The sequence below is a fragment of the Tachyglossus aculeatus genome, chromosome 22, assembly GCF_015852505.1.
Source record: "Tachyglossus aculeatus isolate mTacAcu1 chromosome 22, mTacAcu1.pri, whole genome shotgun sequence".
NCBI classification, from domain to species: domain Eukaryota; kingdom Metazoa; phylum Chordata; class Mammalia; order Monotremata; family Tachyglossidae; genus Tachyglossus; species Tachyglossus aculeatus.
In genome coordinates this window covers 34881164-35025342 of record NC_052087.1, presented here as the reverse complement: position 1 = coordinate 35025342, position 144179 = coordinate 34881164, and the positions used below count along the sequence as shown (strand labels likewise).

Sequence of the window (144179 nt, the reverse complement as noted above, 5' to 3'; positions counted from 1 at the left end):
GGCCTTACCCACCTGCTCAGACTGTCTCTCCTTGGATTTGCAGGGCAAATATAGCACCACAATGACTGCCAGGATGGCCTACAGAATGGAGAAAAAGAGCAGAGCCAATTCAACCCTTCTTGCTAGTATCTGGAAAAAAGAAAATCAATTGTTCATATTTATCAAGCACTTTGTTCAATCATATTTATTGAGTGCTTACTGTGTGTCAAGCACTATACTAAGTGCTTGCTGCCTGCAGAGTGCTGTACTAAGCACTTGGAAGAGTACAATATAATAGAGTCGGTATTCACATTCCCTGCCCACGAGCTTACAGTCCAGAGAGGGAGACAGACATTAATGTAAATGAATGACTTACGGACAAAATCACCAACAGGGCTGTATAATGTAGCTTTACATCAATGCTGAGAAAAGACCCTAAACTCAGTAGGCAGTCCTGACAGAAATTGCTTCAGGAGACTCAGCTATGGGGAGGACAGGGACATTTCCAAAGCACTCCCAGGATGTTGTTTCTGGATGAAGTCCCCTCTGTGTCTTCAGACTGAGATTCTGGTGGCCGTGGGAAGCGCAGGACAAGAAGAGGTGCAGTTTGACTTCTCCTGCTGCTAATTCCCCTCTTAATAATAATAATAATAGTAATGTGCCAAGTAACGTGCCCAGTGCTATGTGCCAAGCACTGTTCTAAGCACTGGGGTAGATACAGAGTAGTCAGGTTGTCCTACATGGGGCTCACACTTTTAATCCCCATTTTCCAGCTGAGGTAACTGAGGCCCAGAGAAGTGAAGTGACTTGCCCAAAGTCACACAGCTGACAACTGGTGGAGACGGTATTTGAACCCATGACCTCTGACTAAATTTGTTAATAAGGAGGCTGACTGCAGACTCGAGCCCCTAGCCTGGGACCATCAGGCCATGGGGAACTCCAGGTTCTGACGTTGCTTGTGGACTGAAAGGCCATCCTATTTGGAGGTCAGGGGCCACTCCTTGCTGCCCAGAGAAATTTGGAAGCATCTGAAAGTCATAAACTCTGCCTGGGAGTTTGGAAATATTAAGCAAGAATCAGAATAGCCACAGTAGTTTTCTTGGGAAATCGCTTCCCCCGGGAATTACCCAATATTGGCTTTCCCCTCCAACAGCTCCTCATGAGAGGGGGCTGAGAATTAAGTTGCTATTATCCTGGATGATCCTGTCCATTTCCCAATATAGTAGCATTGGAAGGGGCCTCGGTGCCATGGATTCCATTTGGCATACATTGACATTCATTCATTCACTCATTCATTAAATCATATTTATTGAGTACTTACTGTATGCAGCCCACTATACCAAGCACTTGGGAGAGTACGATATAACAGTAAGCAGATTCATTCCCTGCCCACAGTGAGCTTACAGTTTAGAGAGGGAGACTGACATTAATATAAATGAATATTACAGATATTTATTTATTTATTTATTTTATTATTCATTTGTTTGTTTTATTATTTATTTATTTATTTTAATTTATACATATTTATTCTATTTATTTTATTTTGTTAATATGTTTTGTTTTGTTCTCTGTCTCCCACTTCTAGACTGTGAGCCCACTGTTGGGTAGGGACTGTCTCTATATGTTGCCAACTTGTACATCCCAAGCACTTAGTACAGTGCTCTGCACACAGTAAGTGCTCAATAAATACGATTGAATGAATGAATGAATATGAACACAAGTGCCTTGGGGTTGGGAGGCGAGGAGATGAATGAAGGGAACAAGTCAGGATGACACAGAAAGAAGAGCGTGGCTCAGTGGAAAGAGCCCAGACTTTGGAGTCGGAGGTCATGGGTTCAAATCCCCGCTCTGCCAATTGTCAATTGTGTGACTTTGGGCAAGTCACTTCACTTCTCTGGGCCTCAGTTACTTCATCTGTAAAATGGGGATTAAGACCGTGAGCCCCCCTTGGGACAACCTAATCACCTTGTAACCTCCCCAGCACTTAGAACAGTGCTTTGCACGTAGTAAGCGCATAATAAATGCCATTATTATTATTATTAAGAGGGAGAAGAGGAAAGGAGGGTGCAGTCAGGAAAGGTCTCTTGGAGGAGATGTGCCTTCAATAAGGCTTTGAAGGAGGAGAGAGTAATTGTCTGTCAGGTTTGAGGAGGGAAGGCATTCCAGGCCAGAGGTAGGATGTGGGATACAGGCCAGCGGCGAGATAGATGGGATCGAGGTGCAGTGAGAACATTAGCATCAGAGGAGCCAAGTGGACAGGCTGACACTCCACTGTGACTCAGAAACTTCCCAGGGGTGAGGTCCAGAACTCCAGGGCATCTCCGTGTTTGATTTTATCAGTCTTGGTCACCCGACCAAGTTTGTTCATACATGGCCTGTGATAACCTCAGCTCCAATACAGTCTGAGTCATCGAGAAGCCAGAAGGAGCAATTTTCTGGCTATCTTCTTTACCCCTACCTCTCCAGCCCTTTGCCTTCCTTGCACTTTAAAAGGCCCAAGGGAGAGGATGTAAAATTAGAACGATAAAGCCCTGAAGAGCTCTCCCTTCCATTGGTGTTTCTCAGAACAGACCAAGAAGCAGATTAGGAAACCCTAATTCAATTCCGCTCAACAGACTCAAGCGGAATATTGCCTAAATGTTCCTAAATGTTATCATTTGCATTGTAAACTATTTACTTATATCACTGTCCTTATTATTATTATTATTATTATTATTATTATTCCTGGATGGTTTGACTGTTGACCTACCCAAATAGCCCCTTGGACTAAGCTGGCTTTCTAATTTTGTGGTTCTCCTCCTCTAGACTGTATACTCCTTGTGTGCAGGGAACTATCAGCATTTAGAACAGTGCTTTGCACATAGTAAGTGCTTAATAAATGCCATTATTATTATTATTATTGTACTGTACTCTCCCAAGTGCTTAGTGTAGTGCTCTGCACAAAATAAACAGAGAAACAGTATGGCCTAGTATAAAGAGGACAGGAATGGGAGTCAAAGGACCTGGATTTTATTCATGGCTCTGCCACATACCTGCTGTGTGACCTTGGGCAAGTCACTTAACATCTGTGTGCCTCAGTTCCCTCATCTGCAAAATGGGGATTCAATACCTGTTCTCCTTCTCAGACTGTGGGCCCCCTATGGGACCTGAAGATCTTGTATCTATCCCAGTGCTTAGTTCAGAGCTTGGCATGTGATGATGATGATATTTGTTAATAATAATAATAATAGTGGTATTTCTTAAGCACCTACTATGTGCCAAGTGCTGTTCTAAGCTCTGGGGGAGATACAAAGTAATCAGGTTGTCCCACATGGGGCTCACAGTCTTAATTCCCGTTTTACAGATGAGGGAACTGAGGCACAGAGAAGTTAAATGACTTGCCCAAAGTCACACAGCAGACAAGTAGCGGAGTCAGAATTAGAACCCACAACCTCTGACTTCCAAGCCCCTGCTCTTTCCACTGAGCCACACTGCCTCTTAAGCTGCTTCTTAAGCGATTACTGTGTGCCCAGCACTGTTCTAAGTGTTGGGGTAGTTACAAGCTAATCAGGTTGGACACAGTCTGTGTCCCACATGGGGCTCACAGCATTAATCTCCATATTACATAGCAAGTACCTAATAGATATCGCAATTATTAAAATACGTTCAATAAAAACCATTAGCACATAGTAAGCACCTAACAAATAATAATAATGATGATAGCATTTATTAAGCGCTTACTATGTGCAAAGCACTGTTCTAAGTGCTGGGGAGGTTACAAGGTGATCAGGTTGTCCCACAGGGGGCTCACAGTCTTAATCCCCACTTTACAGATGAGGTAACTGAGGCCCAGAGAAGTGAAGTAACTTGCCCAAAGTCACACAGCTAAGTGGCGGAGTTGGGATTTGAACCCATGACCTCTGACTCCAAAGCCCGGGCTCTTTCCACTGAGCCACGCTACTTCTCTATTGTTACGCACTTACTATGTGCCAAGCACTGTTTTTTTGTGACATTTATTAAGTGCTTACTATGTGCAAAGCACTCTTCTAAGCACTAGGGAGGTTACAAGGTGATCAGGTTTTCCCACGGGGGGCTCACAGTCTTAATCCCCACTTTACAGATGAGGGAACTGAGGCCCAGAGAAGTGAAGTGACTTGCCCAAAGTCACACAGCTGACAAGTGGCAGAGTTGGGATTTGAACCCATGACCTCTGACTCCAAAGCCCGGGCTCTTTCCACTGGGCCACGCTGCTTCTCTATTGTTACTCACTATGTGCCAAGCACTTTTTTTTTGTGACATTTATTAAGTGCTTACCACGTGCAAAGCACTCTTCTAAGCACTAGGGAGGTTACAAGCTGATCAGGTTGTCCCACGTTAGGCTCACAGTCTTAATCCCCATTTTACAGATGAGGTAACAGGCCCAGAGAAGTGAAGTGACTTGCCCAAAGTCACCCAGCTGACAGTTGGCAGAGCAGGGATTTGGACCCATGACCTTTGATTTCAAAGCCCCTGCTCTTTCCACTGAGCCACGCTGCTTCAAATGCCATCATCAGTACTTCAAATACTTCAATACTTCAAATACTTTGAATTCCATCATCACCATCATTATTATTATTATTCCCTGCGCCTCGGTTTCCTCATCTATAAAATGAGGATTCATTGCCTGTTCTCCTTCCCCTACTTACGCTGGGAACTCCATGAGGGCAGGAACTGTGTTGGATCTGATTAGCTTTCATCTACCCCAGTGCTTAAAACAGTGTTTGTGTCTCTCCCCACTTCAGTCTATACTTCACTCTGCTGTCTCTGGTCCACGTCCTACCTCCGGCCTGGAATGCCCTCCCTCCCCACATCCACCAAACTAGCACACTTCCCCCTTTCAAAGCCCTCCTGAAAGCTCACCTCCTCCAGGAGGCCTTCCCAGACTGATCCCCCCTTTTCCTCTGCTCCTCCTCCTCTCCCCATCACCCCCGCTCCCTCCCTCTGCTCTACCCACCCTCCCCGCCCACAGCACTTGTGTACGTATGTACATATTTATTATTCTATTTATCTTATTATTGATGTGTATCTATCTACAGAAGCAGCATGGCTCAGTGGAAAGAGCCCGGGCTTTGGAGTCAGAGGTCATGGGTTCAAATCCTGGCTCCGCCAATTGTCAGCTGTGTGACTTTAGGCAAGTCACTTAACTTCTCTGGGCCTCAGTTATCTCATCTGTAAAATGGGGATTAAGACTGTGAGCTCCCCGTGGGACAGCCTGATCACTTTGTAACCTCCCCAGTGCTTAGAACAGTGCTTTGCACATAGTAAACACTTAATAAATGCCATTATTATTATTGTTATCTACACATTGGGGCTTAGAGGAAAGAAAATGGGCTTGGGAGTCAGAGGTCTGGGGTTCTAATCCCGGCTCCGCCACTTGTCAGCTGTGTGACTTTGGGCAAGTCACTTATCTTCTCTGTGCCTCAGTTTCCTCATCTGGAAAACGGGGATTAAGACTGTGAGCCCCATGTGGGACAACCTGATTACCTTGTATCCCCCCACTTAGAATAGTGCTTGGCACATAGTAAACGTTTAACAAATGCCATCATCATCATTATTATTATTATTATCTATAATTCTATTTATTCATATGGATGTTATTGATTCCTGTTTATTTGTTTTGATGTCCATCTCCCCCCTTCTAGACTGTGAACCCGTTGCTGGGCAGGGGTTGTCTTTATTTGTTGCTGAATTGTACTTTCCGAGTGCTTAGTAATAATAATAATAACATTTATTAAGCACTTACTATGTGCAAAGCACTGTTCTAAGCGCTGGGGAGGTTGTAAGGTGATCAGGTTGTCCCATGGGGCTCACAGTCTTAATCCCCATTTTATAGATGAGAGAACTGAGGCACAGAGAAGTGAAGTGACTTGCCCAAAGTCACACAGCCGACAATTGGCGGAGCTGGGATTTGAACCCATGACCTCTGACTCCAAAGTCCGGGCTCTTTCCACTGAGTCACACTGCTTCTCCAGTGTTAGTACACTGTACTTCGTACAGTGCTCTGCACACTGTAAGCGCTCAATAAATACGATTGAATGAAAGAATGAATACAGTAAGTACTTAAAAAATACCGTAAAAAAAAATGACATCCCTTGGATCAGGATGTGGCAACCTGATTAAGGCATAAAGCAGCATCAATTAATTTTGCTCCCAGACTGCATAAGTTCTCTCTTCCTTCCCCACCAAGCTCCACCTCAGTCCTCAGTTACCTCATCCGTAAATGGGGATTAAGACTGTAAACCCCACATGGGATGAATTGATGTATCTACACCAGGGCTTAGAACAGTGCTTAGCACCTAGTAAGCGCTTAACCAATATTATTATTATTATTATTATTATTATTATTATTATTATTATTATTATTATTGAAGTAGATTGGTCCCACAGGAGACCATCTTCAAAAATTTGGAAAACACTACTCACTCTTCTTCTGAGCTTCTCTGGACCAGTTTTGTTTTCCCGTGCATTACCTGGAATTCTGTATTCCCTCCCAGAATACAGAATGGCCTGAGATTGGAATCCTTGTTTATAATGTCAGACTTTGAATCCTTTCAGTTTCTCTCTCTAGTGGTTACATCCCTTCTCCGCTATGGATTTCAAAGTCCAGCTCCTCTAGAAGAAAAGCTTAGAGAATCTTTCTCTTCTTCTTTTAGGTTTTTGTGATTGTGACCCACTATTTAGATCCTGCAGATATTTCAGTAAAATTAGATAGAACAATGGAGCTCTGGGTAATACAAGCGCTTAGTATAGTGCTCTGCACACAGTAAGCGCTCAGTAAATATGATTGAATGAATATGTGTCCAGCCTGATTTCTTTGGCTCTTCTCCTGCTCTTAGAATAATGCCTGGCACATAATAAGGACTTAAGAAAAAACACAATTATTATTATTATTATTAGTGTTATATATCACTGTCCTTCAGGATCAATCAAAGATGACATGACTGGTGAGGCGTTATCTAATAAGCCGGTTTGTGATGGACAATCCTATCCACGTTGTGTTCTGCACCTGTCCATTGCTGCTGTGTTGCAAATAATAATAATGATAATAATAATGGCATTTATTAAGTGCTTACTATGTGCAAAGCACTGTTCTAAGCGCTGGGGAGGTTACAAGGTGATCAGGTTGTCCCACTGGGGGCTCGCAGTCTTAATCCCCATTTCACAGATAAGGTAACTGAGGCACAGAGAAGTTAAGTGACTTGTCCAAAGTCACACAGCTGACAATTGTCAGATCTGGGATTTGAATCCAGGACCTTTGACTCCAAAGCCCATGCTCTTTCCACTGAGCCACGCTGCTTCTCCATGGTATCTGGCCCTCTTTCTCCATCTGTCACCTCAAAACCTCTTTTCCAAGAATCACCTCATTTCTAATTAATATTTTCCAGCCTCATCCTCCTAATCTCCCACAGCTAAACCACATCATTTGATATTTTTCTTCAGCATGTCTTGAAAAAGCCTCTTCTGCCTATACTGTGACCTGCCTATTCTACTGTGACTTCATCTAAGTGACTTGACGTTGGGCAAGTTACTTGACGTCTCTGTGCGTCAGTTCCTTCTTCAAAATGGGGATTCAATACTTGTTATTAATAATAATAATAACAATGATGGCATTTATTAAGTGCTTACTATGTGCAAAGCACTGTTCTAAGCGCTGGGGAAGTTACAAGGTGATCAGGTTGTCCCACAGGGGGCTCACAATCTTAATCCCCATTTTACAGATGAGGGAACTGAGGCCCAGAGAAGTGAAGTGACTTGCCCAAAGTCACACAGCTGACAATTGGCAGAGCCGAGATTTGAACCCAGGACCTCTGACTCCAAAGCCCATGCTCTTTCCACTGAGCCACGCTTCTTCTCCATGGTGTCTGGCCCTCTTTCTCCATCTTTGGGTCACCTCAAATCCTCTTTTCCAAGAATCACCTCATTTCTAATTAATATTTTCCAGCCTCATCCTCATAATCTCCCATAGCGATATACTGTGACCTGCCTGTTCTACTGTGACTTCGCCTAAGTGACTTGACGTTGGGCAAGTTACTTAACGTCTCTGCACCTCAGTTCCTTCTTCTTCAAAATGGGGAGTCAATACTTGTTCCTCTCCTCCTCAGACTGTGAGCCCCATGTACTTCCCAAGTGCTTAGTATAGTGCTCTGCACACAGTAAGCGCTCAATAAATACAATTGAATGAATGAATGAATGGAGTCCTGGTTATCTTGTATCTCCCCCAGATACCACAATTATTATTATTCCAAGTTTGTTTTTCCTAGTTCAGCTCTTCATCAAGCAGTTGCTTAGATTTGCTGCTGTTGTCTGCTCTCCTCTTTCAAGGAAGCTGAGCTATGGCAAGCATTGCTTCAGTGCCGATGGCCCGGTCATACTGTCTTCTAGACTGGAAATTCATTGTGGTCAAGGAATGTGTCTACCAACTCTGTTATATTACACTGCACTCTCCCAAGCTCTTAGTTCCTAAAATCCGACAATGACTCTCCCTAACTTAAAAGCTTTATTGAAGGCCCATCTCCTCCAAGAGGCCTTCCCTGACTAAGCCTTCCTTTCCTCTTCTACCACTCCCTTCTATGTCACCCTCTCCCTTTATTCATCCCCCCTCCCAGCCCCACAACACTTATGTACATATCTGCATGCCTCAGTGGGAAAATGCATGGGCTTTGGAGTCAGAGGTCACGGGTTCAAAACCTGCTCCGCCGCTTGTCAGCTGCATGACTTTGGGCAAGTCACTTAACTTCTCTGTGCCTCAGTTACCTCATCTGTAAAATGGAGATTAAGACTGGGAGCCCCCCGTGGGACAACCTGATCACCTTGTAACCTCCCCAGTGCTTAGAACAGTGCTTTGCACATAATAAGCACTTAATAAATGTTATTATTATTATTATTTGTTTGTATTAATGTATGTCTCCACCCCTCTAGGCTGTAAGCTCGTTGTGGGCAGGGAATGCATCTGTTCATTGTTGTATTGTACTCTCCTAAGCACTTAGTACAGTGCTCTGCATTCAGTGTGTACTCAGTAAATACAACTGAAGTTATCCTCTGGAATTTTTGTCATCTGACCTCATTCATTCATTCATTCATTCAATCGTATTTATTGAGGGCTTATTGTGTGCAGAGCACTGTACTAAGCGTTTGGGAAGCACAAGTTGGCAACATATACAGACGGTCCCTACCCAACAAAGGGCTCACAGTCTAGAAGGGGGAGACAGACAACAAAACAAAGCATGTGAACAGGTGTCAAGTCATCAGAATAGAGATAAAGTTAGATGCCCATCATTAACGAAATAAATAGAATAGTAAATATGTACAAGTAAAGTAAATAGAGTAATAAATCTGTACAAACATATATTATGAAATGAAAGTCCTTAACAGAATTGATGGAGCATTTCTTATGCATTCGATGCACTCTTTTAAAATGCAAAAAAAAAAAATATAATAAAAACTCACCCACACCTCCAAAGAACTTACTCATTGGCTCTGGGTAGACTTCACTCTCCCTTCCTTAGTGTACCCCTCCAATCCTACCCAGAAGCTCCCAGATAGTTGTGTCCAGAGTTTATTTCTGGACCACTGTTGGGTAGGAACCGTCTCTAGATGTTGCCAACTTGTACTAACCAAGCGCTTAGTACAGTTCTCTGCACACAGTAAGTGCTCAATAAATACGATTGAATGAATGAATGAATGAATGACCAGACTTTGAATCCTCTCCAGCTGTGATCCTTTCTTACCTCATCCCTCTCCTGCTGCAGGTGAGAATTCGAAGTCCTTTTCAGTACAGACTTTTGCATGAGATAGACTGGAAACTCATGACCTCCCAGTTATCTGCCATTGTACAAAGAGTGTCTTGCCCTTTGTACCCAAGGCCAGGGAGCTATAGGGAAAGTGAAATGAAGAATTAAAAATACATTTGTATTTCTGGACAAATACAGAAAACTTGTTTTCTCCTAGCCTGCTTTAATCTTCTCGCTAATACCCTAGTAATTATAGTATTTATGTATAAATACTTCAGTCTATACTTCACTCTGCTGCCCGGATTACCTCTGTACAGAAACACTCTGGGCATGTCACTCCGCACCTCAAAAATCTCTAGTGGTTGCCTGTCAACCTACAAATCAAGCAAAAACTTCTCGCTCTCGGCTTCAAGGCTGTCCATCCCCTCGCCCCCTCCTACATCACCTCCCTTCTCTCCTTCTCCAGCCCAGCCCGAACCCTCCACTCCTCTGCCGCTAACCTCCTCACAATGTTTCGTTCTCGCCCGTCCTGAGATCGACCCCCGGCCCACGTCCTCCCCCTGGCCTGGAATGCCCTCCCTCCACACATCCGCCAAACTAGCTCTCTTCCTCCCTTCAAAACCCTACTGAGAGCTCACCTCCTCCGGGAGGCCTTCCCAGACTGAGCCCCCTTTTTCCTCTCCTCCTCCCCATCCCCCCACTGCCCTACCTCCTTCCCCTCCCCATAGCACTTGTATATATTTGTACAGATTTATTACTCTATTTATTTTACTTGTACATATTTACTATTCTATTTATTTTGTTAATGATGTGTATATAACTATAGTTCTATTTATTCTGACGATTTTAACACTTGTCTCCATGTTTTGTTTTGTTGTCTGTCTCCCCCTTCTAGACTGTGAGCCCGTTGTTGGGTGGGGACCATCTCTATATGCTGCTGACTTGTAATAACAATAATAATAATAATAATGATGGCATTTACTAAGCGCTTACTATGTGCAAAGCACTGTTCTAAGCGTTGGGCAGGTTACAAGGTGATCAGGTTGTCCCACAGTCTTAATCCCCATTTTACAGATGAGGGAACTGAGACACAGAGAAGTTAAGTGACTTGCCCAAAGTCACCCAGCTGACAATTGGCAGAGCTGGGATTTGAACCCACGACCTCTGACTCCAAAGCCCGGGCTCTTTCCACTGAACCCAACAGCGGTAGTATTAATGGTATTTATTGAGCACTCACTGAGCTCTCTGGCCTCAAGTAAGAGAACTGTCTCGGGGTGTAGACACACACCTGGGGAAATTCAGCTGTTCACGCCCTTTCCCATTGGCCCTGGGATAGGGCCATTTGGATAGTTTAGGGTCACTCAGATTGGCAAGAAGTGTCCATTTTGCCTCCCCACTTGCTATAAATGAAATTTGTCAAGGCTCTTGAGGGTGGGAGCAGTAACAACAATCATTACAACAATGATAATAATAACAATTTTATAGCATTTATTAAGCACTTACTATGTGCCAGACACTGTACTAAGTGCTAGGGTAGATACAAGCTAATCAGGTTGGATACAGTCCCTGTCCCGTATCGGGCTTATAGTCTAAATTCCCATTTTACAGATGAGGCAAATGAGGCATGGAGAAGTGAAATGGCTTGCCTAAGGTCACACAGCAGACAAGTGGCAGAGCCTGGTTTAGACTCCCACGCAGGGCTGACCTCTAGTCATTAGGCTGTGCTGCTTCTCATAATAGTAATAATGATGATAATAATAATAACAATGCTATTTGCTAAGCACTATATTAAGCTGTGAGGTAGATTGACTTCTCTGTGCCTCAGTTACTTCATCTGTAAAATGGGGATTAAGACTCTGAGCCCCATGTGGGGCAACCTGATCACCTTGTATCCTCCTTTGTACATATTTATCCTATTTATTTTATTTTGTTAATATGTTTTGTTGTCTGTCTCCCCCTTCTAGACTGTGAGCCCGCTGTTGGGTAGGGACCGTCTCTATGTGTTGCCGACTTGTACTTCCCAAGCGCTTAGTACAGTGCTCTGTACACTGTAAGTGCTCAATAAATATGATTGAATGAATGAATGAATAATCAGGGAGTGGACCTGGGCTCTCCATGGTGATGTTTTATTCATCCACACAACAGCTTTCTCAGCTCAGTGAATAGACAGACTCACAGTAGGGCGTTATTGGAAAAAAGGTCAGTTTAGGAACCTTTAGAGAGAGGTGCTTGTGTCTCTTCTATTTTTAAATTAGCGTACTTAATTATGATGAATTTCAAGTTTAAGAATGAAAATGTTCATTCATTCAATCGCTTACTGTGTGCCGGGTATTGTTACTCAGCGCTTGGGGTAGTACAATGCAGCAGTAAGCAGACATATTCCCCACCCACAATGAGCTTACGTGTCAATTTTGATTCTCCACAGACTTCAGCGTTTGAATCTCCCTTGACTAACGTTTGTACCTCCCTGCCCCCAGGGCCGTGATATGGAAGGGAAGAAATCCAGACAGAAGAAAAATCCTAGTTTGAATTTTAAATTAGATTCGCTTCAGGTCCACATTTCTGGACCTGGAGATTGTAAGAGTCTTGTAAGAGTCTTGAAGGAATAATCAATCCATCAGTGGTATTTCTGGAGCACTAACTGTGCGCAGAGCACTGCAGAGAAGCAGCGTGGCCCAGTGGAAAGAGCCCGGGCTTTGGAGTCAGAGGTCATGGGTTCAAATCCCGGCTCTGCCAATTGTCAGCTGTGTGACTTTGGGCAAGTCACTTGACTTCTCTGTGCCTCATCTGTAAAATGGGGATTAAGACTGTGAGCTCTCGTGGGACAACCTGATCACCTTGTATCCCGCCAGAGCTTAGAACAGTGCTTTGCACATAGTAAGCACTTAACAAATACCATTATTATTATTACTAAGCACTGGGGAAAGCACCATGCCATTGGTAGACCTTATCCTTGACCTTCCTATTTCGTTTTGAACTCCGTATGAGAATTCAGCAAATCACTCAGAGGCGACATCCCAGCAACAATGGCTTGTCCCCCTAGGATGGGTGGGATTCTTGAGGTGGAGTCTCAGAGTCTGACTCCTTGAATACCCTCATGCACACGAGTTTCTGGCAAGGGAGGGCTGTCGGGGGTACAGGCTCCATCGTTGATGTCCCTCCCTTCCTGCCCGAACACTTCTTCATAAGACGGCGGAGGGTCTACACGTCTTGTGGTGTCCTCAGCGGGTGTCTCCCCAGCGTTTACAAAGGAAGTTTCCAACTGGAAGAAGAAAAAGAAGATGTGAGTTGTCGTAACGATGACCTACTCAACTTCATCCTCCTCCTAAACGTCATCTCACCCTCCATCACTACTTCCTTTTTTTTTTTTCTGATGGCATTTGTTAAGTGCTTACTATGTGCAAAGCACTGTTCTAAGCGCTGGGGGGGATACAAAGTGATCAAGTTGTCCCACGTGGGGCTCGCAGTGTTAATCCCCATTTTTACAGATGAGGTAAGTGAGGCTCAGAGAAGTTAAGTGACTTACCCAAGGTCACACAGCAGACATGTGGTGGAGCCGGGATTCGAACCCACAACCTCTGACTCCAAAGCCTGGGCTCTTTCCACTGAGCCTCTATTTATTTATTTATTTCATCATCATCAATCGTATTTATTGAGCGCTTACTATGTGCAGAGCACATAAATAAATAAATATTTATTTATTTATTTTACTTGTACATATCTATTCTATTTATTTTATTTTGTTAGTATGTTTGGTTTTGTTCTCTGTCTCCCTCTTTTAGACTGTGAGCCCACTGTTGGGTAGGGACTGTCTCTATATGTTGCCAACTTGTACTTCCCAAGCGCTTAGTACAGTGCTCTGCACACAGTAAGCGCTCAATAAATACGATTGATGATGATGATGATGATGATTCTTCCCCCATCACACACAACCACGATCTTTTCTATTGCCAGAGAAGCGGCGTACATAACATACGCCTGAGAGTCAGAGGACCTGGGTTCTCATCCTGACTCTGCCACTGTGTGACCTTGAACAAATAATTTAGCTTCTCTGAGTCTCAGTTTCCTCACCTGTAAAATGGAGATGTAATATCTGTTCTCTTTCTCTTTTAGTTCTGTGAGCCCCATGTGGGACAGGGGCTGTGTCCGATCTGATTATATATAGCAGCGTGGCTCAGTGGGAAGAGCATGGGCCTAGGGGTCAGAGGTCTTGGATTCTAATCCCGGCTCCGCCACTTGTCTGCTGTGTGATTTTGGGCAAGTCGCTTAACTTCTCTGTGGCTCAGTTACCTCAACTGTAAAATGGGGAGTAAGACTGTGAGCCACCCGTGGGACAACCTGATCACCTTGTAACCTCCCCAGTGCTTAGAACAGTGCTTTGCACATAGTAAGTGCTTAATAAATGCCATTATTATTATTATTATCACCTGTAAAAAGGGGATTAAGACTGGGAGAGCCACATGGGACAACCTGATCACCTTGCATGCCCCCCAGTGCTTAGAACAGTGCTTGGCACATAGTAAGCGCTTAACAAATACCATCATTATTATTACTGTCCTTGGCTCATAGTAAGGATTGAACAAATACCATTATCATCTTCATCATCATCATTTACTCTCTGCACCTTCAGAGCCTTATTGAAGGCTCCTCTCCTCCAAGAGGCTTTCCCTGATTAAACCCTTATTTCTTTTTCTCCCACTCTCTTCTGCATCACCCTCGCACTTGGATTTGCTCCCTCAGCCCCACAACACTTATGTGCATATCTGTAATTTATTTATTTATATTAATGTCCGCCTCTCCTCGAGATTGTAGGCTTCTTATGGGCAGAAAAGGTATCCACCAACTCTGTTATATTGTATTCTCCCAAGAGCCTCCTGTTTCTCCCCAGTCTGATCACTTCACTCTTCTGCCTGGATCATTTTTCTACGAAAACATTCAGGACATAATAATAATAATTATAAAAATAATAATAATAGCATTTGGTAAGAGCTTACTATGTGCCGAGCACCGTTCTAAGCGCTGGGTTAGATACAAAATAATCAGGTTGTCCCACGTGGGGCTCACAGTCTTAATCCCCATTTTACAGATAAGGATACTGAAGCACAGAGAAGTTAAGTGGCTTGCCCAAGGTCACACAGCAGACAAGCGGCGAAGCAGGGATTAGAGAAGCAGTGTGGCTCAGTGGAAAGAGCCCGGGCTTTGGAGTCAGAGGTCATGGGTTCAAATACTGCTCTGCCAATTGTCGGCTGTGTGACTTTGGGCAAGTCACTTCACTTCTCTGGGCCTCAGTTCCCTCATCTGTAAAAATGGGGATGAAGACTGTCCGTGGGACAACCTGATCACCTTGTAACCTCCCCAGTGCTTAGAATAGTGCTTTGCACATAGTAAGTGCTTAATAAATGCCATTATTATTATTATTAGAACCCAAGTCCTCTGAATTCCAAGCCCGTGCTCTTTCCACCAAGCCACGCTGCTTCCAACCTGTCACCCCACTCCTCAGAAAGCTCCAGTGATTGCCCATCTACCTCCACATCAAACCAAAACTCCTCACCGTTGGCTTTAAAATACTCCACCACCTTGCCCCCTCCGGTGACTGGCACATTGTAAGCACTTAAGAAATATCACAATTATTACCTCACCTCGCTACTCTCTTCCTATAATGCAGCCCACACACTTTGCTCTGCTAATGCTAACCATCTCACTATGTCTCCATCTCGCCTATCTCGTCGCCGACCCCTCGCCCACATCAATCAATCAATCAATCAATCAATCAATCGTATTTATTGAGCACTTACTGTGTGCAGAGCACTGTACTAAGCTCTTGGGAAGTACAAGTTGGCAACATATAGAGACAGTCCCTAACCAACAGTGGGCTGGAAAGCCCTCCCTCCTCAAATCCGACAACTAATGACTCTCCCTCCCTTCAAAGCCTTCCTGAAGGCCCATCTCCTCCAAGACGCCTTCCCAGACTAAGCCCCTCCATTCCTCTTCTCCCACTCCCTTCTGCTTCTCCCCGATTTGCTCCCTTTGTTCTTCCCCCATCCCAGCCTCACAGCACTTGTGTGCATACCTGTAACTTTTTATTTATATTGCTGTCTGTCTCCCCGCCTTCTAGACTGTAAGCTCGCTGTGGGCAGGGAATGTGTCTGTTTGTTCTTGTAGTGTACTCTCCCAAGCCCTTAGTACAGTGCTCTGCACACGGTAAGTGCTCAATAAATGCAATTGAATGAATAAATGAAGAGCTTAGTAGAGTGCTCTGAACCCAGAAAGTGCTTATTATTGATTTATTGAGTAATCCATAATAATAATAATAATGGCATTTATTAAGCACTTACTATGTGCAAAGCACTGTTCTAAGCACTGGGGAGGCTACAAGGTAATCAGGTTGTCCCACGGGAGGCTCACAGTCTTAATCCCCATTTTACAGATGAGGTAACTGAGGCACAGAGAAGTGAAGTGACTCCTGCTACTATAATAATAATGATGACATTTATTAAGCACTTACTATGTGCAAAGCACTGTTCTAAGCAGTAGGGAGGTTACAAGGTGATCAGGTTGTCCCACGGGGGGCTCATAGTCTTAATCCCCATTTTACAGATGAGGTAACTGAGGCACAGAGAAGTAAAGTGACTCTTCTGCTACTATAATAATAACAATAATGATGACATTTATTAAGCACTTACTATGTGCAAAGCACTGTTCTAAGTGCTGGGGAGGTTACAAGGTGATCAGGTTTTCCCACGGGGGGCTCACAGTTTTAATCCCCATTTTACAGATGAGGGAACTGAGGCACAGAGGAGTGAAGTGACTAGCCCAAAGTCACACAGCTGACAACTGGCAGGATTTGGAGGGGGCTCAGTCTGTGTGACTTGCCCAAAGTCACACAGCTGACACTTGGCGGAGCCAGGATTTGAACCCCTGACCTTCGACTCCAAAGCCCGGGCTCTTTCCACTGAGCCACACTGTTTCCCGGCATGCTTTGCCAAAAACCCACTGAGCACCTCCTCTGACAACTTTCCTGAGCACCGCTTACCCTCCCGGTTCACAATCTATGATGTGAACTGGGTTTTCATTCCATGGGAAGGGGACACTTACATCATCAGATGAGTGGTTCTTGATTGTGCATGAGAAAATGACCATTGAGATTGCTGGCATGATTTCCAGAGCTGAGAAGATCATCAGGATTATCTCAAGCTGCTGAACATGTAACTGTGGAAGATAAAAAAAGATTTGCCTCAAACCACGAAAAAAGCAGACATCTAAGTCAAGGGAGGGAATAATCCAGGGTCCCATCTATGAGAAAATAATAATAATAATGGCATTTATTAAGTGCTTACTATGTGCAAAGCACTGTTCTAAGCGCTGGGGAGGTTACAAGGTGATCAGGTTGTCCCAAGGGGGGCTCACAAACTTAATCTCCATTTTACGGATGAGGGAACTGAGGCCCAGAGAAGTGAAGTGACTTACCCCAAGTCACACAGCTAATTGGCAGGATTTGAACCCATGACCTCTGACTCCAAAGCCCGTGCTCTTTCCACTGAGCCACACTGCTTCCCTATAGGTGGTTCTAGAATAGAATAGGTAGTTTCCTCTTCGGAGTGAAATTGGCTCTCCCCGGTGACTAGGATGCTTACCATTCATTCATTCATTCATTCAATCGTATTTATTGAACGCTTACTGTGTGCAGAGCACTGTACTAAGCGCTTGGGAAGTCCAAGTTGGCAACATATAGGGACGGTCCCTACCCAACAGTGGACTCACAGTCTAGAAGGTTACCAAGCTTTGACTCTTTCGCCCAGTGGTAATTTAGGGTGCTGAGGCAGTGTGGCCTAGTGGAAAGAGCAAAGGCCTGAGGGTCAGAGGGCCTGGGTTCTAATCCCAGTTCCATCACTGGTCTGCTGTGTGACCCTGGACAAGTCACTTAACTCCTCTGTGCCTCAGTTTCCTCACCTGTCAAATGGGGATTCAATACCTGCTGTCCCTCCTGCTTAGACTGTGTGCCCCGGGTGGGACGGGGATTGTGTCCAATCTGATTATTTTGTATCTACCCCAGTGCTTAGAACAGTGCTTGACACGCAGTTAGTGCTAAACAAATACCATGCTTATTTATTATTATTTATTCTTGAGGGTATTGATTTCTAATCTAAAAAAGGGAGCCAGATTTGGAAAACTATGGATATACACACCAGAACGACTCAGAAGATAGGTTTTTCTGGAGAGAATGTGCCCACAGGGTCGCTATGAATTGGAATTGACTCGATGGCACATGAAAAAGATATATTCTATATATTCTATTTATGTTATTAATGATGGGTATATACCTATAATTCTATTTATTTATATTGATGCTATTGATGTCTTTTTACTAGTTTACTTGTTTTGATGTCTGTCTCCCCCCTTCTAGACTGTGAGCCCACTGAGGGTAGGGATTGTCTCTACTTGTTGCTGATTTTTACTTTCCAAGCGCTTAGTACAGTGCTCTGCACGCAGTAAGTGCTCAATAAATACGATTGAATGAATGAATGAACATGTGGAGGGAGTATTGCCTAGTGGGAAGAACATGAACCTGAGAGTTGGAGGACCTGGGTTCGAATCCCAGTTCTGTCATTTGCTTTCTGTGTGACCTTGGGCAAGTCACTAAAGTTCTCTGTGCCTCAGTTTCCTCTTGTGTAAAATGGGGATTCAATGGAGATTCTCGCTCCCTCTTAAGAGAGTGAGAACGCTGTGGGACACGGGCTCTTCCTGACCTGATTATCTTGTATCTACCCTAGTGCTTATTACAGTGCTTGACTCCTAGTAAGCACTTAACCAATGCCACTATTTATTAGTATTACATTTATTTATAATATACATTTATTATTAATACTAACATCATTAAGCATGGAACTGGGAGTCATTCTCCATCTGTAAAATGGGGACTAAGATACCCATATTTTACACGTTTTTTAAATTGTGTTTTTTAAACACTTACTAGGTTTTGAGGATTTGAGGTAGATACGAGATCATCAGTTCAGCCCCAGTTCCTGTCCCACATATGGGACTCACAGTCTGAGGAAGAGTGAACAGGCATTGGACTGAATCTTCATTTTACAGTCAGGTATTGAAACTGAGGCGTGGAGAAATGAAGTGACTTACCCAAGGTCACACAGGAACCAAGTGACTGAGCCAGGAGTAGTATGCAGGTCCTCTGGTTATTCATTCATTCAATCATATTTATTGAGCGCTTACTGTGTGCAGAGCACTGTACTAAGTGCTTGGGAAAGTGCAAAATAACAATAAACAGACACATACCCTGCCCACAATCAGCTTACAGCCTAGAGACGAGCTTACAGTCTAGATGATGGTGATGTTAAGTGCTTACTATGTGCCAAGCACTGTTCAAGCATTGATAGATACAAGGTAATCAGGTTGTCCCACATGGAGCTCACAGTCTCAATCCCCATTTTACAGATGAGGTAACTGAGGCCCAGAGAAGTGAAGTGACCTGACCAAAGTCACACAGCTGACACTTGGGGGAGCCGGGATTAGAAACCATGACCGAGTAATCTAGAGACTGTGTACTAGGCCTGTGCTTTTTCCACTAAGCTTTGCTGCTTTCATTAAATTGTGAGTCCAATCAATCAATCAATCAATCAATCGTATTTATTGAGCGCTTACTGTGTGCAGAGCACTGTACTAAGCGCTTGCGAAGTACAAGTTGGCAACATATAGAGACAGTCCCTACCCAACAGTGGGCTCCCAGTCTAGAAGGGGGAGACAGAGAACAAAACCAAACATATTAACAAAATAAAATAAATGGAATAGAATAGATATGTACAAGTAAAATAATGAGGGACAGGGTCTATCTCCAGTCTGATTGTAAACTCCCTGTGAGCAGGGATTACGTCTACTTTATCACACTGTGCTTTCTCAAGTGCTTAATACCATACTCTATAAATGGGAAGTGCTCAGTGAATACTATTGATTGATTAATTGATTGTTTTGTGTCTACTTGAGTGCTTAGCACAGTGCTTGACACAAGAAATGGCTTAGTAAATACCGTTAATTGTTTTGTGTCTCAGGACAGTTCATCATTATCTCACCACGTTGGTAGTGGGGAGTAAATTGAGGAAGTATAAGATATTATCCTCTATTTATTTATTTTACTTGTACATATCTATTCTATTTATTTTATTTTGTTAATATGTCTTGTTTTGTTCTCTGTCTCCCCCTTCTAGACTGTGAGCCCACTGTTGGGTAGGGACTGACTCTATATGTTGCCAACTTGGACTTCCCAAGCGCTTAGTACAGTGCTCTGCATACAGTAAGCACTCAATAAATACGATTGATTGATGATTGATTGATTGATTATCCCTGCCCCGCAACAGCTGATCATCTAACGGACAAGGAAAGTCAAAAGAAAACTTGACAACATAAGCCATTTTTAAAAGAGTGGGAGGAAAAAAACCCAAAATAACTATGTACATAAATAAATAAAGTAGTAGAGTCAAACTTTTGAGGACGTGGGCCTTGAAGCATATGGTTATAGCTAGAACAATGAGAGGGAAAATAAACAACTATGTACATAAATAAATTAAGTAATAGAGTCAAACTTTAGAGGACATGAGCCTTGAAGCATATGGGTATGGTCAGAACAGTGCTTGGCACATAGTAACCACCATCCCTATTAACTATGCATTCAGCGTGGCTCGGTGGAAAGAGCCCGGGCTTTGGAGTCAGAGGTCATGTGTTCGAATCCCAGCTCCGCCACATGTCTGCTGTGTGACCTTGGGCAAGTCCCTTAGCTTCTCAGAGCCTCAGTTCCCTCATCTGTAAAATGGGGATTAAGACTGTGAGCCCCACGTGGGACAATCTGATCACCTTGTATGCCCCAAGCGCTTAGAACAGTGCTTTGCACATAGTAAGCACTTAACAAATGCCATTATTATTATTCACTTTGTGCTTGGCATCGTCCTAAGTGCTGGTTAGTAACTGAATAATTAGGTCAGACAATTTCTGTGCCCCCAGGACTCATAATCTAAATATATCCATACATCTATTTATTTAATATTAATGTCTGTCTCCCCACTCTAGATTGAATCCAAGCACTTAGTACACTGCTTTGCACACAGTAAGCACTCAATAAGTACGATTGAATGAATGAATGAAAGATTGTAAGCTTGTAGGCAGGGAATGTGTGTACCAACCCTGTTAAATTGTACTCTCCCAAGTGCTTAGTAGGGTGCTTTGCATATAGTGATGGCATTTATTAAGCGCTTACTATGTGCAAAGCACTGTTCTAAGTGCTGGGGAGGTTACAAGGTGATCAGGTTGTCCCACGTGGGGCTCACAGTCTTAATCCCCATTTTACAGATGAGGTAGCTGAGGCACAGAGAAGTTAAGTGACTTGCCCAAAGTCACACATATAGTAAGTGTTCAATAAATATGATTGATTGACAGCACCTCCCCTCATAATAATAATAATAATAATAATAATAATAATAATAATAATGATGGCATTTATTAAGTGCTTACTATGTGCAAAGCAGTGTTCTAAGCGCTGGGGAGGCTACAAGGTGATCAGGTTGTCCCACTGGGGGCTCACAGTCTTAATCCCCATTTTACAGATGAAGGAACTGAGGCACAGGGAAGTTAAGTGACTTACTCAAAGTCACACAGCTGACAGTTGGCAGAGCCGGGATTTGAACCCATGACCTCTGACTCCAAAGCCCGTACACATTCCACTGAGCTACTGATTTTCCAAAATCAGTAGCCTGTGAGAAAAAGCTTTTTCTGGAAACCCTGGGGTGAAGGAGCCTCATTTTTTAGGCAGAGATTGTGTCTACCTAAGCGTGGCTTAGTGGAAAGAGCCCGGGCTTGGGAGCCAGAGGACGTGGGTTCTAATCCTGACTCTTCCACTTGTCTGCTGTGTGACTTTGGGCATGCCACTTAATGTTTCTGTGCCTCAGTTACCTCATCTGTCAAATGGGGAATAAGACTGTGAGCCCCACGTGGGACAACCTGATGACCTTGTTTCTACCCCAGCGCTTAGATCAGTGATTGGCATATAATAAGTGCTGAACAAATACCATTATTATTATTATTATTCTGTCATACTCTCCCAAATTCTCATACAGTGCTCTGCCCTCAGTACGTGCTCAGTAAATACCGGGGTTTGAAAGGCCCCTAGGGTGGGCAATGATTAGTTCTGAAGGAGCCTTGATACTCACTATGTAAAAGGGATACAGAGTCCATAGAGGAAATGTGTTCTCCAGAAATAGGTCCTTAATTAATACAAAGACTCCAGACAGGGCACAGAAGATGCTAAAAATGTTCATCACCAAGCAAAAAAGTTTCTGAAAGAAAAATAATAATTTTATCGAACAGCCATTTATTTAGTGAACGCCTAGAAAAGTACAAGACTCTTGGGTAAATACCATCTGATTTGGGAAAAACAAATTCTAGGTTAATCAAATTGTGGATAAAGTATGGGTCTGGGGGTTAGAGGACTTGGGTTCTCATCCCGGCTCAGCCTCTGGTTTGCTGTGTGACCTTGGGTAAGTCATTTCCTTTCCTTGTGCTGCAGTTACCTCATTTGTAAAATGGGGATTAAGACTATGTGCCCCCTCTGAGCTCTAGACTGTATGCTTGTTGTGGGAAGGGAAATTATAATAATATTTATGGTATTTGTTAAGCACTTACTATGTTCCAGGCACTGTACTAAGCGCTGGACTTGCTAACTCTGTTATACTGTATTTTCCCAAGTGCTTAGTATAGTGCTCTGCACATAGTAAGCACTTAATAAATATCATTGATTGACTGATTAATGTGGGACATGGCCTGTGTCCAACCTGATTAGCTTGTATTTACCCCAGTGCTTAGTACAGTGCCTGGTGCATTCTAAACACTTAACAAATACCATAAAAAAAGTCTTCTGTGAATGGCCCTGGTAAATGGAGAGAAATCAATAGATCATATCTCCAACTATGACTTCTCTCAACTCATTAATTCTAGACTGTGAGCCCGTTGTTGGGTAGGGACCACCTCTATATGTTGCCAACTTGTACTTCCCAAGCGCTTAGTACAGTGCTCTGCACACACTTAGTGCTCAATAAATATGATTGAATGAATGAATGAATGAATGAAAGAATTACAGCTTCTTCAGAGCACACTAAAAGCAAACCGTGTGACATATATGCAGCTAAAACCCTAATAGTACAAACTAAAGAAAGAACCTCATTTTAATAGAAAACAAGGGCTCTGTTGTATTAATGTGACCACAAATTTATCTTGGGTAAGAATATACCCTACTTCTAACTGATATTTTTCTTCTTTTATTAAATCCTCATTATCTCAAAGTTTTACCTGTAGTGACATTTTGAGTCATCTTGAATCAAATCTTGGAAGGTTTCTTAAGGTCCCACTGAAGACCAATACCATAAATACATTCAGTTTTGGATCCCTTATGTGACTTTCATTATATTACCTTACTTTATGTTCAATGCTGCTGTAAATATCTGTAACTTGTTTATATATTTGTTTATTTATATCTATTAATGTCTGTCTCCCCCTCTAGACTGCGAGCTCATTGTGGGCAGACGATGTGTCTGTTTGTTGTTATTCGTTCAATCATTCAATCACATTTATTGAGTGCTTACAGTGTGCAGAGCACTGTAATAATAATGATGGGATTTATTAAGCACTTACTATGTGCAAAGCACTGTTCTAAGTGCTGGGGAGGTTACAAGGTAATCAGGTTGTCCCACAGGGGGCTCACAGTCTTAATCCCCATTTTACAGATGAGGGAACTGAGGCTCAGAGAAGTTAAGTGATTTGCCCAAGGTCACACAGCAGACATGTGGTGGAGCCGGGATTCGAACCCATGACCTCTGACTCCTAAGTGCTTGGGAAGTACAAATTTGCGACATATAGAAATGGTCCCTACCCAACAAGGGGCTCACAGTCTAGAAGGGGGAAGACAGACATAAAAACAAAACAAGTAGATAGGTGTCAATACCATCAGAATAAATAGAAGTATAGCTATATACACATCATTAATAAAATAAATATACTAAATATGTACAAATAAAATAGAGTAATAAATCTGTACAAATATATACAAGTGCTGTGGGGAGGGGAAAGGGGTAGGGCAGGGAGGTGATGTGGAGGAGGAGAGGAAAAAGGGGGCTCAGTGTGGGAAGGCCTCCTGGAGGAGGTGAGCTCTCAGTAGGGCTTTGAAGGGAGGAAGAGAGCTAGTTTGGTGGATATGTGGAGGGAGGGCATTCCAGGCCAGAGGAAGGACATGGGCCAGGGGTCGATGGTGGGATAGGTGAGAACGAGGCCCAGTGAGGAGGTTAGCGGCGGCAGAGGAGCGGAGGGTGCGGGCTGGGCTGGAGAAGGTGAGAAGGGAGGAGAGGTAGGAGGGGGCGAGGGGATGGGCAGCCTTGAAGCCAAGAGTGAGGAGTTTTGCTTGATTTGAAGGTTGACAGGCAACCACTGGAGATTTTTGAGGAGGGGAGTCACATGCCCAGAGCGTTTCTGTACAGAGATAATCCGGGCAGCAACGTGAAGTGTAGACTGAAGCGGGGAGAGACGGGAGGATGGAAGATCAGAGAGGAGGCTGATGCAGTAATCCAGTTGGGACAGAATGAACCAGCAAGGTAGCGGTTTGGATGGAGACGAAAGGGTGGATCTTGGTGATGTTGCGGAGGGGCAGGTTTTGGTGATGGATTGGATGTGTGGGGTGAACGAGAGAGCGGAGTCAAGGATTCATTCAGTCATTCAATCGTATTTATTGAGCGCTTACTGTGTGCAGAGCACACCAAGGATGACACCAAGGTTGTGGGCTTGTGAGACGGGAAGGATGGTAGTGCTGTCTACAGTGATGGGAAAGTCAGGGAGAGGACAGGGTCTGGGAGGGAAGATAAGGAGCTCAGTCTCGGACATGTTGAGTTTCAGGTGGTGGACAGATGTTCAGATGGAGATGTCCTGAAGGCAGGAGGAACTACAAGCCTGGAGAGAGGGAGAGGGAGCAGGGGAGGAGATGTAGATTTGGGTGTCATCAGCGTAGAGATGATAGTTGAAGCCGTGGGAGAGAATGAGGTCACCAAGGGAGTGTCGATAGAGAACAGAAGGGGGCCAAGAACTGACCCTTGAGGAATCCCTATGGTAAGGGAATGGGAAGGGGATGAGGAGCCCACAAAGGAGACTGAGAATGAATACTGTACATAATACGGTGCTCTGCACACAGAAAGCATTCAATAAATATGACCAAGTGAATGAACAAAAGATGAACATTTTGTCCAGAGGCAGCTTACTAGAGAATTTGAAATTTTCCTTTCTGGCCATTGGGCTCTTGGGAGGTTCCACTTAGGAAACAATCTACTCCCTTGTGGAAGTGGGAGAGGATTTCCTCACTATTAACAATAATAATAATTATGGCATTTGTTAAGCACTTATTCTGCAGTCCTGTGGGCTTGTTCTCAGGCTGCTTCAGCTTGGCTTAGTGGCAAGAGCCCGGGCTTGAGAGTCAGAGGTCATGGGTTCTAATCCCCGCTCCACCACTTGTCAGCTGTGTGATTTTGGGCAAGTCACTTAACTTCTCTGTGCCTCAGTTACCTCATATGGAAAATGGGGATTAAGACTGAGAGCCCTACATGGGACAACCTGGTAACCTTGTATCTATCCTAGTGCTTAGAACAGTGCTTGGCACATAGTAAGCGCTTAACAAATACCATTCTTTTTTTTTCCAGCCCAACATTCCCTTCCCTTTAATCGACCCATTTTGCATTGTCAATAGCACTCAAGTCTTAGAGAGGATGAAAGCGAGCCAACTTACCAGAACCAGGTTGGGAATTTTCTCTACCATCACTGAAAAGCCTCCAGAAAGGAAATACTGCACAGAAAATTAGAACATAGAGAGGAAGTTGTAATCTCCTGAAACTGGATGCCCTTTAGAGGAAACTGCCTAAGCCCAGGAATGGGAGGCAGAGGACCTGGGTTCGAATCTTCCCCCTGCCATTTGCCTGCTCTGTGACCTTGGGTAAGACATTGCAGTTCTGACAGTTTCCTTATTGGTGAAATGGGGATTTTTTCCCCCTTCCTTAGATTGTGAGCTCCATGGAGAACAGGGATTGTGCCCAATCTGATTATCTTCTATATCCCCCAACGTTTAGTTCTATGTTTGGCATATGGTAGGCACTTATCAAATATTAATAAAATAATAATAATAATAATGATGTGATGGTATTTGTTATGCACTTACTATGTGCCGAGCACTGTTTTAAGCACTGGGGTTGATACGACGTCATCAGGTTGTCCCATATGGGGCTCACGGTCTTAATCCCCATTTTACAGATGAGATAACTGAGGCACAGAGAAGTTAACTGACTTGTCCAAAGTCACGAAGCTGAAAAGTGGCATAACCGGGATTAGAACCCACGTCCTCTGATTCTCAAGCCCGTGCTCTTGCTACTAAGCCATGCTGCTTCTCGAATTATTATTATTATTATTAATGATGAGGGGCAGAGTGGTTCCCTTCCCTCACCAGCCCAGGCTAGCAGAGGAATACATACAGGGAAAAGGAATGAACTGAGGAAGAGTCACTGGTTTGGTCTCTCGTAAGCTTCCGCTGGTCCCAGTTTCCTCTGCAGTCTACTTTACCAGCCCCCCCAGCTTGGTCAGAGGGTAGAGGGGCCATTTCGGTGCAATTATCTCTTAGACTCTCCTGTTGGATGCCGGGCGCCTGGGGATTGTAGGCTGCTCAAGCTACGGGGTAGGGGAACTTGCACTGGAACCGGAAGAGTCATCGATTTTTCTGGCCATCACTTCTCGACCGTGAGCCCACTGTTGGGTAGGGACCGTCTCTATATGTTGCCAACTTGGACTTCCCAAGCGCTTAGTCCAGTGCTCTGCATACAGTAAGCGCTCAATAAATACGATTGAATGAATGAATGAATGAGTGCTACTGAATGCCACCCCTCTCAGGGTCGCTCCTGGAGAGTTTCCAGTCCTCTACCGGTCTCGACTACGGGAGGGAGAGTCAAGCTGAGGCCTACCCATTCTATTCCTAGCTCGGGCAGTGGTTAGCAAGTGGAAGGCAATCTGCTACAAGTCAAAACTCACTTGTGCTGGGCAGCTGTGGGATGGGAGAGAGTCGAGGGCAGAGACTCGAGTTTACTGAGCAGAAGGAGGCAATGGTCAACCACTTCCGTATTTTTGCCAAGAAAACTCTATGGATACGCTACCAGAACGATTGCAGATGGAGGTGGGGCGTTCTGAGAATGATGTGTCCATCGCGTCCCTATGGGTCGGACGTGACTTGATGGCATAATAATAATAATAGCACTTATTAAGCGCTTAATCTGTGCAAAACACTGTTCTAAGCGCTGAGGAGGTTACAATGCGATCAGGTTGTCCCATGGGCGGCTCACAGTCTTAATCCCCATTTTACAGATGAGGTAACTGAGGCATAGAGAAGTGAAGTGACCTGCCCAAAGTCACACAGCCGACAACTTGCGGAGCTGGGATTTGAACCCATGACCTCCGACTCCAAAGCCCGTGCTCTTTTCCACTGAGCCACGCTGCTTCTCAGCCACGCTGCTTCTCTGACAAGACAAGACAAGACTGAGTGCAAAGCACTGTACTAAACCCTTCAAAATGCATACTGCTTGCCCTCAAGGAGCTTGAAGTCTACAGTTGGATTATTGCAGGCTTCCAACCAGATTTCTCTCCCGGGATGATGACTCTGATGGCACACATTCAAGTAAAGTCCCTAGTTGAGACAGTCCTCAGTGAAGTAGTGTAGCCGAGTGGTAACAGCATGGGAGTCAGAGATCATGGGTTCTAATCCTGATTCTATCACTTGTCTGTTGTGTGACCTTGGGCAAGTCACTTAACTTCTCTGTGCCTCAGTTACCTCACCTGTAAAATGGGGATTAAGACTGCGAGCCCCATGTGGGACAACCTGATTATACTATATCTATTTCAGTGCTTAGAACAGTGCTTGGCACATAGTAAGCGCTTAACAAATACCATCATTACTATTACTATTAGAGCTCCACCACCTTCTCTCAGGCTGCCTTGGGGGATTGCTCTAGTGAGGAGCCTGGCCAACCCCAGTTCTTTCGTGATCACCCGAATCCCAGTGGAATTTATTTAAAACTAATTGCTTTTACTCACCGAGAGGCCTCCCCAGATTGGATACCAAGATTTCAGAGCTACCAGGTGGAAATTCTGGGAGATAGCCAACAGCCAGATTCCAACAGAAAAATGAATTATTGCACTCAGGATGTGGAAGATCTGTGGAGAAAACATGGAGCAGTGAGCAAAGGGAGACAATTTCAGATTTGCAGACAGATATCTAGGGGACCTGTGTAACACATTCTGGCATCTTCTGCAGTGTAAAAGAAGCCAGAATTTCAAGCATGTTACATAAAGATGAGATGTTACCTATAATACCATCTTTCCTCACAGTCAAATTAAAGATCAGGTCCAAGAACCATTATTACTATCCCAAATAAGGGGGTGTTGAATTTTCCATTCTCTGTCTGGCTTGCTAACATTGATTACCATACTGAGATAAGGGATTGCCTCACAGATTTGTATTTGTCCTCTTCTGCCCCACATTCAACAATTCCACTCCCTTCCCTTAGTCATTCCCAAGTTCCCTCTACTGCTCCTCTTAAAAATGCAGAAAGCAATTTGCACTTGGACTTGCACAAAGTATCAGAGTTGCTGTGTGACCGCGGGCAAGTCACTTCACTTTTCTGTGCCTCAGTTACCTCATCTGTAAAATGGGGATTAAGACTGCAAACCCTATATGGGGCAGGGACTGGGTCCAACCTGATAATCTTGTATCTACCTCAGTTTAGAACAGAGCTTAACACATAGTAAGCACTTAACAAATACCATCATTATTATTATTTTTATAATTTCATAGAATCGTGGAATACGGAAAGACTCTGGAAAGTTCACAAAATCTAAACCTGAAGCAAAATGCTTCTGCCTTCAGGTGGGATCAGACATCTGAGAAAAATAATAATAATAATAATAATAATAATGGCATTTGTTAAGCGCTTACTATGTGCAAAGCACTGTTCTAAGCACTGGGGGGGTGGGGATACAAGGTGATCAGGTTGTCCCATGTGGAGCGCACAGACTTAATCTCCACTTTACAGATGAGATAACTGAGGCACAGAGAAGTTAAGTGACTTTCCCAAAGTCACACAGCTGACAATTGGCAGAGCAGGGATTTGAACCTATGACCTCTGACTCCAAAGCCTGTGCTCTTTCCACTGAGCCACACTGCTTCTCCAAACTCTCTAAAAAGAGAATCTAAACTCTGTTTGAGGATATCCACAGCCTTGTCAGTAATCGATCAATCAATCAATCAATGGTATTTATTGAGTGCTTACTTAGTGAAGAGCACTGTACTAGCTGCTTGGGAAAGTACAACATAGTTGACAGACACTTCCCCTGAACAAAAAGAATTTGCAGTCTGCACGGGGAGATAGAATCAATCAATCGTATTTATTGAGCGCTTACTATGTGCAGAGCACTGTAGTAAGAAGTTATTATGATAAATAAACTCTAGATATATACATAAATTATGGCTCTATTCCAATATTAAATGACCCTACTGACAGAAATCTTTTTCCTGCTAACTAACTTAAATCCACCCTACTGCAGTTTAAATCCATTTCCCCCTTCTGTTCTCCAGTGAGGATTATATTTAAGCTTTATCAACTTCCCTTACCTAGTGCATTTTTAGGTGTCATTCCCATCATTTTGTCTAAAATATAACTAAACCTTAATTAGTGAAAATACAAATAAAACAATGAAACAACTGGGAGATTTGTTTACGCTTCTTCCCCTCCTACGTCACCTTTATAAGTTTCCCACGCGAGCCCCTTTCCCCTCAACCTGGCCTCCCTCAGAGCATAAATGTGCATTATTATGGAGTCAAGGGTCAGGGGGAACTCACACTCATCCCCATCTGTTTGGAAAATCTTCTCTTCGGATTTCCAGATGGCACGTTGTCTCCAGGCTGGATTCCCAGGGCTGTGACCTGCTCGCTTCCGAAAGGCGCTGTCCACACGGGTTGGGAGGGAGGGGTGTACTCCACTTGATCTCTACAGGCGTCATCGACTGTCGGGGCAGGATTGTCCGGATCTGTGCGATTGTCCTCATTTGTCATGGCTGTTGGGATGAAGATCCTGAAGTGGAAGACCAGAGAAGAGCGACTGACAATGGGAGATGTGAGTGTTTATCGAAACCGTCTTTGTCTTAGGCTGTCCGGTCGTCTCTGACTCGTAGTGACTCTATGGATGCGTCTCTCCCGGGACGCTCCACCTCCATCTGCAAATGTTCTGGTAGTGGATCCACAGAGTTTTCTTGGTAAAAATACGGAAGTAGTTTACCATTGCTTCCTTCCGCGCAGGAAACTTGACTTTCCGCCCTCGACTCTCTCCCACGTCGCCGCTGCCCAGTGCACGTGAGTTTTGATTTGTAGCAGATTGCCTTCCACTTGCTAGCCACTGCCCAAGCTAGGAATGGAATGGGTAGGCCTCTGCTTGACTCTCCCTCTTGTAGCCAAGTCTGGTAGAGTACTGGAAACGCTCCAGGTGCCATGCTGAGAGGAATGTCGGAATTTACGCGCCGCTAAATAACATGCCCTGGTTGGCCCAAAGCATCCCAACTCAGAGCGTCCTGGTCCAGGGTGGCCCAGTCCATTGTGGACTGGGAACTTTTCATGGAGGGAGAGGCGAGGACTGTGAAGCAATGCTCGTCTCCTCGGCTCTGTGATGTGGTGAGCTTACTATTCTAGGAGTAGTGTAGGGAAGGGCAGGGAAATAAAAGAATGGAATTGCTTTGCCAAAAGGAAAAGGTGACAGACTGTGAAAAATAGTGATGGCTGGCTTCAAGTGTTTTCCGTTGCATTTGACGCTTAGTACAGTGCTCTGCACACAGTAAGCGCTCAATAAATACGATTGATGATTTGACATGGCTGAGTGGGGGCTCCGATCTTATTGTGATCTTACTGTGGGGAGTTTAAGCATTTCGGGTAAATTAAATTAAATTAAGAAGCAGCGTGGCTTAGTGGGTACAGCATGGCACCGGGAGTCAGAAGAACCTGGGTTCTAATCCCGACTCCGCCACATGTCTGCTGTGTGACCTTGGGCAAGTCATTTCACTTCTCTAGGCCTCAGTTACCTCATCTGTAAAATGGGGATTAAGACTGTGAGCCCCATGGGGGACAGGGACGGTGTCTAACCTGCTTAACTTGTATGTACCCAGTGCTTAGAACAGTGCTTGGCATATCATCATCATCATCATCATCAATCGTATTTATTGAGCGCTTACTAAGTGCAGAGCACTGTACTAAGCACTTGGGAAGTACAAATTGGCAACATATAGAGACAGTCCCTACCCAACAGTGGGCTCACAGTCTAAAAGGGGGAGACAGAGAACAAAACCAAACATACTAACAAAATAAAATAAATAGAATAGATATGTACAAAAAAAATAAATAAATAGAGTAAAAAATATGTACAAACATATATACAGTAAGCACTTAACAAGTACCATAATTAATTAATTAATGTATCCATGAGGGAGAGATGAGAGTAAGGATGTTGAGTGAGAAAGTAAGTTCTACTCAAGGACAGGGACAGGGATGGTAAGAAATCACTTTTAGGGAGAGCACAGAGAGGTCCCATTAGAGAAGCAGGGGAAGCAGCGTGGCTCAGTGGAAAGAGCCCGGGATTGGGAGTCAGAGGTCATGGGTTCTAATCCCGGCTCTGCCGCTTGTAAACTGTGTGGCTTTGGGCATGTCACTTCACTTCTCTGGGCCTCAGTTCCCTCATCTGTAAAATGGGGATTAAGACTGTGAGCCCCACATGGGACAACCTGATCATTTTGTATCCTCCCCAGTGCTTAGAACAGTGCTTTGCACATAGTAAGCACTTAAAAATGCCATTATTATTATTATGATTATTATTAGAGAACAGCATTCTTTTTTATGGTATTTGTTAAGCAGTTACTATATGCCAAACGCTGTACTAAGCACCAGGGTAGATACAAGTTAATCAGGTTGGACACTGTCCCTGTCCCACACAGGACTCACAATCCTAATCCCCATTCTATGGATGAAGTAACTGAGGCATAGAGAAGCTAAGTGACATGCCAAAGGTCACATAGCAGACAATTAGCGGAGTCGAGATTAGAATCCAAGTCTTTTTGACGCCTGTGCTCTATCCATTAAGCCACACTGCATTCCACAGGAGTATTCTTCTCCTGGGGACCCAGTGAACTTTGTAATTATAAATTGGAATCAGAATCCACCATTCCTGGGGGAGAAGTATTCCTAGATTCCAAGGAAGAGGAACCCAGTTTTCTCCTGAAGCTGCTCTCAGAGTGAATGTCATCACCACGTCTTTAATTCACAGTAATTTCAATGCTCTCTCTGCTCCCTAGAAGTACCTGTGGTAATAATAATAATAATAATGATAACGGCATTTGTTAAGTGCTTACTATGTGTAAAGCACTGTTCTAAGCGCTGGAGTTGATACAAGGTAATCAGGTTGTCCCAAGTGGGGCTCACAGTCTTAATCCCCATTTTTCAGAAGAGGGAACTGAGGCCCAGAGAAGTGAAATGACTTGCCCAAAGTTACACAGCTGACAAGTGGCAGAGCAGGGATTAGAACCCATGACCTCTGTCTTTCAAGCCCGTGCTCTTTCCACTGAGCCACGCTGTGACAATTAACCTCGGAAGTCATACTTTTCTGTCCGTCATAACTCAATTATACTGATGAGAATTTGCCCTTTGCTCCTTTACTTCTATGTTTAGCCTTTGCAAAGTTCCATTCGTAGGCTGAAGTCAATTTCTAGCAATTACTAAACTAAGATGAAGAGATAAAAGACTAGAGAAACTGTCACTGGACTTGAAAAATAACAAGAAGATATATATTGCAGTAAGAGGGACTGAGGTTAGCATTTCTTATAGGTAAGCCCTAGATTGGTTTTCTAATTTGAAAGAGCCTGGGCTTTGGAGTCAGAGGTTATGGGTTCAAATCCCTGCTCCGTCACTTGTCAGCTGTGTGACTTTGGGCAAGTCACTTCACTTCTCTGGGCCTCAGTTAATTCACCTGTAAAATGGGTATTAAGACTGTGAGCCCCCCGTGGGACATCCTGATCACCTTGTAACCTCCCCAGTGCTTAGAACAGTGCTTTGCACATAGTAAGTGCTTAATAAATGCTATTATTATTATTATGTGGCTCAATAATCTGACTGGTGAAAGGGGGATAAAATGAGACATTCCAACCCCTCCCAAACTTCCCCCGAAAATATGTCTAAAAGCAGTCTTTTGTTTTCAAAGATGCTGCTGCTGATCATGAGATTTTATTCAGGAATGCGAATGTGATCGATAATCCATGCCACAGTGTTTACCTGTGGAGATAGTTCTTTGTTGATCAAACAGTCAATCGTATTTTTTGAGCGCTTACTGTGTATAGAGCACCTTACTAAGCACATGGGAGAGTACAGTACAACCGGTAGACATGTTCCCTGCCCACAAGTTCATAAACTTAGTTTGCAATCTGCAGGACCAATTGTCGTTTTTAAAACTGCCTCTTGGCCTCTTGATCTTCCCTAAATCCCTGCTTGAGGAAAGCAACACCTTTCCTGATGGCAGCAATTCAGGCTAGACCGTCTGCTGCTCTTGTTTTCCAGCTATCTACAGCTGCCGTTCCTCAGATGTCCGATGCGACTACTGCTTTCCAATTGTCCAGTATTTTTGCCTCCCAGCTCTCCAGTTGTTGTCCGTCGACACCTCAAACTTACCATGTTCAAAACGGAATGCATCTACTCACCCAAACCTCATTCTACCACTGCCTTTCCTATCACTGTAGACAGCACCACTGTCCTCCCTATATCACAAGCCCCGAACCCTGGCATTATCCTCAACTCATCTCTCTCATTCAATCTACATATGTATTCAATCTGTCACCAAATCCTGTTGGTTCCTTCTGTCCCTTCACACCCCAGTCCGTACTTCATTCTGCTACCTGCATCATTTTTCTGAAATAATATTCAGTCCGTATCTTCCCATTCCTTAATAGTAATAGTAATGATGGCATTTATTAAGCACTTACTATGTGCCAAGCACTGTTCTAAGTGCGGGGGAGGTTACAAGGTGATCAGGCTGACGGGGGGCTCATAGTCTTAATCCCCATTTTTACAGATGAGGTATCTGAGGCACAGAGAAGTTAAGTGACTTGCCCAAAGTCACACAGCTGAAAATTGGCAGAGCTGGAATTTGAACCCATGACCTCTGACTCCAAAGCCTGGGCTCTTTCCACTGAGCCATGCTGCTTCTCCTTAAGAATCTCCAGTGGTTGCCCAACCACCTCTGCATTCCCAGACTGAGCCCCCCTTTTCCTCTCCTTCTCCCCAGTTAAGCCTTCTTTTCCCTCTTTCATCTGCATCACCTGTGCATTTTTATCTATCCCCCTTTACCACTTGATAGATATTCACCCTACCCTCAGCCCCACAGTGCTTATATATATATATATTTATATATATATTTATATATTTATATATATATAAAATTATATATATATACTATTTACTTCTATTACTGTCTTCCTCCCCATCTGGACTGTAAGCTTTTTGTGGTCAGGGAACATGTCTTTCAACTCTGTTATACTGTACCCCCCCCACTGCTTAATACAGTGCTCTGCACATGGGAAGTGCTCAGTAAATACCACTGATTGATTGATTGACTGATAATCTATTCAGTATGAAGGCTGGAGAGAAGGGAAATCATACAGCCAGTCAGCTGCATTGTTAGTCACTATCCTTAATTACTATATTAGTCAGTGCTCAGTAAATATCACCGACAGACGGATTGACTGATAGTCTATTCAGCATGAAGACTGGAGAGAAGGAAAATCACTCAGCAAACTGGCTGCATCGTTAGTCACTATGATGTAGAAGAAACCAGATGAGAAAGAATATGGAATTTACCCGTTCCTTTTGTTACCTTCTGCTTAAAAGCTGAACTCTTGAAAGGCTGTTGAGTAAGGGAGAGTGAAAGAGGTTCTGGCCCTGGCCTATTTCTATGGCATAGGTTCCAGACTCCTCCCCATTCTTCCTGCTTGGAAGAGGGAAGAAGCAGACTTTGGATTAATCGTCAATCATGAACTCCCTGGACAGGAGTTGCCCTGGAATTATCCCCGCCGGAAATCAACAAGACCCAAGGCAGGAATTTCCTACGGGGATTTAGTCGGGGAACCAACTGGGCGTCAACCATTTCCTCTCCGCATGTTATTCCGATAGCCCGGCCCTAGTCAATCAAACTCCGAAATCCCGGTAAATTGTACTCACTCTCTGCCCCGCTGCTCTGGGCTGTCTTAGCTCTCTCCCTTGGGTGGTGAAGGACTTTAAGACCTTATCCAGGAGTCTCCAGATCTTTGTATCCAAACGTTTTTATTGCCTTCAGACTTTGAGTCCTCTTTGATTGTCAAACTCCGTGCTCCTCTCGCAAACCTGGCTGCAGATGAGACCTCAAAGTCCTTCACGTCCTGGTTGCCCTCGGAATAAAGATTGTGTCACGTCTGCTGTCTCTCTGTTTTTGTCTCCAGGTTCTCTAGTAGGAAACCACAGCATCCCTGATGGCGTGTCCGCTGTCGGGAAGGGGAAGTGCAGGGAGACTCTCTGGCCCTGCTTCTCCATCCCCTCTCTTGGTCCTAGAGTCTCCTGGGCCTCCCCTACTCTATCTCTTCCATCTCTGCTGAGGGAAATAATAATAATAATGGTATTTGCTAAGTGCTTACTATGTGTCAATTCACTGTTCTAAGCACTGTCGCAAGATACACGCTAATCACGTTGGACACGGAGCCTGTCCCATATTGGGTTCACAGTCTTAATCCCCATTTTCCAGATGAGATAACTGAGGTCCAGAGAAGTGAAGCGACTCGCCCAAGGTCACACAGCAGACAAGTTGTGGAGCCGAGATTAGAACCCAGGTCCTTCCGACTTCCAAGCCCTTGCTCTATCTACTAAGCCACACAGCTTCCCTTGTGCCCCCTGACTACTCTTGACCCTCCCACCATGGGTGAGGAATCCTCTGTCTGTTCCTGCCTTGCTCCGTGCACACCAGGCCAGGTGTAAAACCTGCCACTGTGTCTTCTTGGCTTCTCTTCATCTCTACCATAGAACCAAACATCTGACATTTGCAGTCTCACCTCCCAGAGTGTTTTCAGCCCTACTTGCTGTGGCCAAGCGAATTATACTCCCTCCCTGTCACCAGTAGCTCCCCTCCACCCCACTGAGGGGTTTTGCATTGCCCGGGAGGGACTGAAAACAGCCCCTGCAGCGTTCATTCATTCATTCAATCGTATTTATTGAGCTCTTACTGTGTGCAGAGCACCGTACTAAGCGCTTGGGAAGTACAAGTTGGCAACATATAGAGACGGTCCCTACCCGACAGTGGGCTCACAGTCTAGAAGGGGGAGACAGACAACAAAACAAAACATTAACAAAATAAAATAAATTGAATAGTAAATAGGTACAAGTAAAATAAATAGAGTAATAAATCTGTACAAACATATATACAGGTGCTGTGGGGAGGGGAAGGAGGTAGGGTTGGGGGGATGGGGAGGAGGAGAGAAAAAAGGGGGCTCAGTCTGGGAAGGCCTCCTGGAGGAGGTGAACTCTCAGTAGGGCTTTGAAGGGAGGAAGAGAGCTAGCTTGGCGGATGTGCGGAGGGAGGGCATTCCAGGCCAGGGGGAGGATGTAGGCTGGGGGTCGATGGTGGGATGGGCGAGAACGAGGCCCAGTGAGGAGGTTAGTGGCAGCAGAGGAGTGGAGGGTGCGGGCTGGCCTGGAGGAGTGAAGGGAGGTGAGGTAGGAGGGGGCGAGGTGGTGGACAGCCTTGAAGCCGACAGTGAGGAGTTTTTGCCTGATGCATAGGTTGAATGGTAGCCACTGGAGATTTTTGAGGAGGGGAGTAACATGCCCAGAGCGTTTCTGCACAGAGATAATCCGGGCAGCAGCGTGAAGTATAGATTGAAGTGGGGAGAGACAGGAGGATGAGAGATCAGAGAGGAGGCTGATGCAGTAATCCAGTCGGGATAGTATGAGAGATTGAACCAGCAGGGTAGCGGTTTGGATGGAGAGGAAAGGGCGGATCTTGGCGATGTTGTGGAGGTGAGACTGGCAGGTTTTGGTGATGGATTGGATATGAGGGGTGAATGAGAGAGCGGAGTCGAGGATGACACCAAGGTTGCGGGCTTGTGAGACGGGAAGGATGGTAGTACCATCAACAGTGATGGGAAAATCAGGGAGAGGGCAGGGTTTGGGAGGGAAGATAAGGAGTTCAGTCCTGGACATATTGAGTTTTAGATGGGGGGCAGTCTTGAAGGCAGGAGGAGACACGACCCTGAAGGGAGGGAGAGAGAACAGGGGCAGAGATGTAGGTACCATAGAGCCTTGGAGAAAGCGAGCTGCTTAGCTGTCGCTGTAGACTCTGAATTGCGAGGAGAAATTCTGCTCCTCTAGCCACAGCACCCTATTGACTTTTGTTTTTATTTTGTGCATTGCATGTTTGTCCTCGTCCTTTCTCCTGCTTTACTATTTTAGTGTTTCATTGCCCACATGTGTTTTTCTCTAGTCTTCCCCGCAAAACCCACCTATAGTCATAGATTGGGCTCAGTACAGTGCTCTACACATAGGAAGTGCTCGATAAATACCATTGATTGATTGATTGGGATTCCCTTGAGGGGCAGGGTTCGTGCCTAATTCCCACCCACTCTTTCCCAGTGCTTAGTGCAGTGCTCTGCACATAGCAAGTGCTTAATAAATATCATGAGAAGCAGCGTGGCTTAGTGGAAAGAGCACGGGCTCTGGAGTCAGTGGTCATGGGTTCAAATCCCAGCTCCACCCATTGTCAGCTGGGTGACTTTGGGCAAGTCACTTCACTTCTCTGGGCCTCAGTTCCCTCATCTGTAAAATGGGGATGAAGACTGTGAGCCCCTCGTGGGACAAACTGATCACCTTGTAACCTCCCCAGCACTTAAAACAGTGCTTTGCACATGGTAAGCACTTAATAAATGTCATTATTATTGTTATTATCATTATTAATGCTTTTACTACTCAGCACTTAATACAGTGCCTGGCACATAGTGATTGCTTAACTGCAACCCAACCCGCATATTTTGCTCCTCTAATGCTAACTTTCTCATTGTACCTTGATCTCCTCTATCTCGCCACCGGCCTCTTGCCCATATCTGGCCTCTTGCATGGAACTCCTTTCCTCCTCATGTCCGACAATTATTCTCCCTGCCTTCAAAGCCTTATTGAAGGCCCATCTCTCCTAAGCTCTCCTTTCCTCTTCTCCCACTCCCTTCTGTGTCACCCTGACTTGCTCCCTTTATTCATCCCCCCTCCCAGCCCCATAGCATCTATATACCTACCTATAATTTATTGCTTTTATCAATCAATCATCTGAATCCCTTTCTAGACTCTATGCTCATCTGTGGGCAGGGAATGCGTCTACCAACACTGTTGAACCTTATTCTCCCAAGTGTTTAGTACTAAAGAAGCAGCGTGGCTCAGTGGGAAAGAGCCTGGGCTTCGGAGTCAGAGGTCATGGGTTTAAATCCCGGCTCCGCCAATTGTCAGCTGTGTGACTTTGGGCAAGTCACTTAACTTCTCTGGGCCTCAGTTACCTCATCTGTAAAATGGGGATGAAGACTGTGAGCCTCACGTGGGATGACCTGATCACCTTGTAACCTCTCCAACACTTAGAACAGTGCTTTGCACATAGTAAGTGCTTAACAAATGCCACCATTAATGAATTACTGTGATCTACACACAGTACGCATTCAAAAAATACTGTTGATTTATTGATTTCTAGCCCCACACCGCCCTTGCCCCCACCATATTTTGATCCTTTAGAGTTGTTTCCACCACGTTGATATTCTGTAAGCTTCTTGAGGGCCGGGGTTGTGTTTGCCAACTCTATTGCAGAGTGGCTCAGTGGAAAGAGTTCGGGCTTGGAGTCAGAGGTCATGGGTTCTAATCCCAGCTCTGCCACTTGTCTGCTGTGTGACCTTGGACACTTAACTCCTCTATGCCTCAGTTTCCTCATCTGTAAAATGGGGATTAAGACTGTGAGCCCCAAGTGGGACAACCTAATTACCTTGCATCTACCTTAGTGATTAGAATAGTGCTCGGCACATAATAAACGTTTAACAAATACCATCCTTATTATTCTCATCCATTTGCCACTGCTGCCATCCTTTGCCCTGCTTTCTTCTGCCCCCAGAACAAGCTGCCTTTACCTCAGCCACCATTCTGTGCCATCCCTTGTGGCCACCACCTCCACCCAGTTCAGTATTTTCATCCAGGATCAGGAGCAGGAGCAGCAAGGAACAAGAGGGAGTAGTGGATGTGAGGGTGGAATGGGGAATCCAGGAACCAGTGGTATTCCCAGCCACCCAGAAATCCAATGAAACTGCAGTCCCAGAGGATAACTAAGCCATGTTCACAATGGTGATGGAAGCAGAAGCAATACAGGAGAAATATTTTTTTTTAAATGGTATTTGTTAAGCGCCAGGCCCTGTACTAAGCGCTGGGGTGGATACAAATTAATCAGGTTGGACACAGTCCCTGTCCCACATGGGGCTCGTAGTCTTAATCACCATTTTACAGATGATGTAACGGAGGCCCAGAGAAATTAAGTGACTTGCCCGAGGTCACACAACAGGTAAGTGGCAGAGCTGGGATTAGAACCCAGGCCCTTCTGACTCCTAGATCTGTGCTCTATCTGCTAGGCAATGCTGCTTCCAAGTTGTACCTAGAGAGTCTTTCTGTTTAAACATCCTTCTTGTGAGAGAACAAATTCATCTGCATTAAATGCTTAAATTGTCTTTGGCAGATAATTAACCAAGTCACCAGGACGAGGCTCTAGACAATAAGGTGCCTGGTTCTGAACTTCCTCTCTTGATCAGCTGGATGTCACTCTAAAGGAACAGTTACTTTCCAAGAAGAGAAAAATATATTTCCCCTTCCATTGTACTTCCCAAGCGCTTAGTACAGTGCTCTGCACACAGTAAGCGCTCAATAAATATGATTGATGATTGATTGATCCTAAGCAGCTGAAGGGCAGCATCATTTTTTGAGCAACCCATTTTGTGCAAAGCCTGCAGCAGAGGCTCTGAAACACAGACACACACTCCTTTTTAGGGTATTTATTAAGCACTTACTATATGTTAAACACTGTATTAAGCAGTGGGGAAGATAATAATAATAATAATAATAATGATGATGGTATTTGTTAAGCACTTACTATGTGTCAAGCACTGTTCTAAGCACTGGGGGGATACAAGGTAATCAGGTTGTCCCTCGTGGGGCTCACAGTCTTAATTCCCATTTTACAAATGAGGTAACTGAGGCACAGAGAAGTTAACAGTCGCAGTCCCTGTCCCATAAGAGGTTCGCAGTCAAAATAGGAAGGAGTAGGATTTAATCATATTTATTACTCTATCTATTTATTTATCTTACTGGTACATATCTATTCTATTTATTTTATTTTGTTAATATGTTTGGTTTTGTTCTCTGTCTCTCCCTTCTAGACTGTGAGCCCACTGTTGGGTAGGGACCATCTCTTTATGTTGCAAACTTGTACTTCCCAAGCGCTTAGTACAGTGCTCTGCACACAGTAAGCGCTCAATAAATACAACTGATTGAATGATGGCTCTCCAATTTACAGATGAGGAAACTGAGGCGCAGAGCAGTTAAGTGACTTGCTCAAGATCACACAGCAGTCAAGTTGGTGGAGCGGGGATTAGAACCCAGGCCCTCTGGTTCCCAGGCCTGGGCGTCTTGATTTGCTTTGTGATATTTTTATTCTACTTGGGAAACTCAAGCCATTTTATAAACTTTCCCACTCCTCTTTTTTAAAAATGGTGTTTGTTAAGCACTTATTATGTGCTAGACACTATACTAAATGCTAGGGTAGATACAAGCTCATCGGCTGAGACATAGTCCCTGTCCCACATGGGGCTCACAGTCTCAATCCCCATTTTACAGATGAGGTAGTTGAGGCACAGAGAAGTGAAGTGACTTCCCCAAGGCCACAGAGCAGACAAGCGGCAGAGTGGGGATTAGAACCCAGGTCCTTCAGACTCTCAGACACATGCTCTGTCTTCTAGGCCATGCCACTACTCTTCCGTCCTGCCTTCCATCCAGCAGTTTGTTTGGTATCAAACCCCCTTTGGTATTGGACGAGGCACAGGACATATCTGCTCAAGTGGACTGCCCTCTAGGAATCAATCAATCAGTGATATTTATTGAGCGCTTACTGTGTGCGGGGCATTGGACTAGGCGCTTGGGAGAGTACCGTACACAGAGTTGGTAGTCATGTTTCAGCTCACAAGGAGTTTCTGGTCTAGAGGGGGAGACAGGCATTAAAATCGATGTGTACATGAGTGCTCTTGGGATGAGGGTGGAATGAATATCAAGTACTTAAAGTGTACTTAAAGTGTCCAAGTACAAGAGTGACCCAGAAGGGAGAGGGGTCAGGGGAAATTAGGGCTTAGTCAGGGAAGGCCTCTTGGAGGAGCTGGGATTTTAATAACACTTTGAAGGTGGGGTGAGTGGTGGTCTCTCAGATATGAAGGGGGAAGGAATTCCGGCTCAGAGGCAGGATGTGGACGAGCTCACTCTCGGCTTCCAGGCTGTCCATCCCCTCGCCCCCTCTTACCTCACCTCCCTTCTCTCCTTCTCCAGCCCAGCCCGCACCCTCCACTCCTCTGCCGCCACCAACCTCCTCCTCCTCCTCCACTGTACCTTGTTCTCGCCTGTCCCGCCATCGACCCTCCGGCCCACGTCCTTCCCCTGGCCTGGAATGCCCTCCCTCCACAAATCCACCGAACTAGCTCTCTTCCTCCCTTCAAAGCCCTACTGAGAGCTCACCTCCTCCAAGAGGCCTTCCCAGACCGAGCCCCCTTTTTCCTCTCCTCCTCCCCGTCCCCACCACCCTACCTCCTTCCCCTCCCCACAGCACCTGTATATATTTGTACAGATTTATTATTCTATTTATTTTACTTGTACATATTGACTATTCTATTTATTTTGTTAAGGATGTGCATTTGCTTTAATTCTATTTGTTCTGACGACTTGACACCTGTCCACATGTTTTGTTTTGTTGTCAGTCTCCCCCTTCTAGACTGTGAACCCGTTGCTGGGTAGGGACCGTCTCTATATGTTGCCGACTTGTACTTCCCAAGTGCTTAGTACAGTGTTCTGCACACAGTAAGTGCTCAATAAATATGATTGAATGAATGGCCTACATGGAGTGGGAAGGGAGTTCCAGGCCAGAGGGAGGATGTGCAAAAAGGATCAGTGGGGGGATGGAGAAACAGGGTGGATGAAGATGGAGAAGCAGTGTGATCTAGTGCAGCACAGATATAATAATAATAATAATGATGATGGCATTTATTAAGTGCTTACTATGTGCAAAGCACTGTTCTGAGCGCTGGGGAGGTTACAAGGTGATCAGGTTGTCCCACGGGGGGCTCACAGTCTTCATCATCATTTTACAGATGAGGGAACTGAGGCCCAGAGAAGTTGTGAAATGCCCAAAGTCACACACCTGACAATTGATGGAGCGGGATTTGAACACATGACCTCTGACTCCAAAGCCCGTGCTCTTTCCATTGAGCCACACTGCTTCTCTAGACATGGGAGTTAGAAGGACCTGGGTTCTAATCCCTGCTCTACCACTTATCTGCAGGGAGATAAGTGTCAAAATCCTCAGAACAAATAGAACTACAGCCATATGCACATTATCAACAGAATAAATAGAATAGTAAATATGTACAAGTAAAATAAATAGAGTAATAAATCTGTACAAATATATACAAGTGTTGCGGGGAGGGGAAGGAGGTAGGGCAGGGGGGATGGGGAGGAGCAGAGGAAAGGGGGGCTCAGTCTGGGGCTAGATTCCACTGTGCCTCAGTTATCTCTGTAAAATGGGGATTAAGTCTTTCATTCATTCATTCAATCGTATTTATTGAGCGCTTACTGTGTGCAGAGCACTGTACTAAGCGCTTGGGAAGTACAAGTTGACAACATATAGAGACAGTCCCAACCCAACAGTGGGCTCACAGTCTAGAAGGGGGAGACAGAGAACAAAACAAAACAGATTAACAAAATAAAATAAATAGAATATGTACAAGTAAAATAAATAGAGTAATAAATCCATACAAACATATATACATCATCATCATCATCAATCATATTTATTGAGCACTTACTGTATGCAGAGCACTGTACTAAGCGCTTGGGAAGTACAAGTTGGTAACATATAGAGACAGTCCCTACCCAACAGTGGGCTCATATATACAGGTGCTGTGGGGAAGGGAAGGAGGTAAGGCGGGGGGAATGGAGAGGGGGAGGAGGGGAAAGGAATTGTGTCCAACCTGATTAGACTGGATCTACCCCAGCGTTTAGAATAATGTTTACCACATGGTAAGCGCTTAACAAATACCATCATCATCAGATGGATGGGATCTGATGAGATCTGATGAGATCTGATGAGATCAGATGGTGAGATGAGATCTCCTTCAGGAGGCCTTCCCAGACTGAGCCCCCTCCTTCCTCTCCCCCTCATCCCCCTCTCCATCCCCCATCTTACCTCCTTCCCTTCCCCACAGCAACTGTATATATATACATATTTATAACTCTATTTATTTATTTATTTTACTTGTACATATCTATTCTATTTATTTTATTTTGTTAATATGTTTTGTTCTCTGTCTCCCCCTTCTAGACTGTGAGCCCTCTGTTGGGTAGGGACCGTCTCTATATGTTGCCAACTTGTACTTCCCAAGCGCTTAGTACAGTGCTCTGCACACAGTAAGCGCTCAATAAATATGATTGATTGATTGACTGATTGATTGAGATGGAGGTAACAGGTTACTTCTCTCCTTCTCCATCCCAGACCGCACACTTGGCTCCTCTGGTGCTATCCTTCTCTCCGTGACTCCATCTCACCCGTCTCGCCTCCTACCCCTTGAAATGACCTCCCTCCTCAAATCTGCCAGAAAATGACTCTCCCCCGCTTCAAAGCCTTACTGAAATCACGTCTCCTCCAAGAGGCCTTCCCAGACTACTTTTCCTCATCTCCCACTCCCTTCTGCACTTCTGCATCACCCTGACTTTGCTCCCCCCGCCCTCCCTGCCCCACACCACTTAGGTTCATTTTATTTATTTATATTGATGTCTGTTTATTTGTATTGATGTCTGTCTCCCCCGTCCGTGAGAGTGTGAGCGCACTGCGGGCAGTGATTGTCACTCTTTATTGCTGTAGTACACTTTCCCAAGTGCTTAGTAATCATCATCATCATCATCATCATCATGACATTTATTAAGTGCTTACTATGTGTAAAGTACTGTTCTAAGCGCTGGGGAGATTATAAGGTAATCAGGTTGTCCCATGGGGGGGGCTCACAATCTTCATCCCCATTTTACAGATGAGGTAACTGAGGCCCAGAGAAGTGAAGTGACTTGCCCAAAGTCACACAGCTGACAATTGGTGGAGCCGGGATTTGAACCCATGACCTCTGACTCCAAAGCCTGGACTCTTTCCACTGAGCCATGCTGCTACTCTGTGCAGTACTCTGTACTCTGCACATAGTAAGCGCTCAATAAATGCAATTGAATGAATGAATGAGGTAGAGAAGTAGTGTGGCTCAGTGGAAAAAGTCAGAGGAGTCAGAATCTTTGAAGTCAGAGGTCGTGGGTTCAAATCCCGACTCCACCACTTGTCAGCTGTGTGACATTGGGCCAGTCATTTCACTTCTCTGGGACTCAGTTACCTCAACTGTGAGCCCGCTGTTGGGTATGGACCGTTTCTATATGTTGCCAACTTGTACTTCCCAAATGCTTAGTACAGTGCTCTGCACACAGTAAGCGCTCAATAAATATGATTGAATGAATGAATGAATGAATGGAAAATGGGGATTAAGACTGTGAGCCCCACGTGGGACAACCTGATCACCTTGTATCTCCCCCAAGCACTTAGAACAGTGCTTTGCACATAGTAAGCACTTAATAAATACTATTATTATTATTATTATTATTATTATTACAGTAAGTAGGTTGGCACTGGAGAAGTGAAGTGAGCAGGAACCTCCCAGGGCTGAAAGTAAAATTAATTTCTACTTAGAATATTTGTGCCTGTGCCTTTTCTCCCACCCTGGGAGGCCAGTGGACTTTCTGAGAGAGGCAGCAGCAGGAGGGGAGTTGAGGGAGAGGGCAGTTGGCCCCCATATGATAGTAATTATGGTATTTGTGAAGCGCTTATTATGTGCAGAGCACTGTTCTAAGTGCTGGGGTAGATACAAGGTAAACAGGTTGAACACAGTCCCTATCCCATGTGGGACTCACAGTCTTCACCCCCATTTTACAGAGGAGGAAACTGAGGCCCAGAGAAGTGAAGTGACTTGCCCAAGGTCACACAACAGACAAGTGGCAGAGCCGGGATTAGAACCCACGTCCTCTGACTCCCTCTGACGTTGTCATGCGTGGCTCAGTGGAAAGAGCACGGGCTTTGGAGTCAGAGGTCATGGGTTCAAATTCCGGCCCCACCACTTGTCTGCTGTACGACTTTGGGCAAGTCACTTCACTTCTCTGGGCTTCAGTTACCTCTTCTGTAAAATGGGGATTAAGGCTGTGAGCCTCCTGTGGGACAACCTGATCACCTTGGAACCTCCCCAGCGCTTAGAACAGTGCTTTGTACATAGTGAGCACTTAATAAATGCTATTATTATTATTATTATTATTATTGTTATTATTATTATACACACACAAACACTCACACACACACATAGCCCAGGGTCTTGGGTTGGTAAAATGGGATTGATGGGATTGTGGCTCAGGGGTTAGAGGGGTGGGTGGTATCTTCCAACCCTTTCCCACCTGGTTGGGAAATGGGGGTCCCACTCCCCTGCCACACCACTGCTGTCCCAGAATATCCTTTCCGGAATTTATGTCGGAGCAGAGTACTGGTCCTTTCTGCTTCCCTCTAACAAGGGAAATTACTCCTTCTACAACAGGAAAAACTCAAAGAAAGATGTGCCCTCCAGAAGTGGAGAAGTTCAAGATAAAGCAGTAAAGTGAATTAGTCACCTAATGATAATAAAATGTAAAAGATTAACGCAAGGCAAAGACTAATGAACCGCGGAGGAAGAGGCCCAAAATCACACTTTTTCCGGTTCACTGTGGGATGGAATGGCTGAAATATTTGCTTAAGCGCTATGACTTTCTTACAAGAGAACATTAAGCCAGTTCATGTCAAGGGAGTGCTTTTATTTAAGTGGGCGTATCGCTCTAACCATTCCTTTAGCAGTAGACGCCCTGTTTTTTGGTGTTCAATACTTAATTTCCGGGTCCATTTCTGTTGGTTTTAGGAGGTGAGGGTGGTGAAACTAGTACTAGAGGAAGGGGTAAAGGTGGTAAAAGAGGCTGAGGTGGAGGGAGAGAGTGACCTGAAAGAGCCCGGGCTTTGGAGTCAGAGGTTGTGGGTTCAAATCCACCACTTGTCAGCTGTGTGACTTTGGGCAAGTCACTTCACTTCTCTGTGCCTCAGTTACCTCATCTGTAAAATGGGGATGAAGACTGTGAGCCCTACGTGGGACAACCTGATCACCTTGTATCCCCGCCCTCCCAGTGCTTAGAACAGTGCTTTGCACATAGTAAGCGCCTAATGAATGCCATTATAAAATTAGCTTCCCATTGGCTAAATTCCCCGAAGTGGTCTGTTACCCAAATAAAACTGGAACCTCTCCAGATATCTCACTCTCACCTACTTCAATAAATCAATCAGTGATGCTTGAGAGCCGTATTAATAACAATAATATTTGTGGTATTTATTAAGCACCGACCATTTGTTCTGATGACTTGACAACTGTCCACATGTTTTGTTTTGTTGTCTGTCTCCCCCTTCTAGACTGTGAGCCCATTGTTGGGTAAGGACTGGCTCTAGATGTTGCCAACTTGTACTTCCCAAACGCTTAGTACAGTGCTCTGCACATAGTAAGCACTCAATAAATATGATTGATTGAATGAATGAATGAATAGATGCAAGATAATCAGATTAGACATGGTTTCTGCACCACGTGGGACTCACACTCTTGTGGGTAGAGCACGGACATGGGAGTGAGAAGGATCTGGTTTCTAATCCTAGGTCCTCCACTTGTCTGCTGTGTGACTTTGGACAAGTCACTTAACTTCTCTGTGCCTCAGTTACCTCATCTGTAAAATGGGTATCAAGACTGTGAACCCTATGCGGGACAGGAACTGTGTCCAACCTGATTAACTTACATTTAATCCAGTGCTTAGTACAATGTCTGGCACATAGAAAAAGCTTAACCTATGTCAAGTCATTTAACTTCTCTGTGCCTCAGTTACCTCATCTGTAAAATGGGGATCAAGACTGTGAGCCCTATGTGGGACAGGAACTCTGTCTAACCTGATTAATTTACATTTAATCCAGTGCTTAGTACAATGTCTGGCACATAGAAAAAGCTTAACCTAGGTCAAGTCACTTAACTTCTCTGTGCCTCAGTTACCTCATCTGTAAAATGGGGATCAAGACTGTGAGCCCTATGTGGGACAGGAACTGTGTCCAACCCCCTTCTAGACTGTGAGCCCACTGTTGGGTAGGGACCGTCTCTTGATGTTGCCAACTTGTACTTCCCAAGCGCTTAGTACAGTGCTCTGCACACAGTAAGTGTTCAATAAATACGATTGATTGAATGAATTAATTAATTAATTTACATTTAATCCAGTGCTTAGTACAATGTCTGGCACATAGAAAAAGCTTAACAAATACCATAACCGCCCCCCACCCCCCATAAAACCAAACCAAACAACTTGAGCACTGAAAAACAGGTATTTAATCCAATTTTCCCATTTTTCAGAGGAGGAAACTGTGACAAAGAACGGTTAACTGGCTTAGATAAGGTCATAAATAGGAAAGTAGCAGAACCAGGATTAGAATTTGGGTCTACTGACTCCCAGGATTACGTTCATTCCACTGGGCTATGCTGCTGTACTAAGCACTTGGGAGAATGAAGCAGACGCCTTGTGTTCCCTGCCCTTAAAGAGCTTACAGTCTAATGGTGGAGAGAGGCAAACTTCTCTCCCCCTCGTCCCCCTCTCCATCCCCCCATCTTACCTCCTTCCCTTCCCCACAGCACCTGTATATATGTATATATGCTTGTACATATTTATTACTCTATTTATTTATTTATTTTACTTGTACATATCTATTCTATTTATTGTATTTTGTTAGTATGTTTGGTTTTGTTCTCTGTCTCCCCCTTTTAGGCTGTGAGCCCACTGTTGGGTAGGGACTGTCTCTATATGTTGCCAATTTGTAATTCCCAAGCGCATAGTACCGTGCTCTGCACACAGTAAGCGCTCAATAAATACGATTGTTGATGATGATGAAGTACAAGACTGTAGCAGAAGAGGCAGCCTGGCCTAGTGGAAAAAGTAGGTCTTTGAGGGGTGCAATTTCCCAAAGAGGCATTTGGTTGGCTGGACATCCTGTCAGTTCTCCCAATGCTGAATAATAATAATAATAATGGCATTTATTAAGCACTTACTATGGGTAAAGCACTGTTCTAAGCGCTGGGGAGGTTACAAGGTGATCAGATTGTCCCACATGGGGCTCACAGTCTTAATCCCCATTTTACAGATGAGGCCCAGAAAAGTGAAGTGACTTGCCCAAAGTCACACAGCTGACAATTGACAGAGCTGGGATTCGAACTCATGACCTCTGACTCTAAAGCCTGGGCTCTTTCCACTGAGCTACGCTGCTTCTCTAATTCTCTGATTGCTTCTGAATTACAAAGCAACATGGTGCCGCATGCCCTATGATTGACATCTGCTAGTCATATGATGTATTCTGATGCTGGCCTGTTGGTCATCCTCTGGTCCACGTCTGGCCCCTGGATCCAGTCATGTGATTCATTCATTCAGCCATATTTATTGAGCGCTTACTGTGTGTTGAGCACTGTACTAAGTGCTTGGGAGAGTACACTACAACAATAAACAGATTCCCTGCCCACAACGACCTTACAGTCTAGAGGACTGCAATGCAATCCACACGTGCCCCATATCCCCGGCAGGGAAAACTCTGATGACTCTGTATTTATGATAGTATTTATTAAGCGCTTACTATGTACCAAGCACTGTTCTGAGCGCTGGGGAGGTTGCAAGGTGATCAGGTTGTCCCATGGGGGGCTCACAGTCTTTATCCCCATTTTCCAGATGAGGTAACTGAGGCCCAGAGAAGTTAAGTGACTTGTCCAAAGTCACACAGCTGGCAATTGGCGGAGTCGGGATTTGAACCCATGACCTCTGGCTCCAAAGCCTGTGCTCTTTCCACTGACCCACGCTGCTTCGCGATTTCTCATCACTCCTGGTGCCACCTCTCTGTCCCACTCTTGGGTCAAGGTGGAGCTGGGGCGTTTGTGAGCCGTGCCAGGATTGTGGGCGCCTTCTGCCCTCGTGCCTCAACCAGGAGTTCAGCAACAGGGGAAGACCCAAGTCGACTGTGTCAAGAAAGTGGACCTGTGGATGTGGCCCCTGGGTGGGGAATTGGAAGGTGGGGTGTGTGGATGAAGGAAGGGCCATCAGGCAGGTAAAGAGAATTTAGGAACACAAATTATGCTCTTCTCCCATTTTCAATTATTTAGGAATTCATTCATTCAATCATATTTATTGAGGCTTTCCGTGTACAGAGCACCATACTAAGCACCTAGGGGAGTACAATAAAAGCAGCATGGCATAGTGGATAGAGCACAGGCCTGGGAATCAGAAGGTTGTGGGTTCTAATCCCAGCTCCTTCACATGCCTGTCCCGCCATCGACCCTCAGCCCACGTCCTCCCCCTGACCTGGAATGCCCTCCCTCGGCACATCCGCCAAACTAGCTCTCTTCCTCCCTTCAAAGCCCTGCTGAGAGCTCACCACCTCCAGGAGGCCTTCCCACACTGAGCCCCCTTTTTCCTCTCCTCCTCCCCATCCCCTCCGCCCTCCCTCCTTCCCCTCCCCACAGCACCTGTATATATATTTGTACAGATTTATTACTCTATTCATTTTACTTGTCCATATTTACTATTCTATTTATTTTGTTAATGATGTGCCTATAACTTTAATTCTATTTGTTCTGACGATTTTGACACCCGTCTCCATGTTTTGTTTTGTTGTCTGTTTCCCCCTTCTAGACTGTGAGCCCATTGTTGGGTAGGGACCGTCTCTATATCTTGCTGATTTGTACTTCCCAAGCGCTTAGTACAGTGCTCTGCACAGAGTAAGCACTCTAGAAGGGGGAGACAGACAACGAAACAAAGCAAAACATGTGGACAAGTGTCAGGTCATCAGAATAAATAGAAGTAAAGGTAGACGCACATCATTAACAAAATAAATAGAATAGTAAATATGTACAAGTCAAATAAATAGAGTGATAAATCTGTACAAACATATATACAGGTGCAGTGGGGAGGGGAAAGAGGTAGGGTGGAGGGGATGGGGAGGAGGAGAGGAAAAGGGGGGTTCAGTCTGGAAGCCCCCTGTATCTATCCCAGTGCTTAGAACAGTACTCAATACATAGTAAGCACTTAGCAAATACCATCATTACTAGTGCAAATATTAATAAATGAATACAAAATTAATCATCAATCGTATTTATTGAGTGCTTACTATGTGCAGAGCACTGTACTAAGCGCTTGGGAAGTACAAATTGGCAACATATGGAGACAATCCCTACCCAACAGTGGGCTCACAGTCTAAAAGGGGGAGACAGAGAACAAACCAAACATACTAACAAAATAAAATAAATAGAATAATAAAATAAATAGAATATATATGAATATATATATATATATATAATATATGAATATATATTGAAATATATTCAAATACACCTGTATAACTACCTAAGTGCTGAGGATAGGAATAAAATATCTACACTAGCTCTTTTCCCCCCTTCAAAGCCCTACTGAGAGCTCACCTCCTCCAGGAGGTTTTCCCAAACTGAGCCTCCCCACTTTTCATCTGCTCCTCCTCCCCTCCTCATCGCCCCTACTCCCTCCCTCTGCTCTACCCCCTTCTCCCACCCCACAACACATGTGTATAATTGTACACATTTATTATTCTATTTATTTTATTAATGAGGTGTATATATCTATAACTATCTATATCTATCTATCTATGTCTATCTATCTATCTATCTATCTATCTATCTCTACCTATCTATCTATCTATCTATATTTATCTATTTCGATGTTATTGAAGTTATTGTTTTGTTTTGTTTGTCTATCCCTTCTAGACTGTGAGCCCGCTGTTGGGCAGGTATTGTCTCTATCTGTTGCCGAACTGTACTTTCCGAGCACTTAGTACAGTGCCCTGAACATAGTAAGCGCTCAATAAATACGATTGAATGAATGAATGATTAAAGTTGGGTTTTGGGTTGGCACAACTGGGGTATGGTGAATGAAACTGCTCCTTGTAGGGTGGCACCTGGAGAGTTTCCAGTCCTCTACCAGTCTCGACTACAGGAGGGAGAGTCAAGGAGAGGCCTAGCCATTCCATTCCTAGCTCGGGTAGCGGCTAGCAAGTGGAAGGCAAACGGCTACAAGTCAAAACTCACCTGTGCTGGGCAGCAGCAGCATGGGAGAGAATCAAGGGTGGAGACTCAAATTTACTGAGCGGAAAAGGGGATGGTAAACGGCTTCCAGAATTTTAACAAGAAAACCCTAGGGATACACTAGCACAACGACTGCAGATGGAGAGTGGGGCGTTCTGGGAGAGACGTATCCATGGAGTCGCTATGGGTTGGAGACAAAGCAACAGCACAAAACAAGTCACTTACCTTCTCTATGCCTCAGTTCCCTCACCTGTAAAATGGGGATTAAGACTGTGAGCCCCCTGTGGAACAACCTGATTGCCTCGTAACCTCCCCAGCGCTTAGAACAGTGCTTCGCACATAGTAAGCGCTTAATAAATGCCATCATTAAGACGAGAATGAAATTGAAAAAGGTCTGTTCTTCTTGACTCTCTGTTAGAAGAGGGGAGGTTGAGTTGGGCAGAACCAAGGAACTGGAGGAGTGTGAGAATGGGGGGTTTGGACAGTGTTTTGATGAAGGCCCCTGTGGGGTGACTGGGCAAGCAGGCAGATGGAGGGAAATCAGATTAGAATGACCCCCAAAAACCTGCCGTGAGGATAGATAGTATTAAATATTATTCATCCCAGAAGGCTGGTTGGAGTCACAATGTTTATTGGCAATAGTAGAACATCAGAAAGTAACCAGATGGAAACAGCAGCATCCAAACATTTCTCCAGAACTGTGTGCACCCTGGACCTCCCCCTCTAGACTGTCAGCTCACTGTGGGCAGGGAATGTGTCTGTTATATAATAATAATAATGGCATTTATTAAGCGCTCACTATGTGCAATGCACTGTTCTAAGCTCTGGGGAGGTTACAAGGTGATCAGGTTGTCCCACGGGGCGCTCACAGTCTTCAACCCCATTTTCCAGATGAGGGAACTGAGGGCCAGAGAAGTGAAGTGACTTGCCCAAAGTCACACAGCTGACAATTGGAGGAGCTGGGATTTGAACCCATGACCACAGACTCCAAAGCCCGTGTGCTTTCCACTGAGCCACGCTGCTTCTCTAATGGTTATATTGTATTCTCCCAAGCACTGAGTACAGTGTTATGCATCCAGCAAGTGCTCAATAAATAGGATTGACTGACCGACTGATCTTCTCCTGTCTCGAGCGGATTTTGGAGAAAGAAAGTAGAGGGTGTAAGGCCTTACTATTTTATTTTGTTAGCATGTTTGGTTTTGTTCTCTGTCTCCCCCTTTTAGACTGTGAGCCCACTGTTGGGTAGGGACTGTCTCTATATGTTGCCAATTTGTACTTCCCAAGCGCTTAGTACAGTGCTCTGCACATAGTAAGCGCTCAATAAATACGATTGATGATGATGATGATGATGATGGACCCGGTTCCCTTCCTTGCAGTGCGACAGCAGGGTAGCATTTGGTGATGATTGACTCTTTAAAAGGCAATTCCATGACGTCACTAATCCGTTGGGAAATTCAGCGCATACATGTACAAGAGGAGGACTCAAAGAGTACCACAAGCTGGAAACTGGGAGTACCAGCAGTGGCGAGGCAGGGAGAAGAATGCTAATAATAATAATTGTAATAACTGTGGCATCTGTTAAGCGCTTACTACGTGCCAGGCACTGTACAGCGTGGCTCAGTGGAAAGAGCCCGGGCTTTGGAGTCAGTTGTCGTGGGCTCAAATCCCGGCTCTGCCAGTTGTCAGCTGTGTGACCTTGGGCAAGTCACTTAACTTCTCTGGGCCTCAGTTGCCTCATCTGTAAAATGGGGGTTGACTGTGAGCTCCCCGTGGGACAACTTGTTCACCTTGTATCCCCCAGTGCTTAGAACAGTGCTTTGCACATAGTAAGCGCTTAATAAATGCCATCATTATATTATTATATTACTAAGCCCTGGGGTAAATACAACTTCTGCATTTCAGGATTGTGTAAGCCTAGTCCCAAGCCTTGGCTGGGCCCAATCTGGTTTCCAAATGAAGCCCCCTCCACAATAATAATAATAATAATAATAATAATAATAATAATAATAATAATAACAGCATTTATTAAGCGCTTATTATGTGCAAGCACTGTTCTAAGTGCTGGGGAGGTTAACAAGGTGATCATGTTGTCCCATGGGGGGCTCACAGTCTTAATCCCCATTTTCCAGATAATAATAATAATAATGATGGCATTTATTAAGCGCTTACTATGTGCAAAGCACTGTTCTAAGCGCTAGGGAGGTTACAAGGTGATCAGGTTGTCCCACATGGGGCTCACAGTCTTCATCCCCATTTTACAGATGAGGTAACTGAGGCCCAGAGAAGTTAAGTGACTTACCCAAAGTCACACAGCTGATAAGTGGTGGAGCCGGGATTTGAACCCATGACCTCTGACTCCAAAGCCTGGGCTCTTTCCACTGAGCTGGGCTGCTTTAATAATAATAATAATGGCATTTATTAAGTGCTTACTATGTGCAAAGCAGGGGAGGGAGGTGTTTCTTGGTCTGTGTTGTGGGTCCTCATTTGTACGGCAGTGATATGTTGCCAACTTGTACTTCCCAAGCGCTTAGTACAGTGCTCTGCACACAGTAAGCGCTCAATAAATATGATTGATTGATTGATTGATTGATTGGAGCTTATGATGGGGCTCGGGCCTGCAAGTGGGATCTTCCCTGGTGGGCCTGCAGGTAGGGTGCGGTTTACTGGGGAAAGACTGGGGCTAAACACGGAGGGCAGCCATTTCAGGGATCAATAGCACAACAAAGGGACGTATTAGGGACGTATTTAGACTGGAGCCCACTGTTGGGTAGGAACTGTCTCTATATGTTGCCAATTTGTACTTCCCAAGTGCTTAGTACCGTGCTCTGCACATAGTAAGCACTCAATAAATACGATTGATTGATTGATTGATTGATTGAAGGAGGCTGCGCTATGGTGGGAACATATAAGCCGCAGGATTTTTGGTCCCCCAGGGCTGCCCTGGTACGCCCTGACCATGGCTCCTTGGAGTCATAAGTCTTAGGCCAGGTACAGCTGCTTTGCCTGCAAGCCCGTTGTTAGGTAGGGACCGTCTCTATATGTTGCCAACTTGTACTTCTCAAGCACATAGTACAGTGCTCTGCACACAGTAAGTGCTCAATAAATACGATTGAATGAAAGAATGAATGTCAGCTGGAAGGAGATAATTTCCTGCGTGCTTTTCGGCTAGAGGTGGAAGTATCTCAATGAGATTGCGGGATTGGGAGTTGGGGTGAATGCTAGCAGTGTGGACTAGTGGAAAAGGCCTGGGCTGAAGAGTCAGAGGACCTGGGTTCTAATCCTGGCTCTGCCGTTGGCCTGCTGTGTGACCTTGGGCAAGCCACTTAACTTCTCTGTGTCTCAGGTTCCTCAACTGTAAAACGGGGATTCAATACCTGTTCGCTCTCCTACCTAGATAGTTAGCCCCATGTGGGACGGGGTCTGTGTCTGACCTGATTGACTTATATCTACCCTACTGCTTAGAAAAGTGCTTGGCACATATTAAGCGCTTAACAGATACCATATAAAAACTTGGGATCCTGCTTATTTAATAATAATAATAATAATAATAATAATAATAATAATGGCATTTATTAAGCGCTTACTATGTGCAAAGCGCTGTTCTAAGCGCTGGGGAGGTTAACAAGGTGATCAGGTTGTCCCACGGGGGGCTCACAGTCTCAATCCCCATTTTACAGTTGAGGTAACTGAGGCACAGAGCACTGAAGTGACTTGCCCAAAATCACACAGCTGATAAGTGGTGGAGCCCAGATTTGAACCCATGACCTCCGACTCCAAAGCCTGGGCTCTTTCCACTGACCCACGCTGCTTCTCCCATTTTCAGATAGCTGGAGGTTCTCCGGTGCCTGGCCCCTTCTTAATCATCTCTCTTCCATCAGGTCTTCCCTGACTAGGCTAATTTCCTCTTCTCCCACTCCCTTTATGCATCACCCTTACACTTGGATTTGCATGCTTTATTCACCCCTCCCTCAGCCCTATAGTATTCATGTACATAATTTATTTATTTACATTAATTTCAGTCTCCCCGTCCAGACTGCAAGCTCACTGTGGGCAGGGAACACATCTCCCAACTCTGTAATATTATATTCTCCCAAGTACACACAATAAGCACTCAATAAATGCCACTGATTGATTAATTTTTCCCCGGTTCTGGAAGGCCAGAAAACAAGGTTCCTTCCCTCTCTTATGGGGGGTTTCTTCCTGCCTCAGCCGGAGTAGCTCAACTTCCATTCTGGGTGGATGTGACAGAGAAATGAGGGGGTGGTATGGAGGGGACGATATCCCTTCAGCGAGAGGGTGACCCCGGAAAGACCCGTGTGAACAGAGCCGAAGGGGTCAGTGATTCTTTCAGGGAGGGCACACGTGGAATTCCTCTTCAACCATCTAGTCATTCAATTCCTTGGGCAGATAAGCCACGTTGTCATAGGCCGGGGGAGGAGTGGCGGCTGGGCTGGGAATATTGAAGTCAGTGCTGAAGGCATTCGGCAGGAAAATCACGGGCTGCAAAACACAAGTGCGGGCATAATAATAATGGTATTTGTTAAGCGCTTACTATATGCCAAGCACTGTTCTAAGCGCTGGGGGGATACAAGGTAATCAGGTCGTCCTATGTGGGGCTCACAGTCTTAATCCCCATTTTACAGATGAGGGAACTGAGGCCCAGAGAAGTGAAGTGACTTGTCCAAAGTCACACAGCACACAAGTGGTGCCAACTTGTACTTCCCAAGTGCTTAGTCCAGTGCTCTGCACACAGTAAGCACTCAATAAATACGATTGAATGAATGAATGAATGAAAGTGGTGGAGTTGGGATTAAAATCCATGACCTCTGACTCCCAAGCCCGAGCTCGTTCCACTGAGCCACGCTGCTTCTCAATCTTTCCATCAGTCAATCCATCCATCAGTGGTATTTATTGAGCACTTACTAAATGCGGTGCACTGTACTAAGTGAATCAATGGTACAAATCAAGTGCTTACTGTGTGCAGAACGCTGTACTCGGTTCTTGGGAGAGTACGATACAAAACTGAGTTGGTAGATATGATCTCTGCCCACAAGGAGCTTAGCATCGAGAGGGAGTAGCCACTCAGTCTGGCGCTTAGAAAGTGCCTGGCACATAGTAAGCGCTTAGCAAATACCATTATTATTATTCACTTAGCTCTAAGAGGCTTCATTCCCCAAGGGGCTGGAGACATTCACTAGCTTGCGCTGGAAGGAAGTGCGGCTCTCACTGTCTGCCCATGCCATGCGATTCTAGGCTGCGTAGACTGAAGCGGAAGGGTACAAGCGTCCTAACCATTGCTCAGCGGTTGGATTCAGTGGTTGATATTTCCCGTCTTGTATTAGAGCTCCTCTGTGTGGACACTCCTAAGGTGCACTATTTTGCATGTTTTATTCTTTTGTACATCTGTATAAGTGGCATTTATTGAGTGCTTATTCCTTCGTCTCCTTCACGTTCAACTCGGCCACCCCTTCGCGCGGGGGGCAACGCCTTCTCGACAAATAACCAGATAATTTTCTTTGCCAGTTGAGGCGAAGGAGAGAATGAATGTCCCAGAGAGTCTTGCTGGCCGCTCTACCGGCTGAAGGTTCCTATCCCTTCACACATTTGGGAGCTGCCATTTGCCCTGGAGAACCTCTGTCCCAGCTTACTCTGGGGTCATTGGCAGCTACTCTGAACCAGAGAGATATTGAGTAACATCTCTCCCTGCTCCCAACCCGAGGAGAGCTTGGGAGACGCCCTTCTTTGCCCCTCCACCCAGCTAGGGTGTATCAGTGTGAGTATTACCCTCGTCTACCTTTCCTCACTCCTGTGTGTCTGCAGGAAAGAATCAGAGAAGTATCGTCAATATATTGGGTCCCTCAGTACAGTGTTCTGCACACACTAAGCGGTCGATAAATACCATTGATTGATTGCCTGATGACAGCACAAGAACAAAGGCACTTCAAGAGGTTAGACCATTGTTCCAGCCACTCCCAGGATTTGGTCTCTGACGTGGCCTCAAAGGATTCTGGATCAATCAATCAATAAATCATATTTATTGAGTGCTTACTGTGTGCAGAGCACTGTACTAAGTGCTTGGGAAGTATAAGTTGGCAACATATAGAGACAGTCCCTACCCAACGGTGGGCTCACAGTCTAGAAGATCTTGTTGTCTGTCACCTTCCCCCTTCTAGCAGATCAGTAGGAGAAAGTAAGAGAAGCAGCACGGCCTAGTGGCAAGAACACGGGCTTGGGAGTCGGAGGTCATGAGTTCTAATACCGGCTCCGCCACTTTTCTGCTGTGTGGCCTTGGGCAAGTCACTTCACTTCTCTGTGCCTCAGTTATCTCAGCTGTAAAATGGGGATGGAGACTGTGAGCTCCATGTGGGACAACCTGATTACCTTGTATTTATCCCAGGGATTAGGACAATGCTTGGCCCTTAGTAAGCGCTTAACAAATACCATTATTATTATTATTATTAATAATAAAGTTAAAACAACCTTCCCAAGACATTCTGTCCCCTCCCTCTCTCCTCCCCTGCCCCCAGGGGTATCAGAAGCACTCACTGCATTCGCGCCGGAACAAGTGGCCTGGCACCCAAAATGCGAAGCAACGACAGCGATGAAGAACTCCAAGATGGTGAAGATGACAAGAACTGCCAAGTAACCCCTCCCCACGTCCTGGGAACACAAAACCATGCTGGGAATGAAGACGTCAAGAGAGCACCCTGTTCCTGGAAGTTGGATAGATTGATGGGCTCAACAGGGAAGGAACTAAAGAAGTTGAGTCCTCATCCCTGCCCAAGAGTCTTCCCTTTCGATAGAGGACAGCCCTTCACAAAAGGAACTAAACACTATCAGAGACTAGTTATTTCTGGAATTAGAGGTCTTTTATTCCTTCTCGGTTTACTCCAAATAGAAAAACCTTCCTTTCCCCTCTTTCTAAAACCAGGGGGTCTGGAGCCATTTGAACTCTCTGGAATCTTTGTCCCTTGAGGATTGTTTGGGATACTGTATTGTCTCCCCCCTCAAAATTAAACCAAGTTCAACGATTTCAGAATTCGAAGCCCCTGGTAGAGTGTGACTACTCACCCAGTTAGTCACTCCAAAATCCATCAGCAGGATGGCTGTCCCAGCAAAGGAAGCGATGGTACTCACTAGATTCATTCCTAGACTGCTTTTCACCTGAAGGACAGATATCAATAGCCATAGGTGTCAGAAATACTGATTTTCTCCACATTTCAGAAGTACTGTAAATATAGTCTGTAAGCACTGTAAACGTTATCTCCAGAAATGAATGAAATCAGTTCCGTTTCACTTATAGTGAGGGCTCTTTGGTGTCCTGATAGTCCCAAATCTTAATGAACTGGGTCCCATGAGATGGGGGTTCGTCCGATATCTTAGATTCATGACTTGGATGATTACTGCCAGGTAGACGGTCTCCACCTCTAATGGCTTTCGTTTGGTCTAGTCCATGTCTCTGCTCTTCTAGAGGAACAAATTTGGCAGACATTAGCTCTTTATTTCTTCATATTTCTCTAGGGAAATCTAGATGTGTTCCAGGAACACCAGTCTGAGTATCTGAAAGAGAGCCGGTTGGTTTTAAATAGTTCTGTATCTCTGTTGGTGTGGGATTCAACTGCAAGGGAAATGGGGGAGATTTAAATGCATATTTTAATGTGATGTGGAATATCATCATTTCCACCTGTCTGGTCTTGCCTACTCAACGCAGAGAAGAAAATGCCTCCAAATTCATCCTACAGGTATTTCCTGTTGGTTCTTTACATTTCATACCTACTTACCAGAGGGTGCCAGCCCATAAGGTAGAAAATGGGGATTTCATGCTAACTTCATCCTTGACTTCATTATCCCCAAATTTCCCACACAACTCTACGAGTTATTGTGAAAGGACTTTTCCCATTTCTCCTTTCCTGTTTTCCTTCTTTACAGTCTGAACTGATATGTGATCAAATTCCTTTTTTAATAATAATAATAATAATGATGGTATTTGTTAAGCGCTTACTATATGCAAAGCACTGTTCTAAGTGCCGGGGAGGTTACAAGGTGATCAGGTTGTCCCATGGGGGCTCACAGTCTTAATCCCCATTTTACAGATGAGGTTTGAGGCACAGAGAAGTTAAGTGACTTGCCCAAAGTCACACAGCTTACAGTTCTTCTGGACTGGCTTCACCCAAGGAAGAGAAGCAGCGTGGCTCAGTGGAAAGAGCCTGGGCTTGGGAGTCAGAGGTCATGGGTTTGAATCCCAGCTCTGCCACTTGTCAGCTGTGTGACTTTGGGCAAGTCACTTAACTTCTCCCATGCCTCAGTTACCTCATCTGTAACATGGGGATTAAGACTGTGAGCCCCATATGGGACAACCTGATCACCTTGTAACCTCCCCAGTGCTTAGAACAGTGCTTTGCTCATAGTAAGCACTTAAGATATGCCATTATTATTATTATTATTATATGGCTGAGCAGAGCAGAACTATGGAGTCATTAAAGTAACCATCTCCCTGACATTCTACTCAGAAATAAAAAAAAAAGTTAAAACTCACCAAACACTTGGTGTGATTCTTTTCGGCTGCCACGGAGAGGGATCCAGAAATGATGAACTTGAGGGAGAAAGGTAGGGAATGCTGTTGAATTAGCCCTCAGACCAATTAATTTTCACGGGAATGACAGTTGGTTATGGGGGTGTGTGAGCAGGGAATGTGTTCACCAACTAGGTTATAGTCTACTCTCCCAAGCGCTTAGTATGGTGTTCTGCACCCAGTAAGCACTCAATAAATACCACTGATTAACTGATCGATTGGGAAGATTCATGGTACTGGTGGTTGGTGATGTGGAAAGTGGGGTTAGTGAGTGAGAAATGAAAAGAAGATGCTTTTCTTGGATCAGATTGGCCTGGGGTGGGAAATCTTAAATACCTGGGATGCAAAGGATTTGACTATATCATGGAAATATGCGGAGAGCCTTTAGCTCAGGCTTTTTCTCCTAAATTGTGTCTGCAGAAGTGTCTGATGGAAGTAGGGAAGCAGTGTGGCCTAGTGGACTTGGGAGTCAGAGGACCTGTTTTCCAATCCAGGCTCCACCATGTCCCTACTGTGTGGCCTCAGGCAAGTCATTTAAATTCTCTGTGCCTCAGTTTCCTCATCTGCAAAATGGGGATTCAATACCTGTTCTCCTTCCTACTTAGAGATTGAGATTGAGAATGAATATGATTGGTTGGTGACTGGCTTCAGGTGTTTTCCATTGCGTTTGACATGGCTAAGTGGGGGCTCTGATCTTATGGGTCTTTATAGAGGCCCTTATTGTGAGGTGTTTAAGCATTAACAAATTAAATTAAATTGAGAAGCAGTATGGCCTAGTGGATAGAGCAAGGGCCTGGGTGTAGGACCTGAGTTCTAATCCCCACTCTGCCACTTGCCTGCTGTGTGATCTTGGGCACGTCACTTAACTTCTCTGTGTCTCAGTTATCTTATCTGTAAAATGGAGATTAAGACTGGGAGCCCTACGTGGTACATGGATGGACTGCGTCTAACCTGATTGCCTCATATCCACCCCAGTGCTTAGTACAGTGCCTTGCACATAGTAAGTGCTTAACAAATACCATTATTACTATTATTATTATTCCCTCACACAAACCAATGCTGTCCTACAAAATAATAATAATAATAATAATAATAATAATAATAATAATAATAATAATAATTGTCATAGTTGTTAAGTGCTTACTATGTGCCAGGCACTGCTCTAAGCACGGGGGTGAGTACACGTAAAAAGGGTGGACACAGTCCCTTTCCCACACCGGGTTCACTGCCTCAATCCCCATTTTACAGAGGAGGCAACATGAGGCATTGGAGAAGTGAAGTGACTTGTCCAAGGTCACACAACAGACAAGTGGCAGATGTGGGATTAGAACCCATGACCTTTTGAATCCCAGGCCGGCTCTCTAACCACCACACCATGCATATTCACAAGAGAAGAGAACCCATCCTGTTTCTGGGGTCCAGAGAGCCGCCAATTCACAAGACAGAAAGTTGACTGATATGAGACAAATTCCAAGAAGTTATAACTTCTAAATGTCAGCCTTTTCCTTTTGGCCTTAAGTGACCCAACACAGTCCAACCTCTGGCTTCCTGTTTCTCTGAAATTCCTTTCCGGAGAATTCCTCTTTATTGCTTTGAATCCGAAGTATGTAGAAGTCCGAGACCTGGTCTTCTCTTTCCAAGTTAGGCTAGTGATAGTTGCTGTTAATCATATTTGCTTCTCCAGAAACTGAATCTCTAGAAGGATGAGGGACTGTCTTAGGAACCTCCTATCACCCTATTCCACCCAGATGATCCTGAAATAGAGGACCAGTGCCCCTGGGAGATTTTTTAAAATGGTATTTGTTAAGACCTACTAGGTGCCAGGCACTGTACTAAGTGTTACCCAGTCCATGTACCCATTTCATGTCCCACATGGGACTCACAGTCTTAACTCCCATTTTACAGATGAGATAACTGAGGCACAGAGAAGTGAAGTGACTTGCTCAACTGGCAGAGCTGGGATTAGAACCCAGCTCCTTCTGATTCCCAGATCCGTGCTTTTTCTATTAGGTCATGCTGCTAGATACAATTTTGATTCTGTCTGCAGCGCTCTCACTTTCAGATGCAATTCCTATTGCTGGAGAGAGTGTTGCTTGAAATTTCACCAAGCTCTTTGCAAGTCCCCAAATAGCAAGATTAATCAGTTAGACATCTATTTCTGTCCCTGTTGCTAACTCCTTATCTAGATACCACCCCCAACCCCCTTCTTCTTCCTTTGTTGTCCTTTTTTGGTTGTTCTTTGGCAACAGGTTCACGATGCTGCTCAGATGATCTACCAGTTATCCCTGCCTGTCATTAATCTCTATTGATGGGAAGCTTCTTAAGGGCAGGCACTCAAGCCAACCTACTCACCATGCCTCACTGCCATCTCTCTCAATGCTGACCTCTCGCTCATTCCCTCCTTTCTGCCTGGGACTCTCTCCCACTTCACATTCGGCTGACTCCATCCTCAAGGCCTTTCTGAAACCAGATCTCTTCCAGAAGGCCTTCCCTGATTACTCTCCCATCCACCTCCACCTTATTTCTTTCCCGTACTACCACTTCAGAACTCTCCCATCACTTAGGTATCCTCTTCTTTAACCTTCCATCTTCTAAGCTGCTAAAATAGAGCGATTTTTCCATACCCAACTTCCACACAAGCTCCACTTTCTTCCTTCCTCAGGGCCCTATCTCCTGCAGACAGGCATTCACTCCCTTCCTAAACACAGCTTCCTTCCTGGATCTCAAATGTAAGCCAGTGACCATGGGGGAGGCTAGTGGTAGTGAAAATCAACCTTGGTATGACCCCTCCCACCTCTTAGCCACAGAGGAAGGGTGACTTCTTGCTACTAGGGTGATGAACGTATCTTTAAATTGTACATAGGGACTTGGGAGTCAGGGGACCTGAATTCCAATCCAGCCTCCCACGTATCTACTGTGTGGCCTTAGGCTAGTGACTTAAATTCTCTGTGCCTCAGTTTCCTCATCTGCAAAATGGGGATGTATGTACCTAGCTTTGAATTCTCTTCCTTCCCCCAGCCTGTGACGTATTTTCGTGTCTGTCTCCCCCACCTGATTGTAAACTCTTTTTGGACAGGGATCATGTCTACTAATTCAATTTTACTCTCCCAGACAGTACACTGCTCTGCACAGAGTAAGGACTCAATAAATACTGCTAATTAAGGGACTAGCTCTATTATTATAACTTATTTTCACATCCATCTCCCTCTCTAGACTTTAAAATCCTTTTGCGCAGGGCTCAGATCTACCAACTCCATGGTATTGTACTCTTCCCAAGTTCTTAGTACAGTGGTCTGCACACGATACATGCTCAATATATACCATTGCTTGACTGACTGATTAATTGATAAACTCACACTCCAAGCACCTAGTTATTTAACTGTTTTGTATCCCGAGGCTACTAAATTCAGGCTTGTTGATTGGTGGCCAGACAGTGTTCCTTTATGCCTAGGGGATTATGGGATGTTGGTTTTATTCAGCGCTTAGAACAGTGTTTCACACATAGTAAGTGCTTAATAAATGCCATTATTATTATTATTATTATAATATTGCTCACAGTAGCCATCCATCTATCAGCCCCAGGTATCCCAGATCCTTCAAGACCACCTTCCATTTTTTTTCCACTCACACATAATCCTCCCCAGAAAGGGATCCCTCCATCGATGAAGAACATGGCCATGTGACCTCTCCGGAACATCAACAACACGCTGCCAAAGCTGATGTAGATTAAGCCAATCAGGATCTGCACCGTCTGTGGAAAATGAATGGGGAACGGTGGATGGAAACGGATTTACTGGGATGAAAGTCATGAGTTGGCAAAGAGAGGGAGACAAATACTGAGATTTGAATTCTGGGTTTGTCAATTTCAACTACTAACCCGCTCTGGATCTGCCCAATTTCTGCTCTATCACCTTTCCATCCCTCCTCTTCCGCTTAGTACAGTGCTCTGCACACAGTAAGTGCTCAATAAATATGATTGATTGATTGATTTCACCAAGATCTGACCCCTGTTACTGGGCAATCGTTTTCCAAGCTGGGGCTAAAGTGGTCTAATGGTTAGAACTCGGGCCTAGGAATCAGAAGGACCTGGGTTCTACTTCTGGCTCTGCCACCTGTCTGCTGTGTGACCTTGGGCAAGTCATTTCTCTTCCCTGGGCCTTGGTTACCTCATCTATGAAATGGGGATTATGACTGTGAGCCCTATGTGCAACAGGGACTGTGTTCAACCCGATTACCTTGTATCTGCTCCAGTGCTTAGTACAGTGCCTGGCACATAGTAAGCACTTAAAAATACCACAGTTCTTCTTATTATTATTAAAGCAATATAAAGGAAAATAGAAAGGAAATTCTCCTACTGCTGGTTGCCTTCCCAGCAGTATCTCAAGAGGAGATCATCATCATAATAATATCTCAAAATTTACCCCCTCCATCCACATCTTATCAAAATGCTTGCCCCCTCCCTTTTCCTTTGGAGGTTCACATTCTCCTAGACCCAAGCCCCTCAGTGCCTAGAATTAATGACTCTTTCCCTAGACTGTAAGCTTGTCGTGGGCAGAGAACGTGTCTACCAACTCTGTTGTACTGTACTCTCCCAAGCGCTTAGTACAGTGCTCTGCACACAGTAAGTGCTCAATAAATATGACTGAATAAATGAATGAATGAAAGGACCGGGGCGATGGGGGTGGGGAAAAGTTGACACATGGGGAGGTTTCAGGAGGCAAAACTGGGGCCCTGGGAGCTCTTTTCTGGTTCCAACTTGGGTCTCTTTAACTCGCCATCCAAACCTCTACTACGTTAAGGCAATCACTCAGCTTTTCCCACCTTGATGACTGTATCATCCTCTTTGCTGACCTCCCAACCTTGTCTCTCTCCATTCCAGTCCATACTTCACTCTGTTGCCTGGATCATCTTTCTACAAAAACATTCGGTGCATGTCACCCCCGCCTTCTCGAAAATCTCCAGTGGTTGCCCATTCACCTCCATATCAAACAAAAACTCCTCACCATTGGCTTTAAAGTAGTCCATCACCTTGCCCCTCCTACCTCACTTCGCCTCTCTTCTTCTACAACCCAGCCCGTACACTTCACTCCTCTAGTGCTAACCTTCTCACAGTGTCTCTTTCTCGCCTGTCTTGCTGCCCACCCCTGGTCCACGTCCTGCCACTAGACTGGACCGCCTTCCCTCCTCAAATCCAACAGATAATTACTTTCCTCCCCTTCAAAGCCCTATTAAGGGCACATCTCCTCCAAGAGGCCTTCCCAGACTAAGCCCCACCTTTCCTCATCTCCCACTCCCTCCCGCCTTGCCCTAACTTGCTCGCTTTACTCTTCCCCACAGTACTTATGTATAGATCTGTAATTTTATTTGTTTGTATTGATGTCTATCTCCCCACCTCTAGAGTGTGAGCTTGTTGTGGGCAAGGAATGTCACTGCTTATTGTTGTATTGCACTTTCCCAAGGCTTAGTACAGTGCTCTGCACATGGTAAGCGCTTAATACACACGATTGAATGAGTGATTTTTTTCTTGTTCCATTTTCTCCAAGAGGTGAGGTTTGAAGTTTATCAGTCCTCATTCATTCATTCATTCAGTCGTATTTATTGAGCACTTACTGTGTGCAGAGCACTGTACTAAGCGCTTGGGAAGTACAAGTCGGCAACACATAGAGACGGTCCCTACACAACAATGGGCTCACAGTCTAGAAGGGGGAGACAGACAACAAAACAAAACATGCATGAATAGAGGCATATAGGCTGATTCTTCATACTCCGAAAAAGATACCACTGACTGTAAGTCATCTGTGGGGTGTATGTGATTGAAAAGACCCACTCCCAACCATATTATACATACACAAAGACTGTCCCTTGCTGTGCTGACAAGTTTGTTGTTTGCTTTGCTCCTCAGAGCCTTCCAGGTCAAAATGATCCTCATTCCCTCAGGCAGAAACTCCTCACCCTGGGCTTCAAGGCTGTCCATCACCTCGCCCCCTCCTACCTCACCTCCCTTCTCTCCTTCTCCAGCCCAGCCCGCACCCTCCGCTCCTCCGCCGCTAATCTCCTCACCGTACCTCGTTCTCTCCTGTCCCGCCATCGACCCCCGGCCCACGTCATCCCCCGGGCCTGGAATGCCCTCCTTCTGCCCATCCGCCAAGCTAGCTCTCTTCCTCCCTTCAAGGCCCTACTGAGAGCTCACCTCCTCCAGGAGGCCTTCCCACACTGAGCCCCTTCCTTCCTCTCCCCCTCGTCATCCCCCGCCATCTTACCTCCTTCCCTTCCCCACAGCACCTGTATATATGTATATATGTTTGTACATATTTATTACTCTATTTATTTATTTATTTATTTTGCTTGTACATATCTATTCCATTTATTTTATTTTGTAAGTATGTTTGGTTTTGTTCTCTGTCTCCCTCTTTTAGACTGTGAGCCCACTGTTGGGCAGGGACTGTCTCTATATGTTGCCAAGTTGTACTTCCCAAGTGCTTAGTACAGTGCTCTGCACACAGTAAGCGCTCAATAAATACGATTGATGATGATGATGATGATCTGCTCCCCATTTCCTAAACCCTCCCCACAGTGTGAGCCAAAAGGCACCTCTTACTTACTAAGTTACTTACCCCTAGGGCTTTGGGTTCACCATTCAGGAAAGTCTCCAGAGGCCTGAGGCTTGGCGGCTGCGGGGTCCTCGGGGGCTGCATTCCTGGAGGTTGGTCCTCAAACTGCATTATCCCTGGAGGGTGGCACAGGGGCCGGGGAAGCCCAGCTGGAACTGGTTGGATGCCGCTGCTGTTATTCGGGGGGATGACCACAAACACCCCATTGGAGGAAGTGGTTGAAGTCATCCTGGCCAAAGAGGCTGGAAAGTGAATGAGCACATAACATGAGCATGTTCCCGGGTTTAGGCAAAAAGAGAGGTTTCTGTTTGTTAATTCTATCCAATCAACTATCAGTAGTGTTTATTGAGCGCTTACTATATGCAGAGCATCATTCATTTATTCAGTCATATTTACTGAGCACTTATGGTGTGCAGAGCACTGTATTAAGTGCTTAGAAAGTACTTAGTAATACTTAATAAAGAGAGTACTTAATAAAGAGAGTACTTAATAAAGAGAGTACTTAATAGAGTACTTAATAAAGAGAGTACTTAATAAAGAGAGAAGCGGCATGGCTCAGTGCAAAGAGTTTTGGAGTCAGAGGTCATAGGTTCAAATCCCGGCTCCCTCAACTGTCAGCTGTGTGACTTTGGGCAAGACACTTAACTTCTCTGGGCCTCAGTTACCTCATCTGTAAAATGGAGATTAAGACTGTGAGCCCCATGTGGGACAACCTGATCACCTTGTAACCTCCCCAGTGCTTAGAACAGTGCTTCTAAACTGTGAGCCCATTGTTGGGTAGGGACCGTCACTATATGTTGCCAACTTGTACTTCCCAAGTGCTTAGTACAGTGCTCTGCACACAGTAAGCACTCAATAAATATGATTGAATGAATGAATTCTTTGCACATAGTAAGTGCTTAATAAATGACATTATTATCATTATTATTATTAAAGAGAGACAACCCCTGCCCACAACAGCCTCACAGTCTAGAGCAGGGGAGACAGACATCAATACAAGTAAAGAGGCATCGATAAAAATAAATAGAATTATATACATATATGCATACGTGCTGTGGGGTGAAGAGGGGGGGAAGAGCAAAGGGAGAGAGGCGTGGGGACACGGAAGGGAGGAGGAGCTGAGGAAAAGCAGGGCTTAGTCTGGGAAGGCCTCTTGGAGGAGGTATGCCTTCAGTAGGGCTTTGAAGGAGGTCAGTAGGGCTTTGAAGAGCACTGTACTAAGCGCTTGTGAGAGAACAACACAAAATATGAGACATATTCCCTGCCTGTAACAAGCTTATATGCCAAGACCTTAGTACAGTGCTTTGCACACAGTAACAGCTCAATAAATATGATTGAATGAATGAATGGAGTCTATTGTGCTCTCCCAAGCTCTTCGTAGTGCTTGACACATAGTAAGCGCTTAACAAATACCTCCCTTATTAATACAGTGCTTGGCACATAATAAATGCTCAATAAATACTATTGGTTGATTGATTGCTGACCAGACTGTCACCAGAGGGAGTTTTCTTTGGGATTGGCCCCGGTGATGGGAAATGAAGACCTGATGGAGGTGTCCAGAGATGCACCTGCAGTCCTGAACCAGTTGCTTCCAGGCCAATTCAGCCAGGAGAAGCAGCATTGCCTAAAGGATAGAGTCAGTCGACCATTTTTTGAGCTTACCGTGGGGCAGAGAACTGTACTAAGTGCTTGGGAGAGTACTATAAAACAATATACCAGACACCACAAGGGCCTGGGTGTCAAAAGGACCTGAGTTCAAATCCCAGTTCTGCCACTTGTCTGCTGTGTGACCACAGGCAAGTAACTTCACTTCTCTGTGCCTCAGTGACCTCATCTGTAAAATGGGGATTAAGACTGTGAGCCCCCCGTGGGACAAAATGACCACCTTGTAACCTCCCCAGTGCTTAGAACAGTGCTTTGCACATAGTAAGCGCTTAATTAATGCTATTATTATTATTATTACAGTGCCTGACACATTGTAAAGGCTTATCCAATAAAATAAAATAAAAATACTCTTCAATCCCAGAACACCAAGATTGAGGAAAGTGAACCTCTGGATTCACAGCGTGGCTCAGTGGAAAGAGCCCAGGCTTTGGAATCAGAGGTTATGGGTTCAAATTCCTGCTCCACCACTTGTCAGCTGTGTGACTTTGGTTCCCTCATCTGTAAAATGGGGATTAAAACTGAGCCCTCCGTGGGACAACCTGGTCAACTTGTAACCTCCCCAGCGCTTAGAACAGTGCTTTGCACACAGTAAGCGCTTAATAAATGCCATTATTATTATTATTATTAACAGAGCAATGGTCCCTCTGGAACAGCTGTTTCATGCTGATTAGGCCAAAACCAGGGTAGCCAGGGGTTTTGTCAACAAGTCATCATCCAGGCAAATGGGGCCCTTTAAAGATGAGAGGGATTGTGGTTTTGAACTCCTCAGGACCCAGTCCAGGGGAACCCAGATGGGGTGGGGCCCAGGGAAGGAGGGCAACCCTGGTAGCCCTGAGCTGGAGTTGGAACTGGAGGCAGGGCATAGATCTGCCATCACGTTGGGTTGAGGATTTTGAAATGGCAGAATAATAATAATAATAATAATGATAATAATAATAATGGCATTTATTAAGCACTTACTATGTGCAAAGCACTGATCTAAGCGCTGAGGAGGTTACAAGGTGGGTAGAAACTGTCTCTATATATTGCCAGCTTGTACTTCCCAAGCGCTTAGTACAGTGCTCTGCACACAGTAAGCACTCAATAAATACAATTGATTGATTGATTGATTGATTGATCAGGTTGTCCCATGGGGTGCTCACAGTCTTCATCCCCATTTTACAGTTGAGGGGACTGAGGCCCAGAGAAGTTAAGTGACTTGCCCAAAGTCACACAGCTGACAGTTGGTGGAGCCGGGATTTGAATCCATGACCTCTGACTCCAAAGCCCTGGCTCTTTCCACTGAGCCACACTTGCAGAAACACCAGAGCCAACCTATTCTAGCCATAATTTTTTAAAAATGGCATTTGTTGAGATCCTATTATGTGCCAGGCACTGTAATAAGTCCTGAAGTAGATCCCAGCTACGCAGGTGGGGCCCACTGGGGTTCATGGTCTTAATCCCCCATTTTACACATGAGGTAACTGAGGCACAGGGAAGTGAAGTGACTTGTCCAATGCGGAGGAGCCAGGATTAGAACCCAGGTTCTTCTGACTCCCAGACTCGTGGTCTATCCACTAAGCCGTGCTACTTTTCTAAACCAGAGGGCTGGAGACCCATGTCTTTTTGGGTTCTGTGGGATGGCGGTGATGGAAAAAATGGTGTTGCTAACTAGTTAGCCACCTCTGAGCAACCTTATTAAAAACATATCTCTTCTAAGAGGCCTTCCCTAACTAAGCCCTCATTTCCCTACTCTCTCTCCTTCTACATTTCATTCATTCATTCAATTGTATTTATTGAGCGCTTACTGTGTGCAGAGCACCGTACTAAGTGCTTGGGAAGTACAAGTTGGCAACATATAGAGACGGTCCCTACATCACCTATACACTCGGATCTATACCACTTCTATACTGTAAGTTCACTGTGGGCAGGGAACGTCTACCAACTCTGCTTTATTGTAATAAGATAATGATGACATTTGTTAAGTGCTTACTATGTGCCAAGCACTGTTCTAATCCCAGGGGAGGATATAAGGTGATCGGGTGAATAATAATAATGCTGGTATTTGTTGAGTGCTTCCTATGTGTCAATCAATCAATCAATCGTATTTATTGAGCGCTTACTGTGTGCAGATCACTGCACTAAGCGCTTGGGAAGTACAAGTTGGCAACATACTTGGAAGTATGTTGCAAGCAACATACATGGAAGTACAAGTGTCAAGCACTGTGCTAAGCATACATACATACATGGAAGTACAAGTACATGTACATGTACAAGTACCTGTACATGTACATGTACAAGTACAAGTACATGGAAGTACATACATACATACATACATACATGGAAGTACAAGTGTCAAGCACTGTGCTAAGCACTGGGGTAGATACAAGATGATCAGGTTGTCCCATGTGGGGCTCACAGTTTTCATCCCCATTTTACAGATGAGATCACTGAGGCCCAGAGAAGTGAAGTGACTTGCCCAAAGTCACACAGCTGACAAGTGGTGGAGCCGGGATTTGAACCCACGACCTCTGACTCCCAAGCCCGGGCTCTTTTTACTGAGCCACGCCGCTTCTCTCCCATGTGCTTAGTGCAGGGCTCTGCACCCAGTAAGCACTCAATAAATACCATGGATTGATTGATATTCACCCCACTCTCAGCCCCTCCTTGAGGTCTTCCCAGACTGAGCCCCCTTATTCCCCTCCTCCTCTCCATCCCCCCCGCCCTACCTCCTTCCCCTCCCCACAGCACCTGTATACATGTTGTACAGATTTATTACCCTATTTATTTTACTTGTACATATTTACTACTCTATTTTGTTAATGATGTGCATATAGCTATAATTCTATTTATTCTGACGTTTTCAACCCGTCTCCATGTTTTGTTTTGTTGTCTATCTCCCCCTTCTAGACTGTGAGCCTGTTGTTGGGTAGGGACTGTCTCTCTATATTGCCAACTTGTACTTCCTAAGCGCTTAGTCCAGTGCTCTGCACCCAGTAAGTGCTCAATAAATATGATTGAATAAATTAATGAATGAATGTACATATCCATAATTTATTTTAATGTCTGTCTCCCCCTCTAGACTGTTAGCTCCTTGTGGACAGGGAACACAAATACCAACTCTGTTATATTGTACTCTCTCAAGTGCGAGTACAGTGCTCTGCACACACTAAGTGCTTTATAAATACCTCTGATGGATTGACTGATCAAATGTGTGAAGCAGAACGTGGGGTGAGCATGACAATGTGAGTTTCCTTTAACATGGTGTTTGTTTTTCATTCTAGGAGAACTGGAGGTTCTTAGAGTGGCCTCTTCCCGGACATGAGAGGTCAGTTTAGAGTCAGATGTTTTGACTCCATCCCTGGGTCATTCATAAGTCAGGCAACATGCAGGTTTTGCGATGAAACTAAATTATGTTTCTTTCTCTGCCTCTCCAAAATAATGACGCTGGCCACATCAGAGAATTTTTAAGATGAAACTGATAACTCAGTTTTCCCTGGGTGTCAGAGAAGACTAGTTTCAAATCAGAAATTCAGTGGGGATTACTCTTGGGCCATTGGAAGCAATCGCCCTGGGAGAAAACCCATTCTGAGCCCCACTGTTTTAGAGAATTGATATAGGAAATGCTGAGAGCCACAGCAATATCAGTGCATTCCATCACGGATAGCACTCCTGAAGGGAAACTTCCATGACCTAAAAGCCGACTCAATTCTCTCACTATCCTCTCTCTACCTTTCTGATGATTCATTCATTCAGTTGTATTTATTGAGCACTTACTGTGTGCAGAGCACTGTACTAAGTGCTTGGGAAGTACAAGTTGGCAACATATAGAGACGATCCCTACCCAACAACAGGCTCGCAGTCTAGAAATGAAGCAGAGGCTCCTATTACCAAGGGAGATTGCTGAATCTCTTTTCTTGAAGGTGTTTAAAAATAGCAATCAATGGGATTTACTGAGCAATTAGCATGTGCAGAGCACTGCACTAAACACTTGGGAGGGTAAAGTGCAGCAGAGCTGGTAGACACCTTCCCTGCCCTCAGCGAGTTCAGTCTACAGGGAAGAGGTTCAGTTGTCTGTAGTGGTTGAAAATTCAACATACTGGAAACAGAGGGTTGGACTAAGTGACCTCTGAAGGTCTCTTACAGCTCTTGCATTCTGTTATCTGAGAAGCAGTGTGGCTTAGTGGAAAGAGCACGGGTTCGGGAATCAGAGGATGTGGGTTCTAATCCCGGCTCCGCCTCTTGTCAGCTGTGTGACATTGGGCAAGCCACTTCACTTCTCTGTGCCTCCGTTCCCTCATCTGGAAAATGGGGATTAAGAGTGTGAGCCCCACGTGGGACAACCTGATTACCTTGTATCTACCCCAGTGCTTAGAACAGTGCTTAACAGGCCCCGGGCTCTTTCCACTAAGCCTTGCTGCTTCGCTCAGCCCTTTCTGGTCTTCAAGCTCACCGCCGATTTCTGGGAGGACGCGGACCCCCGCCAAGTCTATCTGGGGGTGGGAGCCCAGTCCAGCCCACACCCTCCACTCCTCTGCCACCGCTCACCTCCTCACTGGGCCTCCTTCTCGCCTGTCCCACCATCGACCCCTGGCCCACATCCTGCCTCTGGCCTGGAATGCCCTCCCTCCTCACATCCGCCAAGCTAGCTCTCTTCCTCCCTTCAAAGCCCTACCGAGAGCTCACCTCCTCCAGGAGGCCTTCCCAGACTGAGCCCCCCTTCTCCTCTGTTCCTCCTCCCCTCCCCATCTCCCTTACTCCCTCCCTCTGCTCTCCCCGCCTTCCCCATCTCACAGCACTTCTGTATATGTGTACATATTTATTATTCTATTTATTTTATTAATGATGTGTATATATCTATAATTCTATTTATCTATTTTGATGTTACTGATGTTATTGTTTTGTTTTGTTGTCTGTCTCCCCTTTCTAGAATGTGAGCCCCTTGCTGGGTAGGGATTGTCTCTATCTGTTGCCAAATTATACTTTCCAAGCACTTAGTCCAGTGCTGTGCACACAGGAAGTGCTCAATAAATATGATTGAATGAACGAATGAAATACCATTATTATTATTATTATATTATTCTATTTATTTTATTTTGTTAGTATGTTTGGTTTTGTTCTCTGTCTCCCCCTTTTAGACTGTGAGCCCACTGCTGGGTAGGGACTGTCTCTATATGTTACCAACTTGTACTTCCCAAGCGCTTAGTACAGTGCTCTGCACACAGTAAGCGCTCAATAAATATGATTGATGATGATGATGATTATCCCATGATACCGTTTGTTTCCTCCACCAGTTCTTTCTCCCATTCATTCATCCATTCATATTTATTGAGCGATTACTGTGTGCAGAGCACAGTACTAAGCACTTAGGAGTATACAATCTAACAATAAACAGAAACATTCCCTACTCATAATGAGATTATGGTCTAGAGGGGGAAGCAGACAATAATAGAAATAAATAAATTACAGATATGAATGTAAGTGCTCTCCCCTCTTCCCTGTGGTGGCTTCACTTCTTTCATGGATGTTGGGGAGGAAAGCTGTGCCACCCAGGTTGACACAGGTCAGGAGAGATTCCGGTGGCGACCAATAATGCCGTAGAGGCCAGTGATGTGGAAACCAGTGATGCTGTGGGGACCATCCACCCTGGGGGACCAGTGAGGGGCAGTGAACTTCCTCAGACAGATGGATTTGAGTCTTATCTAACACCTCTGTTCATGTGGTGGAGAAGGAGGTGGATCGTTCCTTCACAGGTTGGTACTAATTCGGGAGGTGTTATCAGTGAGAAGAGAGATCAGACAAAGGGACTCTGAGGGAAAATAAAATGGAAACAGCCTCTTAGGTTTTCCTCTTGGCCTTCGGGTAGGCTGCTACCTGGCTGGAGGGACTGGGCAGGTTTCAAATAATTGTAATTGGAACGGTGGTATTTGTCAAGCACTTACTATGTGCTACTTTGCTTCGCTAATGCTAACCTTCTCACTGTACCTTGATCTCATCCATCTCACCACCCGTGTACCTCTCGCCCAGTCCTGCCTCCAGCCAGGAATGCCCTCTCTCCTTATATCAATCAATCAATCATCAATCGTATTTATTGAGCGCTTACTGTGTGCAGAGCACTGTACTAAGCGCTTGGGAAGTCCAAGTTGGCAACATATAGAGACAGTCCCTACCCAACAGTGGCCTTATATCTGACAGACAATTACTCTTCCTGCCTTCAAAACCTTCCTGAAGGCCTATTTCCTCTAGACTGTGAGCCCACTGTTGGGTAGGGACTGTCTCTATATGTTGCCAACTTGTACTTCCCAAGCAATTAGTACAGTGCTCTGCACACAGTAAGCGCTCAATAAATACGATTGATTGATGGATTGATCTCCTCCAAGAAGCCTTCCCTGACTAAGCCCTCCTTTCCCCTTCTCCCACTCCCTTCAGCGTCACCCCGACTTGCTCATCCTTCCTTCCAGCCCCACAGTACTTATGAACATATCTGTCATTTTATTTATTCATATTAATGTTAGTCTCCCCTTCTAGACTGTAAGCTTGTTGTGGTCAGGGAAAGTGTCTGTTTATTGTTGTATTGTCCTCTCCCAAGCGCTTAGTGCAGTGTTTCACACACAGTAAGCACTCAATAAATACCACTGAATGAATGAATGCCAAGCACTGTACTAAGTGCTGGGGGAGATACAAGATAATCAGATCAGAATCAGCTCCTGTTCCTCATGGGGCTGACAGTCCATTATGTAATCAATCAGTAATATTTATTGAGTGCTTATTATGTGCAAGACCACCGTTGCTATTATTATTTGAGACTTGCCCAGTCCCTCTGCCCAGATAGCAACCTACCTGATGGCCACCATCCAAGAGGAAAACCTAAGAGGCAGTTTCCATTTTATTTTTTCCCTCAGGATCCCTTTGTCTGACCTCTCTTCTCATTGATAACACCTCCCAAATTAGCAAAACACTGTACTAAGCATTAGGGAAAGTACAATACAACAGAACTGACTTGTACTTCCCAAGCTCTTAGTACAGTGCTCTGCACACAGTAAGCACTCAATAAATGCGATTGAATGAATGAATGAACTGACACGTTTCCTGCCCACAAGGGGCTAGGAGGAGAACCGGTATTTCAATCCCCATTTTACAAATGAGGAAACTGAGACTCAAAGTGAATAATAATAATGATGGTATTTGTTAAGCACTTCCTATGTGTCAAGCACTGTGCTAAGCGCTGGGGTAGATACAAGATGATCATGTTGTCCCACGTGGGGCTCACAGTCTTCATCCCTATTTTACAGATAACTGAGGCACAGAGAAGTGAAGTGACTTGCCCAAAGTCACACCGCTGACAAGTGGCAGAGCCGGAATTAGAACCCATGACCTCTGACTTCCAAGCCCGGGCTCTCTCCACTAAGCCACACTGCTTCTCAAGTGAAGTGACTTGTCCAAGGTCACACAACAGGTGAATGATGGAGCTGGAATTAGAACTCCAGGTACTGTCACTCCAGGCCCATGCTCTATTAGGCCATGCTGCTTCTCTCATAGGTCATGGATTCAAATCCCAGCTCCGTCAATTGTCAGCTGGGTGACTTTGGACAAGTCACTTCACTTCTCTGTGCCTCATTTCCCTCATCTGTAAAATGAGGATGAAGACTGTGAGCCCAACGTGGGACAACCTGATCACCTTGTAACCTCCCCAGTGCTTAGAACAGTGCTTTGCACATAGTAAGTGCTTAATAAATGCCATTATTATTATTATTATTATTCTCTCCCCATTGTCTCTCCTGGTGGTCCCAGAGAGTGGGGGGATCCGGCAGGGAATCCGAGCCATGTCCCTGGCTGGCCCGTCTGAGGCTCGTAATGGACCTCTGCAGGGAGCTCCTACTGACCCTCACCAAGTACTAACAGGAGTTATCCTCCTCAACCAAAAGACCTGGGTTTTAATCCCAGCTCTGCCACTTTGCTGTGTGACTTTGGCCAAGTCACTTCACTTCTCTGTGCCTCAGGAACTTCATCTGGAAAATGGGGATTTAAACTGTGACCAATCCAATTACCTTGTAATTATAATGATGGTATTTGTTAAGCACTTACTATGTGCAAAGCGCTGTTCTAAGCGCTGGGGAGGTTACAAGGTGATCAGGTTGTCCCACGTGGGGCTCACAGTCTTAATCCCCATTTTACAGGTGAGGTAACTGAGGCACAGAGAAGTTAAGTGGCTTGCCCAAGGTCACACAGCTGACAAGTGGCAGAGCCAGGATTCGAACCCATGACCTCTGACTCCCAAGCCCATACTCTTTTCACTGAGCCACATCTACTCCAGTGCTAAATATAGAACCTGGAACATAGTAAGCACTTAACAGATACCACATTATTATTATTATTATTATTATTATTATTATTATTATTATTATTATTATTATTATTAGTGAAGCAGTGTGGCTTAGTGGAAAGAGCATGGGCTTAGGAGTCAGAGGTCATGGGTTCCAATCCCGGTTCCACCACTTATCAGCTGTGTGACTTTGGGCAAGTCACTTAACTTCTCTGTGCCTCAGTAACCTCATCTGTAAAATGGGGGTTAAGACTGTGAGCCCCATGTGGGACAACCTGATTACCTCACATCTACCCCAGCGCTCAGAACAGTGCTTGGCACATAGTAAGCACTTAACAAATATGATGATGATGATTATTATTCTTATTAGAAAAATGGGGACCTGGGGATCCCATAGGTTCTATGTCCTATTCCCCACTCTGCCCTTCAACAAGTAACCTTTCTTCTTCTTGCCTTCCCTGGCAACAAAATGAAGGATTCTGTACTTGCTGTCCTCTGACTTACATCCTGTTATGGGGGATAAATAAAAACGACAATCAAAAGTCATCCATTAGTACAACATTTTCGATGGCTAGGTATCTCTACCCGTAGAGCAGAAGCACACAAGATAAAGGGGCCGGAGAGGGTCTTTTTTGACCTCTCTCATTGACCTCTCTAGGAAACACAGAGAACACGAAATTATTATTCAGAACCTAGGATTTTCAGACCATTCTTTTCACGGTACTCTCTCACCCCTGGGGGTAAAGGGATCGTCTGCTGCAGGATACCTGTTATTGAAGACAGGAGTGGAGATAGCCTGGCCACGGACTACACTGACAAACAAATCCACAAATTGGAAAACCTGGTCCCGGCAGGAGGAACAGGAAAGAGACATTTTCCATTGCAATCAATCAATCAACCAATGGCATTTATTGAGGTCTTACTGTGTGCACAGCACGGTATTAAGAGGTTGGGAAAATACACTCTGAGTTGGTAGACATGTTCTCTGCCCACAAGGAGCTTACAGTCTCTGGTAGAAAATTTTCATTCCTCTAGCTGTGATCCAGGCAAATACTCTAAAGCACTTTTTTAAGGCTGCTAGGAGCTTCAACCAAAGTTGTGAGCAGGTTTAAGGGGGTGGTTTTCCCCTTAAAGTATTCAGGCAGGTCTCTGAACCCCAACTCCCTCCCCTCATCTTCTCCCTGGCTTTTTGATGTCTGTTTTCTCTCTTTTCTTCAAGTAATCGGATTCACTGTCCACAAAGCACCACCAAACAATCCGCTTTCATCATCACCCAGGAGACTGGAGACTTCCAGGGTTCACCCCTTCTTTGTAGAAGGATGATCTCCCCTCAGCCCCAAATATTTCTAATGAATTTTAAAGGAAATATACTCACATGGTTTCCTCTGCTCTGCTGGCCCTGATTCTTCTCCCCCTGAATCTGTGCAGCTCCTCCACCTCGCCCTGAAGTTCACACATATTCATGTGAAATGCTTCTTATTAGTGGCCGGCTTGGAAATTGGTCCTGATTGCAATCCTCTTCTCTCTCTTTTCTCTCTCCAGCCCCACTGCATTTGCATACAAATCCTTATACTCTACTATTTCCCTTATCCATAGTTTATTTTAATGCCTGTCTCCACCATAACCTGTAAACTCCTTGTTGGAAGGGATCGTGTATTGTATTGTACTTCTGTATTTGGCATATTCCTCTGCTCACAGTAAGTGCTCAACAAATCCCATTGATAGATAGATAGATTGATTGATTAATAATAATAATGATGGCATTTGTTAAGCGCTTAGTATGTGCCGAGCACTGTTCTAAGCACTGGGGGGAATACAAGGTTATTAGGTTGTCCCACATGGGGCTAACAGTCTTAATCCCCATTTTACAGATGAGGTAAGTGAGTCCAAGAGAATTTGAGTGACTTGCCCAAAGTCACATAGCAGACAAGCAGCAGAGGCTGGATTAGAACCCATGACCTCTGACTCCTAAACCTGTACTCCTTCCACTAAGCCACACTGTTTCCTTAAATGAGGAGCCCTAAAAACCCATTTCTAAGGAAGCCATTCCCATGATTTAAACCCTCACGCTGATTCTCTTTTAGACTGTGAGCCCACTGTTGGGTAGGGACTGTCTCTATGTGTTGCCAACTTGTACTTCCCAAGCGCTTAGTACAGTGCTCTGCACACAGTAAGCGCTCAATAAATACAATTGATTGATTGGTTCTCTGACATTCAAACCAGCCCCATAACCTCCTGCTCCATCCCCTTTCTCCACTCCTGCCTACAATCCCAGATTCCAATCAATCGATCACTGGTATTTATTGAGTGCTTACTGTTTGCAGAGCACTGTACTAAACACCTGAAAGAGTCCAATACAACCGAGTTGGTAGACATGTTCCCCGCCCACAAGGAGCTTACAGTCCACCTGCCTTTTATCCCTCCACTCCCCATCTTAATGGATGGTCCTCTCCAGGTTGGAAAACCCTCACCGTCAAGACGATAAAGGCCACTTTCTCCCTGATCTCCCCTCTCTCCGATCATCAGTCAGTCAATCAGTGCTATTTTTGGAGCATTTACTATGTGCAGAGTGCTGCACTAAACACTTGGGAGAGAACAATGATCGGAGAAGCAGCGTGGCTCAGTGGTAAGAGCAGGGGCTTTGGAGTCAGAGGTCATGGGTTCAAATCCCGGCTCTGCCAATTGTCAGCTGTGTGACTTTGGGCAAGTCACTTCACTTCTCTGGGCCTCAGTTCCCTCATCTGTAAAATGGGATGAAGACTGTGAGCCCCCCGTGGGACAATCTGATCACCTTGTAACCTCCCCAGCGCTTAGAACAGTGCTTTGCACATAGTAAGCACTTAATAAATGCCATTATTATTATTAACAATGCAACGGAATGAGCCGACATGTTCCCCGCCCATCACGAACTCACAGTCTAATTCACTGCATGTCAAGCATTCATTAGACTTTGCTCGTTGGCAACAGGGGATCGATGACCTGGGAGAGAGAGAGAGAGAAAGACAGAGACAGAGACAGCGACAGAGACAGAGACACAGAGAGACAGAGAGACAGAGAGAGTGTGTGTGTGTGTTTGTGTGGCAGGGCCGGGGGTCAGCATCTAGAAAATCCTCATTGAGGTGATATTAGAGCCCTCTTCCCACCTAGAATGCTGCCACTCTGTCTGGGGGCCTCAGTTTATTCTATCAAGAAGAAGCGTGGCTCAGTGGAAAGAGCCCGGGCTTTGGAGTCAGAGGTCATGGGTTCTAATCCTGGCTCTGCCAACTGTCAGCTGTGTGACTTTGGGCAAGCCACTTAACTCAGTGACTCAGTTACCTCATCTGTAAAATGGGGATGAAGACTGTGAGCCGCCCCATGGGACAACCTGATCACCTTGTGACCTCCCCAGCACTTAGAACAGTGCTTTGCATGTAGTAAGTGCCTAACAAATACCACCATTACTATTATTATTCTTATATGTAGAGCCTGTTGTTGGGTATGGACCGTCTCTATATGTTGCCAACTTGTACTTCCCAAGAGCTTAGTACAGTGCTCTGCACACAGTAAGTGCTCAATAAATGTGATTGAATGAATGTGTATATATCTATAATTCTATTTATTTATATTGATGCTACTGTTGACCATTTACTTGCTTTGTTTTGTTTTGTTGTCCAACACCCCCCTTCTAGACTGTGAGGCCGTTGCTAGGTAGGGATTGTCTCTATTTGTTGCCAAATTGTACTTTCCAAGCACTTAGTACAGTGCTCTGCACACAGTAAGTACTCAATAAATAAGATTGAATGAATGAATGAATGAATCCATTCATTCACTCCATCAGAATCATCATCAGCCTCACCACCACCATTCATTCATTCATTCAATCGTATTTATTGAGGACTTACTGTGTGCAGAGCACTGTACTAAGCGCTTGGGAAGTACAAGTCGGTGACTTATAGAGACGGTCCCTACCCAGCAACAGGCTCACAGTCTAGAAGGGGGAGACAGACAACAACACAAAACATGTGGGTAGATGTCATCAGAATAAACAGAATTAAAGCTAAATGCACGTCATTAACAAAATAAATAGAATAGTAAATATGTATAAGTAAAATAAATACAGTAATAACTCTGTACATACATATTTACAGGTGCTGTGGAGAGGGGAAGGAGGTAGGGTGGGGGGATGGGGAGGAGGAGAGGGAAAAGGGGGCTCAGTCTGGGAAGGCCATCATCATCGTACTTTTAGGCTATGAGCTTTTTGTGGGGAGGGACTCTGTCTATTATTTCTCTTATGTTGTATGCCCCCAAGCCCTTAGAACAAATGCTCTGCACCCAGTAAATAAATATGATTGATAAATATGATCGATTGATTCTCACCATCACCGTCATCATCATCATCATCATGATCACCATTCATCTATGCTGCTGGGCTATTGCTCAGGGAGATGTTCACTGAAGGTAATTAGGTTTTATTGGAAGATCAAATCTTTGTGCCTGGATTCCATCGTCTCAGCTTTCATTCATTCATTCATTCAATCATATTTATTATAAGAGCTTACCGTGTGCAGAGCACTGTACTAAGCGCTTGGAAAGTACAATTTGGTGACATATAGAGACAGTCTCTACCCAACAAGGGGCTCACAGTTGCAGGAGATTGTTTCTGTGGGGGGACTGGTTCTGGTTCGAGAAACCCGTCAACGGTCCAGCCGGTCGGTTCCTTCGAGGGATGCGGCTGTGTGAGCTCTGGGACTTCTCTCCCTTTCATTGCATGCACACTCTCTCTCTCTCTCCCCCCCTCTCTCACACACACACACACACACATATTCCCCTGTCCCAGAGAAGGCTTAATTGTCACCACCCTTTTCCAGATTCATTCTTTATTGGCCAAAGAGAAATGGGGAAGATTTGGGGTGGAAGAAGCCTCCAGCAGTCTTTTCACCTCTCTCCTCTCCTCCTTTCAGGGGGTAACCTGGGAGCCCCGTGCGGGGACCCAGGAGACCGAGTTGCTCCCTCTCAGTGGAGGCTCCGGGACTAGGAGGAAATGGCCCCTGAGGGGCCAGGGTGATACGGATGGCCATAACTTGGAGAGCTGCAGCATCTAGCAGACGGGTCTAGACTCTTGGGGTGACATCCTTACTGGAGAAATCTGGTGCAGAAAAATCTGACACGGGGCCAGAGGGCAGCATAGGACTGGTATTCTGATTATTTGGAATAATCATCATCACCTGAAAAGAGAAGGGAACAATGTGATTTTCCCAATTGCTTCCCTTGGCCTCAGGTATGGGGCAAGCCACGTAGCCCTCAGTAGCCTGGAATTGACTCTGTTCTTCTCCCTTGGCAGGAGGAGGGCTATGGGAGTATCTGGTGAGAGCAGCAGTGGTCCTAGAGGGGACTTAGAAAGGCAACAGGAAGGAATGTCAGAGGCGGTGATGGCCAGCACGACCGTATGCCCTCTGTGGTCTGTCCCTGGGCTAACTGTAGCCAGGCCCTGCCCAGCCCCTGAGTAAAGAGCCGTAAGGACTTGACACAGCCCAGCAGGGAAGGATGGGGTCTGAGGAGGGAAAGAGGGGCACGAATAGAGGGTTAGAAAAATCCGGTCTGCTCTGATTCTGCAGAACTCATCCAGGAGAGCCCCAGGGATCCCCCCAACTCACCTGTCCACCGCCACAGCAGCTGCTTATCAGGCAGCCATAGTGAGAGGCTGTACATGCGATGCTGAACTCCAGCAGAGAGAAGAGCAACAGGCCTGTTGACAACACGGTCCCAGTACGGTCCCTCTAGAAAGAACAGGAAATCACATGTCACTGCCATCTTCTGTGGAAAACTCACGGCAAGGAGGGGGCGAGGCGTTTAGAGGATTTCCCCATTTTCTTGGGAGGGCTCTCAAGGTAGTGCCAGGCCCAGAGGGCACTTTCTAGGGAGTGGCTTGAGGGGGTTGTTTAGGTCCCTCTAGATTAATGACAGGACTTAGACCCAGGTAAAACGCCAGAGGTTTGGCACTTTAGCCTTGGCTTCTAGGTTAGAGGGCACAGGATTGCGTGATTCAATACTGTGCGCTGTCCAGGGTTGGCTTCAGGCATCCGGCTGCCCTGAAAGTGGGGAAATACATACCTAGGCCTAGCAGTGTGGCCTAGTGGATAGAGCATGGACCTGGGTTCTAATTCATTCATTCAATGGCATTTATTAAGTACTGTGTGCAGAGCATTCATTCATTCAGTTGTATTGATTGAGCGCTTACTGTGTGCAGAGCACTGTACTAAGTGCTTGGAAGAGCACAATACAACAATAAACAGACACATTCCCTGTCCACAATGAGTGTACAGTCTAGTGAGGGGTGGTCCACCATTTGTCTTCTATGTGACCTTGGGCAAGTCACTTCATTTCTCTGAGCTTCAGTTTCCTCAGTGGCAAAATGGGGATTCAGTGCCTATTCTCGCTCCTACTTAGATTGTTGAGCTCCACCTTGTATCCACCCCAGCGCTTAGAACAGTGCTCAACAAATAGTAAGCACTTAAGTGCCATAAAAACCAATATATATATTAAAAAAACCTACCCTAGGGTCAGCTCGCAGCATCTCATGACATGGTGTGCACTATGCAAGACACCCAGCATCGCAGTCATGTCACCATGTGCAAGTCTGATCAGACCCCTGACTGTTTCTCCAGGGGGTCCCCGTTGTCCCCCAGCCTATTCTAGACCTGCTCAGTTTCTCTACCATCTGTCCATTCACACAGGTGCTGCTTCTGCCTTGAGCTGAAGGAGACTTTTTTTAATGGCATTTATTAAGCGCTTACTATGTGCAAAGCACTGTTCTAAGCGCTGGGGAGGTTACAAGGTAATCAGGCTGTCCCACGGGGGGCTCACAGTCTTAATGCCCATTTTACAGATGAGGTAACTGAGGCCCAGAGAAGTTAAGTGACTTGTCCAAAGTCACACAGCTGATAATTGGCGGAGCTGGGATTTGAACCCCTGACCTCTGACTCCTAAAGCCCAGGCTCTTTCCACTGAGCCACGCTGCTTCAGTCTCCTTGCTGACCTCCCAACCTCCTGTCTCTCCCCACTCCAGTCCATACTTCACTCCGCTGCTCGGATTATCTTTCTACAAAAAAGTCCAGGACATGTCAACCGCCCCTCCTCAAAAATCTCCAGTGGTAGCCTATCCACCTCTGTATCAAATAATAGCTTCTCACCAGTTGCTTTAAAGGACTCTATCACCTTCCCCCTCCTACCTCATCTCACTTCTCTCCTACAACCCAGCTTTATACTTCGCTCCTCTGGTGATAACCTTCTCACTGTCCCCCAATCTCACCTGTCTCTCCGCCACTCACGGTCCATGTCCTGCTTTTGGCCTGGAATATCCTCCCTCCTCAAATCCGCCGGATGATTACTCTCCTCCACTTCAAAGCCTTGTCAAAGGCCCTTCTCCTCCAAGAGGCCTTCCCAACTAAGCCTTAGTTTCCTTCATCTCCCAATCCCTTCTATGTCGCGCTGACTTAATAATAATGATGGCATTTATTAAGTGCTTACTATGTGCAAAGCACTGTTCTAAGCGACTTGCTCCTTTTGCTCTCCCCACCCCAGCCCCTTAGCACTTTTGTAAATATCTGTAATTTTGTTTATTTGCATTGATGTCTGTCTCCCCACCCCAGACCATGAGTTCGTTGTGGGCAGGGAATGTCACTCTTTATCGTTGTATTGTATTTTCCCAAACACTTAGTACAGTGCTCTGTACTTACACAGTAAGCGCTTAATAAATACCATTAAATGAATGAATGAATGACAGCATCTATGCCCTACTTACTAATGTTGTAGCTACCCTTATCTATTTAGCTATCTATGTGCTTGGCACATAATAAGCACTTAACAAATATTATTAATAGAGGAGAGGGAGACAGGAATGGGAAAGAGGGGAGGGGAAAGGAAAGGGAGAGGATGAGGGTGAAAGTGCGTGGCGGGAAGAAGGACAAGAAAGCACATTTGCCAGTCTCATCAACCCTCTATCTGCATAATCTCAAAATTTCAGACTGAGCCCCCTCCTTCCTCTCCCCCTCCCTATCTCCCCGCCCTACCTCCTTCCCCTCCCCACGGCACCTGTATATATGTTTGTACAGATTATTACTCTATTTATTTTACTTGTACATATTTACTATTCTATTTATTTTATTTTGTTAATGATGTTCATCTAGCTTTACTTCTATTTATTCTGATGACTTGACACCTGTTCACATGTTTTGTTTTGTTGTCTGTCTCCCCCTTCTAGACTGTGAGCCCGTTGTTGGGTAGGGATCGTCGCTACATGTTGCTAACTTGTACTTCCCAAGTGCTTAGTACAGTGCTCTGCACACATTAAGCGCTCAATAAATACGATTGAATGAATGAATGAATGAATGGATTTATTCCTTGGGCTACAACCGCTAAGGCCAAGTCTTCCCAGTGTTTAACAATACCAGGAAGGTCTGAGGGTCTTGGAAACATCTGGGTCTTCCCAGTGTTTAACAACATCAGGAAGGTCTGAGGGTCTTGGAAACATCTGGGTACTCACGGCAGCCATATGCTCAAAGGAATAACGTGCAACATTCAAGCACAACTCCGCGATGAACAAAAGGACGCCGGTTATAGAAAAGATGGCGCTGATGATGTTCATTGCCACACTCCCGTTCACCTGAGGGAAATACACACAGACCCCCAAGCCGGTAACATGGGAGCCAGGTCAGTCTGAGAGAGAGACAACAGCCAGGACAGAGGCAGAGGGTTTGCAACCAGCCCTGACAACCACGTTATGAGCTGCCAAATAGGCTCTGCCTGTGGGTAAGGCCAAGGCTGCAAGGTTCAGGGAAAGTTCTAGGAAGGGATTTCCAAGTGGAAAATTCTGGTTGGGACCTAAGTCTGAATCAGGCATCTTCTGGGCTAAGGCTTGTTATTGTCCTTGGAAGACATCGGGCGTGTTCTACATCCTTGTGTCAGAAGTGTCCAGCCCCAACAGACCCCGAGGCAAAACTCGACAACACAGATGTCTGATTGACAGGTGGCACCTCAGGATTTTCAATTTCCCCATCCAGAAATCCGTTCCCTTTCACCACTGCTAGGAGGACTCAACAGCATTTCCAGCATCTAGGCAGCCTGGTGATAGCGGGGATTGTGGGGGGAAAGGGGAAGTTCGTTTCTGGCTGCCCCGGTTGGGAAACATTGGGTTGGGAGACTCTGTGGTTGCAGAGGTGTGAAAAAACTGGATTTCAGCAAAAGCCTTCTAGCAAAACCTTGAACCCAGCCTGGGCTTACCAAGTGGTTTCTGCTGTTCTTACATGGGAGCTGCTCGGGAGACAATAATTCTGAATTGTAAATTTTTACAGATCAGAGTGCCAGTCTCTCTCCTCCCTCCTCATGTTGAACCCACTGGCTGGGGAAACCAGGAGCCAGAAGTAGAGGGGCAATCTTAAGGAAAACACTCCTACCTCAAACCTCAACCAAATGAATTTCTGTCGTTCTTTGCTAATGCAATGAAAAGAACGAGCTCCTTTGTTGGGGACCAACACTGCTGTTGACATACATAGCAAGATGAACTGGATTTTGCAGCATCCTCAAACGAATGTTTATTTTCCCTTGGAACATTTGGGCTGTGTCTTTCTGGGAAAGAGGATTGACAGGGAAGCCCTCTCTGTTCTGGGATTCCAAGGACTTTTTTTTAATCAGCCAGTTGGGGTTTTTCCAAGGAGAGATCTGTGTAGAGTTGGTGCTATCGCTGGATGGGAACTAGCAGATAGTAATGCTCGCACTTACCAGACAAATTGTTGGATTCTTCTGAGAGGACACGGAGAGGGAACCTGAAATGATAAACTGGAAACGGGAGGAAGATAGAGATTTATGAGTTGATCTGGTTGACCTGTATCTTCCCACGCTTCATTCATTTATTCAATCGTATTTATTGAGCACTTACTGTGTGCAGAGCACTGTACTAAGCGCTTGGGAAGTACAAGTTGGCAACATATAGAGACGGGCCCTACCCAACAGAGGGCTCACAGTCTAGAAGCTTATTATGTTGCTGGGCACATAGTACACGGTTAAAGCAGCATGGCTTAGTGAGAAGCAGCGTGGCTTAGTGGTAAGAGCCCGGACTTGGGAGTCAAAGGGTGAGGGTTCTAATCCCGGCTCCGCCACTTGTCAGCTGCGTGACCTTGGGCAAGTCACTTCACTTCTCTGGGCCTCAGTTCCCTCATCTGTAAAATGGGGGTTAAGACTGTGAGCCCCACGCGGGACAAGCTGATCATCTTGTATTCCCCCAGGACTTAGAACAGTGCTTAGCACATAGTAAGTGCTTAACAAATACTATCACTATTATTATTATTATTATTAATGTGTGCAGAGCCCTGTACTAAGCACTTGGGAGAGTAGAGTATAAAATATCTGGAAGATGCAATCTCTGCCCACAAGTTGAGGACTGTACTTTGGATTTCAGGAAACTCTCACTATGCTTCTAATCCAGTTCTGTAGGAATATGTCTCTCCAAGAGTTTCTGGGTCCGTGTCTCTGGACCGGTCTTTCTCTTTTCCCGACTGACTTAAGCTATGACCGTAAGGTTGTAGGGCTGACAAAGTCCACGTTCTCCTCTGGGTGAGTCCCCGTCACCTCTGTTTCCTCTCTTGCCCTTGTTAGCCAATGCTTTGCAAACTACATTGAGGTTCCAACACTCCGACCCTTTCTTTTAGCAGCAGTAGAGAGAGTAAATCCAGGAAGCAGCTGGGAAGCAGCAGCTTGGCCACTGGAAAGAGCACGGGGCTGAGAGTTGAGGACCTGAGCTCTAATTTCAGTTCTGCCGCTTGTCTGCCGTGGGACCTTGGGTACCTCACTTCACTTCTCTGTGCCTCAATTCCTTCATCTGTAAAATGGGGATTAAGACTGAGCCCCATGCAGAACAGGAGCTGTGTCCAGTCTGATTAGCTTGTATCTAAAGTGGCTGGCACAAAGTAAGTGCTTAGCAAGTACTATAGAGAAAAAAGGGAAACATTGATAGGTATTGGTTCAATTACCCTGGTTTCTGCATTATTTAGACCCTGATTGACGGGGATTCACTTAGTTTTTTTAAATAATCAGTAACAGTACTCACTGAAAGACCTCCCCAGATTGTATATCCTCCATAAAAAGCCAAAGAGGTGTAATACGAAAAAATCTCAGTTCCTAAGGCAGCTCCAAAGATGATGTGCAGCAATCCAATCATGATCTGGATGGTCTGAGAGAAGAGTACAATTAGTCAGCCAGGCTTCCCAACTCTGCAGTTGCAGGGATGTCAAAGAGGGGCAGAGGAAAAGTTAATCAGGTAGATGAGAACGTTGTACTTGTATACTTCCTTTCTTACTCCACAACCCCATTGCCCTGACCTTATTATGTCCATTGAAATAGGACAGAAGAGTTCACTGCTCTTTATTTTGATGGACTGAAGATTGTGAGTAATGAGCTACACCGACCTAAGCAGATCAAAATTCTGGACATCCTAGTAGGAAGAAAACTCTCGGAAGCGCAGAGATAAGGAATCAACATTTTTTTTCTCTTTATTATCCTCTGTGAGGATGGACAGAAACACTCTCTCGGTTAGTTTTTTCCAGCTTTGCAAGCATTTAGATGCACTGGAGCTCCCAGTGGAAGTCCAATAAATACTCTCTGAGGGCAGGCCCTAGCTTTTTTTGTTGCTCCCCTGCATCTAGAACAATGTTCTGCCGACAGCTGCCTCATGGTGATGATGATAACGATTTTATGGACAAAGCTTTAAAGTTACAACAGCTGGCTTAATTCTCCTTTCCAAACTCAGAAAGTCACCTTCACCCATCCTCCAGAGGCTAGAAAGGAAGCCTGTTTCCTTTTCTTCCTTTCCCAGATTTCTTGCTAAAGTAGGACTTATGCCTTAGGAAATCCTTGGTTGATCTTCTCTTTCCCCCACTGAAGGGAGAATTAGGTTCACATCTTTGGAAATTCAACACTTTGGTCTTCCCCAAAGACTCCACACCCATACTTGGTAAGACCACCCTGCAATGAAGGGGTACACAGTCACGAACAGGGATTCAAAGAGAAATCAGACTTACCCCAAATACCTGGCCGTATTCTTTCAATACAGTTGACGTTGGGTTTGAGTTCAACTGCACAGCCCCTTGGAGATGGTTCCCAGAATACGGAGGCACTTGTTGACTTCCATGGGCCATATTAGAGCCCATTTGGATGACAGTTATGCCATTATTGGGTGTCATAACCAGTGTCTCATTATTTGTAGGTTTGGATGTCATCTTTATGGCTAAGGTTGCTGAAAAACATATAATAACGAAGGTCATTTTGCCCATGGAGAGGGAGGAAAAATTAAGTGGGTCCGCAAATAAATGTAATGCTGCCTTAACAATAATAATGATAACAACAACAATAATAATAATGATAACGATGGCATTTATTAAGCACTTACTATGTGCCAAGCACTGTTCTAAGCACTGGGGGGGGGGGATACAAGGTAATCAGGGTGTCCCACGTGGGGCTCACAGTCTAAATCCCCATTTTACAGATGAGGGAACTGAGGCCCAGAGAAGTGAAGTGACTTGTGCAAAGTCACACAGCTGACAAGTGGCAGAGTAGGGATTAGAACCCATGACCTCTGACTCCCAAGCCCGGGCTCTATCCACTGAGCCACGCGGCTTAATCCATCTTGAGTGTTCTCTCTCATTTTCTAACACTGACCTTACTGTCGAAAGATGATGTTATTATTCCACCCTCACTGGGTCTCTTCAGCAGAGCTCACACAAACTGTTTTGGGACTTCAATTTCCCTTCCCAAATCGCCCATTCCATTCCTCCCTTCACCCTCTACTCCTCTATCTCAATTATCCTTCGAACTCTTTCAGGGAAAAGATTGGTTGTGGGCTCCTCTCCTGTGAGAAGCTGCATGGACCAGTGGAAAGAGCATGGGACTGGAAGACAAAGGATGTGGGTTCTCATCCTGACTCTGCCACCTGTCTGCTGGGTGACCTTGGGCAAGTCACATAACTTCTCTGTGCCTCATTTACCTCATCTGTAAAATAGGGATGAAGAATGTGACCCCATGAGGGACAGGGACTGTGTCTGACCCAATTGTCTTGCAGCTAATCCAGTGCTTGGAACAGTGCCTGGCACACAATAAGTGCTTAATTAATGCAATTATTATCATTGTTGACTGTGAGCCCACTGTTGGGTAGGGACCGTCTCTATATGTTGCCAACTTGTACTTCCCAAGCGCTTAGTACAGTGCTCTGCACACAGTAAGTGGTCAATAAATACAATTGATTGATTGATTGTTATTACTCTGCTTCTCCACCACTATTCCCTTACTCCAAGCCACCCTTCTCTGACACCTCTCAGAGGACTGGATGAATTTTCTTATTGGGATATACAGAAAGAATTCAGATTCTTTCATCTGGAAAAGCCCAGGTTGAGAAAGGTCATGACCGAAATTTACAAATCATGAAGCGCTTAGTATAGTGCTCTGCCCACTATGAGCTCTCAATAAAAAAGTAAGCAGCATGTTCTAATGGATAGAGCACAGTCTTGGGAGTCAGAAGGGTCTAGGTTCTAATCCTGTATCTGCTTTTTGTCTGCTGTGTGACTGGGCATGTCATTTCACTTCCCGTGCCTCATCTGTAAAATGGTGATTAAGACTGTGAGCCCCATGTGGAACAGGGACTGCATCCAACCTGAGTAGCTTGTGTCTACTCCAGTGCTCAGTACAGTGCTTGGCATACAGTAAGTGTTTAACAAATACCACAAAAAAACTACCGTTGATTGACTGATCGAATGATTAATGAAGGGTGTGGACAAGGCAACCATGGCATTCTTGTTTACCAAATCTTACCACATCAGGATGGAACTTAATAAGCGCTTACTATGTGCAGAGCACTGTACTAAGCACTTGAAAGAGTACAGTGTAACAGAGTTGGTAGACTCTTTCCCTGTCCAGGAGGAGCTTCCAGGCTAGAGGATGAAGGGACACCCTTTGAAGCTTTAGGGCTGTAGATTCAAAGCGATCAAAAGGAAACATGGAATTCGTTATTCCAGAAAGGAAGTTATGCAGGCCAATAATATCAAAGAGCCAAGAGGAATTTGGAGAAATTCATGGAGGTGGAATGATGGAGTCTCCCGTCGGGAATCAGAGATCAATCAATCAATCAATCATATTTATTGAGCACTTATTGTGTGCAGAGCACTGTACTAAATGCTTGGAAGTACAAGTTGGCAACATATAGATGAGGTTCAATCAATCAATTCATCAAGGGTATTTATTGTAAGCTCGCTGTGCTAGTTCTTTTGTACTCTTCCAAGTACAGTGCTCTGCACATAGTAAGTGCTCAATAAATACCACTGATTGATTGATTGATTGAAGGGAAGTGTCTGTCAACTCTATCGTAGCCGGCTAAGTTCTTAGTACGGTGGTCTGCGTGCAGTAAGCATTCAATAAATACCACTAATGATGTAGGTGATAATTGAATGCACACTGTGCATTCCCGAGATTTCAGGATGGAGATTCTGGGAGGAGGACTGGATTATACTTTTGTGTTCTCTTTCCTGCAGTCATGTTCCTGTCAGTGAATGGAGGGCAAGGAGCAAGCAGGGGCTTTTAAGCGAATGCTTATGGCCAAAGTGACCAATCAATGCTATTTATTGAGCGCTTCCTGTGCGCAGAGCACAGTACTGAGCACTTGGGAGAGTACAACAATCCTAGTATGGTGGTATCTGTTAAGTGCTTACTAGGTGCCAAGCACTGTTCTAAGCACTGAGGTTGATACAAGGTAATTAGGTTGTCCCACGTGGGGCTCTCAGTCTTAATCCCCATTTTACAGATGAGGTAACTGAGGCACAGAGAAGTTAAGTGGCTTGCCCAAGTAGTGAGCCTATGCCTTGGTAGCCACTGCAGTCTTGGCGTCCTGTGTGAGCCAGCTATTTTTCAAATTCCTGGGGAGTCAGTCATTCAAGTTAATTGCATTTATTGAGTGCTTACTGTTTACAGAGCCCTGTACTAAGCGCTTGGGAGAGTACAATGCAATAATAAACATACACGTTCCCTGCCCACAATGAGCTTACAGTCTAAGGTGTAAAGTCCCTGGTGATTTTTTGGTCAGAAACCTTTACCACTGACTGTATAGATCCCCACATGCAAAACCAGGATGAGTAATGTGGGCTCCTGATTCCAAAACTGGGAAATAATAGATTACTAGAAGGAAAGTTGGGGATATGGAGGGGAAAATTTAGAGTTATTCAATGGTGGACCAACCTTAAATATTATTACTGATAATAATACTAATGGTTATGGTACTTGTTAAGTGTTTACTATGTGCCAAGTATTGTTCAAAGTGCTGGGGTAGATACTAATTGGCCATGCTGCTTCTCATACTCAATGGGTAAGGATTCAGTAATTTTCTAAAAGAAACAGTAAGCACAAAGGGACAATATCACATCCAATAAAATATGGACAGTAATTTAGCAATACAATGATAATAATACTGTGCTAAGCACTAGGGTATATTCAAGCTAATCGTGTTCGACAAAATCCCTGTCCCACATGGAGCTCACAGTCTAAGTAGAAAGGCCAACTGGTGTTGAACGTGAAAGGAACCTCCTAAGCAACAGGACATAATTACATTTGAAAGTTAAAGTGAAAAGTTTTGCAAGACAGAATATTAATTTATTTCATACTGTACTAAGTACTGGGATAGATAAAGGATAATCAGGTCAGACACAGTCCCTGTACCATATAAGGAAAATAATTCCAATCAGACTGACTCCCATACCAAACAGAAACTACCGCTGAGCACACTATCTCAAAGAAATAAAATAAGCTCAAACTAAATTAATTAAACCCCATATATTATGGCATTATAAATGATACACATGGATACGATCCACAGAAGTGATCCATATGAGAAGCAGTGTGGCCTAGTGGATAGAGCACGGGCTGGGAGTCAGAAGGACCTGGGTTCTAATCCCAGCCCTGCCACTTGTCTGCTGTGTGACCTTGGGCAAGTCATTTCACTTCTCCGTGCCTCAGTTACCTCATCTGAAAAATGGGGGTTAAGACTGTGAGCCAAACGTGGGACATGGACTGTTTCCAACCTGATTATGTTGGATCTGACCCAGTGCTTAGAACAGTGCCTGGCATAGAGTGAGCGCTTAATAAATACTATAAAAAAAGTGGCATCTGAAGGGATCATCTGATGACTTTTTTCTGGATGAAAAGGGACTGGACTTTCACAGAGCATGTGGGATAGATAATAATAATAATAATGATAATAATGGTGGTATTTCTTAAGCGCTTACTATGTGCCAAGCACTGTTCAAAGCGCTGGGGTAGATACAAGGTAATCAGGTTGTCGCACTTGGGGCTCGCGGTCTTAATCCGCATTTTACAGATGAGGGAACTGAGGCACAGAGAAGTTGAGTGACTTGCCTAAGGTCACACAGCGGAGACGTGGCGGAGCTGGGATTAGAACCTACGCTCTCTGATTCCCAAGCCTGTGCTCTTTCCACTAAGTCACGCTGCTTCTGGGCATTACCAAAGACACAGTGACAGAGTGGGGAGGATGTGGAGACCCATTTTTAATGGCAAGTCAGCAGACTGAATCCACATCCTTCAAGGTTGCACTCTTTTACATCCTGCCAGTGCTAAGGGGGAAACTGACTCAAAGAGTCACTGGTTGAGGATGAAACGAGAGTGCAAAGTGGAAAAGTTTAGATATTAGAAACCGGGGAACTCTGAGGCTGGAGCAACCAGTAAAGGAAGGATCACAACAAGATTAAATTTTAAAGGTTCGGGAAAGAGGCCTCCCCACAAAATACTGATGCTTTTGATCAAACGAGACTCTCTGGAGAAAACTGATGGGAGTTAAAAAGACAAGTGCTCCCAAGGGGAAGCAGTATGGCCTAGTGAAAAGACCATGGGCTTGGGAGCCAGAGGACCTGAGTTCTAATCCCATCTTTATCCATTTCTTGCTGTGTGATCTTGGGCAAGTCACTTAACTTCTCTGTGCCTCAGTTTCCTCAATTGTAAAATGGGGATTAAATCCTATTTCTTCCTACTTAGGCTGTGAGCCCCATATGGGACAGGGACTATGTCCAACCTAATAATCATGCATCTACCCCAGGGTTTAAAACAGTGCTTGACATATACTCATTCATTCATTCATTCAGTTCATTCATTTATTCAATCGTATTTATTGAGTGCTTACTGTGTGCAGAACACTGTACTAAGAACGTGGGAAGTACAAGTTGATACTAATGATGATATTTGTTAAGTGCTTACTATGTGCCAAGCACTGTTCCAAGGTCTGGGGGAGATACAAGGTAACCAGGTTGTCCCACGTGGGGCTCACAGTCTTAATCCCCATTTTACAGATGAGGTAACTGAGGCACAGAGAAATTAAGTGACTTGCCCAAAGTCACACAGTTGACAAATGGCAGAGCTGGGATTAGAACCCATGACCTCTGACTCCCAAGCCCGTGCTCTTTCCGGTAAGCCATGCTGCTTATTTATTGAGTGCTTACTGTGTGCAAAGCACTGAACTAAGCACTTGGGAGAGTACAATACAGCAGCCAGACACATTCCCTGCCCACAATGTGCTCACAGTCTAAAGGGGGAGACACGTTAATGTAAATTAATAAATTACAGATGTGTGTTGTGGGGCTGGGAGGGAGGATAAATGAAGGGAGCACGCCAGGGAGACGCAGAAGGAAGTGGGAAAAGAGGAGAGGAGGGTTTTGTCAAGAAAGGGTTCTTGGAGGAGATGTGCCTTCAATCAATCAATAAATTGCATTTATTGAGTGCTTACTGTGTGCAGAGCACTGTACTAAGCACTTGGGAAGTACAAGTTGGCAACATATACAGCTTTAATATGGCTTTGAAGTGGGGGAGAGCAACTGTCTGCCTGATATGAGGAGGAAGGGCGGTCTAGGTCAGAGGCAGGATGTGGGTAAGAGGTTGGCAGCGAGATAGATGAGATGGAGGTTCAGTTAAAAAGTTGGCATTAGAGGAACGAAGTGAGTGAGCTAGATTTTAGTTGGAGAATAGCGAGGTGAGGGAGGAGGGAGCAACTTGGGGGAGTGCTTTAAAGCAAACGGTGGGGAGTTTTTGTTTTATGTGGAGGTGGATGGGCAACCACTGGGGTTTCTTGAGGAGTGGGGAAACATGATCTGAACATTTTTAAAGGAAAATGATTTGGGAAGCAGAGTGGAGTATGGACTGGAGTGGGGAGAGACAGGAGGCAGGGAGGTCAGCAAGGAGGCTGACTGTTGAATCAAGGTGGGATAGGATAATTGACTGAGCCCCATTTTTCCTCTCCTCCTCCCCATCCCTCCCGCCCTACCTCCTTCCCCTCCCCACAGCACCTGTATATATGTTTATACAGATTTATTACTCTATTTATTTTATTTGTACATATTTACTATTCTATTTATTTTGTCAATGGTGTGCATTTAGCTTTACTTTTATTTATTCTGATGACTTGACACCTGACCACATGTTTTGTTTTGTTGTCTGTCTCCATCTCCTAGACTATGAGCCTGTTGTTGGGTAGGGACCGTCTCTATATGTTGCCCGCTTGTACTTCCCAAGCACTTAATACAGTACTCTGCACACAGTAAGTGCTCAATAAATGCAACTGAATGAATGAAGTGCTTTTATAAATGTGGTAACAGTTTGGATGGAGAGGAAGGGGTGGATTTTAGTGATGTTGTAAAGGTAGAACTGACAGGATTTAGTGATGGCTTGAATATGTGGGTTGAATGATAGAGGGGAGTCAAGGATAACGTAAGCACTTAACAAACACTATTTAAAAACAAAGGATGTTTCACAGAAAAAAATAGGTTTCACAGGTTCAGTGGCTCTGAGTACAAGCTAAGGAAAACTAACTTAACTACGTCTTTCATTCATTCATTATTGAGTGCTTAGTGTGTGCAGAGCACTGTGCTAAGCTCTTGGGAAGTACAATTCAGCAACAGAGACAATCCCTGCCCACAGTGGGCTCACAGTCTAGAAGGCGGGGCGGGGAGACAAACATCGAAATAATTAAAAAGACATCAATAGCATCCTGAAATGTTGGGTTCTGGGCTGCTAGTTACAACCCAGACAGGAATCATGGAATTGCTGTTGACAATTCCTTTCAGTTACGAGCTCAGGGAGCAGTGACAGAATAAAATCAATCAGTGCTGTTTATTGAGTACGTTGGGGAGAGTGGGGCACTGGTTTGGTCACCACAGGGGGAACTTGGACTCCCATCATGTAGGGGACAATGTCAGGGTTGTGGGTATATTAGGGGAAGTGGCCAGATAGAACTGCATTTTGGGATGAATTTTAATTCATTTGTGGAGTGTTCCTCCTGGGTTTCCCTGATGTTTTGTAGAGGAAATCCCCTAGAACAACGATAAATTTAGTATGTAAAACTACAGAAAGCCCCAGCCTCCATTTCCCTGTTAATTGGCACTTGGAATACAGGTCACTGCATTTCTGGTTCCCGAGGTTTCCGAGTCCGGATATCTCCAGTGCCGCATTCCCCTGACTCCAGGCCTCTGCTGGGCCCCACCAATCATCATCAGTCGTATTTATTGAGCGCTTACTGTGTGCAGAGCACTGTACTAAGCGCTTGGGAAGTACAAGTTGGCAACATATAGAGACAGTCCCTACCCAACAGTGGGCTCACAGTCTAAAAGGGGGGCTCACAGTCTAAAATGTCGTTCTTCCCACCCCGGGATCTGACAGCAGGTCCTTAGGGGACCATGACCCTGGCGGCCTCTCCCTCTCTCCCTCTTCTTGGGATGTGGGGGAGTGACTGTAAGCTCATTGTAGACAGGGAACATATCAGCTAACTCTGCCGTATCGCACTCTCCCAAGCCCTTAGTATGGTGCTCTGCACATAGCAAGCACTCAATAATTACCACTAATTGATTGCTTGTGTGAACCCAAAACATGATCCATAGAACACAAATCCCACCCAACAAGGAAGTCATCCTGATCAAACTCTACTCTCAGTAGAGAGATAGGGTACATACAGCAGCTACGGGAAAACTTGAAATGAGGAAGTTAGCTGCAGTGCACCTGGACTGGGGGTGGGGAAAGATTGGGCCCAGAAGTCTAGAAACCTGGGTTCTAGTCCTAGCTCTTCCACTGACTTCTGGCAAATCTCTTAGCCTCTCTGTGCTTCCGTTTTTTCATCTGTAAATATGGGGATAAGCTCTCGGTTTTCCCTACCTCTTAGACCGTGACTCCAACATGAATTGTGTCTTTTCTACACTTTCTATCTAAGCCGGCACCTGGTGTCTGATTTACACTTTCGATATGCTAGCGCTTGGTGTCTGATCTACAGTTTTATTGTACTCCGGCAATAAAACTGTGATCCTTGTTCTGAGTTCTGTTGGGGAAAATCCAGGCACCAGACAGACTTTGGCTACTTTGAATTAATCATTTTTTTAATGGCATTAGTTAAGCACTTACTATGCCCCAGGAAGTGTACTAAGCACTAAAGTAGACACGAGCTAATCCAGTTGGACACAGCCCATGTCCCACATAGGGTTCACAATCTTAGTTCTCATTTTACAGATGAGGTGACTGAGGCACAGAGAAGTTAAGTGACTTGCCCAAGGTCACCCAGCAGACACGTGGCAGAGCCGGTATTAGAATCCAGGGCCTCTTGACTCCCAGGCCTGTGCTCTAGACACTAGGTCACGTTGCTTCTCATTCATTCAATCGTATTTATTAAGCACTTACTGTGTGCAGAGCACTGTACTAAGCGCTTGGGAAGTACAAGTCGGCAACATATAGAGACGGTCCCTACCCGACAAGGGGCTCACAGTCTAGAAGGGGGAGACAGACAACAAAACTCACTAGACACCATGTTTCTGGCTTTAACTCTTCCCTTTCTTCTGCTCAGTGACAATGCTTCCTCCTCATCCACTCAAATGTTCTCTGCCCCTGTCAATAATTCCACACCCTTTACACTCCCCTGGAGCTTCCTGCAACCCCTGCCTGACCTTGTCTCCCAAATAGCTTTGTTGACGAAAATGAAACTATTAAAAATGAGCTCTCCAACATTCTTCCTCTGACTCCACAATCAATCAATCAATCAATCAATCGTATTTATTGAGCGCTTACTATGTGCAGAGCACTGTACTAAGCGCTTGGGAAGTACACATTGGCATCACATAGAGACAGTCCCTACCCAACAGTGGGCTCACAGTCTAAAAGGGGGAGACAGAGAACAGAACCAAACATACCAACAAAATAAAATAAGTAGGATAGAAATGTACAAGTAAAATAAATAAATAAATAAATAAATAGAGTAATAAATATGTACAACCATATATACATATATACAGGTGCTGTGGGGAAGGGAAGGAGGTAAGACGGGGGGATGGAGAGGGGGACGAGGGGAGAGGAAAGAAGGGGCTCAGTCTGGGAAGGCCTCCTGGAGGAGGTGAGCTCTCAGCAGGGCCTTGAAGGGAGTAAGAGAGCTAGCTTGGCGGATGGGCAGAGGGAGGGCATTCCAGGCCCGGGGGATGACGTGGGCCGGGGGTCGATGGCGGGACAGGCGAGAGCGAGGTACAGTGAGGAGATTAGTGGTGGAGGAGCGGAGGGTGCGGGCTGGGCAGTAGAAGGAGAGAAGGGAGGTGAGGTAGGAGGGGGCGAGGTGATGGAGAGCCTTCACAACTCCCTCCCTACATCCCCTCTTGTCGTGGGTTCTCCTCTTAACTCTCTGGCCATTTATTCTCAGTCTCCTTCGCAGGTTCCTCCTCCCCCTCCCATCCCCTTACTGTAGGGGTTCCTCAAGGGTCAGTTCTTTGTCCCCTTCTGTTCTCCATCTACACTCACTCCCTTGGTGAACTCATTCGCTCCCAAGCCTTCAACTATCATCTCTTTGCTGAAGACACCCAAATTTACATCTCCAACCCTGTTCTCTCTCCCTTCCTCCAGGCTCATATCTTCTCCAGCCTTCAGGACATCTCCATCTGGATGTCTGCCCGCCATCTAAAACTCAACATGCCCAAGACTGAGCTCCTTATCTTCCCTCCCAAATTCTGTCCTCTGTCCAAACTCTGACTTTCCCGTAACCATAGATGGCACTACCATCTTTCCCATCTCACAAGCCTGCAAGATACAAGATAATTGGGTTAGACACAGTCTTTGTCCCACATGGGGCTCACTGTCTTAATCCCCATTTTACAGATGATGGAACTGAGGCACGGAGAAGTTAAATGACTTGCCCAAGGTCACACAGAAGACATGTGATGGAGCTGGGATTAGAACCCATGACCTTCTTGCCCCCCAGCCCATGCTCTATCCACTAGGTCTTGCTACTTCTCAAGAGCTAGAGCAGTGCTCTGCACATAATAAGTGTTCAATAAATACCATTGATTGCTTGACTGCTTCCTTGCTCTCTTTCAACTCTCATAACCAGCCTGTTTCTAAACGGGACTCTCCTCCCTATTTGCCAGATTTGCTCTCTCCAGTCCATCCAAATGGCCATCACTCTGGTCCCGGCGTTTGTCGGATCTAGAGAGCTTGACTACTCTACCAGATGCTTTTTTCATTCATTCAATCGTATTTATTGAGTGCTTACTGTGTGCAGAGCACTGTACTAAGAGCTTGGGAAGTACAAGTTGGCAACATATAGAGATGGTCCCTACCCAACAGCCGGCTCACAGTCTAGAAGGGGGAGAACAATAGGCTCACCGGCTAGGAGAGGGGAGACAAGGACATTCCAGGCCAGAGGTAGGGTGTGAGCCAGGGGTCGATGGTGCACCAGGTGAGAACCAGGCCTAGTGAGGAGGTTAGCGGCGGCACAGGAGCGGAGGGTGCGGGCTGGGCTGGAGAAGGAAAGAAGTGAGGGGAGGTGGGGGGGAGAGGTGATGGACAGCCTTGAAACTGAGAGTAAGGAGTTTTTGCTTGATTCGAAGGTTGACAGGCAACAACGGGAGATTTTTGAGGAGGGGGGTGACATACCCAGAGCATATCTGTGCAAAGATAATCTGGGCAGCAGAGTGAAGTATAGACTGAAGCGGGGGAGATCAGAGAGGTTAAAAACCAAACTAAGCACTGGAGTAGATAAAAAATAATCCAATTGAACGATCCCTGTCCCTCACAGTATACACAGTCTAAGAAGGAGGAAGTAGGATTTAGCCTCCATTTTACAGAAGAGCAAACTGGGGCACAGAGAAGTTAACCAACTTGCGCAGTCACCCAGCAGGCAAGTGGCCTAACCGGGATTAGACCTCGAGTCCTGTGACTCTTAGGCTCAGGCTGTTTCCACTCGGCCATGCCGTCTCCTTATTTCACAAGGAGCCTTTACTCCCGTACATCTGACCTCTGGCTCTTGCACTTCCTTCTGCTTGGAACTCTTTCCCAGTTCAAATCTTCCCGATCAGCACTCTCCCTGACTTCAGAGCCCTTCTGAAATCCCTCCTCTTCCAGGAGGCTTTCAAAATAGAGAAGAATTAAACTCTTCATGCCTCTTTATGATTTAAATAAGGCACTGAGCAATCAGCATATGCCAGTGGTAGCTCTGACCCAATTCAATGGCACCATCCATCTGGGGAATATTTCATCATCTTCCTGTCCGGTCACTGACCATTCATTCATTCATTCAAGAATATTTATTGAGTGCTTACTGTGTGCAGAGCACTGTAAAAGTACAACGATAAACAGACATATTCCTTGCCCACACCAAGCTCAAATTCATGACTTCAGATACTCACCGGATTCTCCTGGTTGGGGCCTGGGACTTCTCTTCTCTCCGCAGTGTCCGTGTCTTTCTTTAAGTTGTTACCAAATAATTACTGACGTTGAAAGCATCTCAGTTCTGTATAGCCCTAGACCGATTTTCGTGTTCTAGAAAATCCAAAGGTCACATCTCATTACATTTATATTTACTGAGCACCACAGCATATATGCTTTGGACATATATATAATGTATATTCATACATGTGTATATACATATTCATACATATATATATATACACATATGTAAGACCTAAAAACCGTCCTTACCAATCAGGAGCTTGCAGTCTAGAGGAAAGCAAACTCTCAAGACTGTAAGCTCGTCCTCTCAAATGTTAGCTCGTCCTCTCAAATGTTGGCTCGTTCTGGGAAGAGAATGTTTCTTATCTTGTCTTATTGCCAACCTCTTGCCCACATCCTGCTTCCGGCCCGAAACACTCTCTCTTCTCCTATCAGACATTCACTCTTCCCCCTTTCAAAGCTTTATTGACGTCTCAGCTCCTCCGAAAGGCCTCCCCTGACTAAACCCTCCTTTCCTCTACGCCCATTCCTTTCTGTGTTGCCCTGACTTGCTCTCTTTAATCATCCCCCCTCCCAGCCCCCTCGCACCTATATACATATCTGTAATTTATATTAATGTTTGTCTCCCTCTCCAGACTGTAAGCTCATTGTGGGCAGGGAATGTGTCTATTTATTGTCATATTGTACTGTCCCGTGCTCTGCACTTCGTATATATGATTGATTGATTGACTGATTGCTAGAATCTATTTAATATTGATCCCCTGAAGCAGATGGATCCTGTTTAGAGTGAGTTACGGTATTTATTAAGAGCTTACGGTGTGCCAAGCAGTGAGATAAATACAAGATCATCAGAAATGACACAGTCCTGAACTCACATGAAAGATATTTTTATGGAAACCTAGCAGCAAATATAGAGTTTGTGCCTAAGGAATGAAAAAAATGGATAGGCTCTGAGACCTAAACAAACTCAGACGAGGAGTATTCTGGGGTTGTGTTGCACGGAGTGGGAACTGTGGTGCCTCACAACTGCCATCTGTCAGTTCTCATTATTGCAAATGGAATCTCTAGGACTCATGGACTTGGGGTTTTCCAACCACATTTAAGGTCACGCTGCGGTGTCTTTACCAACCATTTGTAAATTCACAGACAGTCCATCAATAAGAATTGAAATTGGTTGTGCCCATTAAGCTCATAAGAATATTTTGATATCTGTAATTACCATGGCAATGGTGGGCTTCAGTAGGCTGCTGCTCCAGCCCTATGGGGCGTCGATCTCACCTCAATATCATCTTTGCCACCTCAATCTCGTCTACCTCGCCGCGGACATCTCACCCACATCCTGCTCAGGCTTGGAACACCCTCCCTCCTTATATCTGACAATTACCCTACATCCTTTCAAAGCCTTATTGAAAACACATCTCCAAGAGGCCTTCCCCTCTTTTCCTCTTCTCCCACTCCCTTCTGTGTTGCCCTAACTTGCTCTCTTTATTCAGACTCCCCTTCCAGTCCCACAGCACTTATGTACATATCTGTAATTTTATTTATTTCTGTTAATTCCTGTCTCCCTCTTGGGACTGTAAGCTCACTGTGGACAGAGACTGTGTCATTCATTCATTGAATCATATTTATTGAGCACTTACTGTGTGCAGAGCACTGTCCTAAGCACTTGGAAAGTACAATTCGGCAAAGGATAGAGACAATCCCTACCCAACAATGTGTCTGTTTATTGTTGTATTGCATCCTCCTAAGCACTTTCATTCATTCATTCATTCAATCATATTTACTGAGCACTTACTATGTGCAGAGAGTACAGTATAGCAACGTAACAGACATAATCACTGCCTAAAATGAGTTTACGGTCTAGAGGGGGAGACAGACATTAATATTAATAAATGAATTACAGATATGTACATAAGTGTTGTAGGGGTGGGAAGTTGGGGGAGGAATAAAGGGAGGAAGTCAGGTGACAGAAGGGAATGGGGAAGAGGAAAGGATGGTCTAATCAGAGAAGGCCTCTTGAAGGCTTTGAAGTGGGGGAGCATAATGGACTGTCAGATTTGAGGAAGGAGGGCATTCCAAGATAGGGGCAGCATGTGGCTGAGAGGTTGGCAGGAAAGTAGATGAGATCAAGGAACAGTGAGAAAATTAGCATGAGAAGCAGCGTGACTCAGTGGAAAGAGCCCAGGCTTTGGAGTCAGAGGTCATGGGTTCGAATCCCGGCTCTGCCACATCTACTGTGTGATGTTGGGCAAGTCACTTCACTTCTTGGAGCCTCAGTTACCTCATCTGGAAAATGGGGATTAAGACTGTGATCCCCAAGACATGGGACAACTTGATCGCCTTGTATCCCCCCCAGTGCTTAGAACAGTGCTTTGCACATAGTAAGCACTTAACAAATACCATTATTATTATTAGAGGAATGAAGTTGGGGTAAGAGAGTAGAGAGGTGAGTTTGGAGGGGGCAAGGTGATTGAGGACTTTAAAGCCAATGGTGAGGAGTTTTTGTTTGATGTGAGGTGGATGGGCAAACACTGGAGTTTCTTCAGGAGAGGGGAAACATGGCCTGAGTGTTTTTGTAGAAAAATGATCTGGGCATTCATTCAATCAGCTTACCTTGTACAGAGTGCCATCCTAAAAAGGGAACCAGAGTGAAGTATGGACTGGAGCAGGGAGAGACAGGAGGCAGGAGGTCGGCAAAGAGGCTGATACAGTTATCAAGGTATAATAGGGTAAGTGATTGGATTCGTGTGGTAGCAGTTTGGATGGAGAGGAAAGGGTGGAATTTGGCAATGTTGTGAAGGTGGAAATGACAGGATTTAGTGATGGATTGAATACGAGGGTTGAATGAGAGAGAGGGGTCAAGGATAACAGCAAGGGTATGGGCTTACACGACAGGAAGGATGGTGATGCCATCTGCAGAGATGGGAAAGTCAGGGGGAGGATAGGGTTTGAGTGGGAAGATAAAAAGTTCAGTTTTAGCCATATTTTGAACTGACAGGAGGACATCCAAGTAGAGAGGTCTTGAAGGCAGGAGGAGATGCGAGACTGCAGAGAGGGAGTGAGATCTCGGTGGAAAGAACCCGGGCTTTGGAGTCAGAGGTCATGGGTTCAAATCCCAGCTCTGCCACCTGTCAGCTGTGTGACTTTGGGCAAGTCACTTAACTTCTCTGTGCCTCAGTTACCTCATCTGTAAAATGGGGATTAAGACTGTGAGCCCCCCGTGGGACAACCTGATCACTTGGTAACCTCCCCAGCGCTTAGAACAGTGCTTTGCATGTAGCAAGTGCTTAATAAACACTATCATCATTATTGTCAGGGTTGGATATGTAGATTTGGGTACCATCCGCATAAAGGAGGTAGTTGAAGCCATATGAGTAAATGAGTTCTCCAAGTACTCCAAGTATTTAGTACAGTGTTCTGCACATAGTAAGCCTTCAATAAATTGAATGAATGAATGATAAGCATCTGGAGTGGGCCCAGCTGGATGAATATATGGTTGGGATCCAGCCAGCCTTGTTACACCATAGAGGTCTTTCACCTAATCTGACATAGAGTTTTCCAATAGCCGTCTCGAAAAACTGTCAAACTCATCAATCAATCAATCAATCAATCGCATTTATTGACTCAGAAGCAGTGTGGCCTAGTGGAAAGAGATAAACCTGGAAGTCAAAAGTTGTGGATTCTAATGCTTGCTCCACCACATGTCTGGAGTGTGACCTTGAGAAAGTCACAACTTCTCTGGACCTCAGTTACCTCATCTTTAAAATAGGGATTATTCATTCATTCAATCGTATTTATTGAGCGCTTACTGTGTGTAGAGCACTGTACTAAGCACTTGGGAAGTACAAGTTGGTGACATATAGAGGGGATGATGACGGGGGTACTTGTCTATTGGGTGACATTGGGCAAATCATTTCACTTCTCTGTACGCAAATCAATTCATGTCGCTGTACCTCATGACTGTGAACCCCATGTGGGACAGGGACTGCGTCTGACCTGATTACCTTGCCTCTACCCCAACGCTTAGAGCAGTGCTTGGGACATAGTAAACACTTAACAAATACTACAATTAATAATATTATTATTATTATTGTCAGCCAGACTAAAAATCAGGTACTGTCTCCCCTCCCTCCCACCATCTCCTCTACCCTCTCTGCCCCAAGACTCTGGCCAGATGAAGGTTCATTTCTTAAAACAATAATAGCAATTGTAATAATAATACCACTAAGATTTATTTATTAATTCAATTTATTAATAGGATTTATTCCATCTAGACTGTAAGCTCATTGTGAATAGGAAACATGTCTACCAACTCTGTTATGTTGTACCTTCCCAAGTGCTTAGTACAGTGCTAGTGCAGTAAGCGCTCAATTGATGCAATTATTGATCAAGTGTTTATTACATGCCAAGGTCTGAAGCAGGTACAAGATAATCAGATCAGACACAGATCCTAACTCTACATGGAGCTCAGAGTTAAAGAGGAAGGGAGAACAGATACTTTTATCCCCATCTTGCAAATGGGGAAACTGAGATGCAGAGAATTAAATGCTTTGTTCAAGGCCGCAGACACTGGGATTAGAACCCAGGTCTTTTGACTCCCAGCCCTAGGCTCCAATGAGAGGGTTCTTTTTATTTAAACTCCACCTTTTACAGTATGAGGAGCAGAGACCTCATCCGTTCTGGTCTTCACTTTAGTCTGATGCTTCCCGACTCCACCACTTGTCTGCACAGTGACCCTGGGTAAGTCATTTCACTTCTCTGAGCCTCATTTACCTCATTTGTAAAATGGCGATGGAGACCATGAGCCCCACATGGGACAGGGTCTGTTTCCAACATGATTTGCACTCCAGTGCTTAGTTCAGGTTCCTGGCACATAGTAAGCGCTTAACAAATACAATAATTATTGGTATTATTATCATTCAGAATTTGGGACACAAGTGGGCAGCTCCCTTCTTTCACATTCTGCCACCAAACTGCCCAGGATTTGAGGGATTATGTGGCCCCTAAAATATTGGCTTTGTCAGCCCATAGTATTAAGTTGGTTAATAATAAATATAATTATTATTATTAAGCACTTACTATGTGCCTAGCACTGTTCTAAGGGCTGGATTAGATACAAGTTAATTAATTTAGACAGTCTCGGTCCCACATTGGGCTCACACTCAATCCCCATTTTTTACAGGTGAGGTAACGAGGCACAGAGAAGCGAAGTGACTTGCCCAAGGTCACACACAGACATTCATTCAATCGCATTTATTGAGTGCTGAGGCTGAGCCCGGATTAGAACCCAGATCCTTCTGACTCTTAGGTCCATGCTCTATCCACTAAGCCACACTGTTTCTCCATTAGTAATGGGTAAGTCCTGGGAAACTTCAAAGGCAAAAATAACTATTTTTCTTAACACTCTCCTATAAAATGAAATAGCTTGTTTGTGCAAATACAATCACTAGGAGCCGAAGTGCTCAAGTGCTTAGTACAGTACTCTGCACACAGTAAGCGCTCAATAAATAAGATTGAAGGAATGCCACTAAGTCCTCCAAGCCTTGGCTTCATTCATTCAATCATTCATTCAGTCATATTTGAGTGCTTACTGAGTGCAGAACACTGTACTAAACACTTGAGTACTATATAACTATAAACAGACATGCCCTGCCCACAATTAGCTTACCATTTAAATGGGGAGACAGACATTAATATAAATTACCAATATAATAATAATAATGGCATTTGTTAAGTACTTGCTATGTGCCAAGCACTGTTCTAAGTACTCGGGTAGATACAAGGTGATCAGATTGTTCCATGTGGGACTCACAGTCTTAATCCTCATTTTACAGATGAGGGAACTGAGATAATGAGAAGTTAAGTGATTTGCCCAAAGTCACCCAGCTGACAGGTGGCAGAGCTGGGATATATAATAATAATAATAATGGCATTTATTAAGTGCTTATGTGCAAAGCGCTGTTCTAAGTGCTGGGGAGGTTACAAGGTGATCAGGTTGTCTCACAGTCAATCCCCATTTTACAGATGAAGTAACTGAGGCACGGAGAAGTGAAGTGACTTGCCCAAAGTCACACAGCTGACAGTTGGCAGAGCTGGAATTTGAACCCATGACCTCTGAAGGATTCCAACCCAAGACCTCTGATTCCCAAACGTGTGTTCTTCCTACTAGGTCATGCTGCTTCTCTAATATATTTACATAAGTGCTTTGGGGAGGGGAGGGGGAATTTTTTCAATTCATTCATTCATTCATTCAATCATATTTATTGAGCACTTACAGTGTGCAGAGCACTGTACTAAGTGCTTGGGAAGTACAAGTTGGCAACATATAGAGACAGTCCCTGCCCAACAGTGGGCTCACAGTCTAAAAGGGGGAGACAGAGAACAAAGCCAAACATACTAACAAAATAAAATAAATAGAATAGATATGTACAAGTAAAATAGAGTAATAAATATGTACAAACATATATACATATATACAGGTGCTGTGGGGAAGGGAAGGAGGTAAAATGGGGGGGATGGAGGGGGGACGAGGGGGAGAGGAGGGAAGGGGCTCAGTCTGGGAAGGCCTCCTGGAGGAGGTGAGCTCTCAGTAGGGCCTTGAAGGGAGGAAGAGAGCTAGCTTGGCGGATGGGCAGAGGGAGGGCATTCCAGGCCAGGGGGATGACATGGGCCGGGGGTCGATGGCGGGACAGGTGAGAACGAGGTACGGTGAGGAGATTAGCGGCAGAGGAGCGGAGGGTGCGGGCTGGGCTGGAGAAGAGGAGAAGGGAGGTGAGGTAGGAGGGGGCGAGGGGATGGACAGCCTGGAAGCCCAGGGTGAGGAGTTTCTGCCTGATGCGCAGATTGATTGGTAGCCACTGGAGATTTTTGAGGAGGGGAGTAATATGCCCAGAGTGTTTCTGGACAAAGATAATCCAGGCAGCAGCATGAAGTATGGATTGAAGTGTGGAGAGACACGAGGATGGGAGATCAGAGAGAAGGCTGATGCAGTAGTCCAGACGGGATAGGATAAAGGGATGAATAAAGGGATGAGTAAAGGGAACGAGTCAGGGTGACCCAATAGGGGTTGGGAAAAGAAGAAAGGGGGCTTAGTCAGGGAAGGCCTCTTGGAGGAGATGTACTTTTAGTAAGACTTGAAGAGGGGGAGGGTAATAGTCTGGCTTCTCTCCTGGAAATGGGCAGGGTCATGGACCAATGCTCTGAGCTGGGGCCTTACCTACCTCCTTGTGGGGAGGAGCAAGATGGGAACATGGACATATCTTTGTTGCCGGGACAGGGAGGAAAAATCCTAAATTGGGTCAGGGGTTGGCAGGACTAATCTTCCAGCAGTGTGGCTAAGAGCACTCCTCTCCCCAGCCAGCTCCATGGCCGTGATTATGCCTGTACTATTGTTTGGCTGCAGCGTGGCTCAGTGGAAAGAACCCAGGCTTGGGAGTCAGAGGTCGTGGGTTCTAATTCCGGCTCCACCACCTGTCAGCTGTGTGACTTTGGGCAAGTCACTTAACTTCTCTGGGCCACAGTTCCCTCATCTGTAAAATGAGGATTAAGACTGTGAGACCCATGTGGGACAACCTGATTACCCTGTATCTACCTCAGTACTTAGAACAGTGCTTGGCACATAGTAAGTGCTAAACAAATATCATTATTATTACTATAATTATGTTGGCCGAAGGATGAATTAGATTTTACCAGAAGATCCAATCGCATCTGGGTTTCATCATCTCATCCTTCCCGGCACACACCCATACACACAAAGTCTCACATATCCCCAAGCCCCAGAGAAAGCTAAATTGTTACCGTCCTTTACCATTCATTCAGTTGTATTTATTGAGGGCTTACTGTGTGCAAAAACACTGTACTAAGCGCTTAGAAGGGTACAATATTCCAATAAACAGACATTCCCTACCCACCGCGAGCTTTATTCTTTATTGGCAGAAGAGGACTGGGGAAGACTCGGGATGGAAGGCTCCAGCAGTGCTTCCGGAGAGTCCTCTTGCCTCTCCTCCTTCCCAGGAGGAAAACTGGGAGCCCCGCGCAGGGACCCTGGAGACTGAGCTGCTCTTCCCCAGCGGAGGCTCGGGACTGGGAGGGAATGGGTGATGCAGATAGCCGTAAGTCGGAGAACTGCAGCACGTCATCGTGCTCCCAGCGTGAAAGTGTTCACCATATTGGAATAAACTGGCTCAGGAGGCGCTGATGTAGCCGGAAGATTGCCAGCATGAGCATTTGAAATAACTGTAGTCCCCTGAAAAGAGGAGGGAGCAATGTGATTTTCCCAGTGTCAATGGAGTCTCGTTAGTGGTCGTAATAATAATTGTGGTATCAGTTATGTGCTGACTATGTGCCAGACACTGTACTAAGCACTAGCGCAGATGCAAGACAATCAGGTCTCCGTTCTGCATGGAACTTTCACTTCTCTCTGCCTTAGTTACCCCATCTGTAAAATGAGGATTAAGATTGTGAGCCCCACGCGGGACAGGTACTGTGTCCTACCCAATTACCTCATCTCTACCCCAGTGCTTAGTACAGTGCCTGGCCCATAGTAAGCGCTTAACAAATACCACAATTATTATTATCACTGTTTAAGGAGGAGGCAGGAAAATGTATTGAATTCCCATTTTAGAGACGAGGAAACCGAGGCACGGAAAAGTTAAGTGACTGGCCCAAGATTGTACTGCAGGCAAATGGCGGAACAGGGATTGGAAACCAGGTCCTCTGATTCCCAGGCCTGTGCTTTTTCCCCTAGGCCACACTGCCTCTCGCATGAAGAGTCCTCTTTGCTCCACCCTCTGAAAGAGTTGGGGGGCTGAGGGAGATGTTGATGAGAGGAGCGGTGACCCTAGGGGGAGAATGAGCAAGGCAGTGGGAGGGAGTAAGGTGGGAGCCATGGCCCCTCTGCCTCTGGGCTAATGGCCTTGGTCTCTGCTCCATCAGCAGAGCACTGCCCAGCTCTCTAGGAAAGAGCCCAAAGGACCTGACCCAAAGCACAGGTACGATGGATGGTTTTCAGAGACCCTGAAAACTCACCTCATTCCTGTTGCAGGTACACGGCAGAAGTCCGAAATGAGAGGCTAAGCACGTGATTGCAAACTCCAGGACAGAAAAGAGCAGCAGGATTATCGATATTCCTCTCCCAGGAATCTTAAATTCAAAAGATAGAAAATCACCAAATCCCGTCATCTTCTCTAGGGAAACATGTGCATAGCCAGAGCATAGACAGCCGGAACCCTGGATCCTTTGAGGTGGACGGCATCCTGTCCCTCCTTCTTCTCAAATAATAATAAATAGTAACAATAATAATGGCCTTTGTTAAGCATTTACTTTGTGCCAAGCACTGTTCTAAGCTCTGGGAGAGATACAACTTTATCGGGTTGGACACAGTCTCTGTCTTGTATGGGGCTTACGTGCTAGTTAGGTGGGAGTAGGATTTAATCTCCATTTAACAGAGAAGTTAAATGATTCACACATGGTCATACAGCTGAAATAACAAACAAAAACACCCAACTCCCAAGACCTTTCAACAAGTAATGAGAAGCAGCGTGGCTTAATGGAAAGAGCCCGGGCTTGGGAGTCAGAGGTCATGGGTTCTAATCCTGACTCTGCCACTTGTCAGCTGTGTGACCTTGGACAAGTCACTTTGCTTCTCTGGGCCTCAGTTCCCTCATCTGTAAAATGGAGATGAAGACTGTGAGCCCCACGTGGGACAACCTGATCACCTTGTGGGACAACCTGATCACCTTGTATTCCCCCCAGTGCTTGGAACAGTGCTTGACATATAGTAAGCACTTAAATACCAACATTATTATTATTATTATTATTATAATGACTTCATTAAATAGGGTTGACTGGCAGATTATCCACAAGAGTGTTCACTTAATAGTGGTAATAATAATAATAGTATTTGTTAAAAGCTAACTGTGAGCCAGGCTCTGTACTAAGCACTGGGGTAGAACAAGCAAATCGTGTTGGACACAGTCCCTGTCTCATGTGGGGCTCACACTCTCAGTCCCCATTTTACAGTTGAAGTAACTGAGGCACAGGGAAGTGAATAGGCTTGCCCAAGGTCACACAACAGACGAGTGGCAGAGCTGGGATTAGCCTACTATCTCAGGCACGTGCAGGGACATTGGTGTAGGACCAATTTGAAGGTGCTGAGAGTTTTGACAGCAAAGTCTGATATACCATGTTGGAGGGTGAAGGATTTTTTGTTCCTGCTGCCAGTCGGTGAAATGGTCTCGTAGTGACTTAAGGCCTTATTTCCCCTCTCTTGGCCCCTGATATAATAATAATAATAATGATAATAATGGTATTTGTTAAGCTCTTACTATGTGCCAAGCACTGTACTAAGCACTGGAGTAGATACAAGGGAATTGGAATGGACACAGTCCATGTCTCACATAGCGCTCATAGTCTTAATCCCCATTTGACAGAGGAGGTAACTGAGGCACAGAGAAGTGAAGTGACGTGCCCAAGATCACACACAGACAAGTGGCAGAGCAGGATTAAAACCCAGTCCCTTAGAGAAGCAGCGAGGCTCAATGGAAAGAGCATGGGCTTTGGAGTCAGAGGTCATGGGTTCAAACCCCAGCTCCACCAATTGTCAGCTGTGTGACTTTGGGCAAGCCACTTAACTTCTCTGTGCCTCAGTTCCCTCACCTGGAAAATGGGGATTAAGACTGTGAGTCCCCCGTGGGACAACCTGAACACCTTGTAACCTCCCCAGTGCTTAGAACAGTGCTTGGCACATAGTAAGCGCTTAATAAATGCCATTATTATTATTACTATTATTGTTATTATTCTGACTCCTAGGCCTGTGCTCTATCCACTAGGCCATGCTGCTTCTTTGGACTGGCTCAGGACCCTTGTAGAAACTGTTCAACTGTTGAGGAAGGAGAACGCAGTGTGTCAACTGTCCACACCAGTTTTTCCATTCATTCATTCATTCAATCGTATTTAATGAGCGCTTACGGTGTGCAGAGCACTGTATTAAGTGCTTGGGAGAGTACAAAAACAAACAGACACATTCCCCACCCACAATGAGTTTACATAAAAGGGTGACCTCCCCCAGCTCTGCCCGAGGACTGAGTTTCATCCCTAAGGCCGACAAGTAAGCCCCCCTTTTCCCTCAGCATCATCCCGACTCACTCTCTTTCCTCTCCCCCTCTCCCCATCCCACAGCACTTTTGTATATATATGTACATTTCTCTAATTCTATTTATATTGATGCCCATTTACTTGTTTTGATGTGTATATGTCTATAATTTATTTATAGTGATGTCTATTTGTTTTGATGTCCATCTTCCCCCTTCTAATCCCTAAACCCGGTGTGGGCAAGGATTATCTCTCTTTATTGCTGAATTTTATTTTGTTAGTATGTTTGGTTTTGTTCTCTGTCTCCCCCTTCTAGACTGTGAGCCCACTGTTAGGTAGGGACTGTCTCTATATGTTGCCAACTTGTACTTCCCAAATGCTTAGTACAGTGCTCTACACACAGTAAGCGCTCAATAAATATGATTGATTGATTGATTGAATTGTACTTGCCAAGCGCTTAGCGCAGTGCTCTGTGCACAGTAAGCGCTCAATAAATACAATTCAATGAATGAAAGTTCTCCTTCATTTAGCACTCATGCAATGGTCTGGCCGTTGAGGTCTGGGGCCTTTCCAGTCACTCACCTTTCCCCAGGGTGTGGAGACCAGGTCGGAATCATTGACAATCAGCTCTGTGGTGAAAAGAATGATACCGATCATCGTCACGATGGCACTGATCACGTTCATCCCCACACTCATGATCACCTGGGAGGGACGTTAAAGGGAATAAAGGGAATGTCAGCCACGCGAGAGGGAAAGCCGTCTGGACGATTCCAGCCCCAGCTTCGACCTAGAAACATCACGTGCACTTTGCTCCCAATACTAGACTTTTCCCTTTCTAGGCCGTAAACCTATTGTGGGCAGGGAAAATGTCAACCAGCTCTGAGTAGTAGGAGCAGGGCTTAGTGGAAAGAGCACGGGCCTGGACACCAGAGGAGCTGGGTTCTAATCCCGAGTCTGCCACTTGTCTGCTTAGTGACCTTGAGCAAATCACTTCACTGGGGCTCAGTTATCTCATCTGTAAAATGGGGATTCAGTAGTCAGTCAATTGTATTTATTAAGCACTTACTGGGTGCAGAGCACTGTACAAAGTGTTTGTGAGAGTTCAACATACCCATTCTCCTTCCTATTTATATTGTGAGCCCAGTGAGGGACAAAGACTGGGTCTAACCTGATGATCTTTTATCTTCCCCAGAACTTAGAACAGTGCTTGACAAGGAATAAGCCCTTAACAACTACCAGCATGGTACGGAGAATAGAGCACAGGACCGGAGTCAGAAGGTCATGGGTTCTAATCCCAGTTCTGCCACTTGTCTGTTATGTGGCCTTAGGAAAATCACTTCACTTCTCTGTGCCTCACTTACCTCATCTGTAAAATGGGGATTAAGACTGTGATCCCCATTCATCCAATCGTATTTATTGAGCCCCACATGGGACAGGGACTGTGTCCAACCCAATTCGCTTGTATTCACCCCAGTGCTTAGTACAGTTTTTGAACCATGGCGACACTACGAGCACAGCTCTCCCAGAACGCCCCGCTCTCCATCTGCAATCGTTCTGGTAGTGTATATTGTACTCTCCCAGATATTTAGTAGAGTGCTCTGCAAACAGTAAGTGCTCAATAAATACAATTGATTGATAGTTATGTTGACTTCTATTTCTATAGCAACATTTGATGATTGATTGATAGTTATGCTGACTTCTATTTCTATAGCAACATTTGTTGAACTCAAGAAATTAGGGTTGATTATTACTATGAAATTCGTTAAGTGCCTAATATATGTCAAGCACTGCTTTAAGCACTGGGATAGATACAAGTTAATCAAGTCGGACACAGTCCCATATGGGTCTCACAGTCTAAGAGGGAGAAAAGGCATCAAATCCCTGTTTTACAGATGAGGAAATTGAAGCTCAGAGAAGTGAATCGACATTCATTCATTCAATCGTATTTATTGAGTGCTTACTGTGTGCAGAGCACTGGACTAAGCGCTTGGGAAGTACAACTCGGCAACATCTAGAGACGGTCCCTACCCAACAGCGGGCTCACAGCCTAGAAGGGGGAGACGGACAACAAAACAAAAATGCCCAAGGTAACACGGCAGGCAAATGTCAGCCAGGGTTAAAACCCAAGTCCTCTGACTCTAGGTCCGTGCTCTTTCCGCTAGACCACACTGCTGTTCATGTAGATGTAATTATGGCATTTGAGTTTCTATGTGCTAAACCCTGGAGAGGTGCCAAGGTTATGAAATTGGACAGCATCCCATCCAAGAGGGCCTCACAATCTTTCTTCTCCCCATTTCATAGATGAGGAAACTGAGGCCCAGAGAGGTTTAGTAACTAGTTCAAGGTCACATAGCTGGCCACCTGTAGAGGTGGTCACTAGACTCACAAACCGAAGCTCTGTATATCAGACTAAGCGATTGGCATTCATCTCTGTTTGTTTCTAAGACCCTTGGAGGAGGCGATTTTTGGACACAATACCTGATTTCTATAACTGGATTTGTAGCCAACTAGTTTCTTTCTAGATAGGCATTTCTATAAAAGCTACTACTCACACTGGAGTGATTCTGGAGGCGATATAGACAAACTTACCATATACGGCGTAATGTGTTTTACGACATGCACAGAGAGGGATCCTGAAATGATGAACTGGGGAGAGAGGAAGATAGCCATTTATAAAATATAAAGACAATTTTAGCAGACCTCCTTGCTCAGTTGAAACTATTTACTTTCGGACAGGGAACACGTCCACCAAGTCTATTACACTGTACTCCTCCAAATGCTTTCATTCATTCATTCAATTGTATCTATTGAGCGCTTACGTATGCAGAGCACTGTACTAAGCACTTGGGAAGTACAAATCAGCAACATATAGAGACGGTCCCTACCCAACAATGGGCTCAGAGTCTAGAAGCGCTTAATACTATGCTCTGCACACAGTAGGCACTCAAATGTGAATTCATTCATTCAATTGTATTTATTGAGTGCTTACTGTGTGCAGAGCACTGTACTAAGCACTTGGGAAGTACAAGTCGGCAACAGTCAATGTGAATGATTGATTATGCTCCCTGTGATCCTCTGTAGTGGTGTCTCCTCTTCATTTCACTGTTTGGTCCAGGACTTAACTTCTCTGGGCCTCAGTTACCTCATCTGGAAAATGAGGATTAAGATTGTGAGCCCCACGTGGGACAACCTGATCACCTTGTATCCCCCCAGCACTTAGAACAGTGCTTTGCACATATTAAGTGCTTAACAAACACCAAAAAAGCAATTGATTTGAAAATTTCAGTGTAAAACCACCATGGAAGTTTCACATCTAATGGATCCTCCCAGCTTAGGCCTTGTACAATTCTCCAGTTCGCTGAGTCTTCCCCCCTTCCCTCCCCATCCCAAGGGGCAGAAATGTAAGTATCCAGGAAGGGGAGCACTCAATCACCTTCCCTCCTCCTCGGACAACTCACCCCGCAGTTCGCTCTTCCAATGCCAACCTTCTCACTGTACCTCGATCTCGTCTATCTCGCCACTGACCTCTCGCCCCCGTCCTGCCTCTGGCTTAGAACACCCTCCCTCTTCATTTCTGACAGACAATTACTCTCTCTGTCTTCAAAACCTTATTGAAGGCACATCTCCTCAAGAGGCCTTCCCTAAGCCCTCCTTTCTTCTTCTTCCACTCCCTTCTGCGACACCGTGACTTGCTCCCTTTATTCATCTTCCTTCCCAGCCCCACAGCACTTCTGTACATATCGCTTATTTATATTAATGTCCATCTGCCTTTCTATACTTTAAGCTCATTGTGGACAGAGAATGTGTGTGTTTATTGCTGTAGTGTACTCTCCCAAGTGCTTAGTACAGGGCTCTACACACAGTAAGAATTCATTAAAAACGATTGACTGAGTGGCCTGATTCCCTATGAGTCACAGCTGTGGCCGCTTTCCTGGCTGTTTTGAATAACCCTGCTGGGCGGAGAAATCAATCAATCCTATTCATTGAGCACTTACTGTTTGCAGAGCACTGTACTAAGTGCTTGGGAGAGTACACTTTGAGTCAAATGTCAGGGGTTCAAATCCTGGTTCTGCTGCTTGTTAGCTGTGTGACTTTGGGCAAGTCACTTAACTTCTCTGGGCCTCAGTGACCTCATCTGCAAAATGGGGATTGAAGACTGTGAGCCCCCCGTGGGACAACCTGATCACCTTGTAACCTCCCCAGTGCTTAGAACAGTGCTGTGCACATAGTAAGAGCTTAATAAATGCCATTATTATTGTTCTTATTATTACTATTACAATATAACAGCCTAACAGTCATATTCCCTGCTCACAATAAGCTTAATGAAGTGGAGCAGGGAATCTCGGGCATGGTCTAAGCCTCTGCCCCACTGCTCAGGGAAAAGCAGGCTCTCACCAGCAGCCTGGACCTGAGGTCCTAATTCTTTTGAGGGGAAACGAACAAGGGTGTGTCTCCCGGGTGTTTCAGGGATAGACCAGGGTGTCGAGCCTCAGCATCCCGACGAAAACTGAGGAGCTTGGAAATGAAGCTTAAAGGGGCAGAGGAACAGGCAGGGACTCCAGTCAGGCCTCACTGATACTGCTCAATCTTAAGTAGAGATATTTCCTTATTACACCCTTGGAGCCCACACTGTGGATATTTTTCCAGTCACTTCCTGAAGTAGCTTTCCAGGTCAATTTCCTGCTGAAATTGGACATGAATCTTCGGGCGAGGAGATCCATAGATGGCATTCTCCCCTTTATTTCTGGGAGACCCATTCCTCGTGTCCTCCTGAGGGGTGAAGTGGAGAATCAGGACAGTTTGTTTCTTTATCTGAGAGCTAAGCCATTTTCTCTCCCACTCTTGTTCATTTCTAATATTCTTTCAGCACTTCGTAGTTCATTCTGCATGCTTGCAAATGGGTAAAGATGGGTGACAATTTACCCCAGGGAAGTAGTCTATGAGGGTGCCTTTCTTGGGAGAAGGGTGGGCTGGAAATGCTTTTATTTTGTGGCCTATCAACTCTGTCCTCAGTCAGAGGCTACTGGGAAAGGTTTGTATTAAATATTAGAAATGTAATTTCCTTACCGAGATGCCTCCCCAGAATGGATATCCTCCTCGAAGAGAGAGGGAGTCATAGCCCCCAGGTGTCATTTTCCCCAGGATGACCCCCAGGGCGATATGGATCAGGCCAATCATGATCTGGATGCTCTGCCAGAGAAGAACAAATGGGTCAAGGTGGCTGGGAAGCTGTGGAGCCTAGTGGAAAGAGCATGGGTTTGGGAGTCAGAGGACCAGGGTTCAAATTCCAGCACCACAACTCATCTGCTGTGGGACCTTGGGCAAGTCACTTTATTTCTCCGTGCCTCAGTTTCCTCATTTGTAAAATGGGGATTAAATTATTCTCCCTCCAAATTAGATTATGAGTACCATGTAGATCAAAGACTGAGTCCAACTTGGTTTTCTTGTATAATAATGATGGTATTTGTGAAGCACTTACTACGTGTAAAGCACTGTTCTAAGCGCTGGGGAGGATACAAGGTGATCAGATTGTCATGCATTCATTCAATCGTATTTATTGAGTGCTTATTGTGTGCAGAGCACTGAACTAAGCACTTAACCCATGTGGGGCTCACAATCTTAATCCCCGTTTTACAGATGAGGTAACTGAGGAACAGAGAAGTAAAGTAATTTGCCCAAAGTCACACAGCTGACAAGCGGCGGAGCCGGGATTTGAACACAGCCCAGCGCTTAGTCCTATGTGTGGCACACAGTAAGTACTGAATGATTGCCCCCCAAAACAAAGCAGAAAAACAGTCGCTCTCTTTGGAGTTGTGTTTCCGTTTGAAGGGCTGCATGACAAAGGTGCAATAAGCAACCACAAAGCATCCTCCTGTTCATGTTTTCAACATATCTACCCTACACCATTCCACAAACCTGAAGTAGTAGTAATAGTAATTAAAGTAATAATTGGGAAGCAGTGTGGCCTAGTAGATAAAGCCTGTGCTTTATCTTCCTTCCTGGGAGTCGGAAGGACCTGGATTCTAATCCAGACTCCGCCACCTGTCTGCTGTGTGACCTTGGGTAAGTCACTCCACTTTTCTGGGCCTCAGTTATCTCATCTGCAAAATGAGGATTAAGACTGTGAGCCCATGTGAGAAAGGGATAGTGTCCAACCTGATTACTTCGTATCTACTTCAGCACTTAGAACAGCGCTTGACACATAGTAAGCACTTAACAAGAATAATGGCATTTGTTAAGCACTTACTATGTGCAAAGCACTGTTCTAAACGCTGAGGAGGTTATAAAGTGATCAGATTGCCCCACGGGGGGACTCACAGTCTTCATCCCCATTTTACAGATGAGGGAACTGAGGCACAGAGAAGTGAAGTGACTTGCCCAAAGTCACACAGCTGTCAAGTGGCGGAGCTGGGATTTGAACCCTTGACCTCTGACTCCAAAGCCCGGGCTCTTTCCACTGAGCCCCACTGCTTCTCAACATAGTAGTAGTAATAGTTGTATAGTGCTCTGCCCAGAGTAAGTGCTCAATCAATAAAATTGGTAGTTCATGGTATTGATTGGGTGCCTGCTGAGCACTGTGTAGTTCACTAGATGCCATAGAAAAATATAGCAGAAGCACACATTCCCTGCCCACAGGGAACTTATACTCTACTTGGAGAGACCAGCCAAAAATATTTACAAGCAGCAGAAAGCAAATAAATAAATGTACTATTGACTATATTTGATACTCACTTCAGCCCCACAGTACTTATGTAATAATTCTTATACTCTAATATTTCCCCTATTCCTAATCTATTTTAATATCTTGTTTCCCGGCAGACTGAAAGCTCCTCTTGGGAAGAGATTACATCTACCAATTCTGTTGTATTATACTTTTTCAAATACTAATTGGTCTTTATCCTAATTCATTCATTCAATCGTATTTATTGAGCTCTTACTGTGTGCAGAGCACTGTACTGAGCGCTTGGAAAGTACCCGAATGCATTAGAAATACTGTATAATGAGTTACAATGTTCTCTAAAGTATATGGGAAAAAAATTTCAGTGTAAAGAGAATCTTATGAATTGAAGAGATTGAGTGGGGAAGGGCAACCCTCCTTTCACATTTAAGTTCTCCAAGGGATTAGCGTTGGTAATAAAAGTATTTATTGTTCCCACTGGGTGAGAAACACTGTGCAGAGCACTTGAGAAAGTTCAACAGAAGCACAGGAGCTTTCACACTAACTGCGAAGACAGATATAAAAGTATTTACAAATGAAGTAATCTGAATAAATGCATTGCACAATTATATATACATACATACGTGAGAGCTGAGGGGTGTGCGTGTATGTTTGCGTGTATGTATGGGTGGAGGGGGCTGGAGGGACCCCGAATAAATGTGTAAGTACAAGTGGGAAGCATCATGACCTAGGGGATAGGGTATGGGCCTGGGTATCAGGAAGACCTGGGTTCTAATGCTGGCACCACTACTTTGCTGTGTGACCTTGGACAAGTCACTTCACTTTTCTGTGCTAAATGACCTCATCTGTGAAATGGGGTTTAAGATTGTGAGTCCCATGTGGGATGTGAATTGTGTTCAACTTGATTATCTTGAGAAGTAGCGTGTGAGCTCAGGGGGAAGAGCCCAGGCTTGGGAGTCAGAGGTCATGGGTTCGAATCCCAGCTCCACCACTTGTCAGTTGTGTGACTTTGGGCAAGTCACTTAACTTCTCTGGGCCTCAGCTCACTTCTGTAAAATGGGGATGAAGACTGTGAGCCCCATGTGGGACAACTTTGATTACCTTGTATCCCCCCCAGTGCTTAGAACATAGTAAGCACTTAAATACCAACATTATTATTATTATCATCATCATCATCACCACCACAGTACTGTGCCTGGCACACAGTAAGCCTTTAAATACCATTGAAACAATTTCTCCAGTTCTCTTGGGTGAATGACTTTTCATTATGCACCTAGAAGTGATGGATTCTGTTAGAGAAGAAACCATGGGACAATTTCTTTAATTTTATCCCAGTCTCAGTAATGACCCAACTATCCACCATTCAAGACTTCTTTCTCTCCTTTATATCACTTGGAAAACAGGATTTTGCCTTTTTTTAAACCCAAGGACTACCCCCAATCAATTTTTATATTGAGATTTAACCTCCAAAGCCTGAACAATAAAATTTTGGTTAAGCTTTTCTAAAACTTCTTCACTTTCAGAATGGACTTAACTCGATCATCTCTAGACTGTAAGATCATGGTGGTGCCGGGGATTAGAATCCGTGGGCCGACTCCAAAGCCCATGCTCTTTCCACTAAGCCATACTGCTTCACGCTGGTGGCTCAGTGGATAGAGTCATGGGTTTTAATACCACCTCCACCATATGTCAGCTGCGTGACCTTGGTCATGTCACTTCATTTCTCTGGGCCTCAGTTACCTCATCTGTAAAATGGGGAATTAGAATGTGAGCCCTATGTGGGACAGGCACTGTGTCCAACCGAACGTGTATCTACCCCAGTGCTTAGAACAGTGCTTTGCACAGAGAAAGCACTTGAGTACAATGATTATTATTATTCAGTCCTGATTGGAAATTCTCAGATTTTTTCAGTGATCTGGGATGAGGAAGTCTGGGAGTCAAAAAGCTGTGGGATGATTGTCCCCATTGCTCTCATGAATTTAGACTGTGAGCCCACTGTTGGGTAGGGACTGTCTCTATATGTTGCCAACTTGTACTTCCCAAGCACTTAGTATAGTGCTCTGCACACAATAAGCGCTCAATAAATACGACTGATGATGATGATGAAGAGGGCACCTATGCAGTTGCCCTAAATTCAGCAACGCTGCTGCCTGTGACACCAGGGAGTTGGTACGGCCAGTGTTCCCACTAATCTAGCTAACATTTGAAAAGAATTCGACTCCTGAAGGCACCCTTGGCATTACTTACATCCTGGTATGTAAAAAATAAGGCTGGAAATTGACCCAGATTTATATAAAAAACAATAATTGTCTCCATATTACTTTTTAATCTATACCTTATTTACTAAGTAGCTAAACCAGTGTCACAATATCCTCTTTTCCACATTTAGACCATCCTGATTCCAAAATGCCCAAGACGACATACATTTTTCAGGGACTCTAGATTGTAAACTGCCTGTGGGCAGAGAATGTGTCTATGAATTTGTATTGTACTGCCAGGGAATGGTAATTACTGAGGGTTTACTATGCTCAGAGAACTGTACTAAGTGTTTGGGAAAGCATAATGCAATAGAGTTGGTAGACACATTCTCTCCCACAACAAGCTTAAAACTGCTTAGTACAGAGTTCTGCATGGATTAAGTGATCAATAAATACAACTGATTGATATCCCTTAAAGCAATGTCTTATGTAATTGCTACTCTTCATTCATTCATATTTATTGAGCGCTTACTGTGTGCAGAGCACTGTACTAAGCACTTGGGAAGTACAAGTCGGCAACAGATAGAGATGGTCCCTACCCAACAATGGGCTCACAGTCTAGAAGGGGGAGACAGACAACAAAACAAAACATGTAGACAGGTGTCAAAGTCGTCAGAACAAAGAATTAAAGCTATATGCACATCCTTAACAAAATAAATAGTAAATATGTACAAGTAAAATAGAGTAATAAATCTGTACAAATATATATTTAAGTGCTGTGGGGAGGGGGAGGAGGTAGGGTGGGGAGGGGGAAACAGTAATGGTTGGATTAGCAAATTATAATTAATATTTTAGGCAAACATATAAGCATATATATTTATGGTATTTGTTGAGCACTTACTGTGTGCTAAACACTGTATGAAGACCTGGGGGTAGATGCAAGTTAATCAGGATGGATGTAGTCCATGCCCCATATAGGGCTCACAGTCTTAATCCTCATTGTACAGATTCATTCATTCATTCAATCGTATTTATTGAGTGCTTACTGTGTGCAGAGCACTGTACTAAGCGCTTGGGAAGTACAAGTTGGCAACACATAGAGACGGTCCCTACCGAAGAGTGGGCTCACAGTCTAGAAGGGGGAGACAGAGAACAAAACATATTAACAAAATAAAATAAATAGAATAAATATGTACAAATAGAGTAATAAATACATACAAACATATATACATATATACAGGTGCTGTGGGGAGGGGAAGGAGGTAAGGCAGGGGGGATGGGGAGAGGAGGCTCAGTCTGGGAAGGCCTCCTGGAGGAGGTGAGCTCTCAGTAGGGCCTTGAAGGGAGGAAGAGAGCTACCTTGGCGGATGTGCAGAGGGAGGGCATACAGATGAGATAACAGGCCCAGAGAAGTGAAGTGACTTGCCCAAGGTCACACAGCAGACAAGTGGTGGAGTCAGAATTAGAACCCAGATCCTTCCAACTCCAAGGCCCGTGCTCTTCCCACTAGGCCACGCTGCTTCTCAATTTAGGGAAAGCACATGTGGAAAAACTAAATGCGTTTATGGACAGGGGCTCAAAGCGCAGCCAGGCTTACCCCAAACACCTGGTTGTGTTCTTCCAAAAACCTGGGCAGCAGGTTCGTGCTCATCAGCTTCTCAGGCCACCCGGGCTCCGGCTCCGGCTCTGGGGGCAGGGTTCGGAAGATCATCGGAGACTCCACCCGGTGCTGACTGATGCCCCCCTTGGGGGCCACTCCAACCCCACCACTGTTGGCAGGCCTTGATGCCATGATTGCCTCCACTTTCCTGGAAAATGTGTGATTATAAAGGTCAATTGGTATAGGGAAAGAGAACTGGCTGTTTAATTCAGAAGCTCCCAGGCCCCATTTTTAAGCAAATAGGATAGAGCCCAGGCCTGAGGGTCAGAAGAACCTGGGTTCTAATCCTGACTCTGCCACACGTCGGCTGCACTTAACTTCTTGGGCCTCAGTTTCCTCACCCATAAAATGTAAAGAGTGTGAGCTGCACGTGGGACAGGGACTGTAACCAGCCTTATTATCCTGTATCTACCCCAGCGCTTAGAACAGTCCTTTGCACATAGTAAGTGCTGAACAAGTACCATAATTATTATTATTATTAAAGGTATAACATCTTTTCTGGAGATTCCTCCAAAGAAATTGAGACAGGGACCCAATCTGGTATTTGTTAGCTCGTTGTGGGTAGAGAAGATGTCTATCAAACCTGGTGCATTTGAACTCCCCCAAATGCTTAGTGCAGTGCTCTGCATGCAGAAAGCACTCAATAAATGTCTTCAGCTGATTTCACACAGGAGCTAGAAGAATTTTTAGGAAGAGTAAGCCCATTCATAGCCATCATTTGGGGGTAACAGGATGGAGTAACTCTGGGATCTGTAAGCACTTATAGCACTTCCTCATCTGTTATAGAACGGTGCTTGGCACATAGTAAGTGCGTAATAAATACTATCATTATTATTATTATTATTACTGCACATAATAATAATGATGGTGGTATCTGTTAAGCGCTTACCATGTGCCAAGCACTGTTCTAAGCACTGGTGTAGGTACAAAGTAATCAGGTTGTCCCACATGGGGCTCACAGTCTTCATTCCCATTTTACAGATGAGGTAACAGGCACAGAGAAGTAAAGTGACTTGGCCTAGGTCACACAGCTGACAAGTGGCGGAGCCAGGATTAGAACCCACCACCTCTGCCTCCCAAGCCAGTTCTCTTTCCACTAACCCACGCTGCTTCTCTAAGCTTTCCTAACACGCCTAGGTGACAGAACACATTTCTGAGCTTTCACTGCAGATTCTATTTTTGTTCAAGAAAGTCCCTTGGCTTCCCCTGTTGCTAGCCGTGAGTCCCCAACAAATAGGTCTAGCATTACAACCTTGTGCCTATCCAGAAAGTAATTCAAATTAATGTCACACTCCTCCAGTTCAGAGGGGCGGAGCAGTCTGTGGTGATCAACACCTAGGAAAAAGAAACTGAACTTTTAGAGAAGGGCGGAGGAGGAAATCAGTCGATGGAGGACAATGATAACTGAGAAAACATGCCCCTGCCTGGGATTCTCTTTTCTCCCCTCCAGCTCCCAGACCTTAATTCCGGGGTGAACACTAAATTTGTTGGCTCCTGGTGACTCTGAGCTTTGGGGAGCGATCTCAGCCGTTAACTAGCTTTGGGACATTTTTATTTTAGAATTTTCATGCCTTGGCATAGTAGTTTTGTGGATCAGATGTCGGAGGTCCCTTTGATTTACTGTTTTGTTTAACTCAGTTCAATCTGAATTACACACACCACTGACATTTTCAGTAGCTCAGAAAGGAAAGGTAGGTTGTGCGCGTGTGCGCATCCATTCGGGAAAGGAAACACCCCATGAGGGAAAAAGAAACCTGGGCATTAAGGGACTAATTGCCAGGTTTTTGCTTCCCCAATTGTTAATTATGATTCGTCCCTAAATCACCCCTTCTCTGTCCTCCTAGAGAAAACTACTTTTCCTGTCAGTGGACATTAACCGAGACTTATAATGCTTTCTAGGAGACTTTCTTTTTCCATTCCCCCTTTCAACTCTGCATTCCTTGAACCTCCATTCTTCTGAAACCAAAATATCAGCCACATGGGGCTCTGTGAAGCGAGGATTTATAAATTAGAAAGAAATGGTGGTCCCCCAAGCACTTAAGATCTATCTGCCCCTGGGAAATACTTCAGAATGGGACTTTTCAAAGCAGACTATACAGGTGTCTTGCTTCTGTCTATAACTTATATGACAGGTCTATTGCTCTTCAGACAGCCAACCCGTTTCCTCCAGACACAAAGTAATCCCAGCAAATGCCCTTCTGGTGTCATCCTGACACTTGATCTGACCCAGTCCACCAGGAAAAGGTGATTCTTCTATTGAATCAGTCATCAAATCAGAATGCCTTCTTTTTTTAAACCAGACTTACCGAGTGCTCCTAGCTGTGTCCAGGACCCTTCCGTCCTCTTTGCTCTGTGTCTTTATCTCAGCCATTGAAAAGAGGCTTATTGATGTTAAACGACTTAAATCCAAATGGCCTCCACCAACTTCCGGGCTCTGTTTAGCTCCAAAGTCCTTTTCCCTTTGTAACCTGCAAGCAACACCTTTCTGCTCTCACTAAACCAAGCCTCTTTTTCCTTTCCTCATTTGAGTGAGTGCCAAGGGTCAGTCAGGTGTTGCCCATTTGCCACAGAGGAAAGAGACAATGAATTGCAACAATTGCCATCCTGCAGATTCTTCCTAAGATTGGTTGGTTCTACCATCTGATGGTTCTAGAGGAGCTAAATGAAGGTCAAATTGGGTGATTCCTAGAATCCATCTAATGGTGTATACCAGCCAAAGAGAACGTTGCTTCCCTGCTCATGTAATAGGCTTTAGAGGAAAATTGTGTTTTCTGGCATGACCCTTTCAAATATATTTTTTTATAAAATCTGCACAATAATAATAATAATAATAAAAATATGATATTCATTAATTTATTACTATGTGGAAGCACTGTACTGGTCCAACCTGATGACCTTGAATCTACCCTAGCACTTAGAACAGTGCTTGGCACCTAGTAAGTGCTTAACAAAGACCAATATTATTACTAGTTGAAATTTTCTGCAGCAGGATAGCTGCTGGAAGCAACATTGTGTCCATAGTGGTTCCTGCAGTGGAGTGTGAATATGTGCATATATGTTATGCCTGCACATCTTCTCCCATAGCTGACCACTTCCTCATATTCTGAGTTTCAGTCCCCAGCTAGTGCTTTACGCCTTCATTCATTCATTCATTCATTCATTCAATCGTATTTATTGAGTGCTTACTGTGTGCAGAGCACTGTACTAAACACTTGAAGCACTGTACTAAGCACTTCATCACAGCATCAGGAGGCTAGTTGCAATTAAGGCAAAACTGTGACTTGGAATAATAATAATAATGATAATGATGGTATTTGTTAAGCACTTACTATGTTCTACATGCTGGGGGGGATAGAAGGTGATCAGGTTGTCCCATGTGGGGCTCATAGTCTTAATCCTCATTTTACAGATGAGGTAACTGAGGCACAGAGAAGCCCAAGTGACCTGCCCAAAGTCACCCAGCTGACAAGAGGTGGAGCAGAGATTAGAACCCATGACCTCTGACTCCCAAACCCGGGGTCCCTCCACTGAGCCACGCTGCTTCTCTAAGCAGAAGCGACATTAAGACCTGATGCTGATTTTCTCCCACTCACCAACCCCTCATTTCCTGTCACCAGCAACAAGCAGATGAAAAGAGTTGGGCTGGAGGTATTAGCTGTACAGTTAAACACGAGGAGCCCACCTGGCTGATCCGTGACTGTTGGGCCCTGGGGTTCCCAGAGGGGACCACGTACATGGATGGGATATGGGCCACTTGGACCTAAAAAAAAAAAATAAATAAAAGAAACCCTCATCCTCTTCTGATTCTGCTTCCCTGGGATGCCATGCATGCACTCAATCATATTTGTTGAGCTCTTACTGTGTTCAGAGCATTGCAGTAATAATAATAATGGCATTTATTAAGCACTTACGAAGTGCAAAGCACTAATCTAAGCGCTGGGGAGGTTGCAAGGTGTTCAGGTTGTCCCACGGAGGGCTCACAGTCCTCATCCCCATTTTCCAGGTGAGGGAACTGAGGCCCAGAGAAGTGAAGTGACTTGCCCAAAGTCACACAGCTGACAATTGGCAGAGCAGGGATTTGAACCAATGACCTCTGACTCCCAAGCCCTTGCTCTTTCCACTGAGCCACGTTGCTTCTCTGTACTGAGCGCTTGGGAGAGTACAGTGTAAAAATAAACAACGAGCTTACAGTCTTGGCAGCTCTCTCCTAAAGGGGGATCCTCAGGGCCACCCTGAGGAGTATGGTAGGGGTCAGGGACAGCATTTTCCCTATATACAGAGAGTGAAGCAGCATGGCTCAATGGAAAGAGCCCGGGCTTGGGAGTCAGAGGTCATGGGTTCGAATCCCAGCTCTGCCACTTGTCAGCTGTGTGACTTTGGGCAAGTCACTTCACTTCTCTGGGCCTCAGTTACCTCATCTGGAAAATGGGGATTAAGACTGTGAGCCCCACATGGGACAACTTGATCACCTTGTATCTCCTCCAGTGCCTAGAACAGTGCTTCGCACATAGTAAGTGCTTAACAAATACCATCATTATTATTATTATTATTAATTGTAGTAAATTCTTGGGAGAGTATAATATAACAGAGTTGGTAGACATGTTTCCTGACAACAAAGACTGAATTCCAGGAGCGACAAGATTAAGGGTGAAATTCCCTGCCTAGCAAACTAAGTCCAGAAGGAAACACATACGTATTAGCTCCCAAAAAGATTAGAACATTCATTCATTCAATGATATTTATTGAGCGCTTACTGTGTGCAGAGCACTGTACTAAGCTCTTAATGCCAATTTAAGGGAGAAGCAGAAAGAATACTGTGATTTTGCATGTCTGTCTAACTCTATTTAAATTATGAATCTTTCTAGCTAAATATATATATCTATATGCACATATAGATATAGAAATAGATATCTATTTGCGTGTGTACCTATAAACATACATAGCTTATATATAGCCATCTCAGTATTAAGTAAGCAGCAAGTCAAGCACTGACTTTCCAGACTTCATTCCACATTTGATGTTGTAGCCTGAATGATTTCAGTCTTGGCAGCCCTCTGCTGAGGGGGCTCTTCAGGCTCACCCTGAGGGGTTTGTTAGGGGTAAGGGACACCAACTTCCTTATGGATAAGTTCCAGACCCCCAAGACAATGGAAAACTCACCCCTGCGTTATTATAGCATATCATTTCCCCCTTCCCCCAAGTACCCTTCCTTTCCAAACTCCTGGAGTGAGTCGTCTACACTGGCTGCCTTGAATTCCTCTCCTCCAACTCTCTCCTGGGCCCCCTCCAATCTGACCTCCATCCCCTCCACCCCCCTGAAACCACCCACTCAAAGGTCACCAATGACCTCCTTCTTGCCAAAACCAACAGCTTCTACTCTATCCTAATCCCCCTCGACCTCTCAGCTGCCTTTGACACTGTGGACCATCCTCTTTTTCTCAACATGTCATCCAATCTTGGCTTCAAGGTTCTCCTGGTTCTCCTCTTATCTCTCCGGCCGTTCATTCTTAGTATCCTTCGCGGGTTCCTCCTCCCCCTCCCATCCCCTAACTGTAGGGGTTCCTTAAGGGTCAGTTCTTGGTCCCCTTCTGTTCTCCATCTATACTCACTCCCTTGGTGAACTCACTCACCCCCATGGCTTCAACTCTCAATAATCATCTCTCCACGGATGATACCCAAATCTACATTCATTCATCCAATCATATTTATTGAGCGCTTACTGTGTGCAGAACACTGTACTAAGCACTTGGGAAGTACAAATTATCAACATATACAGACGGTCCCTACCCAACAACGGGCTCACTGCCCCTGCCCTCCGGACTCGCGTTTCCTCCTGCTTTCAGGACATCTCCACCTGAATGTCCTCCTGCCACCTAAAACTCAACATGTCCAAGATTGAGAACCTTATCTTCCCTCCCAAACCCTGTCCTTTCCCTCACTTTCCCTTTACTGTGGACGGTACCACCGATCTTCCCATCTCACAAGCCTGCAACCTTGGTGTCATCCTTGACTCCGCTCTCTCATTCACCCCACATATCCAATCTGTCACCAAAACCTGCCAGTTTCACCTTCACAACATTGCCAAGATCTGCCCTTTCCTCTCCATCCAAACCCCTACTATGTTAGTACAATCACACATCCTATCCCGACTGGATTACTGCATCAGCATCCTTTCTGATCTCCCATCCTCCTGTCTCTCCCCACTTCAGTCTATACTTCACTCTGATGCCCGGATTATCTTTCTACAGAAATGTTCTGGGCATGCCATGCCCCTCCTCAAAAATCTCCTCAAAAATCTCCTGTGGTTGCCTATCAACCGCTGTATCAAGCAAAAACTCCTCACTATTGGCTCCAAAGCTCTCTATCACCTTGCCCCTTCTTACCTCACCTCCCTTCTCACCTTCTACAGCCCAGCCCGCACACTCCACTCCTCTGGTGGTAACCTCACTGTGCTTCGTTCTCACCTATCCTGCCTTTGACCCCTGGCCCATGTTTTAATTCTGCTCTGGAATGCCCTCCCTCCTCATATCTGCCAAACTAGCACACTTCCCCCCTTCAAAGCACTACTGACAGCCCACCTCCTCCAGGAGGTCTTCCCAGACTAAGCCCACTTTTCCTCTGCTCCTCCTCCCCTCCCCATCACTATGACTTGTTCCCTGTGCTCTACCACCCTCCCGTCCCACAGCACTTGTGTATATATGTACATATTCATTATTCTATTTATTTTATTAATGATGTGTATATGTGTATTCTATTTATATTGATCCTATTGATGCCTGTTTACTTGTTTCGTTGTCTGTCTCCCCTCCTAGACTGTGAGTCCATTGTTGGGCAGGGATCGTCTCTGTTGCTGAATTGTACTTTCCAAGTGCTCAGTACAGTGCTCTGCACACAGTAAGCGCTCAATAAATACGATTGATGATGATGATGATGACTGCAAACTTGTTGTGGGCAGGGAATGTGTCTGTTTATTTTTTTATTGGACTCCCCCAGGCAGTTAGCCCAGTGCTCTGCACACAGTAAGCACTCAATAAATATGATTGAATGATTTAATGAATGAACCAGGTCATAATAATCCTGTTTGTAACCTGAGTTGCTCTCTTCTGAATCAACATCTTATCATGGCAGGAGAGTTTGCTTACACTGATGAAGCTCAGAGCTATGACACTGAGAGATACTATCTTGTTACGGTTACTCATAAAAGAAAGGTCCGTTGTTGTTTAGGGACTGTCTCTATATGTTGCTGACTTGTACTTCCCAAGCGCTTAGTGCAGTGCTCTGCACACAGTAAGCGCTCAGTAAATACGATTGAATGAATGAATGAAAGGTCTAAGATGGAGCATCAGGCGAAGCCGATTCACCGGTGCTGGGCATCGGTGACATGGAAAAAAGTCAGAGGCGGGTAATCAAATGATCAAAATGTTGATCAAAGACAATGGCAGAGACTCGGGTTTTTACTTCGTGGAACAAGACAATGGTAAACCACTTCCGTATTTTCACCAAGAAAGCTCCATGGGTGCACATAACAGAATAACTTTATGGCAGAGTGTGTGTCCATGAAGTCGCTATAGATCAGAAACAACTCAGCGGCATTTGAATAATAATAATAATGGCATTTATTAAGTGCTTACTATGTTCAAAGCACTGTTCTAAGCTCTGAGCACTGTTCTAAACGCTGAAGATCCTGATTGAGGGGAGGAGAGGCCTGGAAGGGTTGATGTCCTCTTCACAGGAAAGGTCAGAGCTTCTATGTGAGTGGGCTGTCTCCTTTAATAATAATAATAATAATGATGGTATTTGTGAAGCGCTTACTATGTGCAAAGCACTGTTCTAAGTGCTGGGGGGATACAAGCTGATCAGGTTGTCCCATGTGGGGCTCACAGTCTTAATCCCCATTTCACAGATGAAGTAACTGAGTCACAGAGAAGTTAAGTGACTTGCCCAAAGTCACACAGCTGACAAGCGGCTGAGCTGGGATTTGAAGCCATGACCTCTGACTCCCAAGCCCGTGCTCTTTCCACTGAGCCATGCTGCTTTGATGTTGGTAAGAATTATTTAACCTTGTTATTTTCTCCCCATTCCACGCACGTGGCCTAATGGAAAGAGCATAGATCTGGGAATTAGAGAAAGTGGGTTCTAATCCCGGCTCTGCCAGGTGTCTGCTGTGTGACCTTGGGCAAGTCATTTCACTTCTCTGTTCCTCATTTACTTCATCTGTAAAATGGGGATGAAAAATGTGAGACCCATGGGGGACAGGGACTGTGTCCAACCTGATTAACTTGTACCTACTCCAGCCCTTGGCACTTAGTAAGTGCTTAACAAACGCCACAATATTATTATTATCAATAAAATTATCATTATTATTAATAAGGTGCCACATTCAAGAACTGGAATTCCTTGGGTACAGACTTACCCTCAATTCCTTCCATTCAGACTTTTCCATTTTTTTCTTACTGGAGGTATCATTTGATGATCGAAATCTGCTTGAGGAAAACTCAGACTGAAGCACTGAATTCATTCAGTCATATTTATTGAACACTTACTGTGTGCAGAGCACTGTACTAAATGCTTGGGCAGTGCAAGTTGGCAACATATAGAGACGGTCCCTACCCAACAACGGGCTCACAGTCTAGAAGAATGAATTTTGGGGGTGTTTACTGGCCAAATTTGGGGAACTTCCATGAAGCCACATAGCAGCTATATCATCCCAGGACCCAGGCTGTCTGCACATCCACCTTGTTGTTGTGGCAGTCCAGGGCTCTGGTTCAGCCTCCGAAATCTCATGGCAGCCCCCAGAATCTGTGTCAGAGGGCAGAGGGGTGGCTAGAGCAGCACAGAGCCCCTACCATTCTCACTTTAGCTATAATTTTCCATGGCGGTTTAGTTTCCAGAGTATGGGCTTGGGAATCAGAATCCCAGCTCTCCCACTTGTCCGCTGTGTGACCTCGGGCAAGTCACTTCACTTCTCTGTGCCTGTTTCCTCCTCTATTATAATGGGGACTGAGACTGTGAACCCCATGTGGGACAGGGGCTGTGTCCAATCTAATTTGCTTGTAGCCCCCCAGCACTTAAAACAGTGCTTGTCACATAGTAAGCACTTAACAAATACCACAATTATTATTATCAGTGGGGTGGGAAACTGGGCCAATCTATAGGGCAGAAACAACCCAGAATCTTTCCAACAATAGGTACTCAGATCTGGAGTTGTTTTTCTGAATGGGGGCAGTTTGGGTAGAAAGAGCACAGGCCTGGGATTCAGATAATCTGATTTCTATTCCCGGTTCTGACAATGCGCCTCCTGGGTCAACTTGGACAACTTCCCTGTCCCTCGGTTTCCTCCTCTGTAAAATGGGGATTCAAAACCTCATCTTCCTTCTCTTATGGCTGTGAGTCCCATGTCAATCGGGAACCGGATCTGATCTGATTATCTGGTATCTACGTACCCTGGCACTTAGTACAGTGCTCCACACACGGTAAGTGCTGAATAAACACCGACAATTGATTGAAAATGTAAAAACAAGTGAAGGCACGCAGAACTGGGAGTTGAGGTGGTGAATGTGTCGGGCCCATCTTCGAAACAGATGTTTCATGATGCTGACAAAGGATTCTTTGAAAAGGCCAGATATTGGGAAAATGACCATAGTTATAAAAAATAACGTGATTATTAAAGTGCTAGAGAAGAAGCCTGGTATTTTTTTGAAAGATTTTCTCCCTTCTGCTATCACACACTCACAAAAGCTAGAGCTATTGCAGGTGTTTCCTGTGAAACAACAAAGCATGACTTTCCCAGTTTCATTTCCTGCTTCTTGCAAGAACACAAGGGGTTGGGGACAGAGGGTTCTGGGAAGCTCTGCCCCCTCTGGGGGTAATATTATTATTAGTAGTAGTAATGACAATAATAATAATGATGGTATTTCTAAGCGCTTACTATGTGCAAAGCACTGTTCTAAGTGCTGGGGAGGTTACAAGGTGATCAGGTTGTCCTACGTGGGGCTCACAGTTTTAATCCCCATTTTACAGATGAGGTAACAGAGGCACAGAGAAGTTAAGTGACTTGCCCAAGGTCACACAGCTGACAGTTGGTGGAGCAGGGGTAATGCAGGAAGGTACCTCAAACATTGTCCTGTTACTATTTGCTTTTGGGCTGCTGGTCCTCACTCACCCCCTCCCCTTAGCTGCTCTAATAGTAATAGTATTAATAATAAAAATAATGACATTAATTAAGCACTTACTGTATGCAAAGCACTGTTCTAAGCACTGGGGAGGTTATCAGGTTGTCCCCCGGGGGGCTCACAGTCTTCATCCCCATTTTACAGATGAGGTCACTGAGGCACAGAGAAGTGAAGTGACTTGCCCAAAGTCTCACAGCTGACAAGTGACGGAGCTGGGATTTGAACCCATGATCTCAGACTCCGCAGCCCATGCTCATTCCACTGAGCCACGCTGCTTCTATTGATCAAACACTTACTCTGTGCATGGCACTATATTAAGTGCTGGGAAAGAGTATACAGTATACAATAATCAAATAATGAATCAGTGGTATTTACTAAGTACTTTCTTTGGGCAGAGCACCGTACTAAGTGCTTGGGAGGGTACATTACAGCAGATTACCAAGATCACCCTTGGAAGAAATCAGATCATAGCTTGGATATGGGGAACAGGGTGCCAAGGCTCATAAAATAAGCAAGAAACAATAGGGAAGCCAACAATTGGGATAAGGACAGTAAGTGCTCAATAAATACCACTGATTGATTGAAATCAATAAATAACAAGAGAAAGGCACGTAGATCTGGAAGTGGGGTGGCATGAACGTTTAGTACAGTGCTCTGCACACAGTAAGCACTCAATAAATGCGATTGAATGAATGAATGAAACCTTCATCGGCACAAGAATTCTGCCTTGAAGATGAGCCTAACACATTCTTTCATTCACTCAATCGAATTCATTCACTCAAGTGCACTGTACTAAGCGCTTGGAAAGTACAATTCAGCAATAAAGAGAGACAATCCCTGCCCACAAAGGGCTTACATAAAGAGAAGGAAATCTTAATGATGAGCTTCTTGCCCCATGTACACACTACCTGAAATTCCTTCCTGGAAACTCTAGATCTGTTTGGGGTATTTATTTTAGAAGCTGTTCAACAGGATGGAGATCCACAGAATGTCTTCTCACAGTGCCACTATAACAATCCAATAAGGTTCAAAGGTGATCCTACTGGTAAGGGGTGACTGACAGGACATAACATGTATGAGAAGATAAACCCTTACTACAAATCAACCTGCACAGTTTGCCCCTCTCGCCAAACTAGTCACTGTACCTCCATCTGGTCTATCTCTTCCCCGACCCCTCGCCCACAGCTTCCTCCTGCCTGGCACTCCCTCCCAGTTCATATTTGACAGATGCCAACTTGTTGCCAACAAGTTGCCATATGTTGCCAATATGTTGCCAACTTGTACTTCCCAAGCGCTTAGTACAGTGCTCTGCAAACAGTAAGTGCTCAATAAGTACGATTAAATGAATGAATGAATGACAGATGATCACTTTCCCCACCTTCAAAGCCTTATAAAAATCACATCTGTGTCAAGAAGCCTTCCCCGATTAAGCTCTCGTTTCCCCTTCTCTTACTCCCTTCTGAATTACCCTTCCACCTGGATTTGTGCCCTTTATTCACCCCTCCCTCAGCCCCACAGCGCTTTATGTTCATAGCTATAATTTCTATTAATGCCTGTCTCCCCCTCTGGATTGTAACCTTGATTGATTGATAGCTATCGGACACATGTAAAGATTAAACATTATTGCACGATTACATGTACTGCAGTTACCAGGGCCATTTTCAATTCAGTCTCCGGAAGACACAATGTCCTCTGAAGCTCGACTCCAAGACAGTCACCTCATCGAGGAGCAGTGTTGCCATAATCGTAGCTGGTAATCGTGGTATTCGTTAAGTGCTTATACTGTGCCAAGTACCATACTAAGTCATGCCATCTTGCCCTCCTCCTGCTCCTTGCCAATTGCCCTCTGTGGTGAATGTCAATGACCAAAGAGCTATTCAGGATATTCAGTGAGGTGGGTAGGCACCTCAGAGAAGCAGCGTGGCTCAGTGGAAAGAGCCCGGGCTTTGGAGTCAGAGGTCATGGGTTCAAATCCTGTCTCCACCAATTGTCAGCTGTGTGACTTTGGGCAAGTCACTTCTCTGCGCCTCAGTTACCTCATCTGTAAAATAGGGATTAGGACTGTGAGCCCCTTGTGGGACAACCTGATCACCTTGTAACCCCCCCAGTGCTTAGAACAGTGCTTTGCACATAGTAAGTGCTTAATAAATGCCATTATTATTATTATTAGGCCCAGCAGGTTAACCTAGTTAACCTAGTTAATGTGGGCAGTGATGACCAGAGCGATTACTAAAGCTGTGCGACCTGGCACTGGCACCATGCTGTCAGTTAATTAATTAACTGTGGTATTTTTTAAGCACGTACTCTGTGTCAGGCATCATTCTAAGCACTGGGGTAGATACAAGCTAATCGGGTTGGACACAGTCCCTGTACCATGTGGGGCTCACTGTCTTCACCCCCATTTTCCAGATGAGGAAACTGAGGCACAGAGAAGTGATGTGACTTGCCCAAGGTCACATAGCAGACAAGTGGCGGAGCTGGGATTGGAACCCATGCCACTCCAGGTCCTGGACGGGACCTGAACAGAACCCTAGGGGAGATGTGAAGGTGATAGCAGTGTTTTCTAATAATAATAATGATGGTATTTATTAAGTGCTTACTATGTGCAAAGCACTGTTCTAAGTGCTGGGGAGGTTACAAGGTGATCAGGTTGTCCCATGGGGGGCTCACAGTTTTAATCCCCATTTTACAGATGAAGTACCTGAGGCACAGAGAAGTGAAGTGACTTGCCCAAAGTCACACAGCTGACAGTTGGTGGAGCCGGAATTTGAACCCATGACCTCTGACTCCAAAGCCCGGGCTCTTCCTCTGAGCCACGCTGCTTCGCCATGCTTCTAGATGATAATGGTATTTGTTAAGTGCTTACTCTGTGCTAAGCACTTAGTAAGCACTGGGGTAGATACGAAATAATCAGGTTGGACACGGTCCCTGTCCCTCAGGGATTTCACAATCTATGGGGGAGAGAGAACAAGTATTGAATCACCATTTCACAGTTGGGGAAACTGCGGTACAGAGCAGTTGAGTTACCCAAGGTTGCCCGGTAAACCAGTGTGAGAGCCAGGATTAGAACCCATGTCCTCTGACTCATAGGCCGAGGATCTTTCCACTTAGGTCCATGCTGCAATTCAAAGCACGATCAACACTCCACTCAAATTTTTCAGATTGTGAGCCCCCCTAGGGAGAATTAGATGGGATCTAATTCTCACCTGTGTTTATTTTTTTTCCCCAGAGCTTAGTACAATGCGCTGAGCATAATAATTGCTTAATTAATACTCTTACTACTACTATAGTGTCATGGTTCTGCCAACCTCTCAACAACTCCTGGGGGAGAAGGGGGAAGAGACAGAGAGGGATTTGGATGCCTCAGGTACACAAACTCAACAAACATGGCATTTACTGAACACCCACTGTGTACAGAGCACTGAATTAAGTGCTTGAGAAAGTACAATAATTAGTTGGCACATTCTCTGCCCTCAAGAAGCTTATTGTTTACCATTCGCAGAGCACTGCTTTAGGTGTTTGAGAGAATACAAGAGGTGGTAGACAGGATTTCTTCTGTCAAGAAACAAAATCCAATGGAGTTTCTCAGTTCCAACTCCTTTTGTTCTAGGCCAGTCACATCCCTGAGTCGTATCGCTCTCCACAAGGAGGTGTCCAGAAAGTAAAGATCATTTTTCTAGGCAGGATGCTTCTGGGAAAATCATTAAGACTGACAAATATAACAGTCCTCGAGGCTAAACTGTTGTCGGCAGGGAATGTGTCTACCAACTTTATTGTACTGTACTCTCCCAAATGCTTCGTACAGTGCTCCGCACACCATAAGCACTCAGTAAATATGACTGATTAATTGATCAAATGATATAAGTCCTTAATATGTTGTAAATTCAACTTTGAACCTGAAGCTGCATAAGTGGAATGGTGTATTTAAAGCTAACTGACCCTTCTCAACTGAAAGCATCAGGCTAAAAACTTAATTCATTCAATCGTATTTATTGAGCACTTACTGTGTGCAGAGAACTCTATTAAGCCCTAGGAAAGTACAATTCAGCAATGAAGAGAGGGAATCCCTGCCCACAACGGGCTCACAGTCTAGAAGCGGAGAATAATAATAATAATAATGATGGTATTTGTTAAGTGCTTACTATGTGCCATGCGCTGTTCTGAGCGCTGGGGGGAATACAATGTGATCAGGTTGTCCCACAGGAGGCTCACAGTCTTAATCCCCATTTTCCAGATGAGGGAACTGAGGCCCAGAGAAGTGAAGTGACTTGCCCAAAGTCACACAGCTGACAATTGGCGGAGCCAGAATTTGAACCCATGACCTCTGACTCCAAAGCCCGGGCTCTTTCCACGGAGCCACGCTGATATAGATACTTCATCATTATACATTAGGGTCACTTGTGCTTTCAGGTTGGAAGCTAAGTTAAATTGTGTGGTGTTTGTGGTATTTGTTAAATGCTTACTGTGGGCCAGACACTGTACTAAATGCTAGGATGAATACAAGCAAACCAGATTGGACACAGTTCCTGTACCACATGGGACTCACAGCCTTAACCCCCATTTTACAGATGAGGTAACTGAGGCACAGAGAAGTAAAGTGACTTCTTCAAGTTCACACGGCAGGCATGTGGCAGAGGCGGAATTAGAACCCAGGCCCTTCCAGTTCCATGCTGTACCCACTAGTCAAGCTGCTTCTGTGTGTACATACTGCAAATAGGTCATAACTTTATTTTTGAGCTGTTCTAATGCATCTTTGTCTCTTGTTTAATTCTGCCTCAAGTGAAACCCACACTAAGCAGCTGTTTGTAGCAGGTGTTGGTGGTTTAAGCTGACTGATGCTAAAATTAGAAGGCTGTTTCCAGCCTTGGAGAAAGGAATTCTTGCTACATCTATGGTTCTAGTTTTGGAATTATAACATCAAGTAACAGGACTCACTCCTCCTTGCCTCCTCCCCCAGCCCTCCCACTTTTTTCCCAACCCACAAATACCACCTTTTTGTGTGTGTGATCTTAATAAAAGCATTAGTTTGCAACCATGAAACAGAATGAAACTATACATTGTATCGAGGGTTTACACAGTCTGCTGGCTTCACAGGGAATCCTGAGTTTTAACCTCATATCTGAGCATATTTCCCTTCATTTTAATGTGCACTAGGTTAACCGAACTTCCAGGAATCCATTTCACCCTCTTTCCCTTTGGTAATTTGATGTACGGGCAATGATGAGGAAGCAGTGAGACCGAGTGGAAAGAGCCTGGGCCTGGGAATCAGAAGACCAGAGCTCTAACCCCTTTTAGACTGTGAGCCCACTGTTGGGTAGGGACTGTCTCTATATGTTGCCAACTTGTACTTCCCAAGTGCTTAGTACAGTGCTCTGCACACAGTAAGTGCTCAATAAATATGATTGATTGATTGATTAATCCCAGATCTGCCACTCACCTGCTTTGTGACCCTGGGTAAGTTACTTCATTTATCTGTCCCTCAGTTTCCTCATAAATACTATTGAATGAATGAATAAATGAATGAATCTATAAAAAGGGGATTCAATATCTGTTTTCCCATCTTCCTAAATTGTGAGCCCCATATGGGACAGGGACAGGTCTGCTTATGTTTGTTTCATCCCCAGTGCTTAGTAGAGTGCTTGGCACATAGTAAGCACTTAACAAATGCCACAGTTAAGCAGAGTGGATCTGCGGTGAAATCTCGTGAAGCAGAGTAATATCGTCAAAATAATGCAAACCTGTTTATTCATTCGTTCATTCAATCGTAGTTATTGAGCGCTTACTGTGTGCAGAGCACTGTACTAAGCGCTTGGGAAGTACAAGCCGGCAACATATAGAGATGGTCCCTACCCAACAATGGGCTCACAGTCTAGAAGTCTTCTTCCCTCCTCTCTTCCTGTGGGAATAGTTAATATGGTTCTCTAAATGAACCGGCAGCGAGATGCAGAGCAGTGTCGTAGCAATCAGTCAACCAACATTCATTCATTCATTCAATCATATTTATTGAGCGCTTACTGTGTGCAGAGCACTGTACTAAGCGTTTGGGAAGTACAAGTTGGCAACATCTAGAGACGGCCCCTACCCAATAGTGGGCTCACGGTCTAGAAGGGGGAGACAGAGAACAAAACGAAACATATTAACAAAATAAACTAAATAGAATAAATATGTACAAATAAAATAAATAGAGTAATAAATCCGTACAAACATATATACATATATACAGGTGCTGTGGGGAGGGGAAGGAGATAAGGCGGGGGGGATGGGGAGGGGAAGGAGGGGGAGAGGAAGGAGGGGACTCAGTCTGGGAACAGTACTTACTGAGTGCTTACTTGGTAATAATAATGACGGTATTTGTTAAGCGCTTACTATGTGGCAAGCACTGTTCTAAGCGCTGGAACCGAGCACCGTACTAAGCACTAGGAATCAGTCAATCAGTGGTATGTATTAAGCTCTTAGTATGTGCAGAGCACCCTACTAAGTGCTTGTGAGTGTATAACAGAGTTAGCTGAAACATTCCCTGCCCACAGTGAGCTTACACAGGGGGAGACAGATAAATAATATATAATATAAATGAGTAATATATAATATATAATTTCTAGATGGGGGAGACAGATAAATAATATATAATATAAATGAGCAATATATAATATATAATTTCAAGATATGCAGGAAAAATACAATAAAGTGAATAGATACATTGTCTGCCCTCAAGGAACTTGTAGTCTACCGGAGGAGACAAACTCTAAAATAAATTACAGGTAAGAGAAGCAATGGAGTATAGGGATATGTACATAAGTGCTGTGAGGTGCCTAAATGCTTTGGGGGTGAGGACTCAGTGGCAAAATTGATACGGTAGAAGGGGAAATAGGGTGGGGAGATCAGATGGCTAGGGAAGGGCTACTGGAAGGGATGAGATTTCAGGAGGGCTTTGAAGCTGGGTAGAAGCTCCCCCTCCTTCCTTTCTCCCTTCTCCCCCTCCCCATCCCCCCCGCCTTACCTCCTTCCCCTCCCCACAGCACCTGTATATATGTATATATGTTTGTACATATTTATTACTCTATTTATTTTACTTGTACGTATTTATTCTATTTATTTTATTTTGTTACTATGCTTTGTTCTGTTGTCTGTCTCCCCCTTCTAGACTGTGAGCCCGCTGTTGGGTAGGGACCATCTCTATATGTTGCCAACTTAGACTTCCCAAGCGCTTAGTACAGTGCTCTGCACACAGTAAGTGCTCAATAAATACGATTGAATGAATGAGTGATGGCCTGCAGGATGTAAAGGGGGAAACAATTCCAGGCAGGAGGGAGGATGTGAGAAAAGGGTTGGTGATGAGAGAGATAAGGAGGTTGATATGAGGGGAGTGACGTGTGTGGGCTGAGTTGAAGTAGGAGAGTAGTGAGAATTGGTAAAAGACTGTAAGCCTCTCGTGGGCGGAGAACTTGTCTACCAACTCCCAGGTGCTTATTAAGGTACACTGCACACAGTAAGCCCTCGATAAATACCGTTAAGAGGGGGAGAGCTCGGTGCCCTAAAATTGATGGTCAAGAGCTTGCAATTTGAACTGAAGCTGAAACGACTTCCAGTTGAAGTTTCAACGACAGCCAGTCTGCAAAGCCACTACCCAGCAAGAAAACCCCAGGCTGCCTAGCTGATTCTCCTGCTCTCTTTTGCTCTCCTCTTTCCGGATCCCACTCATTCTCCTCCCTTTCCTCCCGTCCTCCTCCCCAGTTGGTCCCAGGGTGCAAGAACCGCTTGCACAGATAACCTCAAGAAAGAACTACAGTGAGAGGGCAAACCTGAAGTAGGGGAAAGGAAAAGAAGAAAGATGAATTTGGGAGAGTGGCCTTCAGGAAGACATCTGAAACTACTGGAGGAGTGGTGTCCTCCCCGCCCACACAGAGCAAAGACAGTTGTTTCTGGACAAATTCCAAGCAATCTGTCTGGATTTGGCCTCTGAGGGACCATGTGGGGCTGAGGTGGCGAGGATGGGGTTTCTAGGGCAGGCTACCAGGTGTCCAGGTGTCCAGATTGGAGAGTGGTTCACAAGGTGCCATTATGAAGCGGAGAATAGGGTGAGAATACTTCCCAAGCGCTTAGTACAGTGCTCTGCACACAGTAAGTGCTCAATAAATACGATTGATTGATTGATTGATTGTTCGGCGGACAGGCAGGGGGTGCTCCATGAAGAACATGGGGACCTGCAGGGGATTTCAGTACTGAGATCCTCCAAGAGGCCTTCCCAGACTGAGCCCCCTTTTTCCTCTCCTCTTCCCCATCCCCCCCGCCCTACCTCCTTCCCCTCCCCACAGCACCTGTATATGTTTGTACAGATTTATCACTCTATTTATTTTACTTGTACATATTTACTATTCTATTTATTTTGTTCACGATGTGCATTTGGCTTCAATTCTATTTGTTCTGATGACTTGACACCCGTCTCCATGTTCTGTTTTGTTGTCTGTCTCCCCCTTCTAGACTGTGAGCCCACTGTTGGGTAGGGACCGTCTCTATATGTTGCCAACTTGTACTTCCCAAGCGCTTAGTATAGTGCTCTGCACACAGTAAGCGCTCAATAAATATGATTGGATTGATTGAATGAATGAATAAATAAATACGATTGAATGGATGAATGAATGAGTGATGGCCTGCAGGATGTAAAGGGGGAACAAATTCCAGGCAGGAGGGAGGGTGTGAGAAAAGGGTTGATGATGAGAGGGATGAGGAGGTTGATATGAGGGGAGTGACGTGTTTGGGCTGAGTTGAAGCACTCAATAAATGCGATTGAATGAATGAATGCCCAAAGTCACACAGCTGGCAATTGGTGGAGCCGGGATTTGAACCCATGACCTCTGACTCCAAAGCCCGAGCTCTTTCCACTGAGCCACGCTACTACTACTAATAATAAGCGCTTACTATGTGCAAAGCACTGTTCTAAGCGCTGGGGAGGTTACAAGGTGATCAGGTTGTCCCACGGGGGGCTCACAGTTTTAATCCCCATTTTACAGATGAGGTAACTGAGGCCCAGAGAAGTGAAGTGACTTGCCCAAAGTCACACAGCTGACCGTTGGCGAAGCCGGGATTTGAACCCATGACCTCTGACTCCAAAGCCCGGGCTCTTTCCACTGAGCCACGCTGCTACCCAGAGGCTTATGGCCTGGCACCTTGAGGGGAGAGCTGCCCCCAGGGAGGAGAAAGCCCTGGCCCAGCCCTTGCCCCCTCCATCCCCTGCCCATCCTACTGGTCTTCCTTCCCCCCACTCATGCTGCTGGCCCCCTTCCACCCCTCCTTCCCCTCTCCATCCCCCCCCCAGCCTTACCTCCTTCCCTTCCCCACAGCACCTCTATATATGTATATATGTTTGTACGTATTTATTACTCTATTTATTTATTTTACTTGTACATATCTATTCTATTTATTTTATTTTGTTAATATGTTTTGTTTTGTTCTCTGTCTCCCCCTTCTAGACTGTGAGCCCACTGTTGGTAGGGACCGTCTCTATATGTTGCCAACTTGTACTTCCCAAGCGCTTAGTACAGTGCTCTGCACACAGTAAGCGCTCAATAAATATGACTGATTGACTGATTGATTCCACCCCTACCCTCACTGCCCCTCCAGAGCGCAAAGAGCTCAGTATTTGATGGTGATGAAGCTTGCTTAGCTCTGACTCCCTTTGAGAAGCAGCACGGCATGGTGGCAAGAGCACCGGCTTGGGAGGGGTCATGGGTTCTAATCCAGGCTCCGCCACTTGTCTTGGGCAAGTCCCTTCACTTCTCTGTGCCTCAGTTACCTCATCTCTAAAACGGAGATCGAGACTGCGAGCCCCATGTGGGACAGGGACTGTGTCCAACTTGATTATCTTGGTAACCCAGACCTTAGAACAGTGCTTGGCACGTAGTAGGCACTTAACAAACTCCATCATTATTATAATTATTGTTATTAGGTTCAAGGTACTACCCATCTCCAGCGGCTAATACGGGGCCGCCTTCCGCAGCCGGCTGCCTTCCCTTCAGCCCCTCCTCTCCTGGAGAGGAAGAGAGAGGTGACACTGTGAGAAGTGGAGAGAAAGGTAGAAAGAACAGGACTGGGAGTTAGGGGACCTGAGTTTTAGACCGTGAGCCCACTGTTGGGTAGGGACTGTCTCTATATGTTGCCATCTTGTACTTCCCAAGCGCTTAGTACAGTGCTCTGCACACAGTAAGCACTCAATAAATACGATTGATTGATTGATTGATTGATTTGAATCGCAGCCCCAACGCTTGCTTGCTGCATTACCTTGGGCAAGTCATTTCACTTCTCCAGACCTCAATTTCCTCCTCTGTCAAACAGGGGGGTTAATTACCTTTTCTCCCCCTTAGACTGTGAGCCCCATGAGGGATAAGGACTGTGTCTGAGAATAATAATAATGATGGCATTTATTAAGCGCTTACTATGTGCAAAGCACTGTTCTAAGCGCTGGGGAGGTTACAAGGTGATCAGGTTGTCCCACGGGGGCCTCACAGTCTTAATCCCCATTTTACAGATGAGGGAACTGAGGCCCAGAGAAGTGAAGTGACTTACCCAAAGTCACACAGCTGACAAGTGGCGGAGCGGAATTCGAACCCATGACCTCTGAATCCAAAACCTGGGCTCTTTTCACTGAGCCACACTGCTTCTCTGATTGTACTGTATCTACCCAGTGCTTGGCACATAGTGATTAACAAATACTGTTTACATTTCGTGCGTGTGCTTAAGTTGGAGAGCAGAGGAAGAGACCTGAACTTCCATTCCATCAGGGAAGCAAGCACACAGTAAGCACTCAATAAATACGATTGAATGAATGAATGAATGAATGAATGAAGCAGCATGGCATAGTGGACAGAGCACGGGCCCATGAGTCAGAAGATCATGGCTCTAATCCCAGCTTTGCTACTTGTCTGCTGTGTGACCTTGGGCAAGTCACTTCACTTCTCTGGGCCTCAGTTACCTCAACTGTAAAATGGGGATTGAGACTGTGAGCTCCACGGGGGACAACCTGATTACCTTGCATCTACCCCAGCACTTGGAACAGTGTTTGGCACATAATAAGCGCTTAACAAATACCATATTCTTCTTCTCTGTGTCTCAGTTACCTCATCTGTAAAATGGGGATTGAGACTGTGAGCCCCATGTGAGACAGGGACTGTGTTCAACTCAACTTGCTTGTATCGCCCCTGCACTTAGTACAGTCCCTGGCACATTGTAAGTGCTTAACAAACACTGTTATCTTTATTATTATTACTATTATTATTATCATCATCAGAGGCATAGTTCATTGAGCCCTGAGCCCCACTTGAAGCTGTCCACACTAGCCTATCCAATCTTCAGAAGAGCCTCCCAGCACAGTATTGGCTGTCCAGTGGTCAGGGACAGTGAATCCCACATCACTGTGATGCATGATTTGGTGAAATAAAGTGAAAATACCAACTTCCATGAGAGATGAATTCATCCTACCCTAGGAGAGAGAAAAACAGATCGAGTAGCATTTACCTATTAGGAAGAAACATCCCTCCTTACCCTGAATCCTGGCTTCCAGTTTGGTCAATATGATGGTAACACTCAATGCCCCGTATTAAGAGACTGATGATCATCGCTAAGGTAACTATCGAACTGTATGAAACAGAATTATTAGGAAGAATCAATCAATCAATCATATTTATTGAGCAATTACTGTGTGCAGAGCACTGTACTAAGCACTTGGGAAGTACAAGTTGGCAACATACAGAGACAGTCCCTACCCAACAGTCTAGAAGGAAGAACTATTCCCCCTAACCCTGAATCCTGGCTTCCTGTTTGGTCGATATGATGGTGACTCCTAATGCCCCAGTATTAAGAGAATAATGATCATCACTAAGGTAATAATTATAATAATAATATTGGTATTACTATGTGTCAGGCACTATACTAAGTCCTGGGTTGGATAGAAGCAAATCTGGTTGGACACAGTCCCTGCTCCACGTGGGGCTTCACAGTCTCAATCCCCATTTTACAGATGAGGCTCAGAGAAGTAAAGTGACTTG

At 45.0% G+C, this 144179-nt stretch overlaps 4 protein-coding genes and 2 non-coding genes across 6 annotated transcripts; 1 reads left to right on the top strand and 5 right to left on the bottom strand.

The window, feature by feature from the left end:
- Nucleotides 1–12690: 12690 nt before the first annotated feature.
- MS4A10 (membrane spanning 4-domains A10) lies at nucleotides 12691–29904 on the bottom strand. The gene is made up of 7 exons (XM_038765335.1): nucleotides 29692–29904; nucleotides 27888–28007; nucleotides 25546–25602; nucleotides 21938–22063; nucleotides 16824–16937; nucleotides 12822–12990; nucleotides 12691–12767 (listed from the first exon to the last, which is right to left on the bottom strand). The coding sequence occupies exons 1-7, from the start codon at nucleotides 29902–29904 to the stop codon at nucleotides 12691–12693; spliced, it is 876 nt and encodes a 291-aa protein (XP_038621263.1).
- On the top strand, nucleotides 26684–26821 carry LOC119944395. The gene has a single exon (XR_005455877.1). It is a non-coding gene; the product is annotated as a small nucleolar RNA SNORA7 (small nucleolar RNA).
- Nucleotides 29905–30211: 307 nt separating the features above from the next.
- LOC119944244 lies at nucleotides 30212–30349 on the bottom strand. Its single transcript, XR_005455741.1, has one exon. It is a non-coding gene; the product is annotated as a small nucleolar RNA SNORA7 (small nucleolar RNA).
- Nucleotides 30350–55817: 25468 nt separating this feature from the next.
- On the bottom strand, nucleotides 55818–77131 carry MS4A15 (membrane spanning 4-domains A15). The gene is made up of 7 exons (XM_038765165.1): nucleotides 77008–77131; nucleotides 66621–66859; nucleotides 63635–63757; nucleotides 59971–60027; nucleotides 58506–58598; nucleotides 57981–58094; nucleotides 55818–55934 (listed from the first exon to the last, which is right to left on the bottom strand). Exons 1-7 carry the CDS (start codon nucleotides 77129–77131, stop codon nucleotides 55818–55820), a joined length of 867 nt encoding a protein of 288 aa, XP_038621093.1.
- Nucleotides 77132–81423: 4292 nt separating this feature from the next.
- On the bottom strand, nucleotides 81424–100780 carry LOC119943589 (membrane-spanning 4-domains subfamily A member 8-like). Its single transcript, XM_038764671.1, has 8 exons — nucleotides 100591–100780; nucleotides 100299–100431; nucleotides 88635–88849; nucleotides 87665–87787; nucleotides 86341–86397; nucleotides 85106–85225; nucleotides 82218–82340; nucleotides 81424–81788 (listed from the first exon to the last, which is right to left on the bottom strand). The coding sequence occupies exons 3-8, from the start codon at nucleotides 88830–88832 to the stop codon at nucleotides 81675–81677; spliced, it is 735 nt and encodes a 244-aa protein (XP_038620599.1). The 5' UTR covers nucleotides 88833–88849; nucleotides 100299–100431; nucleotides 100591–100780; the 3' UTR covers nucleotides 81424–81674.
- A 7582-nt stretch (nucleotides 100781–108362) lies between these two features.
- Nucleotides 108363–122101, bottom strand: LOC119943242 (membrane-spanning 4-domains subfamily A member 8-like). The gene is made up of 6 exons (XM_038764022.1): nucleotides 121907–122101; nucleotides 116500–116622; nucleotides 114022–114078; nucleotides 112015–112134; nucleotides 109369–109482; nucleotides 108363–108586 (listed from the first exon to the last, which is right to left on the bottom strand). Exons 1-6 carry the CDS (start codon nucleotides 122099–122101, stop codon nucleotides 108476–108478), a joined length of 720 nt encoding a protein of 239 aa, XP_038619950.1. The 3' UTR covers nucleotides 108363–108475.
- Nucleotides 122102–144179: the final 22078 nt, after the last annotated feature.

Excerpts from the sequence above, each read along its gene's own strand:
- MS4A10 (XM_038765335.1), bottom strand. The coding sequence starts at position 29,904 with ATGACAAATGAGGACAATCGCACAGATCCGGACAATCCTGCCCCGACA. Across the intron at positions 22,064-25,545 it reads AAATTCCCAACCTGGTTCTG|AAACTTTTTTGCTTGGTGAT; the intron begins GTAAGTTGGCTC and ends TTTTTCTTTCAG. Across the intron at positions 12,768-12,821 it reads AGAAACTCGTGTGCATGAGG|GGGGACAAGCCATTGTTGCT; the intron begins GTATTCAAGGAG and ends CACCCATCCTAG.
- MS4A15 (XM_038765165.1), bottom strand. The coding sequence starts at position 77,131 with ATGACTTTTGATTGTCGTTTTTATTTATCCCCCATAACAGGATGTAAG. Across the intron at positions 58,599-59,970 it reads AGAATCACACCAAGTGTTTG|GTGAAAAGCAGTCTAGGAAT; the intron begins GTGAGTTTTAAC and ends TCTGTCCTTCAG. Across the intron at positions 58,095-58,505 it reads ATTTTGGAGTGACTAACTGG|GACGTGGGGAGGGGTTACTT; the intron begins GTGAGTAGTCAC and ends TTGTGTTCCCAG.
- LOC119943589 (XM_038764671.1), bottom strand. The coding sequence starts at position 88,832 with ATGACATCCAAACCTACAAATAATGAGACACTGGTTATGACACCCAAT. Across the intron at positions 85,226-86,340 it reads AGAATCCAACAATTTGTCTG|GTGAACGGGAGTGTGGCAAT; the intron begins GTAAGTGCGAGC and ends TATTTCCCTCAG. Across the intron at positions 81,789-82,217 it reads GCTGCTGTGGCGGTGGACAG|GTGATGATGATTATTCCAAA; the intron begins GTGAGTTGGGGG and ends TTCTCTTTTCAG.
- LOC119943242 (XM_038764022.1), bottom strand. The coding sequence starts at position 122,101 with ATGGCATCAAGGCCTGCCAACAGTGGTGGGGTTGGAGTGGCCCCCAAG. Across the intron at positions 116,623-121,906 it reads AACACAACCAGGTGTTTGGG|AGCATCCAGATCATGATTGG; the intron begins GTAAGCCTGGCT and ends CTTCTCTGGCAG. Across the intron at positions 114,079-116,499 it reads CATTCTGGGGAGGCATCTCG|TTCATCATTTCAGGATCCCT; the intron begins GTAAGGAAATTA and ends CTCTCTCCCCAG.